We start from the raw sequence: 144179 nt of genomic DNA, 5'->3' as shown, positions 1-144179 counted from the left end.
GGTGGGAGCAGGAGAAAACTAGTTAAGAGGAGAAATGGAATGGAGCGTCTAGATGTGGGCAAGACTAACAAAACACCTTACAGGGCCACTCAAAAGAGCAGCATTTTGTTACAGGTTCCACATCTTTCCTTTATCCCACAGCTTGGAGATGTATGCAAATTGGCTAAACATTGCTCCCTGAATCATTTTCTTGTATGGAGGCTGTTAGGGCAAGATCCAGTGCTGGATGACCTCTGGCAGAACAGCAGAAATGGAGCAATCTACTCTCTCCATTGCAGCTATCTTGCACCCTGAAAACCAGCTTTGAAAGGCTGGTCTAAAATCATCTAACACTGGCTTTCTGGTAGTTCAGAAGGCTATGTGCAGGGACGTAGCCAGGATTTTGGGAAGGGGGGGTGTCCAGACTAAGTGCCACCATTATAATGAGGCTTGGGTGCAGCAGCGCAGCGGCATGCACCATTCATTTTATCTAACGGAAGGGGGGGTCCGGACCCCAAGGACCCTCCCTTTGCTACATCCCTGCTATGTGGCAAGGAAGTTCCATTGCATTGGCACTACAGTACCCACTGAGCAGTGTTAAGGCCATAACTAGTTGACTAGGCAGGGTGGTTATAATAGTTTGAGCAGCAGAGGTTTTACCTTTAAATGTCAAGTGTCTGAGATTTGCATCCAGACCATATCATTATCAGACTGCTACAGCTCACTATTCTTAATGTTACCTTCCCTTGGTTTTTTCTTCCTAAATGTAATGTTTGTGTGTAAGGGGGTCCTATTAGTAGCAAAACACAACGGCAGCACCAGAATACTCAGGACAGGTATAGCACTATTTAGACAGCTGGAACATGTATGCCTTTATCAAACAAATTTCTTTCGCAAGTTCCAGCTATTTTATTTCTTCCCAATGATCCTGGCTGGGGGATTAGTGATGAGCTGGTTTATTTGCCACTTTAATAGCCTCTCTTAATTGTTCCAAAGTAGGTTACTGTTCCCATAAGGAGCAATTTTAATTAATGGCTTTCTTTCATTATACCTTCCTTTTATTTATTTTTTAAAAAGTAAAACAGCGTTATTTAGAAAAATGAAAATACAATAAGAGAAATCAGTAATTAAATTCGTTTTACAGGAACAGAAACCGACAGCAGGGCAATAATGAGGAGAGCATTAGATTGTATGCCATGGGCAGGTTTACTTTATCCATTTTATTGTTTGTATGTACAGTGCTGTGTAAATCTACAGTGCTATATAAATAAAGCATAATAATAATTATACTAATATTAAAACCCTTCCTCTTCCAACAGGCTTTCCCCCAGTCGTTGTAATATCTGCTCTCTCCCCGTTGCACATTGCACTCGCACTTTAAGCCAGCTAGTTGTTGTGTGTTTTTACCTTTTAGCTTGTAATTTTTAACCTTCTTTTTAATTGTTTTCTATATTTTCTAGATTGTGACATGATTGCTGTTTGTAAATTGTACATTGCGTACTTCTGTGTAACCCGCTTTGATCTACCAAGGAAAAGCGGGCTATAAATAAACGGTTTATTATTATTATTATTATTATTATTATTATTATTATTAAAGAAAAAAGTTTGTCTATCTTTCTGTCTGCCTTCCTTCCATTCTTTCCCCCTGCTAATATTATCACAGAGAAGCAAAATGGGTTGAGCTTGTAAGCAATAAACCCGCTGAGGTTACTACCATATAATCTGCCCCGCACACTTAGAACATCCGGGACTAATTTGTTGGAGGTCCCCAGATCTCATCTTGTGAGGACCTCTCAGAGGGCTTTTGCCATCATTGCCCCATCCTCCTGGAATAAGCTCCCTGTAGATTCTTTTAAAAAGAATTTAAAAACATACTTATTTCGGGTGGCCTTCTCAATTTAGTTAATTGTTTTTTCTCTGCCCCTTGTTTTCCTTTTTTGACCCCGGATTATTGTGATTTGATTGTTATTACCCTGGACATGTGTAATTTTTCCTGACTCCTGTTCCCATTTTACGTAGTAATGTTTTAACTTTTATACTGTAATTGTTTTATTTTGTATTGTAACTGCTTTTATCCTTTGTAAGCCGCCTTGATCATCTTTTTGGAAAGGCGAGGTAAAAATAAAATTATTTATTATTATTATTATTATTATTATTATTATTATTTACCACTAATAAATGAGACTAACTTGTGAGTGAACGTTACAAAAGGATCATGCCTATGGTAAAGGACACTGGCATATTAAAGTACTGTGTGGAACTTCTGTTAAAATGTTCCTTCCAGAAAACTGCAGAAAATGACGGTTTGGTAATATTGTAAGGCAGTAGTCTGGAAGCATCCAGCGATCAGTTTGTAGAGGTAAGCTGCAATCTGTCCCTTTCTTAACACTTGGCCAGACATGGGCCTGCCTGAGAATTATTCTTCCTTCCTTGCTCCCTCCTCTTCACTTCCCAACTGCTGTGGATTTAAAAGTCCAGCTTCCAATTTACGAACTCTTCTCTAATCCGCCTTTGGTGGGCTTATCTTATTAAACTGATCTCTGCTGTATTCCTCAGATCACTCTGTGATGTCATCCCTAAGGTTGGAGCTGAAGCAGGAGGAAGAGATGTATACTGTTCACCCTTTATCAGACATACTCTTGCAAATCTGATCAGAGAGGTCAGGGCCTGGCTTCCCTAAATTTAAAAAAAAAAGACTTCTAAAAATGCATTTTATTCACCCACCAATTATGAAGTAGGGATAACTTTCAGCTCCTTAAGAGTTTGCGTCAGCATTTGTATTAAATAGGCCATCTTTGAAGAGACTGAAATAAAATTTGGCTTGAGTTTAAGGTCTCGGCCTAGAATCCCAAATCATACCTATGGCCTCCAATGACCTTCCAATCCTCCTGATTAACTTCCAAATGTTTGGTATTAAAAACAAAACAAAAAAAATCAAATGGTGAAAGTCTGGAGGCTCCAAAGAAATGTGCAGAGTGAAAAGGCTTATTTTCATCTATCCTCGACATCTGTAATAAACTCTTTTATAGTTTACTAACTGTAATAAACTATCCAACATCTGTGGATTTCATTAATATACCTGAAGGGCACACTTCATTCCAAGTGAGGAAACGTATGGACTTTCAGATGATCTTGGAGTAGAACTCCATCTAGGGTTTCTTAGGTTAGGACTATCCCAGGCCTTGAGATTTCAGTGCTAGGACCTGAGACTTGGGGTGACCCTGGTAAATATCATTAAGCATGATGCATTAAACGTCATCCATGGTTTCATAGAGTATATGTTGTTAAAAACCCCACATTTAAATAATGATGAGTATATACAGTCTCTATATTTTATACTGCTCTATTTTCCTTTTTGTATCTGAGGTGAGCAATGCAAGTATTAATTGATTTATGTGCAAGATGTCCAGGAACTCCTACAGCCAACATAGGCAGCGGTCACAGTGGATGATATTTGTAGTCCAGCCACACCTGCATAGGCTGCAGGTTTCCAACCCATGTATTAAAAGCACTCTGGCTTTTTCATCCAGCCACAATATCTCCATGGCAACAACAACTCACAGGTATTCATGCAGCTTTGTCCATTCCTGGCTATATCAAGGGGAGAAGTATAAATACAACAATTTCAGCTTTTAAAAGGTACAGGAAATGGAAGGAACAGGGGGCAGAAATTCAGCAAACATACAGTTCTTAGGGGAAAACCAAATCACTTGTCTGTAAAACTGAGTGGCCAGTGTGCAGGTGTCACAACACCCAGAGAGGGAAAGGCATCTCTAAGGGCAGGGTAGAATGATGTCTACTGAATCTTTAACACAGGGGGCTTGTTTGCACAAAAGCTATGTCCACCTGCTTTGTTTATTTTACCCCCAAATCTAGCCCCCTGCATCTCTCCTCTTTTTCAGTATCAAGTTGATATCAAAAGGGATGTTTTAGGCATGCAACTGAGAAGGCACCCCCAATGCAGGAAACTAGCCATGCCATATGACGTCCATGACTATATATAGTGGACACACCCCATTCCCTGGGGTTAGGAGCATAGGACCACCATGAAAGTGGAAAAGTCACAAATTTAAAAAAAAAACTTTTTCTTTTTACCTGAGTGAACACCTCTCTAGGAATTTCTAGGTCCTCCAGAGCAATTCCATGCTCAAGATCTGTCAAAACTGACCTTGAGATTGTGCTGGACAAACTACAAATGCCTAGAGAAGTGTTCCTTCTAGGAACCTCTCCATACTCCAGCGTGGCTCAGACGTTGACAATAAAATGCTGGAGGACCTAAAGATTCCTAGAGAGAGCATATTAATCAAATCTGTGAATAACCAAATCTGCAAAAGTCAAAGCCACAAATGTGGAGGGCAAACTGTAGGTAGATTCAACTGGTTCAGAATGGAAGAAGTTCAAGAGCACATGGCCAGGATAGATCGATCAAGATCGGAATCTGCATAATACCTTCATTGATAGGTGTGATGGTGGATGTAGTTTAATTGCATCACTTCATGTTAGCTCCAAAAGTGAAACTAAAAATTTAAAACTAAAAGAAACATATGCCCTCTTTTCTAGGCTGTTAATGCTGCCCCCTTTTTATTTTATTTTCCTGATATTTCTTAAAGGGACATACACTAGCGAGTGAGTTCATATACATTACATCTGTGAATGCAAAAGGGTGTGCTGAACTACAGTGTAGCGCGCTTGCACTGCACTGCTTTTTCAGTTGAACTCTGGCTTCAAATGGACACTTGCCCCTCTTTGTGTGGACAGCAACACAGTATGACAGACAATACAGTGGAAATAGATTTAGGCTTGAAGTTTTCAATCCTGTATATGAAAAAAAAGCTTCATATTCTCCTCCTTTTCTGCATTCTGCTATATCTTCCACTAACAATTTCCCTAATAGTTCTCTTCAAGCTGCTGTTTGTCCAAGGAATTTGGCACTAAGCATTTGGATCCTAGCCTCATTGTAATTATCCCTTCTATTTGGAACAGCTGTTTCCTAGATGAAGTTGGCTTTAATTGTGTATTCAAGAAATATCTCTCCCCACAATGTATTGGTTATACGTGCTACTGCATGTTAATTTTATCTGGTGGCATCTGGATTTGCCAATGTAACACATCATTGTTATGCAAAATAGTCATCTCTCCACCCCTTTCATTTACTCAAGGAGAGCCTCTCTCATAAGATATCCCAGTGGCGAGGAGTGATAAAAGCAGGGGAAATGATGGAATTTGGAAATAAGCACACAAGAAACAGAAGATTTTTTTTTTAAGGTTTGTCCAAAAAAGAGCATCCCTTCACAAAGACACTGAAAAATTTATCTGGCTTTACTTTGTAAATGAAGATTCAGGAAGGACTCATCCTGCGCTTTCTACAAGCACGTTGATGACTAAAAAGGCCAATCCAAGATAAACAAGTCCGGTTGCAGAAAGCACAGCAGAAAGTCTCCTTGGGTGATGTTTCCGGGTTGTGGTTCTTTCTGCATTGTTGTTTCTCTTCAAGACTCATTCGGTGTGAACTTTCAAAAAAGGCTGAAGCATCATGGATAGTGTGTCTCCATGCCTCCCGATGCTAGGCCAGGGTGGACCATTGTTGGTGATCAATTTGGCCAAGCCTGAGATGTTGTTTCAGGGAGTCCTTGTATGTGTTCTTTGGAGCGCCCCTCTTACGCTGACCCGTGGTGAGTTCACCGTAGAATACTATTTTTGGGAGGCGTAGGTCCTTCATCCTAGAAATGTGTCCCGCCCAGCGCAGCTGCGTCCTCAATAGCATGGCCTCAATGCTGGTGATCCCTGCTTGCTCAAGGACAGCAACATTTGTCACATAGTCAGTCCAGTGTATATTTAGAATTGTGCGTAAATAGCGCTGATGAAAGCGTTCGAGGAGTCGTAGGTGTTCGCGATAGGTGATCCATGTTTCAGACCCATAAAGGAGAATAGACAGTACAATGGCTCTATACACACTGATTTTTGTGCTTCGCCTCAAGTGTTTGTTACTCCAGACTCTTTTGTGAAGCCTTCCGAATGCACTATATGCCTTTGCTAGTCTGTGATGGATCTCTTTATCAATCTTTGTGTCTGAGGAGATGATGGTTCCCAGGAAGGTGGACTGTTGAACGGACTTAAGCACAGATTTGCCTACAGTGATGCGGGGATGGTAGTGTTCTTCCTGAGGTGCAGGCTGGTAGAGAACTTTCATTTTCTTCAGGCTGACTTCCAGCCCAAAGATCTCTGCAGCTGTTGCAAAGCAGGATGTTAGGTGCTGCAGAGTTGCTTCTGTATGGGCAATGAGGGCAGCATTGTCAGCAAAAAACAACTCATGGACTAGATAGTTTAGAGTCTTAGTGCAAGCCCTCAGACGGCTTAAGTTAAACAAGCTACCAGCGTATATAAATGCTGTCTTCTTCGAGATGTGTCATAGCCCTTTGGAGCAACATGCTGAAGAAGACTGTAAATAGAATTGGAGCGAGAACACAACCTTGTTTCACACCATTCATTATTAGAAAGGGCTCAGAGAGCGCGTCACCATATCTGACATGACCTTGCTGGCCTTCATGTAGCAGGATAATCATTTTGAGGAATTTGGGGATGCATTCTAGTCCAGGATCTGCCACAGACCTTTTCTACTCACACTCTCGAAGGCTTTGGTGAGGTCGACAAATGTTACATAGAGTCCTTTGTTCTACCCTCTACATTTCTCTTGCAGTTGTCTAATGGCAAATACCATATCTGTAGTGCTCCTATTAGCTCTAAAGCCGCATTGGCTTTCAGGAAGAAGTTCTTCTGCAATAGCAGGAACTAATCTGTTCAGGAGTATCCTTGCAAGGATTTTTCCAGCAATGGAGAGCAGTGTTATAACTCAATAGTTTGAGCAATCGGATTTTGCTCCTTTTTTCTTATACAGGGTGATGATAACGGCATCTCGGAGATCTGATGGCAGTTCACCTTTTTCCCAGCAACTCACAAGGAGCTCGTGGAGTTTAGCATGAAGTACATGACCTCCGTGTTTCCAAGCTTCAGGTGGAATTCCATCAATCCCGGCTGCCTTGCCATTGTTCATCTGTTGTATGGCCTTAACGGTTTCTTCCAAAGTGGGAGCTATGTCCAATTCCTTCTTCATTGGTTGTTCTGTCATATGTTGAATAGCTGAGTCTTGGGCTACTCGGTTGCCACTAAAGAGGCTTTGGAAATGTTCAGCCCATTGGTTCAGAATGGAAGCTTTATCTGTGATTAATGTTTGACCATCTGTACTGTATAGGGAGCTTTGGACCTGATATGTAGGTCCAAACACTGCTTTAAGAGCTTCATAAAAACCTCTGGAATCACCCAGATCTGCACAATGTTGTGTCTTTTCTGCTAGGTTGATCCACCACTTGTTCTGAAGGTCTTGGAGTTTTTGATATCCACAGGGAGTCCTGGAACCAAACCAATACTAAGGGCCTGCTGTTAATTGAAAGAATAACAGAAAGGAAAATGACAAGATATATATTTTAAAACATTTCTTTGGCTTGATTTGGTCTTCGTATTCTGCCCCACAGTTCACATGATTTTATAACACTTGTAATTTGTTGCAAAGCTGTCACAAGGATTTGGTTTGTCAGTTTGTGCTGGAGAAATCTGCAGTTTGTTCTCTTTTCCCCATCCCAGAGGATAATTGATGCAAACGTCATTTTGTTCTAGTCCAGCTGCTAGGTTCTAGGAACAGATGTTTTATTGTTAACATAGGATTTTAAAAAAAAAAACAATCCTTTTTTATTTTTAGTGAAGGTATCTACAGTCCCTCGCCTCAAAAAGTTGTCTTTAATTAATTAGAGTAAACAGATCCTACAAAAGACTGACATGAAAAATATTTATGTATCCATTTTGTGACACTTTCTCCCAGGGTTTGTGTATGGGGGGGACCACTGTCTGCAGTAAGCTATGATTCTGCGGATAAGTAGCATTTTTTAATACCCTCAGTGGTTTTGATGAAAGTTTAGTGGGAAAGTGGCAACAGCTACAGTTTGTCTAAATTCATCTTCAGCTTCCAGCTACAGCTGACCTATTGAATGAATGAGAACTGGTTGACCAATAAATCCCATTGATTTGGGGAAATCACAGGGGTCAGCACACCCAGAGTGATAGAGACGTTTGGATTCAATCTAGTTTGTATATGCACATGCATGTGTGTGCGTGTGTGTATTTAATATGCCGCCTTTCTCCCGGAGTGGGACCCAAGCTGGTTCACAGAGCAAATCATAACAATACAATTTTAAAAACAATTAAAATAGTCTAATTTAAAACACTATAAAAATTTTAAGGGATACAAAAGTTTAAAGAATAAGTGAACAAAGCACCCCCCCCCCCAATAAGAAGCCTTCTCGAGACCATTACGGTACATATGAAAAACCTGCTTAAACAGAAAGGTCTTTGCCTGCCAGCAAAAGAGAAAGGTCAGCCTAGCCTCCAGTGGAAGGGAGTTCCAGAGGGTGGGAGCAGCCACTGAAAAGACTCTCTCTTGTGTCCTCACCAAGCATGCCTCTGACAGTGGCAGGACCAAGAGAAAGCTTTCATATGGAGAGATACAGTCTTTCATATGGTTTGGACCTAATCCCTACAGGGCTTTATAGGCCATGGCCAACACTTTGAATTGTGTCTGGAAACAAACTGGTAGCTAGAGAAACTGTATCAACAAGGAAGTTAAATGCTCCCTATAGCTGTCCTTGGTCAGCATTCTGACCCTAGCATTCTGGCCCCACTGAAGTTTCCAAAGGCATCCCCACATAGAGTGCATTATACAGTGTGCCTGTGTTATATGCGGGCACAATTTATGTGGCTTCCAGCATATGCTGGAAGCTGCGATGGAAGGAAGGGAGGCATGTGCCAGAAGAAAACAATGGTGCATGCTCCCGTGACATGTGCCCTGCGCATTGTTGCCGTGCCGCCGCAGGCACGAGCCCCATTCATTTGTATGGGGCTTGAGAATCCGCATTTTTTCTCTTATGCGGGGGGAGGGGGGGTTGGAACGGATCCCCTGCGTAAGGGAAGGGATGACTGTACTAGTCCAAATGGGATGTAATCAAGGCATGTGTCACTGTAGGCAGATCTGATGCCTCAAGGAACAGGCATAGTTGGTTCACTAGTTTTAACTGTGCACATGCACTCCTGGCCACTGCTGAAACCTGGGCTTCCAGGTTTATGTAAACTGAAACATGTAAAGGTATGTTACACATGTATTTAAAGGATATTGTACATTAAGGTGACAATATCTATTGTTAATTGCAGCATTGTTTCATGCAATTTCAAGAAAAGTGTTGTTGTAGTTTTAAATGTTGCCCAGTGGATGTTTTCCATGTCTTCTTAAGTGATTGCTTCTATAGATCCTTTCCAGCTGGATGTTAGCGATCATCACCAAACACTGCACAGATATTTTCCAATCTTCTGTTTGGGTTAGAAACAAACCAAGAAAACAAACAGGATCCTACTTGCAAGTAGTAGTGTGCCTGCTTAATAAATACTCATGGGAGCCTTCTCAGGGTCAGTGCTGATGTATAGGACTTCTTTCCTAGGGAAATCTGATAGGCCCAATTATGTAAAATTTATTACATGTCTGTTGAAAAGAAATATACATGCTCTCTTCTTATCCACAGGCTTGCCATCTGCAGATTTGAGCTTCTGTTGTTTGCAACGGAGATGCATGCATGTGGTCATACGCATGCCACACAGCCATAGAAAACAACATGACTTAAGGTCCCACATTTTTTGTTATCCATGAGGGAGTCTGAAACAGATCCCACAAAGGGATGACTGTTTATTCCATCAAGCATTTTTATTTCAATGTCTTGCCATAACACTAAGTATATTAATTTTTATAGTGTGAGTTGCTTTGAGTGCTGTTTGACAGAAAAGCCATGCCTATGAGGAGCAGTTTAGGGAGCTGGGTATGTTTAGTGTGTAGGAGAGAAGGTTAATGGGTGATATGATAGCCTTGTTTAAATATTTAAAAGAATGTCATAACGAAGATGGAGCAAGCTTGTTTTCTGCTAGTCCAGAGACTATGGTCCAAAACACACTGCAGAAATAATCCAGTTTGAATCCACTTTAACTAGCCTGGCTCACTCCTAGGGAATCCTGGGAATTGTAGTTTAATGTGGCACCAGAGCTCTCTGACAGAGAAGTCTAAATGTCTCACAAAACTACAGTTTCCAGAATTCCATAGCAGTGAGCCAGGGCAGTTAATGTGACTTCAAACTAGATTATTTCTCCAGTGTGTTTTGAACCTAGTAAGACACAGAACAGTGGATCCAAACTACAGTATAGGAAAAGAGTTTCCACCTAAACTTCAGGAAGAGCTTCCTGGTGATAAGAGCTGTTCGACAGTGGAATATGCTCCCTTGGAGTATAGTAGAGTCTCCTTCTTTGGAAGTTTTTAAACAGAGGATGGATGGCCATCTGTTGGGAGTGTTCTGATTGTGTCTTCCTCCACGGCAGTAAGATTCTTTTAAAGTGCATTTGATTCCATACAGATAATATAATTAATAGTGCAGATAAAATGGAAAATAACATTATTATAGCTTCTATCTTTTGTAGTTTCTACAGATCAGCAACATTTAGCTCTTTTTCTCCAAATGTTCCAGGAGTCATCTATTGGGTGGGGTATCTTGGCATCTTTGCTGCAAAAAGGGGAATGTTATACACAGTTTCCTATATCATAATATCTGAGCTGCTGGGAAGAGTTTGTCGGTTTCATCAAGAGCAAGAGTGGTCCATGAGCATTTGGTGACTGGCCTGCTTCCAAGACAGGAAGCACAGCATTGTAGAAGGAAACAAAATGGGTGAGGGAGAAGTGGCAACAGAACAGGAGGGTACAAGTCACATGCACACAAACATCCTCATAGTAACAATGACACTATTGGCAAAAATCCATTTGCTCTTGTTTTTGGGTTCCATCTCATCAGTGCAAACAAACTGATCTTGTTTTCCTGGTGCCTGCAGCTGCTGTTCTTCTCCCTCTGCCCCCCTTCCACCTAAATCTACTCACTTCTTGGCTCCTCTGCAACCTCCATGAAGTAATGGATGGATGGAGTGGTGGTGTTTTGAACTGGGTGCTAGTAACAGCCAGGGTCTGAAAGAACAAATTGCTCCCTCATGGAGGTGATGTCACTCTGGCTGATGACGTTGTTGCTGGGACACTTGTACTCCAAACTCAGCTGTTGGTTCCTATCTCTGCGAGGGAAGGCCTTGAACAGAAAAAGACATCTTACAGATTCCAGGCCACTGTTTGATTAACCTTCCTATCACCAAGCTATAAATAAGCCAGCAAACCCAGCCACCAAGGGCAGAATGACAGTAAGCTCTGCAGAGAATCAACTTTGCTGTCTATACATACTGACCTCCTTTTATTCAGCTCAGTGTCTGTGGGTTTCAAACAATTGTAGGGAATATTCTAGGGTGCATATTTGGCTGGCACTATTGGGCCTTACTGTTGTCATGCAGGAATTGAGTGTGCGATAGGCATGGTCCCCTCTGCCCTCCAATATTCAGCCATCCCCCCTCAAATTATCTGTCTATGTTGGACCATCATGACCTGTATGTAGTTGAGCCTCCTCAACATTTATTGTTCAGACGTGTAGTAAATGATCAAGCACTAAGAAATAATAAAGGCTTTCCACAATCTATCTTGTGCTAACTTACTTGAGAATAAACTGCACTGAACTTATGGAAAGCGCGTCTATACACACAGTGTGCTTGTAAGAGTCGTCGTATTTAAAGACATTGAAATAATGGATGGGGAGTTTATTTGGCCTCCTCCTACACGCACCTTCAGATAGACAAAATTAATAACAACCTCATGCCAGTGTTTACCCCCACCAAAAAATTTCAGGATTCCAGGTGATATGAACCTCATACAAACCCAAGTGTTTTTTTTCTTTTTCATAAACTCAGCAGGAAGAACTTGATATCCGAAGACATCAAATGTGAGAGTAATGGAAAACAACAGATTTGCCTATCTAGGCACAAGGCTTGAATGCTTTGCTCCCTTTCAGATAATCTCGTCTGCTGTTTTTGATGTCATTGCTGGGAAAATGAGGGATCCCCAAAACATATTTTGAAAGTCACCAGTCTTAAACAAAGAAACTTGTTCCAGTTGCTTGTTTATCTGATTGGGGGATTATAATTAAACTGCTGCTGGCTCAGAATAAACTGAATCTGTTATGGACTTACAGGCCAGAAGCCAGGTCCTCCATTACCAAGAGATACTGCTGGAGGGTGTTTACAGCCTGATTTATAGGCTGGTATTTTAGCTGCCATTTCATCCTACAAAGTAGGCTTTTGCCTATGAATGCTCACTGCATACACTTTGTACTTTTAAGTATTTTATATCTCTGTTTTTGCCATGACATTTAACAAATTCTAGGCATCCACAGGTTCACTGACCCTATGAAAGCTACATCCTATTGAAAAACTGTGCAACTATGTTTTCAGAGAGATTAACGTGGAACCAGTGGCATCACTAGGGTTGGTGCCACACACACCTCTGCCAAACACGTGTGCACATTGCCATCTCAGCAGCTTCTCCACAGTCCTGTGCCAAGAAACAAGTGGTAGTGGTGGCACAGTTGCCAGTGGCATCCCCACCCCTAGTGCCACCTGGTATAGGGAGCTGCTAGGAGATGGCTAAAAGGTACACTCAGCTGCCTCCTTTGCTGCAGTGGTGGAGCTTTCCTCATGAGGGTCACTAGGTCCTCTCTTTTCTTGCAGCTGTGGAGGTCTTCTAGTGAAGAGGCCTCCTGAACCACAGCAAGCCAAGAGGGGAGCAGGAGGGCCGAACCAGGTGTCATTTCTCTTCTGGCGTGTCACCTGGTGCATGTCTTACTCCTTGCAGACCCCTAGGGAAGCCACTGGGGATTGCCAGCTTCCAGAGGGGAAAAGAGAGAGATAGAAGAGACAGCCAGAGGGAATATGATGGTGACGGCCCTCTTCAGTTGCTCCCTTTTCTCTAGCAGTCAAGGGGGTGGCTGCTTGCTGTGGCAGCAATCGCTGCATCCATTACTGGCTGCAGCAACTGGAAGGAGGCTCCAGCTCCAGCAAGGACTGGCAGCAGGCTCTGCCCATCACTGGGCCAGACAGGCATCACAGTGCCCCATATACTTTCATGGCTCCAGTGCCACCTTTCTCTTCCAGCACCTGATCTCCTATCCAAGTACTAACGAGGTCAAACCTGCTTAGATTCCAAGATCAGAGAGCACAGATATAGCATGGGGACATCTGGCTTAATGAGACTAAGGGATCTAGGAGTCCTAGTAGACCACAAGTTGAACATGAGTTAATAGTGTGATGCAGCAGCTAAAAAGACCCATGCGATTCTAGGCTGCATCAATAGAAGTATAGTGTCTAGATCAAGGGAAATACAGTGAGCCCACGCCATACACGGGCTCGTTATAGGTGGCTTCCAGCTTACGCAGAAGCGCCAGGAGAATGTGGGAATGACGTGCGTGCCCATGGTGCACACGCACAGCTGCACAGTGTGCACCAGCCCCATTATATCTATCAAGCATAAGTGCTTTTTGCCTTACACAGGGGAGCCCGGAACGGATCCCCCACATAAGGCAAGGGCGGACTGTAATAATGCCACTCTATTCTGCTTTAGTCAGGCCTCACCTGGAATTCTGTGTCCAGGTTTGGGCATCACAATTCAAAAAGGATGTTGACAAGCTGGAGCGTGTCCAAATGAGGGTGACTAAAATGGTGAAGGGTCTGGAAACCATGCCCTATGAGGAACGATTTGGGGAGCTGGGGATGTTTAGCCCAGAGAAGAGAAGGTAAAGAGGTGATATGATAGCCATGTTTAAATTTTTGAAGGGATGTCATATTGGGGAGGGAGCAAGCTTGTTTTCTGCTGCTCTAGAGAACAGGATCTAGAACAATGGATGCAAGCTACAGGAACAACGATTCCATCTCAACGTTAGGAGGAACTTCCTGACAGTAAGGACTGTTCAACAGTGGAACACACTTCCTCGGAGAGTGGTGGAGTCTCTCTCCTTGGAGGTCTTTAAACAGAGGCTGGATGGCCATCTGTCGGATATGCTTTGATAGAGAGTTCCTATATGGCAGGGGGTTGGACTGGATGGCCCTTGTGGTCTCTTCCAACTGTATGATTCTATGATTCTAGCATCTGGTGCCTTACAAATGAGAAAATGGTTTCAATCATCCACAGCTGTACATTAGATGTACCTCTAATCTAAACATTGTATAATGTGGTGGTGTCATATGAGCAAGAGAATTTAAGCTTCAAAAAGTGGTATGGCTAAGGCTGGACTACCAGGGAAAGGACTGAGGCCCTACAAGCTAGAGAGCCTTCTAATACAGGATCCTTTCACACAACCCAATTATTGTGCTTTGATTGAATTTTAACTGCAGTCACTGAATCCAGTGGTATCCTGGGTTTGCAGTTTGGTGAGAAACCAGAGCGAATTCTAAACCTTTCCATCTTCTGTGTGCTCCCACATTCTGTCCAAATGTGGTTTGCTTGAGAAGTAAATGATTGGATAACAAGATGGTCCTGTGAGCTGAAATCACCAGTTCCTCAAATAAATTTCTAAGGCCCGTTACAGAAGGGTGTAAAATACGTCCTGGAGACGTACTAGGGTTAGGGAAAGTGCTTGCCTTACACACGCACCTAACCCTAATACGTCCCCAGGACGTACAAAATGGCGGCGCCCTATACACATAGGTACCGCCATTACGACGTCACGAATGTGCCGCCTCCAAATGGGGTGGTGCGGATGTGACGTCTTTGTGCTGCACGAGGGCGCATAGAGCTCCCTTTCCACAGCACTAGAAGGAGCTCCGAAACGCAGCTCCTTCCGCAATTTGCGTTGCTGGCACAGCTTTTAGACGGCTGCGCCAGCGACGCAAGGGAGAAAGGGGCTGAGTGGCCCCTTTCTCCTCCTTCCCACCGCCGTTGGGTGTCCTTGGGGCATGAAGCCCCAAAGACACCCCTTTCCAGGCTGCGGGGAAGCGGCCTTTTGCCGCTGCTGCTCTGGCAGCCGAGGCCCCAATCCGCCGGGGAAAGGAGCGCCTACAGGCCGCCCCAAAGGGGCGGTCTGTAACGCACCTAAGGCTCTATACAAACTGGCAGAAAGCGCTGGCCTGTGAGTGGAGTCATAGCACAACATCCTCATGCTGGATGCCCTAAATCTGCCCCCATGGTGCCATTTTGTCATGTGCTGGTCCACAGGGCACACATCATTATGACACACCTTTCGGGCTGCAGCCACATGGTCTACCACAGCTATGGCACCCCTTGGAGGGCAAAAAGGAGCTACTTTTTGCGGCTACTTTTTGTGCTCTCCAGAGGCTGGATTGAGGCCACATGCCACCCTTAGGGGCAAACTGTACAGCCCCTACCTGTCTCTATGCACAAGTCACCAGTCTCAGTTTGCTTCTTTGCATCTATTAGCAGAAGTATACCCAAACGTAGTGCTCTAATACTGAAATATAGTGTGTGCTCATCTGAGACTGGATCATTCTGACTCTTACGCACTCTTAAACATAATGCTTTCCAGATGTATGAGTGAACAATACCTTGGCTACCCAAGTCTTTGTTTTCCAAAGTCTTGGAAAACACTGTTCTCCCTCTGACAGAAACTGTTTGGCATAAAGATAGTGATGGTGATTTCAATCTAGTTGTCTTATCTTGAAATAGGTCTTAAAGATATCACCAACTGTTTTCTAGCTTGCAATACAACTGCCATGTGTGGTGTCGAAAACATTCGCTCTTCTTCTATCTAAAGCCCCCTTCCTGATGCCTGCAAATGTAGCCTTCACGAAAAGGTTCACACCACATTCCTAATTTACTAGAATGGGAAGTGGCCTTTTTGAAGGAGAAGCGTAAGGGATGCAGTGGTTAAAAAACAAACACCCAAAACCACACGTCACTGTCGTCCATAAAGGTTACACTGATAAGCCTTCAGCAAAGAGCCACAAGTGAACACAATGTTTACTTCAGCCAGAGGGAAGAAAACCAAGTGTAGAGTATGCCAGCTAAATTCCTCCACTGATCAGCTCTGAGAGAGTCACTCACTGGTGAATGAAATGTGAATCCCCAGCAAAGGGAGCAGGGTGACATCAATTTGCATCAGACTAGCCACAGGGGTCTGGTGGGAAGGAAAATGTATCTTCCTCAGCCAAGCAGCTATTTCTGACCAGAGGTCATGGAGTGTATAGCCATCATATGCTGCTGAGGAAATATTAGTGGTGGGTGTTACTTTCAACAGGGTGGAATCTAGAGGATGCTCTCCTTGTGAATAATAATTAAAAAATGACTATTACGGCAACAACATTTAGAACTTCCCAGACTTACAGTAATGCTAGCCTGTCATTACCAACAACATAATAATTTCTTTCCATGAACTTTATGAACAGTCTTCTAGAGAAGTTATGGAAGTGAAACCGCCCCCCCCCCCCCCCCAATGTCTGCTCCCACAACCCATAGTAACACATGAATGGGGAAATATTTGTGATAGTTACACTTGAGGGCCACATTACATTTTTGGTGGGTGTCGATGATTTAGAGCTAAACTCATCCATCAGCGGAGTTTCTCACACTAGGAAAAAAGATGAGAGATGGCAGAATGCTGCCCTCAATAATGCATGATTTGGCAAAGATTATCACATGACATTACGCAACATCACAAATATCCCGTGATTATCCTGTGAATAAAGAGGAGTTATAGCACTGCTTTTTATTCATGGAATTCTGACATGAATAAAAAGTGGTGGTATAATTCCTCTTTATTCATGGGACAATCGAGGGATATTTGCGACATCACGTGACATTGTGTGATAATCTTTGCCAAATCGTGTGATATTGATGGGAGCATCCTGCTATGCTCCCATCTTTTTTTCCTGTGTGATAAACTCCAGTGTTAAAAGCACTTAGCACAAGGCTCCACAGATTATGTTTCACAGAATTCATCACCTCAAAAAGAGATGCAAATATAAACATTGGGAAAGGCCAACAAATTTCCGGGTGTCCTGTGCAGAGGGAATGGGGGAGCCAGGAGATGGAAGCAACTAGCAGAGGTGAATGACTGGTGGACATAGAGGGAAGGTGACATCTCGCAGCTCCATCCAAGAAACCACCAGCTAGAAGCAGGATAACTGCTTTGTTTCCAGTGGCCTGGAAGCGATGCTAATCCTCCTCCCACCTCTCATTGTCAGTAAGGGCATACATCAGCATAGCATTGTGCCAACAGGTAGAAAACTGCTGCCTCTCTATTCCAGATCCTAAACAGAAATCCCTTCCTTCTGCTTGGACTCCATCTGTTCTCAAAAGACTGATCTTGGGTTTCCTGGCACAGCCTCAACTCCCTTCCCACCTGCTCCTTAACCACAAAAGAATGTGAGTAACAGTCTTAGCAATTAACACACTACTACATGTCCCATCCTTTAGCTCCAGTACTCTATAATACATTGTGAGCAATCAAAGCAAAGCTATGACCAACAAATCCAACTCTCTTTAACTATGGCAAGCAAGCTGAAAGGCTCAGCTGATGACAATTTCTTTGCAGGTCTGCAGGACAAACATTTTCAGTCTTAGCACTGCTTTATTAGAGGGCAGGCAATCTTCTGTACCAGCAAACATGGCTGCTGTCCAAATGGGCTTGGACATACAGCAGAGACAGCAGAATAAGCATGGTAGAAGGGATAGGAACATTTCTTTTAGTCTTACTATCATGAATGAGTGGCTACATTCGGTTGCTGGGAGGGCCTCACCACACCAATTCTTGATCCTGCAAAATTCCAGAGGACTGCCATTGCAGCCATCATTTTGGGTGACTGGAAGTGATGTTGCACTCAGTCACATTTTGGGGCTGGTAGAGGTCTTCTAAAACAGCATTTTTAAACAGAATTTGTCCCCAGTGAGTGTTATTTTGGCTGAAAGACCTATTTTGCTCAGAAAGTGAAGGGAATGCCAGGGGTTTGAAGGACTAGTGGGAATCTGGGAGTCAAGTAAGCTCTGGAAACCCTGCAAAAGGCTTTCAGTCCCTAGGTCACTGACCTCCAAATGGTCAGCATTAGCTCAATGTGCACTTCAAATCTTAGGGAGCTGTGTATGACCAAGAGGCAGAGCTCAAGTAGATGGGTTGACTAGCTTAAAGAATGGTGTAAATCACTTGGTTCTGCAGATGCACCATTGGCTACTCTGGGTAGGGCTGTTGTGAGTTGCAGCCCAACAACATATGGGGGGACACACAATTTCAGCTCTGATGTAAATAAAGTTTTTACTGCACATTTGAAACCAGAGAGTTTTCCCCTCCCCATTTGTCCTCCTTAGTTTGGTGTGTCATTCGTCCCAGCATAGCTCTGGATGCCTCACATATCTAGTCCAAGCTGATGGGACATTCCAGTTCCTTGAAAGAGACTGGACTGAGTATGCCCACGTGCAGGGTACAGTTAATATGCAGAATTGATCTGGTTACTTATAGAACGGCTGCTGGACCTTGTTTACTGTGTTAGGTGCAGCATATGCTGTGCTTCAAGAGTTCCTGGAATCTTAATTTATGACAGCCAGCTATGCATGTACGTAGGCTGTTGGAAGACAAATCCCACATGTGACTATGTAGCAATCCATCCAAGCTGCATGCCTCCTCTTACTGAGAGTTGTGGATGGAATGACCTAGTTCCTGGATGCTTGGTTTTAAGATCTTGGTTTTGGTTTCATAGCTGCCTATATTAAAACCGGGGCTCCCCTCCCCCTCAAAAAAAGTAGGGAGGGGGAATAGATATAAGTCAGAATGTGAGGCAATGCTCACTTGACAAGACCAAAGCAAAACCTGGCTCCTGATACCAGTATTGTGCTTCCCATGTTACCTTTAAATGTCAGCCTAAGGAGTTTATCATATGGGTGGGATCCTGTGCAAAAATGGGATTTAAACTGGTGGGAAAAAGTGGATTGATGTTTAGACGACATTGGGGTTAATGAGCATTAATGCTGACATTTTGTTTGCAGGTCTGAATGACAGTCATTTTTACTTTTTACTTTTGGAAAATCCCCAAAGTAAAAAGTGTCATGTTTTGTTGATTTTCCATCTGGATTAATGTAGTGTTAATGCTCATTAACCCCGATGTGTCTGAAGAACAACCCAATTTGTGTTTGTTTTTTTCTGGGTTTTTAAATCCCATTTGTGCACGGGTTTGGGGCAGTTTGCTTCCGTGTGATAAACTCATAGAATCATAGAGTTGGAAGAGACCGCAAGGGCCATCCAGTCCAATCCCCTGCCATGCAGGAAATCTCAATCAAACCAACAGATGGCCATCCAGCCTCTGCTTAAAGACCTCCAAGGAAGGAGACTCCACTACACTCCACAAGGGAGTGTGTTCCACTGTCGGACAGCCCTTACTGTCAGGAAGTTTGAAGTTTAAAGAAAATCTCTGTAAAATTAGGTGGCAAGCAGCACTTACAATGCTTTTATAATCTTTAACTACAGCTTTAGAAATGTTAGGAGCTATGTTACACTCAGTTGGGCCAGTGGGAAGGAGGGAGCTTGTGGACCTCCAAATGTGGTTAGACAGAGGGATTCCCCAGAATCCTGTTTTGTGTGGGATCTCCCATAATTGGGTTCATCCCATATTGGGCTGAAACAGGATGCCCCATTCCCATACCTGAGACCATACACCTGCCACGAACAGGACCTGGAACAATGGATGCAAGCTACAGAAACAGTGATTCCACCTCAACATTAGGAGGAACCTCCTGATAGTAAGGGCTGTTCGACAGTGGAACACACTCCCTCAGAGAGTGGTGGGGTCTTCCTCCTTGGACGTCTTTAAGCAGAGGCTGAACAGCCATCTGTCAGGCATGCTTTGACTGAGAGTTTCTATATGGCAGGGGGTTGGACTGGATGGCCCTTGTGGTCTCTTCCAACTCATTCTTTTAATCTGTATGCAATCTAAAGTTTATATTTTAAAGCCACTTTCTTATGGTGTGATACAATTTCTTTCCCAAAGTACAGGGTTTAAATCTGGCCAGTGACAAAGGAAGCAGGTAAAGCTATGATGGTATAGTAAGCATTCATGATTAAATTTAGTTGAGTACTCCTTGCTTGGACTGACAGCAGCTCTTCAAAGTTTCAGGCAAAACTTTTTTGCAGCCCTCCTGCCTGAGAGCATGGAAAATACTGCTACATATTACTACTTACCTTGAGCAATAATGAGTACCAATAGAACATGGCAGGCTTCCATTTTTCCCCGGATGATCAGCAAGTATTGGAAACCTGTGATGCCTTTCTAATATTTTATTTACAAATATGTAAGTAGAGCATGCAGGAAGTAATAGAATCTTAGGACTTTATCACACCAGCCTGTTGTCTTGCAGCAATTGCACTGTTGAAGCAAATGGGAACACACCAGTTTGAAAGCAATCATTACCATACTTCACTGAAACTGTGCTATTATGCCACTTTTGCAATCCATAGTCCTGTGCTCACTCTTTGCTAACCCTGCCTTGCTAACCCTGCCTGCCTCCCTGTGTATGCCCTACCCAGCATGTGCATGGCTATACACACACACACACACACATACACACACATATATATATAATTGGCCCTCCATTTTTGCGAGGATCCGTTCTGGACTCTCCCCCCCCCCCGCCGTGAAAACAGAGGCTCACACATATTCAAGCCCCATAGGCTTGAATGGGGAGCATGCCTGGGCATGCACACCGGGCACACATGCCAGGGGCACGCCCATTGAAAATAGCGGTGGTTGCCCCTCCGTGGATTTTCAAGGTCGCAGGTCCCAGATCCGTAAGTTAGGAGGGGTGACAGTATATATAGATATGCCATCATTGTGCAATTACAACAAAATTATTTTTAAAAATTAAAACTAAAGAAATGGAAAGGGAAAGGAAGACAAAGTAAGCTCAGCTTGCATGGGAATAGAGAAGGGGAGAGGAAGGAGGAAGGGGAAAGGAGGAGAATCACACGCATTCATACCATGTGATTGCCAGAATATTGGAACTGAAGAATATTGGAACTGAAGGTACCTATTGCAATTTGCACCAGAGGCAGTAGTGGAAATGCAGGGATACTGGTAGCCATTTACAAGTTTTTCTCATCAGTGAAAAAGTGCACTCCACTGACAATTCAAATGCAAATCAGCAGCAGCAAGAGAGACATTAAATAAGTATTGGACAAAGATGCTATTATCATGCTGAGATTGTGATTTACCACCCTTCTGTGATAAAATTCTTAGAGTAGGTAGCAGAGATGACAATCCTGAATCCAGTTCTCAGAGTCAGAAATTGCTTGCAGCCACAAATGCCACTCCCAACTGGCTGTCCATCGCTGAAGCTGATCATTCTTTTCGCTTCCTCATATGACTGTCCTTACCTTTAGGCTGAGGATGATGGCTGCATTAGGTTGCAGCCACTATGCAAAAAGAGGTCCGAGGTTATTCCTCCTGAACTTTCTACCCCTTTTGAACTGTTGACATGTCACTGGGAATTTTGGCTTGTTGCTCTCCTAGGCTGGTGAGCTAGCTAGCTTGCTATCCCACCTACTTCCCTTCTCCCAACACAGAGCACTACTTGAAAAAGTGCCTGAGCAGGTGAGAAGGAAGATGGCCAACTAGTCTAAGCTATGCACTCCAACAGGTATAACACATACATAAGCTTCTTCTCATGCATACTGGTGCCGTTGATGTTGCATTGCTGAAGCTGACAGAGTAATAAGTTAGCAGTAGCAAGATGTTGGAATAGAGAGCTATGTGCCATATCACCTCATGCACCTCATAAGCCAACCTCCCCTGAAGTGAAGGGGTGCTGAGCAGCACTGAACAAAGTGTCAGCTGCTCAGCTACTGTATATGGAACTAGGAGGAGTACCTTCCTTTCAGTCATATCAAAGCACAATGTCTTGAGCTCCTCTTGGCTAAAGAGCATTGGTTTCCAGACCCACATCCTTGCAGGAGAATTGCCCATTCAGGTTAAATATCTCAAGCCAACGGATCATCATTTTTTAAAAAAGATGGTCTCCCAGCAGCCCTGACATGGTTATTGTTTGGGTCAAACAAACCAAGAAGATTACAATAACAGCTGCATTCCTGCAGGATTTGAACAAAATGTTCACACACCCTTAAAGTACAAATAAATAATTAACTCACAACTCTTGCACACCAGATCATTCTGCTTGCTTCACAGTATAATATCTGCTGTCTTTCCCCCCATTTTCTTGCAACACCAGCACAGCTTGAGCTAATATTTAATTTGTTGCTAAGTCAGCTATAGTTTATATCAAAGCTTTTGTGCCAAGTAAGATTTGATGTAACCTCACCCATAATCAGGCTCATGAGACTAACTGGTAAGTATGATATATACATATATGCTCTTCAGGGAACAATAGTGTAAGGAAAGTAGGCCTGAGTTACTGCTGTTTCCCAGTTTACATAAACCTCTGGGCACAGCTAATTCATATACAAACATTTAAAAAGCCACCAAGTACTGAAATTAATTTGAGAGAAAACATTCACACACAATTTCCTAGCTCATGTATACCACCAAACAATCAAATAAATATTCAAATGCATTTTTTCCACTATACCCATTATGAGATCAGACTGAGAAGAGGGATCCTGTCCCATCAGTGAGATATAAAAGTGTACCTCGGATAAATGGTTATTAATTAGATTTAATAACATATTTACACGACACATTCAACCATAGACAAATAACAGTGCAGGCCTTAGGACATATGCTTTATTTCCAGAGACCATTTTTCACATATGAAATTTAAAGCAGCTCTTAGGGCCCTTTCACACTACACAGTAATAGCACTATGATTCCACCTTAACTGCCCTAGCTGCATTCCATAAGAGTCCTAGGATATATAGTTTTGTGAGACACTTAGGACTCTCTGCCTGGGAATTCTAAATGCCTGTCCCCTAAACTGCAAATGCCAGGATTCTGTAAGAAGTTGGCAGGGCAGTTTAAGGGAAGTCATAACACTATAACTCTGTAGTGTGAAAGGTTTGTAACCTTAACAGGTTTGCAAATCTGTTTTGGCTTCCACACTGATGACAATAAAATAATAATATAAATAATATGAGACACGTTCAAGAGTGATATAGACCTCATGAGTAAAAACATGCCAGTTGTAGAAGCACAGATATGGAAGGAATTTCAGAGGTCATCAACTCCCTGCAACAATGGAGGAAATCCTTTACATACAGCCATCTGGCCTCTACTTGAAAACCTTTAATGAAGGAGGGTCCATCATCCTCCAGAGCAGTCTGTCCCATTGCTTAACACCTTATACAATTAAAAAAAAATTGTTCTGAATTAGGTCCTATATCATAGCTCTGGAAATATGAAAAGCGACTTTCTGGGTGGCTGACTCAAAACTCCCAGAACTTACTGGTGGCTGCATTGAAATTTGGCAGCCAGCAGTTGTATCAACCCTCTGTTACAAGAGAGGCATAGAGTGCCCTGTGAGTGCACTCTAAACCATAATCCTCTTTCACTTCTGGAAGGAAAAATAATGCAAGAATATAGCTTCAGAGATTGTTGTTTTTCTGTGGTACTGAACTGTAGCAGTGTGGTTAGGCAGCACTGGCAAATGTGGGCAGAGAGGTATGCAAAACCAGTTCAAGATCATGTAGCCACATGTTGTGTATTGTTCACCCCCATGCAAGAACAACATGGCATGAACTTGCTCTATGTGCCAGTCTTATGTGTAAACCCATTGAGGCAGAGATCTATTGTTTCCATTTATTTGCTACTGCTATAAATATATGTATCTGTGACCCAAATAATGCACTTTACCTATCTTTTTCAGTACATTCCTGAGGGTTTGCATTTCCTCACCTCTCTCTGGAAAAGATCTTTCTTCAGATCTCATCCCTATTTCTCTCACTATGCTCTCCCAATTTCCCCTTGCCTTTTCTCCTTTGTAACTGAGAGCTTTCAGGGAAGCACTGCAATAAAGGGAGGGGGCAATTAACAACCAATCTTCTGTCAACATGTATTATCTCCAAGAATGCAGCTAGCATTTATCAGTCCACTTCATAGCAAGTTGCCAGTCGAGAGAAAAATTCTCACATGCTAGGAAGTCTGAAATGGGTCATGCAGAGGCGCACTTCCTCAGAGGTGTGACACTCACTGATAGGCCATGTGAGGGAGACCACAAAGGCTGGGTGCCAGGAAAAAGAGACACTGTGACAGCCCTTTTCCCTTTTATGGATTAAATAAGAGCTTACGTTTGTGGGGAGTCTTTGTTTAGGAGACCAATTACAGTTCTCCTACACTGTGAGATACTCAAAGAGATCTAATAATTAGAACCAAGAGATTTTGGGGAAGTTATCTAAAAGAGGACTGACTCCACATTGCCCAGAGTACAATATGTAACTCTTGACTCAGACTAAATCTCAACCATAACAAGATCAGCCCTTTATTCTTCCGCACTCAGAGCTCTGAAACATTATGCACATGTCTCTGTGAACAAAACAGTGTTTAAAAAAACAGTTCAGATGACTGCTCGAAAATGATTCTTTGATTACTGAAGTGAGGCTCTATAACATATTTCTGAAAGAATTTGGGTTTTATATAGGCTTCTGAATACTGCCCCTTTAAAGGTTCAGACAGCGGCAGTCCATGGTGACATAAAACACATCCTAAAGGTACCGCTTAAATGTTCTGCTTTTATTTCATACTTGCTAACAGATTATGGTCGATGCATGCAATTTGTTTTCATCAATACTTGTCCTACTGAATTAAGCAAAACTTGCCTTGAATGTATGTGTGCAAAATATTGTAGATTTAGCTGTAATAAATGAGACTCATGAACCTCTCCACCCCACTTTGCTTCTTAGCAGTGTGATGCCATAGGTTTGTGAGTTGACCAGCTACATGCTGTTTGGGTAGCGGCTGTCAAGCTTGATTTCACTCACTGTCTCATTTGCCAAACACTAAGTTACTTCTGTCCTGTTTATATAAAAAAAATGTAACTGGCTTTTGAATATGAATCTTTGCAGGTATTTTGGACAATATTATGTATGCACTAAATATACACATTTTTAGAAGCAATATCCCCAGATATCCCCAGATAATAAATCTTTTTTGTACATACTTTCTTGTAATATCCACATATTACTATGTTTACACACATTCTTTTAATTTGTGAACTGCACTGCAAAACAGAAAAGATTGATGTATAACTGCATTCTGGTTTGACTACAGATTTGCAAAGTGTGAATTTGGTACATTTGCATTAAAATGCGAACATAAAAATGTCAGCTGCACAGATTCCTGCACCACCCCTACTTTGGGAACAGTTCCAAGAAAAAGAAGGATAGTTTTTTACCTCACAATCTATTTTTAGGTCTCAGCAGTGATGTATTCAGGCCTTTTAGTTCAAGTCTCAAGTCAGGTCTCAAGTCCTTGCAAGATAGTTTAAAGTCAAATCTCAAATAAAGTCTCAAATCTGGGAACCAACTTCATCAGACAAAGGTAGGTGGGATACATTACTTCGAAAGAACAGCATGTTAGGCAATGGGTTTGAGGTAGGGCTTGAGGTCTGCTTGTCAGCCTGTCTTTGCTACACATCAGAGGAGCCTTCTAAAGCTTTTCAAAAGCTTTAGAAGGATCCTTCCATGTCAAGTCCATTGCCTATTGCATTTGCTGTTCTCTTCCAAGAAAATGTGCCCTGCACACTGGGGGCAAGTCTTTCCTCCTGCTCAAAGTGATTGGCACCAGAAAGTCAGTTACTAGAAATATACAGCTGTCAAGTCAGTGGGTCATTTTTGCCAAGTCAAGTCCAAATCAAGTCATTGAAATGACCTAAGTCCAACATAAGTCCAAGTGAATTGACTCAAATCTACATTACTGGGTCTTAGGAGAATTAATATGACTATGAGGCACAGGTCCCTGGCTTTTAGCCTGAAACTCAGGTTTTATTATTCAGTCTCCAGGTCTCAGGACATGTCATTTAGCTATGCCCACCAGGACCTTTGCCTTCTGCATTCCCTGTTACTGGAATCCACAATTTAGAAAATGATATTCCTGGTCTTGTTTTTGGTGCAAGCATTCTGGAACTATCACTATGTAGCATTCATTTAGCGCTCTGAATGTTGTGTACTTCTGCCTGAAGAAGGACCAATATTTCAAAATAAAATCCATGTTTTGCAAGCGTAAATTCTTCCCTAAACTGCTGAGAACTCCCTCTCTAAGTCTGAGGTTTGTTCAAGGGTCTGAAATAGAAACAAGTGTATCCTCCCATCCTGTCACATTTAGCCTGCAACATCCCAATCTGGAAAGTCTTTAGTCACTAGATGATACTGGATTATATCCAATGATGTAAGACATCCAAGGCTCACGAGGTCAAAGCCCCAGGACTTTTTGAATATGAGGGTCTGTGATGTAATATACTGTCACCCTCACCCCCAAACTCCCTATTCCTTCTAAATTTAGCTGCAACCTCACTGTAGCAGGAAATGGGTTTTTCCTAGTAACCATTTATTCTTATAAACTATCCCTGTTTTAATCCAAAAACTTTGGATGTGACTTGGTGTTGGGTGTGACTTGTTAGCTTTACAAAAGGCCTGATCCTGATGGAGATGGAAATTACTAAAAGTGTTTGTGATTTGTTTGTTTGCTAGTTTGTTGAAAATATATAGATCAACAGAGATGCCGGCATGTTTGGACTCCCTTTATGAGTGTCGCTATAGGGACTGTCATGATGAGCGGCCTGTACATCAGAATTTGCCATTCCACTGCTGGCTCTATCTGGCAGGGATTTCTTGTTCCATTCCATTCTATATTCTGGAACCATCGTGAGACTCTTGGCGGTCTTCCCTCCTTCTTCTTTTTACTTGAAAATGACTAGCTGCCATCAACCAGCAGTTTGGTTTCCCACAGGAGAATGCTACAGTCCAGACTGTAATAAAATATGTGTTTGTGTCGTATGTGATTTCATAATTTCCGACTTACGGCAACCATAAGGCAACCCCACCATGGGGTTTTCTCAGCAAGGTTTGTTCAGAGGAGGTTTACCATTGCCTTCCCTTGAGGCTGAGAGAGCGTCACATACCCAGTGCAAAGAACACTGTTATGCCACCTTACCCATCCAAGGTTTTAAACACAAGCACCCCAGAAGCCCCTGAGTATTACCCTGAATGTGTGTATTGAGGCAGCAGTTGAACATGTTTCCTCAAGATAGCATATACAAAGCACTCTGGGTGTGCATAAGCATTTTTATGAGGTTGTCTCATCTATGAGGGAACATGAGACATTTGTTAAATAAAACGACCGATGCCAAGATTTTTATTGTCTTTTTTAATGGAATGGATGTGGGGGGGAGGAAACACTCGATTGGTGCCTTTACACAGCAAATCATTTGGCTTCTTCTCCTTGCACAGAGAGAACTATGTCCTCCCAATTTCTTTCAGTAAGGCGAGTGTTTCCATAGTAACCCTCTCATTCAGCAGCTGTATTCCCACAGTTTATAAAGCTTGTGAGGTTAAAAAGAGTTAATTTGGCCTCTCAACTGCTTCCCATGGCAAAGGCTGCATTCACACTGCAGAAATAATCCAGTTTGACACCACTTTACCTGCCATGGGAATTCCACAGCACTGAGCCATGGCAGGTAAAGTGGTGTCAAACCGGATTACAGTCATCCCTCCACATCTACGCTTTTGACTCTTGCGGATTGGAGTACGTATTCACGGATTTGGTTAATTTGTTCTCTCTAGGAATCTCTAGGTCCTTTAGCACAACTCTGTGGTCAAAGTTGGCCAGACGTCATGTTGGAGGATCTAGAAATTCCTAGGGAGAACAAGTCTCTAGGCAGTTGTAGATCCTCCGGTGCAATTCCGTGGTCAGCTTCCAGCAGATGTTATTAACCTTTATTTATGAAGCGCTGTAAATTTACACAGCGCTGTACATACAATCTTTTAGTTAGACGATTCCCTGACCATAGAGTTGCACTGGAGGACCTAGAGATTCCCAGAGAAGTGCTGACTCAGGTAGAAAAAACTGGGTTGTTTATTTGCGTTTTTTCCCACTTTCGCGGGGGTCCTGGGAAAGTGAGTGTGGAGGATCCACTGTATTTCTGCAGTACAGATAAACCTGTATTTGGTGCATGAAAAAGGGCATGAATCCATACAGACTGAGCTCAGAAGGGATCATCTCATCTATTATCTACAATGGAACGGTTACTCTTCTTGTCCAGAGACTTAACCTTGAGGAAATGAGGGCATGCAGCTTCAAAGCGTTTTCCAGAGGAAAATTCCACTGTATATTCCCAGTTCTGGCATTTCTCTGGCTGACTGCTGGTTGCATCCTCCTGGCTTCCTCTGGGGGATTGCTTGAATAGTGCCATGCCTATTCAGCAAATTTCTGATGTCACACCCCCCTGTGGTTTCACATCTGGAAGGGAAGTGCTAGGGAATAAGCATACTGGGCACCCCCCCCCCTCCTTTTTCAGGGACTTGAACTTGTTTCTTTATTCAAAGGCGAGTTTCATTCTATTCAGTCTTTCTCTCTCTCTTTCACTCTCTTCCCACTAATACAGATTTTGGATTATACAAAAATACAAACATTACCCCTGACATGAAGAATGCTAGCTGGAACCAGTCAATAAAAAGTGTAGTATTTCCTCTTTGATGTCCACTTGGATTTGTGTGAACTGCGTTCTAGGTTAACACAAGACATCCATATTTGAAGTCTACATCCATTCTGAAGGCGCAAAACACGTTCGCAGCTAGCCGTTCCAGTATCTGAAGATTTCTGTGCTAATGTCATAGTTGAAAAGGTGACTTCTTATATTCTATTGAAAGACATGGGTGTGTTAGTCTGGGTCAGTATACAAAGAGACCTTGCAGTTTTAGCTGTGCAAATATGCTCCTGGCCACTGCTGAAATCTGGGCATCCATGCTCAGCTCTGAGTCCAGGAGCACACACAAGCTGCGAACTGGAGATTTCAGGGGGCGTGTAACCCAACCAACACAGGGTAAATCCCTATTCTCTGATCTGCCTTTCCAATGACCAGGACTCTTGTCTGAATTAATCTGCAATTTATTTGCACTCATCCAGTCCATTACTGATAGCAGACACTGGCTTAGCACAGAGACAACGTCCTTGGAACTGGATGAAGAGGAGAGATAGAGCTGGGTCACATCAGCATATCAGTGATGACATCCAATTCCAAAACTCCAGATAACCTCTCACAGAGGTTTCATGCAGATATTAAATAACAAGGAGTCAAAACTGAGCCCCGAGGGACCCCACAGGACTTCAGCTATGAAAACAAACAGGAGCCTCCCAACACGATACTCTGAGTCCAATCCTTCAAGGACTGGAACAACAGCAGAACAGTGCAGTGGTTCCAGTCCTTGGAAGATCAAGCACAGACAGTCATGTTGGGGGATTCCTATTTGGAATTCCTGTCTCCAAGTTCCATTCCAGAGAGGCATCTCAAAAAGATACCATGGTCAATAGTATTAGAAGTCACTGCAAAGTCCAATGGAACCAACAAGGATGGTCTTCCTCTGCCCAGTTCCTTGTTTAGGTCATTCACCAAGGTGACCAAAACTGTCTTCATTCCAAACCAGGTGTGAAATGCTCCAAAATGTCCATTGGCGTATGGGGACCATTTCTACCACATTTTGTGGGGTTCCTGGGCCAATATGAAAATGCCCCATACTCTCTAGAGATGTTTGGAGGCACAAAAATGTTTGTTCTGTGAGGGCAGGTCTGGCCCTTCAAGGTCTCCTCGGGGGCTCATGGCTTTCCATAGTTGTCTATCCCAGACCTTGATGATGATAATAGTTAATACCATCATTTGTGTAATAATATTGACAATAGAGTGATCTCAACAGTCACTTTGGATACAGTTCCCATTATTATTATTATTATTATTATTATTATTATTATTATGAGCAACTGTAGAGGGCAGAAGCGGAAAGATTTTGCTAATACATTTCTAAAGTTCTGTTTATTAATCATTCTGATAAAAATATATTTTTAATTTTTAATATGTATGTATTGCCCTTCACACACAATTATTCCTGTGCAGTTTCACCACTATTTTCCAAGGACAAATAGAGAATAGAAACACACAATCAAAAATATAAAGAAAGTCATAATTTCAACCAGCAAGTAAGCAAGCAAACAAAAAGAATTGATAAAATGTAAAATATGAAATGCACCATTAATAATGCATGGGCAAAGAGAAATGTTTTAACTGTGTGTCGAAAAGACAACAAAGGTTATGTGAATAGTATCTTCTGGGGGGCATTCCAAAATTAGCGGGTAAAGTACAAAGAAGACACTCTCTTTTGTAAATCGATTGAAGCAGGAGTAATTCTAGGGCTGAGTTAGCATGTACGTAAAGGTAGGATCAAGCTTGGGCTGTAGGTAAATGGAGTTGGGATCAGGTACAGGACGTAAGATAAGATAGGCAGAATCAGGTCTGTCCCCCAGTCAGAGCTGGGTTTGACTGGAACTTTGTGAGGACTAGTTGTCCCATGGATTAAGCCCTGGTGACTAGATGTGCCTAGCTGCTCCTGACATTTTCCTCTGGCCAGTGGCCACTGCCTCAAGGGACAAGAGTCAGCTGTAAATATATGTCATCTAGGAATGACTGGGGCTACTAGACAGTTTAGCTTTCATTTCTGCCTGTGTTCGTGCTGGCTGAACCCATTAAGGTAAGCTATTTGTTTTTCCCCTCCCATTATTATTATATTTTTTAATGAGGAAGACTTCCTGACTGCTGCCATAGCCTGATACATCTTAGATTTCTCCCTTCTGTACCCTATGGTCATGGCTTTTATCCTTTTGCAGCTATTGTCCCTACTCATCCTACCCCACCATTTGCTGTGATGCTCCATTTCTTGGCAATAAACTGTGTCTGCAAGATCTGGCAGCAACATCCATTCTAGGCCCTACACCACTGAAGCTGGCAGCCCTCTCTTGCAGCTGCTGCTTAGGAAAGAATATAGTGATCCCAATGATCTGCTGCATCTCACTCACTATCCTTTTCCCGCTGAGTATGGCCCATCAAGGTCTTAAGAGTCCCTAGTCACAGCCTAATAGTCCAATTCCAGTTACAAACACAGCAAGTAGACCATGTAGACAAGGAAAAGCCAGAAGGGGAGCCAGAAGGCAAAGCAGAAGTAAGAGTACCGGAATCCTTAACAGCAAGTATGTAGACAAATCAGGTGAGGACAGTCTGGAGGCAGTCAAGCAGAAGTCCAAGATCCACAACGAACCATGTTCAAACAGCAACTAGGCAAGCAAGGACCAAGTCAAACACAGCCCAAGCCCAGCCACAACAGGAGCCAAGGTGTGCAAAACCAGCTGGCAAGATGCACCACTCAGCACAGACTATATTGTGTCCAGCAGCCATATTCTCCTAGGGCTGAGGCTTACATTGTGGGGCTGCCTGACTACTGGCCAGAATTTTGTTGTAGGCATTTCAGCCGCTGCCCTCTCTGAAAAGAAGACCCTTCCCTCAAAGAGACCCCACACTCTTGAGAAAACCTTTACTCTCACGGAGTTGCCCTTATAGCAAAGCACTTTCTGGCCTAAAGTTGAGTCCACGTCTTCATTCTGTATGGTTCTACTGACACAAGGAGCTTGCAGTCTCTATTAGGGGTCAGGGTAGTGTACCCCTGAAGGTCCAGAGTCTGCAAAGACAGTTGGTTGCTTCAGGTTGGGGGTGCTCAATTATTCTTATTAGATGGGTCTTCCAGCAAGAGAGTGACACCCACATACTAGTCACAGACACTCACCTGCATTTTCTAGCTCCACTCTTCAGATGATCTACAGATCAGTGGAGAAGAAGGGGTATTTTCCCTGCTCAGGTGAACTTATCTTGGTGCTGAGAAAAGGAAAGTTCTTATTTCTGATCAGCAGATGATAGGAAATATGAGCTTCCTGGGGTGTGTCATGGCAAAGGCTCCCTGTCTTACAGAACAGGAGGGAAAGAGCTTGACTTTGTTCAGACGCTGTTTGGAGATAACAGCTTGTCTCTGTTTTGAGAGGTGTCAGAACCTAGGGAGAAAGTGTTAAGCCATATTTCAACTGTGGGCTGTGGTTTTTCCCATGCCTACCTTAGCAGCAATCTTGACTTTCTGTTCTCCAGAGCCCTTCACATCTGCAGGACAGATTCAGCACATCACAGAGCTGGGATGCTGAGAGACGCTACTGCCTTTTCACCTTTTTGTGGCTTCAGCAATGGTGATTCTTACCATAAAATTTGTTCCAGGAACTCTCAGCGTTTCCTCCCCACTACTCCATGGAGATGTGTGTATGTGTGTGTATAATAGATGGCAGACTGTTTGTTGAAATGGAGAAAACAACAACAACCAGCTAAACACATGTTTATAGCAACATTTTTTTTTAAAGAAAAATGCTTAAAAAATGGACACCTCACCTGAAATGTAGAACGAGATAAACATTATTGACATTCACAGTTCAAATCACTGGCCACAATTATCTGTTAGATGTTTTGGGAATGCAGAGTAGAAGCCAGGCTCGCTTTGCTGGAAAAAAAAGTATATGTGCACAGTGATCTTGCACCAAGGTGTCATATTCTGCATGTTCTTTATTTCTACAATAATGTTCTTCCTCTTTGTTTTCCCGTAATGTATGAAATGTTCCAGAAAATCAGATAATCCCATTATGCCATATTAATATAATCTTTCTGAAAAGGAAGGATTTTATTCTTCCAGATTCAAAATGCCTAATGAGGGATTTTCAAAGAGACTTCAGTGTTTTTAGATATTTTCAGACTCCATCTCCACCAGCTTTATTTACACTTGGTACCAAGCCTCACATGATTCAGGTTATTAGATGGCCATGTATCTCGGGCTTACTTCTGGCTGGTCAGATTTGCAAGAGTCAATATTTATGCAGCATACATCCCTAATGTCCTACTCATGGTAGGAAAGAGTAACAATTACCTAGCATGTGCATGTGTTGTCATAAGATACCTACAAAGGAGACTTCACTATGCATATGTCAACATTTGTGAATTCAAAAATAGCAGGGCTTAATGGAAAGAACTACTCAACCCTGGAATCTGTTTCCACTGTTGTGGCTCAGTTTCTGAATGCATAAAATAGCCTTTTTGGACTGAGACATTTTATGAACGAAATGTGGCTTCTGATCTCCTTGCCAGTTGCTTCCAAGACATGTCCCCCATTTCAAACTGGCTCCCATTTCAAACTGGCTCCCATTTCAAACTGGCTTTCGGGCGGGTTACGGGGTTGAGACGGCCATGGTCGCCTTGGTCGATGATCTCTGTCTGGGCATCGACAGGGGAAGCGTGTCCCTGCTGGTGCTCTTGGACATCTCAGCGGCTTTCGATACCATAGACCATGGTATCCTTCTGGGGCGCCTGGCAGAGGTGGGTATCGGGGGCACTGCGCTCCAGTGGTTCCGGTCCTACCTCTCTGGGAGGTCCCAGATGGTGCAGCTGGGAGACGTGTGCTCCGACGAGAGGGCCCTTAAAACTGGGGTCCCTCAAGGAGCCATTCTGTCTCCCATGCTATTTAACATTTACATGAAACCGCTGGGAGAGATCATCCGGAGACATGGGGCGCGGGGTTATCAGTACGCTGATGACACTCAAATAATCTTCTCTATGTCTCCGACTGATGCAGTGACTGAGGATGGCGTCTCTCCTCTCGTGGCCTGTCTGGAGTCAGTAATGGGCTGGATGAGGGAAAACCGACTCAAGCTGAATCCAGAGAAAACGGAGGTACTCGCGATAGGTTCCCCTGGTCCAGGAATGGCGGTGGTTCTACCTGTCCTGAACGGGGTCACGCTCCCTGTGAAGGACTCCGTGCACAGTCTGGGGGTGCTTCTTGACTCGTCCCTTCACCTGACTGCTCAGGTGAACGCGACGGTCAAGAGCACCTGTCATCAGCTTCGGCTTATTCGCCAGCTGCGCCCATACCTGGCCCAGAGGGACCTTGAAACTGTGGTACATGCTCTGGTAACCTCGAGACTGGATTTCTGCAATGCACTCTACATGGGGCAACCCTTATACCAAACCCGGAAGCTACAAATGGTACAAAATATGGCAGCCAGGCTGGTCACTGGTACTTCCAGGGCCAGCCACATTACACCGGTGCTAAAAGATCTGCACTGGCTGCCCATCCACTTCCGGGCGCAATATAAGGTGTTGGTAATGACCTATAAAGCCCTAAATGGCTTGGGCCCAGGATACCTGAAGGACCGCCTCTCCCCATATATTCCGTCCCGCACCCTCAGAACATCTGGGCAGCAACTACTTAGGGTTCCCGGGGCCAGGCTTGTCTCCACGACTAGGAAGACTTTTTCCATCGCCGCCCCGGCCCTTTGGAACACGCTGCCCATAGAGCTCCGCTCGGCCACCTCCCTGGCCCAATTCAAAAAGGATTTGAAGACCTTCCTTTTTGGCAACGCATTCCCCGATTAAGTTGTCCTATGGACCTCCTTCCACCGCACTGGCAAGAGGACCGGCTAACTCGGGGCTTTTTTGCTTTCATTGTAATGTTTTTAATGTTGTATGATGTTTTAAAATGATGTAAACCGCCCTGATCTGAGGAAGGGCGGTATATAAATAAAATTTTTATTATTTTATTATGTCTATTTCCATTTAGAAGGATCACTTAGGCCCAGTACAGACCGCCCCAAAGGAGCGGCCTGCACCCACCCCTTTTCGCGCTAGATTAGGGCCAGGGCAACCTCACCGGCAGCACTGCAGCCCCAATCCAGCATTTTCTGGGCCAAAAAAAAATCAAATTAAAAATTTTGTTCTTTCTAAATTTTATTTAAAAACATCACTTTTTACCACTTTTTCACTTCAGCCACACAAAACTATTTATACGCAAATGCACTGAGGCTGTGCATATGTTATTGTAATTTCAAGGTATAATTTTAATTTAATGACACTGAGTGATATGCAGGAATTATGATTAATGAGTAACATTGGTACAAAAAACATAACTAAGGACTGTATGGTGTGGGATGGGAGGAGGTCAGTGTGGGGGGTGACACCATGAGTTACTGTACTGGGTGACGCCGAGCCTAGTCCACAAGCCCAGCCTGTTTTATGACTTGTTTTGAGCCTTTTCTCTAGACTAGGTGGTGAGGAGGTCTCTCCTATGATAGTATCACAATCTTTCCCTCCTCAAACAGAGTTTAAACAAGCCTCTGGTTTATGGTTAAAACAATCTTATTTGACGTTGATCAAAGATTGATCATATGGCACCCATCTTTATTTACAGTTTCCAAATAAGAGTATTTTGTTTTGGTAGTACTGGTTTGGGCATCACTATATTGATTGCTACTCCAATATGATTTAATGATTACTTTGGCTTCCTGTTGTTTGGTTTAAGCCAAACGTTGGGAATGAAATGTTGAAAGCTAGAGCATGAATGTTCAAAATACATAAAATAAGCTGCAAGACTAGCAGCACGAATGGCAGTCTTAATTTTATCTGGATCAGACTGAAATCTCTTTCAAAGGTGGTGTCACATACAAACATGCACATGCAAGTTACTTTTTTAAGACTGCAGTTGCCACAGCTCCCCAGTCAATATGGTAAGTGTTCATGTTGACTGAGAAGTTCTGGGAACTGTAGTTCAAGAAGCAACTTTTCCAATGTAGAAGAAATTACCTAGGGCTACCAAAGGCAAATCAGCTTTTATGGAAAGTGTAGAGTTGACGGAGAAGAATTTCTGAGCCATCACTGACTTTCTGACTCTATAGCTGTTTGAAATATGTATATGTTGTCTGCAGTTTTGCATGTGGATTAAAAACCCCTTGTGTACTGTATAGGTTTACACATGTAATGAAGAATCCTCGTTCCATGCGATAGAATTGTTTTCCTTATACCAAGAGAAATGAGCATCTATGGGGATACATAGTAACTTCTATGGTGTTCTCACTCAGACTGTTTAAATAGCCGGCAAGTTTTGAACTAGAAAAGAGGCAAAGGCAAGTGCTTTTTCTTCTAATCTAATATTCACATATTGTGAGCATAGATACAAATACATATACAGATACAACCATCACATTAACAACAACCCATCAAATCCACTTCAACATGGCTCAGGTTAAAATTAAAGATAGTAGAACCAGGGTCACAGAGCCAGTCCAGTGTAGTGGCTTGAGAGTTGGACACTGTGTGTGGTGTCCTTGTTTGAACTCCCAGTCAGCCATGGAAACCCACTAGGTGACCTTGGGGAAGTTATTATTTCCATTTTACCATTTTGGATAGCTAGGATTGTATTTGACAGTAACATATCCAAAACTTTTCTGCTGGGAAACTCTGCTGAGATTCTAATGCAATTCACACAACTTCAGGTCTCTCCATTTGTCCACTGATCTGGCAGCTGGTGGGGCAAAGTGACCCAATCATTGGTCAATAATCAAAGCTAACAATGGGTTGAACTGACAGTTATCACATTAATAATGTTTTAGAAGAAGGATAGAGCAAGACAAAGAAGTGAGGAGAAAAGAAGAGGAGGACACATTTATAAATAAAGGAAAAAAATTATATATTATGATGATGGAAAATAAAATAAAACTAGTTCCTGTATTATGAGTTTGATGTTAAGGATAGGTCATGGATATGGAAAGATTGACTGCTACAGCACAGCCCACACTCCCTAAACCACCTCTTATTAAGTGCTGCTGGCCATCACTGAATTTGCTTTGCCATCAAAATCCATAAAGAATTGGAGGTGAAAATAGTCAAATGTGAAGGTAGAGATCATGGCAAATTCTAAAGTAATATGAAAGCCCAAAGGTTTAGCTAAAAAGACAGGTGATACATATCAGCAGACTGATGTCTCAATCCCCACATGTTTAAAAACTCCACATGAACATTTCCCCTATTTGTTCACCTTTGGGTAAATTAACTCTTTTTTAAAAAAAATTATGAAACTGTTCTGGGAGGAAAGGCTTTTGGTGACGTCATGTGGAATCAGTCATTCAGCATCATGTACACCTGTTTAGACCTGAGCAAAAACACTGGCAATCTGAGAAGTCATTCAAGGGCAGTCCTTAATTTCCTAAAGAAAAATGCTTATCTGACACGACTGGTAGTGTGCAAAAGGATTTTCTTTAATCTTTTTGTTTCTTATGGTTAGAATCATTCTATGCCTCCCTTTTGTCCTTATTTTGATGATGGGTTCTCCTCTACCTTTATGGATGCCACCATATCCTGCTTCTCAAATGAAACTGTAATCCTGCAGACCAGTGATTGAAACATGACCACTGTGGGATTCTGAAACCTATAGTCCAAAAAAGCAACTTTTCCAGTCTCTACTTTGAACTCTGCTCCAGCTCTAAGTCCCATGCCTCATATGGCCTGTATATCTTCTTTTTTAAAAAATGGAAGGCTCTACATGAATGCTTATGCATGTGTGCATTTGTTCATTATTGTACATTTTTGCACAACCTTTCATGGACTACCATATTAATGTATAGATTTTTTTTTTTTTTAGAAAAGTACTTTGGGGATTAGGGAGGGTCTTGATGATGCACAGTGGTACCAGTACCACACTTCTACTTCAGACCTGCATTGCTCTCACATTGACTTCAGAACTTACTTGGCTGATCCGACCAAAGGATTTCTAATCCATCACTGTCTTCACACAGTGGCCAGTTGCCTTTGGGAAACCCACAGGCAGGACATATTGCCTGATATTAAGAACTAATACACAGAAAAATATATATCTGACATGCCTAGCACCTTCCATATTCCACGTCCACCATATTCCACAGTTTAACGTTGTACCAGATGATGAAGTAGTACTTATTTGTTCTGAATCTCCCAGCATTTAGCTTCAGGGGATGACCTCGACTGTTATGAGAGGGAGAGATGCTTCTTCCTCTCTACTTTACCATACAGTTGTGCATGATTTTATACATCTTTACCATAACTCCCTTTACTTGCTTTTTTTCTTTATCGAAAGTCCATCAGTCTCTTGAATTGCCCTTTTCTACATCTTTCCCAGATGCCCTTTTCTATATCTTTTCCAGGTGTGGTGACCAGAACTGTGTATTCCACCATTGGAGCTTAGCGCTAGACACAAAAGGTACATTTGTTTCGACTTAAATCAGTGGGCACATTTCCCGAGTATCCCTGCTGAGGAACTTTTTAAAATTACGTCTGCCTTTATCCGTTTTGTTGTCCACGTTTTTAAGGGTTTTTTTTTCCCATGAAGGAAAACAGTTACAGCACACACTGCCTTGTGTAACATCCATATTTTTTTTTTTGAGATGAGTCAAGCTACATGCAATTATTTGACTTAAGAAAGAAAGAAAAAGGGTGGATCAGTGAGAATCTTTACCAGAAAGGGGAAGACTAAATATGAGGCATGTCCAAAAGGAGAAACTGTTGTGTTAGTCAGCAGAGTTAGTCTGCCTTAGTGTGACTGGAGCGAGTCGGCCAGTTATTATCTGAAAGTGTTTTCCTTCCCTCCACCTCTCAGTGCAGCCATTAATCATTCACTGCTTCATAAGAAGATGAGGAAACACACTCTGCCCTTTAGTTGCCAAGTTACTTACTAAGCACTTCCTTTTTTCTTCACTGCCTTTGCTTGTGGGGGTCATTCCAGGCCATTTTTGCCAGGCAGTGAGTTGTAAAGAGAAGGCACTGGAGTCCCACAACACTCAAGGCAAGACAGAGATGGTTGTTTTCCTATTAACCCTTGCACTGATGCAGAGAAGGAAGGAAGTACTGAGGTTAATACCAGCATCCCCACAGGAGGTGTCTCTTCTACTTATTTTCAGCAGCCAACCTCTTGGCGGGTCTGGCCCAAAAATCTTTTGCTGTTCACAAAATGGCACCTCTCTCAAACACACACATTCATCCAAATCAAGGTACAGCATTTCCAAAACCAGCCAAGATATTTTGTCATATAAGGTATAAAATCCCACAACCATATATACGAGTAAAAATATAATTATAATAATTAAGAAAATAGCTACAAATGTGTAGTACCATACCTGCCAACATGTCACAGATGAAAACTGGGACACATCTGGCCAAGCAACATCAGAATGTGGTCATGATGGCAAAGTTATTAATGAGCCCAAGCTAGGAGACACCGCAGCAGTTTGCTGTTGTCTGATCCTACTGAGAAGGGTTTGGTTCCATCCTCTCCCCTTCTCTCTCCCCTGCTGAGTTAATGGAGTATAGACTACATTTGCACTTTGAACTCAGTTTGCAACAACAGAAGTAACCCAAGGACAAAGGGAGAAAATAGTAAAGAGAAACTAGAACATTTTAAAAGCAGCCAAAAGGACAGAGGATTAATCAGGACTATCCCTACAAGAGCAGGATAGTTGGAGGGTATGCAGTTCTTCCCACACACACATACACAAAAACCCTCCAAAAATTCTGGCTGAGATAGCTGCCTCGCTATACTTAATGGTAGGGCTGGCACTGCCTCTTTGTCAAGCATGCCATGAGTCACATCTAAAAGATTAGATGCTGATGATATATATATGCACCCACCCCCCTCAACCCTGGCAATAATTTTGAGCAGCTTTGCATCTGCTCTTCTAGCGTGAGGGATATGCAGGTGATGCACAGTTTTGTTGATCAAAATTTGTTTTGGCTGTTTGGCAACCTGGGCCCTTTGATGCATATGTCTGACCATCCTGTGCTAGTAGCCTGGTCTTGTGCCCAGGCCTAATGAAGAGGTCTCCTCCTCCTCTAAACTAGAGCTTGTGAAAATTACTTTTCTGGATCATAGCTCCAAGGGTATCACTAAGGCCTCTTTTGTGAACTGCAATCCAAAAAAGTAATTTCCCCAACCTCTGCCCTAACAGCCTGCGAACAAGAATATCCAGGTGTCAACTGTGTGTGAACTCTTTGGGAGCCACATTTCCATGCCTCCTGCATGACTGTCATATGAATTACATAATTAGAGGTGGGATGCTGGTCTTGTGGGGCTTTTCTGGCCATGGTGCCCTCTGTTCAAATGCAGTCCCAATTGCACTGGAAAAACTCACATACTTGGTACCCCCTGAAATGCTTGGTTTAGTCCACTTCAATATGATTCCTGGGCTATTGACTGTACATGTAAGTTACATCTGAATTAGACACTAAAGAAAAACCTGCTATACCTCCAACAAAACACAAGAGAGAAAAAATCTCCATATACAAATATTTAATTGTTCTAGTTGCCTGCTTGAGCAGATTTTGACAAGAGGCAGAGATTAAGCCCAACCAGGAAAACAGTGTTGTTCATATTCCTATTTCCCCATGCCTGCCCCCCCACCCCGAATTCCAAGTTGGCACCAGCCCTGCTTAAGATGGCGGTTACATAATGGAGCTTATGAAAGCAGAATTACCGGGCTGTGCCAGGCCAGTTAGGCTAGTGTGAACAGAGAAAACACAGTAATGCTTCATCTTTTTGAACTCTGTCCTAATTGGAGTTTGTTTGTTCAAGAGCATTGAGATTTTTGTCGGGTGGGTCGCCAAATGGAACAACAGAGCTGCACATGGTCGTTGTAGGATATACACATGGGAGCCCATTGTCCATTGAATTCAGGACTAATGTGCTATGAGTGATAAAGGGAAGGGAGGTGATTTTTAGGGCTTAAAATTTCAACACACCCCAATCTAGGAGTATAGAAGGTTTAGATTTCTAATATACCCTCATCTAGAGGTGCTTTTAGCCATAGGAACACAAGGAGGAAGTTGCTCTTTCATATTTTAATTTAGCAATGACTTAGGAAGGAGCTGTTGACCATCATATTGAGAAGAAAAAGGATTTAAAAGCATATAATTCTGTACCCCAAAACTCAGCAAACTTATTATTGCATATGCTTTGTTTACTGTGGGTTTCATCCAGCTTTGTCAGATGCATGAAATGCATATACAATAATGGAGTAGGTTCTATTATATCATCTGAGTATGCACACATAAAATCAGAAGTTGAAAAAAGTCATTTAAAATTTCATTGCAGTATGAACTCTAGACTAACAGAACACAGTAAATCCTTAATTTGCAAAGGCAGACAGCATTCCAGCATTTTTCAACCTTATTGTCAAAAGCAGAGATAGACAGAACCTGAGCAGACCTGTGAAGAGCACAATTTGAACTCCAGAACTGTGTGGGTGTGTATGTGTGTGTATGTGCGAATGCAGGAAAGAGAGAATGGTCTTTAGCAAACAGTTAGTAGACACCCACGCTCATAGTGCAAAAGGGGAGAGGGAAAGGTCTCATACATCTTGAAAGTAGCTGTGCTGCTGCAGCCTCCTCACTGAATTCAAAGAACCTTACCAGCATATGAAGAACTCTCAGACTATGTGTTGGAGTAACGTCAGCTACTTGCGATCATGTAAAACAACAACGGTGGAACAGTTCCTTGATTCCATATAACCAATTATGGAATGATTGAACCCATTCATGGTAAAGTCTGTCAAATAATCTGAAATCAAATCCAGCCCAAATATTTACTGTTGATCAAAATTGCATCCATCAAAACCAATGGAGGGAATTCTTTGGCCCAGAAGCTTACTCTGGACCACCAACAGTAGGAATCCAGCCTGGAGAGGGCCTAGGGAGGCAACTTTTCTAGAATCCTCCTTATTTGACCTACACATCTACTTTATTGGGAGGGTGAGTGCCTGGAGAGGTGATTCCATGATATGCTAAGAGCACTTTAGCCCTTCCAAGACACCTGAAGACTGGGACTTCTGAAGATGCCAGCCACAGATGCAGGAATAAATTCTTCCAGAATGCGGCCACATAGCCTGGAAAACCCACAGAAAACTATGGACAGTAGTCATGAAAGCCCTTGACTTCAGATGTCTGACAGTAGTTGCAAAATTCCTTTGATTCTAGTGGTTTGATATGAATTTTTACAGAGCAAGTATAGAAGAAACCTGTGGGTAGCTTTTAAAGAAATATTTCACTAAACTAAGCGAAGTTCCATCTAGTCCAAAAGGTTGGAAATTTGGAAAGTTGTCTTCGGTGAGATGAGAGCAGCTGGAAATGCAGAAACCCACTTCTGTTTGTCAGGAAAGTGGCTTTTTTCAACCATGCAAAGAATACCAAAGCTGCATGCCTTGTTTTAAAAGGCCCTAAGGATTGGGCTTAATAGAGAAGGTATGTTTTGAAGAAGCAAGAGGAAAGAACATCCAGTGCTCACCTAAGGCAATTTGCTGCCTGAAATGAAAAACAAAATGGTGATGCACAGTGTACAGCAGCCAAAAAGACTGGCATCAATAATGGAATTGTGCATTTTACCAGCAGTCTGGCTGTCACTGCTGATGCCCAGCATTAGCTGCCTAAGGCAGCTGTCTCCCTCTTCCTGATATAGTATTTACACCTTTGCCTTTTCAAAAATATTTCCAAGCTATTTTACAAAGAACAGCAACATGAAAATAGGAACCAAAGTACTCAATTATTTCTTTCATAGAGGGAAATAATTGTACAGCTACAGGAAGAAGCAACAGGAGCAAAGAACAAGTGGCAGTTATTCACTTGCACAGTGTTTCAAGTGCTTCATATCTTGACTTCATTCTCCTGTGTGCATAATTTACATAATTTGCAACAGCGGATAATTATACTGGCTTCACCTAAGCAGGTTACATAATGTGTGGAGAAACCTAAAACTGTTACATTGCCGTTGCAGGAACCTAATCCCTCTGGGGTGGTATTGTGTGTACTACACGGATGGTGCCTTACACGCAAGACTCCTCAGCAACAATTGCAGTGTTACTTGAACTGTTTTGCAAATGTCCGGGTTGGCAAAGTAATCAGAACCAGAAGAACAAGTCAAGTACAAGTGGAGACATTTGTTTTAACACAACAAAGAGTAAGTGTTTTAGAAAATAGCACTTAACAATGGAATGTTACATGACCTCTGTAGTGCTTCTCGATATAGAGATGACCTGCCTATACATTGGCATGCCATTACATTGCTATAATCCTCCTGGTTGGTTCATATATTAATGTTGATTCCTCAAATACAGTTAAGCCAGGTGTAAATGGACTATAACAAAGAATTTATTTTTCCATATTGCCTTAAAAACACAAGTCATTTTTTAGATGATCAAATTTATCTTAATAAACCAAAGTCAGAATATTTCCCCCACCTCACAGACATTAAAGCCTTTGTGTTCTTCCTTTTTGAGGTGCAAGCAAACAGAAGTGTTCAGTTAACCTTAGTTTTCTGTCATACCTGCACCAGGAAACACTTCAGAGCAGGCAGGATATTAAACCATTGTTTGATATTGGCCTTAATATCCTGGATTCTTCTGAAAGTGATAACCATATTCTCCAGATTTAGGCAAAATAATAATAATAATAGGGTGGCATGGTTAATTGGCAATTTCCTAGTTTGGGTATGATTTGTGTACAGAGAAGAGCAAAGTGCACAAGTGAGCAAAGGGTTTGTTAATACCTCATTATATTAAGGCAAGGATGATCGTCCAGACTCTTCCAATGCTTCAGTTTCCACACTTAGGTCCCTTTCACACTATAGTTGTAACTTGTAGCACTGTGTTGTAGCACTATGGGTCCTCTTTAATTGCCTTGAAAACACCCTATGGTAGCCTTATCACATGAATAAAGAAACCTGAAAGGCAGCAAGAGAGAGTCAGCTTTCTCCTTGCTTCTCTGAATGCTGTCAAAACACTTCTGTTCTCTTCCTGAGGAAGACAGTTGCAAAAGTGTGCCTTTTGCCATGCTGGAAAAATCCATTTGGCAAAAAGCATGCTTGTACAACCATCTCCTTGAATGGAACTGCTACGACAACATGCAGAGAGGCAAGGAGAAAGCTGCTTCTCTCTCATTGCCCCTTGACTTTCTTTTGTCATGCCGTAAAGCTCATAGTGCTCTAAGTTGCAAGTATTGATGACATTTTCCCCCTCGCTTTTTTCATAAGAAGCTCCAGGTTGACCCAGCCTTTCATCATTTCATAGGCTGGTAAAATGAGTACCCATCTTGTTGAGGGCAATTGGCTAACACATTGTAAACCACTTAGAAGGTGCACAGCACTATAACCTGATATGGAAATGTAATTGCTATTGCTATTGCTAATGTGAGGCTCCCAAGCAGTTTTCCAGCCAGGTACCACCTTTGCCAAACCTTGTATTTTTTAAACAAAGCATCAATTTAATTAATCTTCAGAACATTCCTTATTTTGGCTACAGGAGAAGTACTCTGGAGAAGTAAGATCACTATCAGCATATTTCAAGAGTGAGAAGCATGTGGCCCTGCAGATATGGTTGCAGGCTGAAATCTCCAGCAAATCTTGCCAGCATTGCCAGTGGCAGAAAATGATGAATGTTGTAGTTCAAGAAAATAATCTGCTTCACTTTAATAAAATATTCTAGATATATAGGCTATAATTCTGTTGCTTGGGGGCACAGCTCAGTCCTCTTGGCCACCAGTTGTTTGAGCCCATTCTAACCCATGGGCAGCTGGAATGGGCCCATACCTAGGTCCATTTCAGGTGACTTCATGTATCTGAGAAGAAAGAGAAGCCTTATGCTTCAAGTGGATAGACAAAGAACACACCTTGGCACATCCAAGGAAGAAGTAGGAAAGAGAGAGGAGCATCTGATCCCCAGACATGAGCTGGTGAGCCCTAGTGGTGCAGCCACTCACTCACAAACCACAAGATTGTGAGTTCAATCCCAGCCAGGGGCTCAGGGTCGACTCAGCCTAGCATCTTTTCGAGGTCGCTCAAATGAATACCCAGCTTGTTGGGGGCAATTAGCTTACACAATGTAAACTGCTTAGGGAGTGCTTAAGTGCACCGATAAGCAGTATAGAAACGTACTTGCTACTTGCTACTTGACTTCTACCAGCATGCATATTGGATCTTGCTTGTTGTATATAAAACATCTTGCCCATTTTGTTCCATGAAATTAATACTGGACAGTTTATCTTTTTACATTTATGAAAATACAGATTGAGTTTCCCTTATCCAGAATTCCAAAATCAGAAATACCTGCAAATCCAAAATTGTCCACCTGGGTGGCTGAGATACCATGACACCTTTGCTTTTTGATGGTGCAGTGTACATAAACTTTATTTCATGCACAAAACAATTTAAAATATTATGTATAAAATTACCTTCAGGCTATGTTTATACGGTGTATACAAAACATAAATGCATTTCATGCCTAGACTGGAGTTCCATCTCCTTTCCTTCCGTCCTAGCCTAATGGCTTCCTCTGAAAGAGGCAGGCAGCACTCTGATGCCCATCCATTCAGTGCTGGGTGTCTTCTCAGTGTCCATGACAGTTGGAACTTGTTTGACCACATATAGCCCTTGGGGGTCCTGTGAAGGCCTTAACTCCCCCAGAAACCCTCAGCCTCCTTCCCCAAAATCAGCTGAAAACACTCTGGTTCCTATCTACACTGGTAGTCTAGGACAAACACCGCAACCTCTAAGTGAGGGCTACCCACTGTCATGCTAGCATAAACAGGAGAATTATGAAGGGCATCTAGAATTGGCTGTGGGCCCCCTGGCATACGCTCACTGTGTTGGGAGATAAGTATCTCCCTTTCACACCTTCACAGGTTTCCTGTTACAATGCAGCTGCCATTTCAAGTGTGAAGCAATTCTGGGCAGGGCTGTTTCACACTGCCATGTTGATCAACTATAAGGGCACACTTGCCTGACTGGGAGAGCATCCCCATCCACATGGGATTGGTTCAGCTAAAATTGATCAAGTGTGTTGATCAATTGATCAAGATGAGAAATTAAGTGACATGTGCATACTTGCCTTGTTTGAATGGGGCTTGACTTGGGTACTTAAAAGATCTGGGGCCAGGTCTGTGCAGCATAAATCCGCATTAAAAATGGATGTGGTAATGTACAGTATATCTACTTTATAGAAAGCACTGTGATTAGTTTCCAAAAATCTGCAGGTCGGGTGCATGTCTGCAGTTTAATATATACATCAGTAGTTTGATGTGACAAGCTGGAGTCTTTCCAGATAGCCATTAGTAGCTCGTGTTTTAGCAGGTGTTAAGGCAGTGTTCTACCCTCCTTTTGATATCTGCCCTATTGTGAAAAAGAGGGGAAGAGTAATTTAGCTAAAACTACAAACTGCATATCCAGGAAGCCAAACATTTTATTCTGCTTTTGTTCTGTGTTCTAAAATTTTATGTTCTCCCTGGCAAGCCTTTGGATGTGGATATTTCAAGAATCATGATGTGATTCAATAGGGTGACTGAAATATCATCTGATCTAATGCACTGAAAATCAGAACATAAATTCAACATCACTTAAAACATTTGTCCTCACAGAGGCAACCCGTCTGAAATTGCTTGCAAATGGTATTGCTGTGATCACATTAAAAAAGAGAGCAGAGGAAGTGGGGCGATATGTGAGGAAGCTCATTTGCAGCTAAAGTTGTCAGTATCTGAATTCTGTAATACTCCTATGGATCTCCACAGGAGATCCATTGTTAAACTTGACAAACAGATCTAGAGAATTATAGCTTCAGTATTTCAACTTTTCAACTTCAGATAAATTGTTGAATAAGACTTTTTATTGACATCTTTAATAATTCAGTGTGGGTATGTATCTGTTAAAATACCTAGTTTATGCCAGCATATTTTAAAGTTGTAAAAGTTTGTTTAATGTTAACTAAAGCTTTAGTTAATTGATTAGTAGCCTGCCTGGAAGAAGACAAGCCCTCCCTTCAGCCACTATCTTGAGGGAGAGAGAGGCAGGCTAGCTCCAACAGGCCTGCCTGGAAGAAGACAAGCCCTCCCTTCTTCCACCATCTTGAGGGGGAGAAAGGCAGAAGCCAAGCCCTCTCTCCAGTCCATCTCCCTTGTTCCAGGCCTCGGAGGTAGAGAAGACTGCTGGACCTCATCCCCTTCCCCACCACCACTCCCTTCTCCTTTTGTGTCGTGTCTTTTTACAGGGAACCGTCTAATTAAAACGATTGTATGTACAGCGCTGTGTAAATTTACAGCACTTTATAAATAAAGGTTAATAATAATAATACAAGGTAAGGTATATTGGTATGCTTTTCCTGATTCTTTTGGTTCTGATGTATTACTAAAATATGCCTCTTCTCTGCAGAAGTGATAGTTTTTGTCCATTAAATGGCAAGTTGTCTCACAGTTCTTGCAGTATCTCTGTAGATAAGGCCATATGTATGTGTATGCTTGTGTATAGAATATAATCAATTAATACATTGATTTATTAAACCAATTAATAAAGTGATTTAAAGACTGATAAGAGAAGAATCCTTTCACTTGTAAACAGAATTACTTTAAAATATTAAAAACTTTTTAAAAAAAATAAAAAAATGCCCATCAATTTATTTATGTATTCGTTGTATTTAAATACTGCTTTACACAATAAAATTACCAAGCAGTTTACATTAAAAATATATGTGAAGCCTCTAGCCTCAAATGCAAGAAAACCCAGAATGTAGAATTTTGCAAAAGGCCTTTTAGCAGTGTCCATGCATCTAATGAATCAAACACTCATTTCCAGGTGTAAGCATTTAAAAATATATAGCTGTCTTCCTTCTAGCAAATTACAATGACACTTTTAAGGTTGTAGTGTAGGTCAGAATTCTATTTCGACCATACAGCAACCAAAATCCCCTATAAACTTACCTGGGGCCCATTCCCACTATGATTTATGTCAATTTGCTGGTTGCTTTATTTGTACCTCGTTCCCATTGGAAATTGTTTCAGATGCGACTGCGGTCATTCTGTCTCATTTTGAAGCGAGACAAATGCAAAAAAATTGTTCTTTTCTGACACTAGTTTTTTGGTGGTTCTTTTGAAAAGAAGCGATTAGCAAGAGTGTTCAGCAAGTGGGAATGATGGACTTGAATCACATCAAACTGGAAGGGAGGGATTACTGGGGCAGTGGGTTGGTACTGTAGTGTATCCCATTCCTCACCAGTTTTGGGAGAAATCTTCCACCACCCCCTCCTTTCCCAGGATCTATCCTACATTCTAATCTTCAGCCTGGCCCCAGGAGGAATTTCAAAACATCCTCCATTCTGGAGACCAGGGTTTGAATCCCCACTGGGCCATGAAAATCCACTGGGTGGCCTTGGGCAATAATAACCCAGCCGAGTCCCAAAAGGGAAAGAAAGCAGGGGACTCAGCCACTGCCTCCTCTGAACCTCCAGTCTCTCAGCCTCAGATGACAGCAATGGCAAACCCACCTCTGAAGAAACTGTTCAAGAAAACTCCCTTGGCTTCCTCTCCACTGGGAATGTTGGGCATGGCCCCCCACCTGATCCTGGAGTCCCCAGACTGCCTGCCCAGGCCCCACTATGCTTCTGCTCCTGTGGAGGCTTTGGCTGAGCTTCCCCTAGCTGGAGAGTCACTCCTGAAGGCACCAAAGGAGGAGAAGGAGGAGAGGGAGGAAGGATGAATTCCTGGCCAGGCTTCCCCATGGTGGGTGGGTGGAAGTGTGAAGCCCCAAAATCTTTGGGAGACGGTGGCAGTGGCAGAGGGGACCACATAATACCCCTGGAAAAGGAGGCCACCTGGGGAGGAGGAGAAAGGCAGGAGGCAGAAGTATTTGAATCTGCATTGAGCCATGAAAATCACTGGGTGACCTTGGGCAAGTCTCACTCTCTCAGGCTTAGAGGATGGCGATGGCAAAACCTTCCCTGGGAAAACTGGCCAAGAAAACTCTCTCAGCTCCTCCCCACCAAGGATGTTGGGCACTGCCCCCTCTGCCTGATCCTGGAGTCCCCAGACGGTCTGCTCCTCAGGAGGCTTGGGCTCCGGAGCCCCAGGAAGCAGCCCAGGTTGGCATTGATGGCACGTATATGTGTGCCATATGGTTGACACACATACACATATAGTGGCTCTGGGGGCAGCATCCTGAAAAAATTCCCTTCGATAAGGAAAAAGTGAAACATGCATTCCAACATTTCCAGTAGCACAAAGTAGTAATAATGAGACCACCATGACTCTTGAGGCTTTGGCCAGTTTTCCTAAACTTCCTGACCTACAGCCCTGGCCCTTTTGCAGTGAAAGCTGTGACACAACAAATTAGCACTGAGCAGTAAAAGCCTTCTGCCAGTGTGTAACGTGGTGCTGACTGAGGCAGTATGCTGTTGTGTGAGAATAGTATACGGAGAAGTACTGTTGTGGCACGGACTTTCTGCTAAATGGTTGTAGAAAATGGAGCATCCCTATTGTCTGTCATGCTGTGTCTAGCAAGGAGCTGAGGCCAGGAGAAACAGCCTTCCTAGTGTGATAGTGGGAGGGAGGGAAAAGGGAATATGATTTAAGATACCCATAGTGTGAGCAATGAAAAAGGTAAAGATGAAAAAATGGCAGGTGGGCAGATAGAACTGAAAAACTGCTTAAATGCTATTGTGTCAAAATTCGGGAGGGGAAAGGTTCTGATTCTCCTGCAATGCTCCCCTTCTTCATAGCACAAGACCTTCTGGTGCATTGTATTCTGGTGTAGACATGCGGAATAGATTTCTTCTCTTTAAACATTCAATGTCTAATGAGAGAATATTGTATTTGTCATCCCACCATGCTAGTCTGCTTGTTGCAAAAGAGCATCCGTTACTAGTGGATTTTACTGGGCTCTAAAAATATGTTTCAAGTCGTGCACACTTCCATATGTGACTGCAGTGGTTAGTTTTTATTGCACTTGTTGCTTTACTAAACATTGTCTTAATCTCCATAAACTTTGATCTTTCTGTTCATTCTACTTGGTTCACTTGATTTGCACAAACAAAGTTCAAAGCAGCCTTGAAATTATGCAAGTGTTAAACTGTTAATTTTCCATCTAAGGGCTACTTTGTTACAGGAATGTAAAAATAAATAGGCTTTCAAATACGGAATGTTCCTCCAACTCAGCAAGATGCATCTCATGACCTGTTTGCTTAGTTCATGCTCCAATATGGGTCATTTTAGTCCTCCAGAGCCATCATTTGTTGCAGAATCCACACAAATACAACTGTCAAGGTAGACATTCTGTGGTTGCATCCATACTGCAGTTTAATGTCACTTTACCTGTCACGGCTCCATCCCCCAAAATCTTGGGGATTTATTTTTTGGGAAAGATTGATGCTTTTTACATTGGAGGAATGTGGTGATAGTGTTAGGATATATTCCATACTGTTGTTGTTGTGCACCGTCAAGTCATTTCTGATTTATGGCAACCCTCTCATTGGGTTTTCTGGGCAAGATTTGTTCAGAGGAGGTTTGTCATTGCCTTCCCCTGAGGCAACCTTGGGCTTAATTTATTATCAATATGGGCTGGAGCTCTCACTGGGGTCAGGAAATACAAATTTGGAAGCTCTGCCCATCTCCTCTTGCTCCGAACACCCTATTCCTTAAAAAATACCTGGGAGGGGATTGCATGGAATGGGAGGAATGGTTTTGTCTGATAGTTCTGTCCTAAGAGTTGGCCTTGACAATGACAACAAATGGAGGCTGATCCCTGTCACAAACTAGCCTGTACATTGGTTAAATAAACCAATCTATCATGGATAATCCTTTTGTATCAGTGGATCCCAGGCTGACCTTTAGAGGTGGGTGATGCCAGGTTAAAGGGGATGGGCGTTCCTGGGATTGGCAATTTAGTGTGTGGGGTTGTTCTGCATATACACTTGGCCCTCCACATTTGCAGATCTGATTATTCATGGATTATTTGCTGCCACCTCTGATGCTGCCCTTTGCTGTTTTTAATAGGGACTAGAAGCTTTGTGAGACTGCAATTGCGGCTTTTAAGTCACTATTAAAATCGCATAGGGCAGGAGAGGTGGGGGCAAGTCCCACCAGCTTCTCACTTCTGCCTTGTGAAGAACCCTGCTGCCTCAAAGGCATCCATGCTGTGTTGAAGCTGCAAACCATGCATTTTGTGTATGTTAACTATAACTTGGGGGATCCGAGTTATTCTGAGTTTTTCCAGTTGTGCAGGAGTCCTGTGCCCTTAACCCCTATGAATGTGGAGAGACAACTGTACTGAAAATGCTCCTTTGCAGGGGGCTTTTTATGCCAGGACTAGACCACTGCAGCATGGGATGCCTTCGTGGGGATGGTGTGGTTTTTCCTTCCCAAACCTTCTACAACCAATTAACCAAGGCTCAATCATGTGTTTAACTTTGCCATTCAGAAGTAAATCCCGCAGAGTCCAGTGGAGCCAGCGATGCAAGTGCAGCCTGAGCTTAAGAAAAATGCCAGTCAACTGAGTGGTAGTGTACAATTGTCAGGCTGGTTAAAGTAGGATTGATAGTCTGGATCCTTGCCATGAAGTAAATCCATTACAACAGTCGGTACAATTGCTTTCTTGGAAAGACAATCCCAGTCAGAAGTCATGGTGGGGTAATGAATGACATATTGGTTTCTTAGTGCAGAGGTTAACGAAAATCAAGCTTAGGGAAGGGAGTAACGGGGGGACAGAACCCATGAATACAAATGATCTCATCTAAGAAACTTAGTTCTGGGATAACAACTCCCCTAATTTTGCAGTCAGCATGGACATAAGTCATGCAGGGTGGGGAACTCAGCAAACCGTACTCCAAAGTAACTTATGTAAGCTCTGCAATGATTGTTGTTGGAAGTCTCCCCACCCCACAAAGGGACAGAGTAGAGTGAGGCTGTTGACAGAGTGATGACAAACTGATTCTCCCTGGATTTATTTGCCACAATGGGCAACAACTGTGTATAGAAACAAGAATATCAGATGTTAATAATGGACAAACCACTACCAACCTGGGAAGAGCATGACCTTTATGTATCCTGAAAAGGGAATGATTGATTGAGCATGGCAGCTGGGGATGATGTGAGTTACAGGCCAACATATGTGGAGACTGTCCAATTCAGAAAGACTGAACCAAATGAGCCACACCCCAAACCTAGTTGTCAAACATGTCCCCTGTATTCATGGCAGATTAACCAAGAAAAGCACCATGCACATCCTAGCACTGAAAGGACAGAGACAGAGGATTAAAATGAGGTTTGCAATTTTCTTTTATTACAAAAAAACCCCCTACTTCCAAGTCCAAATGCAGCGGAACCTCATTGGCACCATCCAAAATGCCAAAATACAAAATCCCGGAACGTTTGAACCTGCTAGCATTACCTCCGAGGGCACCTATGGTTATTAGTGGAATCCTGGCAGAAGTGGCAGGCATTTTTGACCACCAGGAAGTAGCTACAGGAACAGCAGTGGTCTCTGTAGAACTGTACAGCTTTAGAGACAACTAAAAATGTGTTATTTAAAATCTCTAAAAACCCATTTCCCCATTCTTTTTTCCCTCCTCCTTCTTCATCAAAAAGCCCTGCTTTAGTTGACATGCAAATCCTGCTAGAAATTTTAATGTGCTCCTTATCCTGACCCCATCCTCTGCCAAATACTTGTCAATAACATGATTAAAGTTGACCAGCCAACTCTTCATTTGAAGCACAGATGCATCTTTATTGCTGCAGCCAGCCGCACGCAGCTCTGTCCTGACAGCCCAGTGGCTTCAGTTTAAATTAAAAAATTAATATCTATTTTAACTTATAAGCTTGTAAACGGATAGCCCCTTGTCTCTTAACAAACCATCAAAGCTGCTCTCAGATATGAAAAACACAGCTAATCTCTCGTCTCAACAATTTTTTCTCCTTCTGACCCTTACATCTCGGAGTCTCAGCAACCAACCTAAGGCAATCTCAATCTCTCTACAAACAGCTGATTCAGTGGACCTTTAAAAAAACAACACATTTGTGTGTGTTTTTAGACATTTAAATATTAAAAAAAAACCCTACCTCAGTCTGTGTTAGAATCAGAAAGCCTGACAGCTCCCAAAAACAGATCAAGTGTTTGACAGCTTTTTAATACAACCTACAGCAAATTTTACTGTGGGGAAACAAAAACTGACTGCTCTTTGCAAGAATGCCCAACAGATCTAGCTCTGGTGAAAGATAAGTGCATCTATGTTACTTATATGAGGGTATTAAGATGCCCATGAGAGAGTCAGCATGTGGATCCACATTGTGGATGGTATCACCACATGATTTCTTTCGTGGTGGAATGAAGAACTCTTCCTCACTGCTCAAACTTCTAACCACTACAAAATTTGACACATGATGTACAACTGTGCTTTCATTCATTTCACTAGTCTCATGAAGGGCAACCTTGAGGGAAGGGAGGCAATTAGGCCCTGATCATACGTTTTTCCTATTATTCCATTCCACCGAGTTATCTGTTTTTGGAAGCTACTGAAACTCTTTCAAGACATAGACAAATTACATGAAATAGTGGTTAATTCAGGTTTGTTTCTTCTAATGCCCACTCCTCCTCTTCCCAGCCGCTGAAATGACAGAATGAATGCTGAAAGAAGACTAGACTTCCACCTCCCATGAGAAGAAAAAGAGAGGGTGAGTTTTAGGGGAGGGGGGCACAAATATGGTATCTCATGCCCTCAGAATTAACATCTATAACAGAGAAAAGACAGACATGAGAAAGAGAATGGGGTGCCTGTAGGACCAAGTCCATTTAGTTCTTGTACTCAAAGGGCTCATCCCCAGTTTCATTGAGGAGACAAGTGCGGACAAGTGCTTCGGTCACAGCGTAAGGGTCACAGTTGGCGGAGGGCCGGCGGTCTTCAAAGTAGCCCTTCTTCTCTTGGCCCACATTTCTCGGGATGCGGATGCTGGCACCACGGTTGGCTACTCCAGCAGAGAACTCATGAATGTTGGATGTCTCATGGAAGCCGGTTAGGCGTCTGGCATTATCCAGCCCCCCTTTGGGATCGTAGGCACGGATGTGGTACTGATGGCGCTTGCCCAGCTTCTCAATGGCTTCTTCAATATGCCTGTGGTAAGGATGAGAAGCAGATTGTTGAGTCTAGGAGAGGATAATAGCATTATCAAAAAGTCACCATTTTGCTCAACTGCATGTTACTATGGGGACTATATCTGTAGAATTGCCTGCATATCACAATTTCATTGCTGCACAGAAATGTCTGTTAAGCATTTGGTCAAAGAAATTAATCTAAGAACCCCAGATTTCTCACAGGAGTGTGTGTGCACGCGTGCATGTTCATTATGTAAATACACTTCTGGGAAAGCAGTGAGGAGAGGATCATTCCTGAGTCCTACCACCTCCAACCAGGTTCAGCACTTTGGACAGCTCTTTTAAAATTCAGATTAAAGCAGAACAGATTCACTGCCCCATTGTCATGGAAACCACCAATTACTGCTGGCACATGGGGGCTGACAGCGGCATAACATCCTTACATGGAGCATGAGTTTCTGAGAAAGCAGAGTGAAGTCTATGAAAGCTCATGCTGCCAATTTCTTTCAGTCAGCCTCAAAGGTGCTTCATGATCTCTCTACATACTGATTCTACAGACTAACACGGCTATGTATTTAAATCCTTATACAGAGGCACTGTGGGATGACATGATCCCAGAAATTTCATACTAATTAATGCCTCTGTTGCTTTTCCACAAAGGCAAAGCCAGGTTCAAAACAGAACAGAGGAATAAAGCCAAAAAAGGAAAGCTGTGTTTCTACTGTGTCCCAAAAGTTCTAGGAATTTTTCCAGCCCATCAATACAAAGGTGGAGTGAGACTCATTTGGCTCTGGATTACTCCTGCTGATCCATAAGGAGCCAAAGTGAAGACTTCATAAAGCAAAAAGGCTTGTTGTTTAGCATGAATGTTCTGTCTGCATGCTGTAACCTGAACTTGGAGATTTTACATTGTTATCCACTTTGTAACATTATACAGCAGCTTCACTAAGCTGCTAGTGGGATGCTGTTGCACAGAGCAACTACAGGACTTTTTTTTAAAAACAAAAAACAAAAACAACCTATCTAAATATGCAGCAGAATGAAGGGCTAACGCTCCTGACTTCATGTGGAGATGAGATGGAACATTATCACATCTTTAAATTTTCCTCTATATACGTAAAATACAGCAGGTACATATACAGCTCTGGAGGCCCAATATGGGAAAGACATTTTAAGCCCTCTCATATTTGTGAGTTCTCCACTTGCAAGATTTAAAGAAGCTTTCAATCCACACCAACTACTTTTCTGTAGGGTTCCAGTCCTTCCTACCCCTCAGAATCTGAAGCTACATTAATCCTGGAGGCCTATCCATTTTTGTCTCCTGTGTGTATGTGTCTTCAAGTTGTCTCTCAACTTAAGGTGACCCCATGAATTTCACAGGGTTTGCTTAGGTAAGAGATGGTTTTCAGTTCCTTCCTCTGAAATACAGCCTACAGCATCTGGCATTTGAAGGCAGGCTCCCATTCAAGTACTAGCCAGACCAGATCCTACTTAACTTCCAAGATCAGACACTTTTCAAGTTGGCAACAGGACTTACTTGAGGCCTCCATCCTCTCGCATGGACTTAGTACTGAAGTTGGTGTGGCATCCAGCTCCATTCCAGTTCCCTGGGATGGGCTTGGGATCAAAAGACACAATGACACCAAAGTCTTCACATACTCTATGAAGGATGAATCGAGCAATCCAGAGGTGGTCACCCATATCAACTCCTTCACAAGGACCCACCTGGAACTCCCACTGTAAGAAAAAAGCAGAGCCATTCAGGATTGGCATAATGCAAAGCCCCCTGGAAGAGGCTGTTCACACTCTTCTCCCCCAAATCCTGAGCATGCAAAGAACTGCAGTGCAGAGACAAAAGCATTCATGACAGGGTTTTGGTTCAAGTAGCTACCTGTGCTGGCATAACTTCTGCATTGGTGCCTCCAATGTTCACACCAGCATATAGGCAGGCTCGATAGTGAGCTTCCACAATGTCTCGGCCATAAGCCTTGTCTGCTCCAACTCCGCAGTAGTATGGACCTGCAGAAAAGGGCAAGAAGGAAAGGAAGTCCATGATTTTTTCCACATCTTTTAACCATCATGCTTGGAAATGAAGGCTTTGCAAGGGGTAAGTAAAAACCATTAGCAGGATTACATTCATCTGGTCTATTATATTTCAAGTAAGGCTGAAGTCACACTAGCCATGAGTTTTTCCAGTTTTGTTTTTGTACAAATATTTTCAAGCAGTGTAGAAAAACCACATTCTTTCAGTACTCTTGTTAAAAAGGATAGCCTACTCATTCATATTGTCAACTAACTTGAATTTAAAGCCTCAAAGATGTCATTGTGCAGCTATAAACTGGCTGGGTGATGTCACACTCTTCCACCTGAACTGTTTGGGATCACCTGTTTGACTTCCCCAGGAAGGGGGGGGGGGGAGCAGCAGCAGAAACTGATACTAGAGTTATTGAGGGGAAACCACCAAACAGGATCGGCGTGGCAAAAGGGAAATCAGATATGGATTATTTCTTTTGAGGGGAGGGGGAATTCTAGACCACTGGTTTTTTCTATAGTTTACTACAGAGGCTGGATGGCCATCTGTTGTGTGTGTATGTGCACATGCTTTGACTGTGTATTCCTGCATGGCAGGGGTTTGGACTTCATGACCCTTGAGGTCTCCTCCAACTCTATAATTCTAACTTGAATTTTAAAATTGGAGTATATTCAGCATAGCTGGGAACTACCACTGAAGTACATTTGGAAAATGAAGAATTCCAACTCATCTTTCAGTCCTGCATTAAGTCCTGTTTTGGCCTACAAAGGGCTGTAGTAGATGCTGCCTCAGTAGCTACTACTGCAATGCTTTGGTTAAAATCTGTATCTTGCATCCAACTATGCCTCATTACTTCATTTATTATTTATTTTAAATATTTATATATTGCTCTTCACTCTTCACAGAAGGAGTACAGCAAAATTCTTGTATGTGTGAATCACTTCAGGAAGGCTTGCCTTCAAATGCAGCAACATATAGATAAGGGGCAGGTGGGCTTCCAGAACCACTGTTCCAGTCTCAGGACCCTCTGGGGACAGCCACACCATACCCTGTATGTGAAACAGAAGTGGTTGGAAGGTCACTTCTAGTTAGATCTACCTACCCACAAAGAACTTAAAAAAATTAAAAACAAAAAAAAACAGAACAAATTTTCAGCTACAAGAAGCCATGTGGACTGGACACACTATGTTTTAGGTAAGAATCATGTCTCCCCAAGCAAGTTGCATGATACTGCAAGATAATGGTGATGGTGATGATGCATGTGGAGAATTCTTAGGTGGTTTGTCACCAGCAAGGTCCAAGTAACCATACAGAGCAGCATAGGAGCAACCAAAATTCCAGGCAATGTTGGATACTCAGCCTTAGTTCTGACCACTTGTGCTTTGGCAGAATTTATTCCTTACTTTTAAACATTTCATTTATCATGGATTATGTAGTCTCCTTTTGCATTTTGCCTATCTACTTCAGCCCTGAAAATTTCACTGTCTGCTGCCAAAAATCCCCATCACTGGTGCCAGGGTCCTCCTGGCTTGTTCCCATCTCAAAGGCACACATTTATCATTATATATTTAAGAACTTAAATGGACTTCCTCCTTTGAAATCTTACCTTGGGGTCCAGGAAAGCCATTAGAAGGCCAGCCAAATGGATGTCCGTCTGTTCCCAGAAGAGTATATTCTTGCTCCATCCCAAACCAGGGGTTCTGGTTAGACACCATGTCCATAATCCTCCTACAGGTATACCTTAGATTTGTTTCTGGGAGGGAAAAAAACAATGATTATTTATATAGCATCATCAATTAGCATCATGGGTGAGGAACCTTAGGCTCTCCAGATGTTTTGGCATGCAGCTCCATCAAGCCTGTGGGCATGTTTTCTCACATAACATTTGGCGGACCAAAGATCCCTCAGCCCTTGTCTACACAGTGCTAAAGAGCAGAAGTCCTTGCTTGAAAAGGCTTACAGACTATGGGTATCCCCCTTAGAGGGCAGAAGTAAGGATGAACGCAAGCAGAGGCAGTTAGGGACAAATATCCAGTGTTAAGTAAAGGCTTTATGCAAGACATTGGTTAGGGCTGATTGTTTATCAGCAAAGCAATCTCTAAAACTCAAGAGCATCTACTGTTCTTTATAATTAATTCTTTTTCACAATGGTTCACTGGGTAAGTGATTATCCTCATTTTACATGTGAGGATTGAATGGACATGGGAAAAATTACTGCCCAAGGCCATTGCAAAAAGTTTTTATCTACACTGTGAGTTGCACCTTCCAGTCCTTCAACATGCAAGCAAAGGGTGCAGTTAATGAGAATGTAGGAACCACTACCTTGGCAACCAGCATTGTCACCATGGCTACTGCAGTTATAAGGCTTTGAGATGCTAATGAATTCTGTCTTTTTTTCCTTCAAGAAGGTGAGGCAAGGGTTAAAAGAATAGAAGAATATTCAATATGCACAGTAAAAGCTATGCATGTGATCATCAGACCAGCTGATGAGAGATCAGCTGGTATGGTTTAAAGAATGAATGTCTTGTGGGTTTGGGGAAGAGAGATAAAAGGCTTACTGGCTTCACACGCTGTGCTCACAAACTTCCATAGGCACTTGGCTCACTCTTATTAGAAAAGAAATGTTGGACTGGACTTGTGTTGATATACCAAGATAATTTCTTGTACTGTATTCTTATTTTGCCCCAGTACCAATATAACTGCCGGTTCAGAATTACTGCATTACTACATTGATACAATTAATTGCAACAACACTGTTGCATAACAGGTGGATTATAACATGTTTGAATCTTACATGAGATTAAAAACTTGAAAATATTTTAGCTGATTAATGGACCAGAAATCTGTATGTTTCATGTTGCATGAGCAGCAAAAGGAGACAATGTCAAATTACATGACAATAAATTTGGAAGGTCATTTACCAGATGGTAATAGTGAGGAGGGTATAAAACCACATTGAAAGCCACTATTTTAGAGTATTCTGTCAAGTGACAGGGGGAGATTTTATCTAGAGTTGAAGTGAAACACTGTTGTTGTGCGCCTTCAAGTTGTTTCTGACTTATGGCAGACCTAAGGCAAGATGTGTTCAGAGAGTGGTTGCCTTTGCCTTTCTCTAAGGCTTCAGAGAGTGGGACTTGCTCAAGGCCACTCAGCAGATTTCTATGGCTTACTGGGGATTCAAACCTTGATCTCAGAGTCATAGTCCAACATTCAAAGAACACCACCATGCTGGCTCAGACTGAAACATATTGACTGACACTGCTCACAAGTGGCAGCAAGAAGAGCTCCTTTTGTGACTAGCAGTTGCTTTCTTTTAAAAAAAAACATCATTACCACAGAATCCATGTGGTAATTACAATGTGTGCAAGAACCTCTGAGTTAAAAAAAAACAAGATAGCTATCAGATGGTATCTTGTACTCTGAGCAGAGAAGTTTCAGGCAGCAATCAGGACTAATAGCTGCCAATGTTATATGTTAATGTCCATGAACTTTAGACATACTCAGTTTCAGTTCTTCTTCATTCTGCCCAATGCTTTCTCTGCTTTTCCTGCCAGGATAGAGAAGACATTAAAGTGAAAGAGGCTGGAACACACCTGCAGGCTTGCGGTTGTACTTTAAGACCTCACAGAGAACCAACTTGTTGGGGTCTTTGCGGAAAGGGTCCCGGAACATGGCAGATGGCACAAGGTACATATCACTGTTGGAGCCCTCGGACTGGAAGGTGCTGGAGCCATCAAAATTCCATTCTGGTAAATCTGGAAACAGAAGAAGAGGCATGGGATCCCACTGTTTCTCAGAAACTTAGGAAAAAGGATTTTGTGTGAATTGACACTGCTCCTATCGTGACTCCTGCCACTGTGAAATAATTAGGACTCCTCATGAAGAAATTATTAGACTAATGAACTGTATACAGAGAAATTATCTATATAGAAGAAACTTCCATATATGAAATTAACTCTGAAGCAGCAGGTGCCATTGGTCTCTAAAACAGAGAAACTAAAAGCCCATTGTCTAATGTCTTATCACTGTCAGATAGTCTAAGCATTTATTTTGGATATCTCTGTGCAAAGGTGCACTGGATATCTCTGTGCAGAAGTGCATTTCCACAGGAATATACTGATGCAGCTATGTCATAACAACAATTTGTTAAACAGTTAAAAAAATTCTGGATAGGCATGTCTGCCATGTGGCACAGAACAAGGATTGTCAAGAACCTCAGTGTTCATAATCTCAGTATGGAATGTTTTCAGGAGAATTTGCAAATACTACCCAGTGTTTTAAAGCAATCCCAAACCATCTGGGCTGGAATTTCTGTGCTTGTCCCATGACACATTTCTTTACTTTCTCACATGTTTTCATATCTTGCTTCCACATTACTCTTTACCAAATAATTACAGCTCCACCAAAAAGGAGCATGGAGTACAATATATATATATATATATATATATATATATATATATATATATATATGTTCAAGAACTGCATGCTACCAAATTGCATAGGATTTATATTTTGTTGTAAAACTTCCATTAATAGTGCAGAACATATGACTGCACAACCAAACTCAGCACCTCACACATATTGGGGAGGGGAGAGAATTAGGATGCATAGAAGCATATTTGAAATGGAATTAAAGTGGTTAATCCATCCAACCAACTTTATCCCTTTCATATGCTTGAGGTGGCGAAATGATTTAACCAAGCAGTGCCAGTCACTTTTCCAGAATAAAAACAAAGCACACAAACTAAATACTTCTAACTGATCACACATGCTGAATTGGTTTCATAACCACCTCTGGCCAGCTCCATGGCAACCACTGAAGAAATCCTAATGCTATTTATTGTGTTGGGATGCCTGCAGTTGTATACTCTGCAGTTCTGATTTCTTCCCTCCCTCTTCTTAATCCACCCTAGCCAAACAATATTCAATACTAAGCAAGCTGGTAACGTCTTTCTGAAAACAGGTAATGAAAGGACTATTTCAGATCACAGCTCCACACACATCTGGACCATGCAAAAGTTTGTATATAACAGATGCATACATGAGTCTCTTGCTCATCTACCTTGTTTACTAGATGGATTCTAAATGGATTAACATGAATTCATGTAGACAGATCTACAAAAATCTATGCAGAGGTTAGCAAATGTGTTGTTGTTTACCTTCAATTTGTTTCCAACTTACGCTGATCCTAAGGGGGTTTGTTTGGTCAAGATTTGTTCAAAGGTGGTTTGCCACTAACTTCCTCAGAGGCTGAGAGTGTGTGACTTACCCAAGGTCACCCAGTGGGTTTTCCAAGGCCAAGGAGGGGTTCAAACCTTAGAAATATTTACTCTTTTTTAAATTACCATTTGTTCTAAATACCCTTCCTCCCAGCAACTTACTTTAAGTAAGACTATCATCCATGGAACTTTTTTAAAAATCAGATCATGAAGCAACGAATAGAGCCTAGCTCTTTTTAGTGAGACTGGGGACAAAGCCCAGCACAAAAGCTGTGTACAGTGGGCCCTTGCTATTTGCTGGGGTTTCGTTGCAGGAACCTCTGTGGATACTAAAATCTATGGATGCTCAAATCCCATTAAATACAATGGCATAGTAAAATGGTGTCCTTTATATAAAATGTCAAATCCATGGATACAGAGATCCAACTGTATATAAAGAGGAGCAGTCTTATCACTGTAGGTCTTGCCCAGCAAAAAGTAGACTGGTGATATGAGGCAGTTGGTTTTCAGTGACATGGAAGGACAGCAAATTGTTATTTATTGATGTGGTGTTGGCTATTTAGCTTTATCCTGCACAGGAGACTATCCCATAGAAAATGGAATGTGGAAAGGCTCCATTTCAACTGAAAAGGTTGGGGGACAGGTATTTTCAAAGCCTTCATAGAAAAAGGGTAGAATGAGAGGTAGCATCAAGTAGAGCAGGGTTGGAACTGGGAAATGCACAGTCTTCCCCACTATTGTTAAGTCTGTAACTCCTGTAATTTCTTACCACTGACTAGCTGTGCTGGGATTCTGGCTAGTCTTGCCGAGATTTGCAGTCTCATAACATTTGGAGGGTAATACAATTCTCAAGCTAAAATTAATGTTTTAGAAGCGAGAAACCTGTTAAATAGCAGGGAAGAATGGATGGAGCTCTTTGAAAATGAGATATTAACAGCAGTCTTAAACAAGTCTACTCAGATGTAAGTCCCACTGATTCAAAGAGGCCCATTCTCAGTCTGTATATATGTCACAGCCTGTACGTGCATTTACAAGTCCACCTGCACACACTCAGATTTCTTCTGACAAGACATTTTAAGACTGCACTACATACTGGGCATCAGCTCATAAAAGCTTTAAATAATCCATGTCTATCTCCCCCCCCCCCCCAAATCAGTACAGTTGAAGTGTAGGGTTTTAAATAAATTCTTTTCAGCCATTTTGGCTGAACTGCATTGAGGAATTTAAGTTAAAAGTGGTCATCTAGCCAAATGCCTTTACTATTCCCAAAGCTGAATTCACCTAAAGAGCTTGGAAGATAAAGGAGCTAAACAATGGCAGAAAATCCATTTCAACACTAGATAATTTACTATTTGCCTGGTGAGTAGTGCCAGCCTATGCATGTTTACACCAAAGTAAACTCCACTGTGTTCAGTGGGGCTTATTCTCAGGTAAGTATGGCTAGGACTGCAAATTAATTCTGAAAACACTGAAGCGCTAGCATAAAGTTCTAGTTTACTTCACTTGAGCCAGAAAGAACTCAGCATAACGAATTGATAAAACCCGGTGTTTGCTATCTTCTACCCAAAGGGACAATGTCCAATGGAGGTTCTTTGTCCTTCTCCCCAGAACAAGAAGAAAGTCATTAGCTGGATTGCCTAAGGTTGAAATAAGTTATTTTTGGACAACTTCCAGACAGCAAGGCCAATGGACAACCCAGCTAGGGGACTCCTGCAGTTGTTGTCCAGGAAAAAAAACCCTCAAGTTTTTTTTTCAAGCTCTATGAATTGGTAGTTCTTGGCCAGAAATCAGGGAACGTGACCACAACACAGCCAGAAAGAGGGTCTTGCAATTCTCACAAGCAGACAAGATTAACTGCCTGTCATCTTTCATCTCCCAAATAAATAATGTACAGGGTAGACCCTGCCACAGACATCCATACTTACCTTCAAGGTTCTTGGGCTCATGATCCAGTGTCCGGGTTTTACAACGCAGAAACTCGCCAGTCCCATCTATCCAGATGTACATAGCTTGCACCTTGTCTCCCTGAGGCAGCTTCATGTACATGTGTTTTATAGCCTTGCTCAAGTGGGAACTTGCAGAGGTGGCCATGGCTGCAGAAGTCCTCCTCAAGACCTGCAATGAGCAAGAGGGGAGGGGGCAGGAAATGTACATGAAAATTTCCAAAGGGACTCTTGCCAAAGGTAATCAGATACTTCCACAGATGTGATTTAGGTACAGACAGATTCTGTTGACCTGATTTACCAAGAAACTCTTTAGACCTTATTAGAGTCCATGAGCAAATTCTGCAGCTGCTCCAAATCATCCTGGTACTTCTGAAAGCCACGGAGGGCTGAAATATTAGCCCCCTACTATACAGATGGACTATTAAATGGGTCATATGTTGAAAGTGGGCCACTCAAGCTCTGGGCTTCCAGCCTGAGCACATTTACATACCTTTGATGGTTGATATACATTTGATTAGAACCCCAGCTGATTACATGAGTAATATGGTTGGGTCAATTGATCTTAAGTCACTGCTTCTGATGATACAACAAAGATTTTCTAGCTAAGCAATGATGCCATTAAAGAAGAGAAGCTGGACAGTTTGTCTTAACTCCTGTTGTTAATCTTGACTACAACAGTGCCACTGAATCAACTGGATTTACTTATGTGTTCACTCAACATTCAAAAATTGATTCAATGGATCTAGTCTAATAGGAAACTAACTAATAGATAACACACACTAGTATCCAATTATTTAAACCAGGGCATATGTACACAATGGAGATACCTCCCTAAACATATTCAAGGGCAACACTGTTGGCCAAGCCACAAAATACAACAAAATCCACAAGCAGCGATGCCAACTCCAGGGTCTAAAATGCATTATGCAAGCTTTCAAAACTTCACTGGCTTCTTCATCAGGCAAAGATGTTTAAAATTATACAGGAGGAAAAAGATGATGATGTTAAGAGTCACAGGCCTACATTCTGTCTAAAATGTTACTCTTTTGTTAGTTAAGGTGATTTTGAGGAATTTCAATGAAGGCAGAAGCAAACACTTTGATCTGTATTCGCTTTTTTAGACCATTTAGAGTATTATTTCACCTCATCAATAAAACCTAAAAATAAGATAAAGTTCTGGATTAAAAAGTTCAAAAAAGCAAACAATCTAACACCCTGAAAGCCTGCATAAATGGGAACGTTTTCATTTCCTTCCTAAAGGGTCAGGAGAGACAAAAAATCATGTATGCCTCAATTGGAATGATTTCCAGAGGGTCATAGAAACTATAATGAATAAGGCTCTGGGCAACCTTCAAGCTAACATCCCTGTCTCAACCTAAAATCCTTTGAGGCAGTGACAACAAGTTTCCTCTTCATAATAAAAGCTGTTTCTCTACATTCCATGACACTTCCAATGTGACCAAGAAAGAAAAGCCAGTTGGGGCTGTGAAGACAGGATGGCAGGTCTCATTCTTAATGCCTGAGATCATGAGGAATAAATAGGCTTAAATCTCCATCCCACCTAAATGGGAGACGGCTTTATTAACTGGGGGAAGGGGAAGAAGAATGCTCTACTTGGGTACAATGTTGGAGGATACTGCAGATATGCCCTCCAAGATCATAGCAGAAGCTGGTGCTCCTTTTGCACACACTTGCATTTCACCATTCCTGGGCATTTTACTACTATGCAATAAGCACTCTTTCAAATCATGCTTGGGAAAATAACAGTAACTCATTTTACTGGCAAAAATATACTAGGGTAGGATAGTCTTAACAATCAACTTAAGGTCTTTTAACTTCATTGGGAAACATGTGCAAACTCTCAATACTTATAAGAGAAAAGCCTAGCAAGGCAACACACAGGGTAACTATAGTAACAAAGCCATGTAGCGGTGAATGCATGTTTGTATGAGTGTTGCTTAGCATATGGACCTCATCAGCACCCGCCTTGATTCCTCTTGTGACTGGAGTTCCTAGATGATCCAGTTCAGTTGTTCATATTCAAACCAAATTCAACTCTGCACTGTAAACTGGCAATGCTGCTCATGCTATTTTTAGCATCTTTGAATCCAATCAAAGAATGTGTTGTTCTCATACCTGTAACATGATATACCCGGCAGTGGAAAAGTGATACCTATTGTATAAAGAAGTAGTTTTCAGAGAGGCTCACTGTGAAATGTTTTCGTGTTCTAAAGTGTAATTAGAGTGTTTGCGGGATATTTTCCATTGTACCAAATTTACAGAGACAGAAAATTCACATGGAAGAAAAAGTTTGCTCCCTGGTGTTCAGTGGCCCTTTTATCACTCCCAAGCCAAGACCATAAGTGTGACATTTTCCTATCTGGAATTGTACAGCACTCTTTAAGCAGGAGAGAATACATTTGCCAAGCCTACAAAGAAAAAAAAAAGCAAGCAGCCATAGAGAGCCTCTAAAAGATTTAGAAACATCCTAGCAGAGGAGTGTGACTCCCTTTTAAAAAGATTCAGCATTCAAATGTAGCTTATACAACACCTCCCAAAAGATCTCTATGCTCTAGAAAATGGAATAATTGTTCATTTTTGGTAATTAAAAAATTCACCATGAAACGCTAGAAACTTAATGGTCCTCCAAAAACATACATTTTGAAATCCTGTTTTGTGTACTGACAGTGTGAAAGTGCGTATCAAGCATGACAATGTTTGACACCGCCTTGAATGTTTCCTAGGATTGCAATTGTATAATGCACTGAATAATTCTGTATTGCTTTTTTTTGGTCTCCATTCACCTAACTTGCCCTTAATGTTGTCTCTTATAAAGCAAAAATAAAGAGCCTTCCAGCACCTTAAAAAGACTGATTTATTATGGCATGAGCTTTTGTTGACAAGAGATTTATGCTGTCACAACATGTGTTTGCAACTGCTGTAATTAGTGCTTTTATTTTTAATTGCACTGTGCCAAGTTTTTGTAGTTACACTTAAAAATGTAAAAAGATAAATGTAACCAGAATGTTTTATCATTCAGATATAGTCAAACAAGAACAGATTGATTTTGCCACCCCTCTCCAACAATGTAATTTGGCACTTAAGCTACTAAAATTGTTATTGCGGCGATAACACTCATACATGCAAAGCTGTGCAGTCCTCTGAGTTATGCTGAACCTTTTGTGAGGCAGAAAGAATCAAGTGTAGTGGGCACATATGCATGCAGTGCTATTGGCATAATTTAATAACTGGCTCATCAAGTCCACATTAAAGGAAAAAAACATGAATCCTCACTGACTAGTGGTTATAATAATGAAGGCAGACTTGTATGTATTGCCCATTATCCTTAGATAAAAATGAATTTTCAGCTATATATATATATCCTTCTATCTTTTTGTTTTCTAACTTTTAATTATACGGCATTAATACAGGCAACAATTATCCAGAAAAATACCAAACTGCGAATGAATGTTGTCAGTTTTTCACTGGTCCCTAACAGCGAGATTTCCACGGAGGTCTGGATCATCTAAACCCCTTTCCTCAAATTTTGGATTGTTCATTTTACTTTACATACACCAAATGAAAAGTCGACTAACCAATTTCCATGGAGTGATAACATTCTAGTGCCACTATTCCCTCCTCCCAAGTAACAAGTCCTGCATATTTGCTGACTAATACACAGACAGACGCTATACATTACATGTAGTGATCACTATTCTTTTCAATCAGAGACAGCTGGACTCTTTAGGAAACATTTGTTTCCTGGCTTCTCCATCTTAATGGACCATTTCACATGAGAAGTAAAACCTGTGTACACTAGAGGACAGTTGGAGCCAATAACAGCTGCTCATTGATATAGGTGGTTGTCACAACCACACTGTCCATGCTCAGGTGCGCCCTTTACAACAGCTTCAAAAATAATGACATGCAACATGAGCTGGGTGTAATACAAAGATTATCCTACTATAAAGATGCAGTGGTTTACCTGCACATTTTAAAAATGTGTGAAACAGTGTGCATGAATGCACATAAGAACATACACACCCTTCCCATAACACTCCCACTGTTTTTATTCCTTTAACTTATTATAGTTAAACCTATATCCTCAAAAGGCAGTCTGGTCAGGTCCCTGGAAAGAGTTTCTATAGCCTATCCAGTCTCTCCAACCAGCAGTTTCATTCCCAAATCTAGGTCCACCTTTGAAAGAAAGGGGTGTCATTCTCTTCCCTCCCCCCTCTTTTTTGTTGTGATGAATGATGAAATGTGATCCTTGCTGCCTTTTCCTCTCTGGCCCCAGATCATTCCCCAAAGCCATTAGGAGAAAAATATTCCCATCTAACTCCCAGGCTATTTGCACTCTTGTTTTTTAGGGATCCTTCTTGCTTTGAAAAGCAACCAGATTCAATAGGGCTGTGCCTTCAAAAACAAGAGACTGATAAGGCAAGACAGAAAGGACAAGGCTGGAGAAATCTGTGTTTCTGAAAAGGCATCCTCTCGCAATAGATACATTTGTTTGCATGTGCCTTCAAGTTGCCTGTAGAGTTAAGGCGACCCCATGAATTTCATAGGGTTTTCTTAGGCAAGGAATAGTCAGAAGTGGTTTTGCCATTTCCTTCGTCTGAAATTTTGCCTACAGCACTTGGTATTCATTAGTAGTCTTCCATCCAAGTACTAACCAGGGCTAACCCTGCTTAACTTCCAAGACCAGAGGGAACCTGGTTCCTTTAGGATATTTAGGCAGGTAAACAATACATACATACACAGAGCAAAAAGAGAGTCACACAGTTCCTATTTTGCATCCAGAAGAAACCCAGAGCCCTCTTTCACTGATTTGGTCACTGAGAATTGGAAATCAGGAGAGCCAATGCAGGGCAGTCAGATGTCCTCACTGCGAAGGAGGACAAGACAGCACAAAATGGAGGACATTCAAGAAAAATGTAAGACATTGCCAAACAAAAGCTAAAAAACCCTCATATAAACTCATGCTTCTCAGTCATGTTTGAAATGGAGGGCATTTTGGAATTCCTCCTGGACAGAGGGCTGAAATGTAGGACCCTCAGCCAGTGTGTTGTAGTGATTGGAGCATTGGACACTGGGAGACCAGGATTCAAATCCCTGCTCAGCCATGGAAAGCACTGGAGTGACTTTGAGCAAGTCACTCTCTCTCAGCCTCTGAGGATGGCCACGGCAAACCCCTTTGAAGAAACCTGCCAAGAAAACCCTGTGATAGGGTCACCATAAGTCCAGGGTGTCCAAGCATCCTCCTTTTCCAAGACATGCCCTCCATTTCAACCTCCAGTCCAGGAGGAATTCCATCATGTCCTCTCTGTTGGGCATGACTAAAAAGCATGAATTTTACTTTTCTATGAGTGTTCTTCTGTTTTGGTCATGTCCTCAATTTACCCCTCAGAGGCCCTCTGTTTAACAGTGCTTTGTCCTCCTTGGCAGCGATTACACCTGGTCCCTTGGAGCATGGTGGAGTCTCCTTCTTTGGAGGTTTTTACACAGAGGCTGGATGGCCATCAGTCACAAGGAGTGCTTTGTGTGTTCCTGCAAGGCAGAAGGGGGTTTGGCTGGATGGTCCTTGGGGGTCTCTTCCAACACTAGGATTCTGTAAATCAGAAATGCTTTGTTGGGAAACCACACACACACACACACACACACACACACACACACACACACCTGGACATTAAAAGCAATCAAAATTCAACAATCTCCCTTTAATGAGTGTATCTCAGGAGAAGATGGAAGAGGAAGAATTACAGCATGATTTAGAAATAGTTAGCTGCATCCTGAGAGTGTCGCTGTATTATTTTAAAGTGTATGGTTTTTAAGTGCTTTTATCTTTTTAAATTGTATTCTATTTTTAAACAAATGATCTGTTTTAATATTATAACAGTTTAATTCCATTTTAATTATTTTATCACTTTTGTAAGTTTTTAGTTGCACTGTGCTCTTAAGACTGTAAGACACTTTGAGTCCCAATTTTGGGGGGGAAAGCAGAGTACAAACAGATATAATAATAATAATTTTAGACTGTAAGCCCCTTTGAGTCCTAATTCTGGGGGGAATGTAGGGTACAAATAAATATAATAGTAATGATGATGATGATGACAATAATAGTAATACTTTTAGACTGTAAGCCACCTTCAGTCCCAATTTTGGGGAAAGCTGGGGTACAAATAAATATAATACTCAAAATAATAATAATTTTACAGACTGTAAGCCACTTTGGGTCCCTATTTTGGGGGGAAAGCAAGGTACAAATAAATATAATAAAAACAAAAAAAATAGTTTTAGGCTGAAAGCTACCTTTCAGTCCTAATTTTGGGGGAAAGTGGGGTACAATTAAAATTAATAATAATAATAATAATAATAATAATAATAATTTTAGACCGTAAGCCATTTTGAGTCCCAATTCTGGGGGAGAAAGTGGAGAACCAATAAACATAACAATAGTGATGATATTGATAATAATGATGATGATAATTTTAGACTGAAAACCACTTTGAGTCCCAATTTTGGGGAAAGCTGGGGTACAAATAAATATAATACTAACAATAGTAATAATTTCATAGACTGTAAGCCACTTTGGATCCCAATTTTGAGATAAAGTCGGGTACAAACAACAGGGATCATAATAATAATTTTAGACAGTAAGTTGCTTGGAGTCCCAATTGGCAGGGGGAGGCTGAGTACAAACAAATATAATAAATTATTATTATTATTATTATTATTATTATTATTATTATTTGTACCCCTCTTCCCCTCTAAAAAACTGGGACTCGAGGCGGCTTGCAGTCTAAAAGCACAGTGCAACTAAAAAGCCACAGAAGCAGCCCTTGAAATGGAACTGAGCCATGCTTCTTCCTCCATTGCCCCTGTTCCTTCTCCATCCCATTCCTCTCCCAAAGCGCAGAGCCTAGGGCTGCTGCTGCTGCTGCCTTTTGTTCCACCAAAGTGGCCAGACTGACCCAGCCATGGCCAGTTCCCCAGAGTCTGAGCCCACAAGGGGGCACCAGCCAGGATCCCCTCCCCACTTTCCCATCCCTTTCTTAGCATCCCCCCACCCCATGAGCCCCCCTTTGTTTTGGGTACCTTGGTGGGAGGGAAAGATGGCTCAGGAGGAGAAAGAGAGATGCAGTGATGTAGAGGTTCAGTCCTTTGCTGGCTCACTCCATGCTCAGCTCTGGCTGCTCAAGGCTACCGGCTGCCCCTTTTATAGGGCTGCCCAGTGCCAGCCCCCCCCCCTCCCTGAGCCCTGATTGGCCACTTCCAGGAGGAGAAAGAGGGAGGGGGGAGCGAGCATGGCTTCTGTTCATTGGGTGACAGAGGGACAAAGGGGAGGGAAAGAGGGGGAGTGGGCAGTGACCATTGGCAGGAGAGCCAAGGGGAGCGAAAGAAGGGGCTCCTCTCTTCAACTTGGGGCTCATTCCCTCATACAACAACAGTAACAACACACACAGGGTGACCAGACACCCTCCTTTTCCAGTCCTCCATTTCAACGCCTTCTGATTCCCAAATGGTCCTCCATTTTGAGCTTGGCTAAGCAGCATGGATGTTTGCATTTACATTAGTGTTGTTAGCTTTTGTTTGGTCATGTCCTCCTGGAAGGTCCTCCATATTGTGGTACCTGGTCCTTTGTGAGGACGTGTCGTTCCTCTAAAGATGGGGGGAGCCCCTTTACATGGATATACAATAGCATATACAACAGCAGCAGCAGCAACAACAACAACACAGGGTGACCAGACGTCCTCCTTTTACAGGACCAGTCCTCCATTTCAACACCTTCTGCCCAGGAGGAATCCCCAAAGGTCCTCCATTTTGAGCAGGACTAAGAAGCATTAATGCGTGTATTGAGCTTTTGTTTGGTCATGTCCCTACATTATCCCACCCCTCCCTCTTGGGGTCTCATAGAATCGTAGAGTTGGAAGAGACCCCCAAGGGTCATCCAGTCCAACCCCCTTCTGCCATACAGGAACTCTCCATCAAAGCATCCCCATTGACAGATGGCCATCCAGCCTCTGCTTAGACACATGCATGTACAACAACAACAACACACCCCTCATAGACACACACCTCGCAAGGTCCTTTTCAGGAATGAGGCCCCCTTTTGTGTGTGAAGGGAAGCCCCAGTTGTCTGAGAGAAAGAAAAGCCTTTGGGGTTTTGAGTAAACATGGTTGGGGGCTCTGTGAGAAAGAAGAACATGAAGAACATGGTGATGAAGAAGAAGAAAAGGGGTCGCCCTCAGTCTTGCAATGAGAAGGAAAGCCTTGTAAAGCAATTGTGTGTCCCTTTCCCTCAGGGGTGACCACCAGATGTTTGAACCCCGAAGGAGGACCAAGCACCCCAAGAATGGAGGACGTGACCAAACACAATGCTCAAAACACTCCTATATACAGAAATAGAGAACCCATGCTTCTTAGCCAGGCTTTGGGGCAGAAAGGCTAGAATGGAGGACGTGTCCTGGAAAAGGAGGACATGTCTGGTCAAGGCTGAGCAGCTAGGCTGCATCCGCACTGGAGGAATAACCCGGTTTGGCACCGCTTTAACTCTTTGTCTGGCTCAAGCCTACACACAACAAACTCCAACTCCCAGAATTCCATAGCCTTGAGCCAGACACAGAGTTAAAGCGGTGCCAAACCGGGTTATCTCTCCAGTGCGGATGCAGCCACAGCCTTTACTGTGTTATATGAGAGGAAAGGTCTTTCCTTCGAAGAAACTTGGCTCTGTGTAATGAATATGAACGAAAGTTTCGTGTTTCTTCAAGAGGAAGGCTGGGGCTGTTCCCTTCCTCCCGCCCTTTTCTTCCAGAGTTCCTGGAAAGTAAGGACAGGAACTGCTCTCGCCTCTTTACTAGGTGTTTACACCAAGGAGCTGTCAATGCTTGTGGGGGAGTCAGCCAAGAACCAACTTCGCCTTGTTGTTGGTGGTGTGTGCCTTTTTTTGGGTGTTGGACTAGGACTCTGGAAACCAGGGTCCAAGACCCAGCTCAGGCCAAAAAAAAACCCCAAAACCCACTGGGTGACCTTGGGCAAGTCACACTGTCTCAGCCTCAGGGGAAGGCAGTGGCAAACCCTACCCCTCTGAAGAACCAGTCTTGCCAATTGGGTGCCTTCAAGTTGGATGGCAGCCCCAAGGTGAACCCTGTCGTGGGGTTTTCTTGGCAAGATTAGTTCAGAGGACATTTGCCATTGCCTTCCCCTGGGGCTGAGAGAGTGTGACTTATATTTCAGAGGAAGGAGCTGGCTGAACCACCTCTGATGATTCCTTGCCTAAAAAATTCATGGGGTCTCCATACTTGGAGACACAGGCACACATCTGGTCAGTGGAGTTGTCACTCCGCTCAAGGGCTCACCCGCAGGTGCCCTTCCCTCCAAAACTAAAGCAAATGTTCATGCAATTTCAACATGGCAAATGTACCTGCATGACGTAGCGGTCCAAGTGTCGGACTACAGCTCTGGAGACCAAGGTTCGATTCCCAGCTCAGCCATGGAAGCTCTTGGGCATGTCACACTCTCTCAGCCTCAGAGGATGGCAATGGCAAACCTTGGCACAAATCTTCCCAAGAAAACCCCATTACAGGGTCACCATAAGTTGGAAACCACTCGAAGGCATACAACACACAAACGTGTTTCCAGAGGAGGAAGCAAAAGTCCCTTCCTTAGCTTGTTTCCCAAGTGACACTGTTTTTTAGTAGCTGGTTGGCTGAGGCTTGGTGTTTTGTATATTTAATAGATGTATATCTAAGGCTGGCCCTAATGTTAGGCAAAGTGAGGCAACCATAGCAATAGCAATAGCAAGTAGTACATTTCTATACCGCTCATCAGTGCACTTGAGTCCTCAGGCAGCAAAGTGTCATTGATCTTTAGTTTTTTGTGGGTTTTTCGGGTTATGTGGCCATGTTCTAGAAGAGTTTAGTCCTGATGTTTCACCCACAGATGCTGGTGAAACATCAGGAATAAACTCTTCTAGAACATGGCCACATAACCCAAAAAACCCACAAAAAATATAGATGCCGGCCATGAAAGCCTTCAACTTCACATTGTCGTCGATCTGTTTTTACACTGCCCTAGATGACTATGCCTCAGAGAGGAGGCCATGCATTTCACAGCATGGGCAGTTCCAAAGATTTGGAGCCACCACTGAAAAGGCTTTTGACATTACTGTAGTAGTAACTTCCCCTCCTCTTTGCTTTGTTATTTTCAGGAAAGCCAGGTTGCCACAAGACATTTTCCTGCCTGCAGTTCCAAATTGTCTTGCATGGCGTGTTTAGCCCACATCTAGAAAGATTGCAATCCGACCCCTAAGTATGTGAAGGAGACGAGGAGATGTTTGAGATGTTTTTCTCTTGTGTGTGTATGTGCCTAGTCAACTTAAGGTGACCCCATGGATTTTTCATAGGGTTTTCTTAGGCAAGGAATACTCAGAGGGTTAATGAAAAGGCCAGGATTAGCCATGGCTGCAGACATTTACAGCCATCTGTTCGGGGAATAATGAAAAAGTGGAACTTTGTGTCTGTTTGTATGTGTGAAACAGTTTCCCTTTAACAGAAAGAAGGTTCTTTTTTTACCAACAAGAAAGCCAAGAGTGCATTTTGCATTTCCCCGACCTGTGATTGAAATGTATAATCTATGCTGGAAATGAACTTTAAAAATATCACTTTCACTTCTTATTTTGACTTGTTATCTTGATTCACAAGCAGGGTACTGAATACTAAACTTTTAGTTGTTAAAGGCTTTATATAAATCTGATTGTGAAGGAAAAGGAGACAATGGTCCCTTAATGCTATAATTCTTGCAACAGCAGTGTACTCATTGAACAAATGTGAAAACAGGGAGCTTGTAGACACACAGTGTTTAAAGACATATTTTAATAAATGAACAGCCTAAACACACATACATATATACATCTGTCATGAGTAATTTTGTGGTAAGGTGACTAAAGGGTCAGGAGTGATTGCTGAGTAACCACAACATAAATTCAGACAGCCTAATACACTCAAGATTGTTAAAAGAAAACTGTCTTATGTTAAGTAAATAAACTGGCCTGTTATTCTCCTTGTTGTGTGCCTTCATGTTGTTTCCAACTTATGGCAGCCCTAAGGCCTCTCATGGGTTTTTCTAGGCAAGATTTGTTCAGAGGAGGTTTGCCACTGCCTTCCACTGAGGCTGAGAGAGTGTGACTTGTCCAAGGTCACCCAATGGATTTCATGGCTGAGCTGGGAATCGAATCCTGGTCTCCAGAGTCCTAATCCAACCCTCAAACCACTACATCAGGCTGGCTCTCACTGGTCTATCTAATCCAGCCTTACATCTTGCAGCCTCTACCTAGACTAGAGCAGAGTAAGAAACCTTTGGCCCTCCAGATGTTCTTTAAACTACCACTCCCAGAATTCCCTGCCATTGTTCATGCTGGCTGGGACTTCTGGGAACTCAAATTCAATACATTTGGCAGGTCACACACACCTCTGCAAGAATTTTCAGCCCTACTTGAAGAATATAGCTAGGACCCTCTGCATGGAAAACGTCCTCCACTACTCAGTTATGGCTTTTTCCTAAAGTTACTTTTGCATTGTTTTGCTTATCATGGAGCAATTGATTTGTTTGTTTTTAATGAATGCTGAGCATTTAGGGAGGAGAAAGAAGGTATCCGGCCTCACATACCACATGTTAGTGGTCCTGGAGGGCGTCCTTCAAAGAGCTCCAAAACTGCATATACAGAAGGGGTGGTTGTGTCCTGTCAACAGTGGTAAGTGTTCAGTGAACTTCAGACACGTTGTTTTTGCAGGCCAACAGCCCTTCAAGGAAAACATTGTTGCTCATGGAAGCGGAGGGACTGAGACCAATGAAAGCCTTATCACAATATTACAGTGGATCCTTGTTATACGCTGGGGTTTGGTTCCAAGATCCCCCGTGTATAACAAAATCCGTGTATGCTCAAGTCCCATTAAGTATAATGACATAGCAAAATGCTGTCCCTTATAAAAATGGAACATCAAGGTAAATTTATACTTTTTTGGAACATTTTCAAACCGTGTATGCTTAAATCCGTGTATAAAAATCCGTGTATAAGAAGGACCGACTGTACTGTTATAGTACTATAGTCCACTTTAACTGCCACGGCAACATCCTATGGAATCCTGGTATTTGCACTTTTGGGAGAGGCATAGAGGATTCTCAGACAGAGCTCCTGGGCCTCCCTAAACTACAAATCCCAGAATTCCATAGGATACTGCCACAGTAGATAAAGTGGAATATAGCACTATAATAATGTTGTGTAATAAGGCCTAAACAGCAGTTGTGACAGGAGGTAGTAACCTACAACATCCTGATGACTCCTCACTAGGCTTGCCATATCCCGCCTGGGGGCGGGACTTTCCCAGTTTGGGGCGGGTCCACACGGTCCTGCCCCAGTTTGGCCCCGCCCCCAGGACACCCCCCTCCCAGCGAGGGCCTGGAGGCTGGGGCTTGGGAGAAGCTGTCCCCAGGCCCCAGGGAGGCCTTGGAAGCGGTTCCGCGATCGCGGAGCACTCCTCCAAGGCCTCTGGGGCTTGGGAGAAGCTCTCCCCAGGCCCCTTTGGAGGCCTTGGAAGCGGCTCCATGGTCGGAGCTCCGGCTGTGGGGTCCTCCAAGGCCTGTGCGAGGCCGAGGAGGAGGCCGCTTGCCACCGCGGTGATGGCCGTGATGACAGGCAGCCCCCACGCTCCTTCCCGGCCTGGGAGCAGCCCGAGGCTTCCTCCCAAGCCGGGAAGGAGAAGGAGGACAAGGTTCAAAAATGTGGGACCTTTTTTTTTTTTAATTTCCTGGCCAGGAAATTAAAAAAAAAAAGGTCCTACATTTTTGAACCTTGTCCTACATTTGTCCCGGTTTGGAGGTCCTCAGCTATGGCAACCCTACTCCTCACCAACTGCTAATAGCCCTATTCTTTAAGTTCCCATTGGTACCAAAGGGATTTTTCCTTGGGGGAGTGATTATTTTTATTTGGACCATGGTAGAGAAAGAATGGGATAAAGTATCTTCACATAAGCTCTGGTTCCAGTAAAGATAAGCCATGCCCCAGTCTGCTATTTAAAAACAACAAAACAGATGTGATTTGTTACACTTTTAAGCATCATTTCCAATTTATCCCTTAGCCAGTAAACTATACAAGTTCTGAAAGACAAAAATAACAAGGTATTTCTTTTTGTTTGTCATGTCCTAAATTCTGTGGCGTATAGAACAGAAGGGCTACAGTTAATGTCTGACTAATATTTTCTTCCCACATTTATATTAAATGAAGTCTGTGCAAGGTGTAAAATAAATAGAGTGAACTACTGTATTTCAAATGCCTTCAGGAAGTCTTCCTATGCAATGAATTATGTAAACAGGAAAGAAAAGCTGTATAATGGCATAGATTTATGCACATGTTTAGTATTGTTCCTCCCTAACAAATAAGACTTAAGTTACAACTTCAGTTATACTGGAAAACTGCCATTTTCTTTGAAACAATTGCTTTGGGAAACCAGAAGTACCATTAGGAACTAGGCAGGTTGCTACAAGAAGAGCTATTTTTCATCCTGTGGATGAAACATGAAGTTATGTATGGGCTTTATATTTAACATGCCAGTTTTTGAAAAGCAAATAGCAGCTACAGTGTGGTGGTAGTAACAACTATCAGCATCACAGACAGAAGAAGAGGAATTTAGTCTATCCACACACACCCCAGCAGTCCCAAAGTAGTCTTTCTTCTGAAGCTGGTCTTTGTGGCAAGGGGGAGGTTTACATCCCCCCAAATGCCAGCGAAAAATTCCTCCAATGGAAACAGCAGCTTTAGAAGAAGGATTTTTCTCAGCAATTCAGCAGGACAGGAAAGCATTATATTTCTATTCAAAGATTAAATTTCTGCTGCTGTGATCTTGTTCATTATGGGCAGCCTGCCCCTCCAAATCAGTGTCTATCTGCATTTTTTAAACATACATGGGATTTTCATGGCAAGGGGGTTTACCTGCCTCTTGAGGGTAAGAGAGTGTGACTTGTCCAAGGTTACCCAATGGGTGTCTTTGGGTGAGTGGGGATCAAGCCCTGATCTCCAGAGTCATAGTCCAACACTCAAACCACTACACCCCACCATCAGCCTCAGCCTGAACTCTCTACAGAACAAGTTCACTTTCTGGACACCACAGTACTGCTACAAAATGGACATCTAAGCCCCACGCTGTATTGCAAAACCACGGACCAGTTTCCAACCTGAACACACCACTAGATCCATTGTCTACAGCCAAGCCCTCCTATATAATTGCATCTGCTCAGACCCACAAGACAAGGATGCCAAACTCAAGGAATTACAACAAGCGTTCCTCTAACTGTAGTACCCACCATATGAAGTAAAAAAGCAAACAAATAAACAAGGCAAGACTTGTACCCAGGACTGATCTATTACAGAACAGTTTGAAGAGAGAAAATGACAGAGCCCCACTAGTGGTCACATACAGCTCCCAACTGGGACCACTCAGGCTCATCATCAATGAACTACAACCCATTCTGGACAATAATACCACTCTTTTTAAGGGCCCTTGGTGGAAAATCTTTACTTGCCTACAGACAGCCTCCAAACTTCAAACAGGTACCCACAGGAAGACATATGAAACAAATGGGGACACAGGTACTAAGCCTTGCCACAAATCAAGATGCCAACTCTGCCCACACATTTATCCAGGAAATGTCATCACAAAACCTAATGGCATCACCCACAATGTTAGGGGAACCTTCACGTGCTCATTCTCCAATGTGATTTATGCCATACTATGCCATCAGTGTCCATCAGCACTCTACATTGGGCAAACAGGCCAGTCCCTGTGCCAGAGGATAAATGGACCTAAATCAGACATTAGGAATGGGAATACACAAAAACCAGTGGCAGAACATTTCAGTCTCCTTGGGTATTCCAGCTGTCCTACTCTGGTCAGGTCATTCCTGTGTTTGAAGGCTTGTCCAGTACAATTCTAGCTTTAAAAACAAATGATAATGATAAGAGACAGCAGGAAGCAGCTTTGAAGTTGCTCACCAGCAGTTAGCACCTGCACAGCATATTCAATAGCGGTGCAAGTTGTCTTAAAAAGGTAATAATCCATAGCTTCAGGGTTGGTTTGTTTTTAAAGAAAAGAATAGACAAAGTAATGGAGTGTATTAGCCATAACTGCTAGATGGAAAATGCTTTCTCAAAGTCAGTATGTGTTTGATTGCAACTGTGGTTTGTTACCACCTTCATGCGCTAGTTGTGGCTGCTAGAGCCAATGTTGTGTCCATTGCTTACTTTCAAGGGCTTTGTACAGAAAGCCAGAAAACTGTTATAGCCTGAGGTGGGAAAAGCATCTACTCACAACTGTTGTCTTGCTTTCCTCTTAGAAACTTATCTTCCTCTATGAGGAGTTACTGCAACATGATGACAAAATGGTCCTATATTATGTGATATGGATAAAGGTAGCTACAGAACCAATGAAAGTTAATAGGGTCTCCCTGAAATTGTCAGGATGTCATGCCAGTTGTTCCTTTTTATTTTAGGAAAAAGGACTGGACATAGGGAAGAAGTAGACCTTCAAGATACATAGTTCTAAGGAGTATGGTGGCTATTCACCTGCCGCTGTCTTCTACAACATGCTGAATGGACTGCAGTGGCCATACTTTTTGTGGATGATGGAAACAGTAGTCCAACACACCTGGAGGTTACCCTGAGGAAGGAAGTCCTAGCATGAATTCAGCTATGGAATGTTTATTCTATTCACTCCAACTCTCCTGGGCTCACACTGTCCTTTCTTCAATACTGTTAGGCCTTTGATCAAATGGTGCTTTGTTTGATGCCAGGACATAGGGTCACTTAAAATGGTTAGTTATTTCACAGTACATAGAGACAAACTCCCATTATCCAAAAAAAGTTCATATCTGGTCACTTGAACAGAATTGCTTCACTAGGGAAGAAATTGGACGGGGTGTAATAGAGGGAGCAGGGAGGGCAAATTAATCTAATACAGTCATTTTTTTGTATTCCAAATTAATGAGTATGCCTTTGAAGCAGTTTGGCAAAAACACTCCCTAGAAAACTAGTTGTGGGGATGATACTGAAAATCAGTTTTCTTATACCTACAGTTCAAATTCTTTCAGCGATCAAGAGTCTGTTGGATGAGCAAGGTTATTAGTGACATGTATAAGTAATTTCCTCCAAAATGCATGCAAAGCATGTTAATCAGTTAAGTATTTTTCAATCATTAACCAGTTGGATTTTGTAACAAACCCATCAAGACTCTCCCCCCCCCCCCCTGTTTAATAGTTAAGGAATATAGTAAGCTGCTTTATACCAAGTCAGAACATTGGTGTTCCTAGCTCAATATTGCTTACATCAGCTTTCTCTAATCTGGTGCCCTCCAGATGTGCTAGAATAGTGCAACTCCCAGCATTCCTATCTTATACTGCTCAGAATGCTGGGAAAACCTGATGGGAACTGCAGTCCTACCCTTTCGGTAGGTGCTATCGAGGGGAAAGTTAGCCTGCTAGACTGGTAGCATCTTGTTAGGATTCTTATAAATGTAACCTGGAGATTCCAAGAATGAAACCTGGGACTACAGTGCTCTGATGAAGAAGAGGACAGGGCTCTTCCATCTTTAATAGCTGTTGAGAAAAAATAATTTCAACATGACAGGCTACACTGGCCAGACATCTGTCTTGTACACATTTATTAAAAATGCAGCAGCTCTGACCTCTTTAAAAAAACAACAGCTGCCCTTTCTGGGAACTTCTATGTGGAAAGCATGCACTCTACCACTGAGTTACAGCTCTTTGCAAACAGACCATTAATATATATATATATATATATATTGCAGGTAACTAGAGAATAATTATCGTTATCACTATTGCATTATTTTCCATTTATCTGAAATTCCAAGTGAAGCTTCTGCTATTGAGAAGGTGCAGCGAGAGGACATTCTTCCATCTGTCCAAGTGATGATGGAGACTTTTTGGTTATCTTGATCTGCAGTTCCTATATTTTCTCACTACTGGCAACCCAACAACATCTGGAGAGCAGTGTTGCCAAGAAGCCTCGAAGATAATTCCCCAAACGTTTGGCCAAAACTCACCAAATCCCCCCCCCCCAATATCTCACCAAATACTTATTTCAACTCTCAAAATTACCATTAAAATCAATCACCAAAATCACACCAAAGGCTCTGAAAAGTACCAATTTTGGTGTGAAAGTCACCAGATTGGCAACACTGCGACACACACACACACACACCACAACCTATCTAGCATGCAGTTTGCTTGTTTTCTGTATTGTCATACAGAACTTACATGAGATGAACTGTTGCTTTTATAGCCCAAGTCTACGTATGTAGATATATTTGAATCTTAGTCCTATAGAGTTCTATGGGATGCATTCCCTAGTAAGTGGACACACACTTGTCTGAAAGTGAGTACCACTGAACTTTACTGGGCTTACATCTGAGTAGATTACATGGTTAGGGCATGTTTACATATCTATTTGAGAGCCAGATTAGCATAGTATTTGAGTGTTGGACTATAACTGTGGAGACCAGGGTTTGATTCCCAGCTCATCCATGAAACTCACTGGGTGACCCTGAGCAAGTCTCAGGGGAAGGCAATGGCAAACCTCCTTTGAACAAACCTTGCCAAGAAAACCTCATGATAGGGTTAGGCCTTAGGGTCACTATAGGTTGGAAACAACTTGAAAGCACACAACAACAATAAACATATATGTTTACATCTAAATGTGACTGTTGCAACCATCTTTGTGCAAACAAATCTGTAAGTGTTTAACTATTTTTAAATTATATTAGTCCCAAGACACATTGGCCAAAAGTGGCATGCTGGTGCCAAAACTTGTCTGTATGGGCAGCGGCATCATGGCGGCATCCTCTCCACATGGGTGCAGCCATGATGACTATGCCACCATGCAGCATCTGCACATCACTATGCACTGCGTGTGTCATGAGTGTGCCAATGGTGCACCCGTGATGTATGCAACATGTCACAAAAAGAACCCAGAAGAACCAGGTTCTTTTTAATGCAGAAGGATGCTGAGCAGTTTGGCGGCTGCGGTGTCCTTCCACAGTTAAAATGAGCGACTGCAGCCTGCCATTTCGAGGTGGTCTGTACTGCCCCATAGTTACCTTTAAAATGCACCTTTTTACCAGTGCAGTTTATTATATAGAGCTATGCTTCAGGTAATGAAGTAGATGTGTTCCTGAGCATTACTTCTTTAACAGAGAATTTGGTACCTCAGGCAAAAATAAAATGGAAAAAATAGAGATAGATTCCTGCAACCACAAAAATAAAAGAGCAGTTCAGTATGTTTCGTAAAAGTTTTTACGCAAAACGAACAATATGGACATCTGAAATGAAGCAACCAAGTCAGGCAAGCCTTTGCATAATTCAACAAAAACATTTTGAACTTTCTAGAAACCGCTTGAAAGCTTTTTCTAAAATAAATGAAGGAATTGTGTTTTTTTCCCCTTTCACCAGCTTCCATTTTTCTTATAATTTCTATTTTAAAGATCTATAGTATGCTTTTTTAAAATATGGTTGGGGTTACTACTTAGTGTAGTAAGCTTTTCTGCTTTCCCATTTTGTCTCAGTTTTGCTGTTCATACACACTCAGTAAGGGATTCTGGAGACAGCTAGTGATTCTGGAGACAGCTACTTTCTGCTTTGCTTGTTGCAGGCAGGCACACACAGCTTCAGTATGATCAACTGGAGCAGAAGTTGGTCTTTTCCAGCTCAACATTATAGTATTGTTTATTGCAGACACACTACTGCAACCTGATATGAAAGGTTTCTTTATCCCTCCTTCACCTTTCTTCCAATACTGACATTGCTCAAAACAACAATACTGTACATATTTCCAGTTAAGCAGAGGACAAGGAGGAAAAAGTAGGTGCTGCATGGGCATGAAAAGACTTTGTAAAAAGGAGTTTCTTTATGAGGACCTTTGTTAACTGAGGTACACCTGTAAAAGAATCTGATAAGAAATCAGCAGGATTACTTTTGTTGTCTTTCTGAGGAATTCTGGGAGATGTATTTCACAAAAGTAACAGTGCCAAGCTGTGAAAGAGATAGACTTGATCGGAAGTTAGTGCTGAATGTGGCAAACATAACTCTGTGCTGTATAGGAAGTAAAAGAGCCTTCAGTGTAATTTGTGAAAATTAAGTAAATCTGTCCTTTTGTCAACCAAAGGAAATTCAAACCAAAGATAACATATATCCTCAAGGAAAACAAAAACCAAGGCTATTAATGTCTTACCCATTAATTCATAGCCTATTTAGATTAGGCACAAATATGGTTGGCCCCAAAGCAGCCTTCTGCTGTCCACTTTAATCTGCAGCATGTTCTTAAAACCCTGGGCAAAACACCCTCTCTCAGCCTCAAGGGAGAGCAACAGCAAACTTCTTTTGAACAAATCTTGCCAAGAAAACTTCATGATAGATTTGCCTTAAGTCAGAAATGACTCGAAGGCACACAACAACAGCAGCAGCAACAACAAAAACATGTTCTTAAAGGAACTGAGGTGCAGCCCCTTTAGACAGATCTAAGCTTAGTCCCTCCTGTTGCAATGACAGGAGATGACAACATTTGCAAAAAAGTATTCAGCTCCAAAGGTTTTGAATCAGGGATGGAGACCACACAATCTATGGTTCACATAAGACTGCAAAGCCATTTTTGTATCTGCTTTGTTGTACTGCTGCTGCCATGAAAAACATGCCAGAAATCAGTGGCACAGCTGCTGTCACTATGAACAAAACTGCACCACAGGTCTGTCCTCTCACCTGTTGTAATGGTTTCTTGCTCCTATCTTCCTCTTTCCTGTCTTTTCCCCTCACAATTCCTTTCCTCCATGCGCCATCTTCCTCTTGCCTGTGCACCATAAACATCTGTTGAATTTGGATGGCAAATTGGGTAGCAGATAGCTGATGTTGTTTGTCCTTGTGGGTTTTCAAGTAGTTTCCAACGTATGGTGTCCCTATCATGAAGTTTTCTTGACAAGATTTGTTCAGAGGGGGTTTGCCATTGCCATCCTCTGAGGCTGAGAGAGTGTGATTTGCCCAAGGTCATCCAGTGGGTTTTCATGGCCGAGCTGGGATTCGAACCCTGGCCTCCAGAGTCGTAGACCAGCACTCAGGCCACTATCCCATGCTGGCTCTCCCAGTAAGCCAAGGTGGCAGCAGCAAATTCAGTGGTTGTATGCAACTCTCAACCCTAGGAAATTGCCCATCATTTCTTTAAAAGAAAAACACCTTCTTACTTTATGAATGTAGTTATCCAAAGGCAGGTTTGTGCAAATGAGGATAAAGGCTCCTGCACTTTTATGACACTGGCCCAGCTTCTCTCACTTCTACATGACAAATTGCATCTACAGTACTGTTCTGCATAACTCCAACAAGAACCCTGTCTTTTGCCAATCCAGGCTTTCTGCAACAGCAAGGCGTCCTGTTGCATTACCAATTTTTTGCTTACAGTTCTCAATTTCTCTTTCTTCTGGGCAAACAAAATTCCAGAAGGGATAAGCTTTCACCCCCAGCTGCCTTGTTTTTTTCATCCCTTGGTTTGTTACATGTCAGAACAGAAGTGCCTCGTATAAAGGGGGGGGGGGGGGGATTCTGGGCTAGGTATTTGGGAGGATGGCCCAATTCAAAATTAGTCTTGCTCCCACCCCCATCACCCCACCTCTTCTCCAATGTTGTTTACCAGGCAAAGCTAGATGGAGAAACTGGCTTGGCCACTTGGCTGGTGTAAGATCAGTGCCCTCTAGCGAAAGATCCTGGGAAATCCGTGTGCTCCCCTCATTCTTTAGTTGTTTACTTTCTTTCTGATCTGTGGCTCAACTTTGTTGCTATTGGTGTGCACCTTCAAGTTGTTTCTGATTTACAGCGACCCTATCACAAGATTTTCTTGGCAAGTGTTTTTCAGAGGGAGTTTGCCATTGCCTTCCTCTGAGGCTGAGAGAGTGTGATTTGCCCAAGGTTGCCCACTGGCTGAGCAGGGATTTGAACCTTGTTCTCTAGAGTCCTAGTCCAATGTCCAAACCACTTCACAACGCAGGTTCAAGTTACGCTGATTCAAGTTACACTTTGGCTAATCACACTTTGACAAAACAGGCCCTGCCATCCTACTTTGTTTGTCACTTATACCCTATCTACACAATTCACTGTTTTCTTTTTCAAAAATATTATTCTAAAGGACTTAATTTTACAAGCACATTTGTGAACTGCAATTAAAATATTACAACCCCAGATCAAGAGAGTGATCAGCCAGGCTCTCTTTAAAGGGTATATTGTGCTTTAAGTTGCATCTTCACAAATGCCTGATCCCGAACCACTTTATCTTAATATGCACATGGTCATACATAGAACCATATATGTATGTAATTCCATCCTACCTGCCTTTCTTGTGATGAGGAAGAGGTCATTACATTACTACATTTTGAAAACCTTCTGTCTTTACATTCATCAGGGCTACATTCTTGGAGGAGTTTGGAGGGTTTCATAAAAACTTAATTCTGTCTGATAGAATTAGAAACGTGTCTTCCTCTCTAATAACTACATTTGTACATTTATTTTTGATAAAGGGCAGCCAAGTAAAGCTGCTGCACACAACAGATTCTTGATACCAAAGGGCAGGAAACTGTTAGTTGGAGTAGGAATAATAAGGATAATTCTTGTGTTTTTCCTGAAAAGAAGCAGAAGAAGGGGTTATGAGATTTTCTGGATTATTGTATACCTTGTCTTTGGAATAGGGGGCAATATTTGTTGCACTGCCTCAGACAGCAAAGTATCTGGAGCTGGCCTTGTTCATGGTTCCCTCTCTCTGTATTTTATCTTCACAACAAGATAAAAGTGTGAAAGGGCTCAAATCATATAAGTGCTGAAAGGACTGGTCACACTCCACCTCAGAACACCAGAGGAAGATCATAGCACTGTTTGTAGGAGAAAGAAAGATAGTTGAGTTGGCAGAACTACTCTGCAAAGGTTTGGAAAGGGCTCTAAGCAGTTATTCATTCTGGAAAACAAACTCTCCAAAAATAAATGCATTGGTTGTGCCAGTGGAAGACACGTTTGTACTTCTAGTCTGTGTGAAGAGGAATTGCATCTTTTAAAGCTGGAGTCACTGCTCACAAGAATTTGGCCTGGGTCAAAAGCTAGGAACACCCCCTGAAACTCTTGGTGACAACTACACTAGACATTACAGACGAAGATGTATGAGAATCACATGCATGACCACCACAGCAGTTTATATCACCAGAACACAAACCTTTTTCTAACTGTGGCTTTATTTTTAACCACATCCCCTTCAAATATACTGAATAATGTGTTAGGGAGAAGTTTAGTCCTTTTCCCTAAAAAGGTGTTTTACAACAAGACTTCATTCCAGGACCACCTTCAAGGATACCAAAATCCAAGGATATTCAAGTCCCATTATGTATACTGTCATAGTAAAATGGTATCCCTTATATAAAATGCAAAAATCAAGGTGTGCTTTTTGGAACATTTTCAAGCTGTAGATGGTTGAATCCATGGATGCAGAATCCATGGATATGGAGGACCCACTGTACTATATAAAGGTTTTTTTTCCCTTCATATTTTAATTTATGAATTGTAAGAATGCATCTTGCCACGTAAATGTGGAAAAGTTCAGGAAAAGCTGTAGCATATGGTGGATACTAGTCCTAAGAACAGCCTTTATATATTTATTTATTTGCAACTCATTGTGAAAGCCAGGCTGGTGGAGGGGCTTTTTTGGTGATTTGAACAGGTGCAGCATGTCTTGATTTTGAGGGTACTACTGGCAAACATAGAACCTCTGGCCTTGAGGCATATGGGTCAATGAAATTGTCACACAAAGCCAGAGGCCCAAACACTAAATTTACTTTTAAAATGAATAAATATTGAAAGATCCACAAAGGTCCTAGGACAGCTTTGAAGCAGCTGCCAGGTCAGGGGTAGATGCTCGCTGGTTTCAAATTGGTTTTCGAATGTAGCAAAGGTCAGCAGTTTATCTGAGTTGCACGGGAAGGCTCTCTTCTTCTTTTTTCTTTCTTTTTCTTTTTTTTTCTAAAAAGAAGCTCCATCTGGCACTGATAGGCTTGACTGTGACGTGCGTCACCGACGCATGTAGGGCAGCATAGAGCCAGTGGCCTTAGAAAATGGGCTGGAGTGAAAGAGAGCTGAAGCAATATGCATTGCACTAAAGCCAGGTTAGAAACGGTACAGTCCTGCAGATGCTGAGCTGTTGTTGTCCCAACAACATCTGAAGGGCCACACAATTCTCACCCCTACATGAAAGCCTCAGTCCAGTGCATGCTTAGCAGAGACTAACTTCTATTAATACAGTGACATTTACTTTCATGCTTCTTGTTGTTGTTGTTGTTGTTGTTGTGTCAAGTAATTTCAGACTTATGGTAGCCCAAGGTAAATCTATCACAGGATTTTCTTGACAAAATTTGTTCAGAGGAGATTTGCCCTTGCCTTCATCTGAGGCTGAGAGAGCATGACTTGCCCAAGGCCACCCAGTGGGTTTTCATGGCCAAGATGGGATTCAAATTCTGGTCTCCAGTGTCCTCGTTCAATACCCAAACCACTCTCCCACACTGGCTCTTTCATGTAAGTACTTTTTTAAAAATAGAAGGTAGGTATGCATATTATCAGGCTTTATGTTTAAAAAGCTCTTACTTGGCCTGGGACTTGGAAGTAAGCATGGATGTCCTAGCTTTCTGTTTCAGAGGGAGCCATCAGGCAGACCAGCAACATCTTGGACTGCCTGAAGGAAGAGGCCCCTCCCTCCTCAACTGTCATCTCGGCCTCAGAGGGAGCCATCAGGCAGACCAGCAACATCTTGGACTGCCTGAAGGATGAGACTTCTCCCTCCTTTAACTCTATTTTGTATTTTTTACGATTTTACTGTACACCGCTATGATCATCGCGGAATAGCGGTCTATAAATAAAACATATTATTATTATTATTATTATTTATTTTATCATCTTTATGCAGAAGTCACCAGGCTTCACAATGCTCCTTTGCACTGCATCATGCAGACGTACTGCTGGAGGAGCACCGTGATGCCGTGCACCATGTGGAGTGGCGCACAGCATCATGACACCCTGGAGGCAGAGTCAGGTCTTGCATCATGTGGATGTGACACCTCTTTTTTTTGGATGCTTAAACTCAATGCTCAATAGAAGTTCTAAGTTACTGCAGCGTTTTTTAAAAATGCTAGGAAAATGTCATGGTGGGGTTTCAAAAGTCTTGCGGGGGCAGTGCCTTCATTTTGCTACCCTTAAAGCTAACCTCTGCCTCTGTTCCATCCTCCAGTTGTCCACCTCAAGACTTCCTTTGCTAGTGGTGCAGTTAAATAATTTTAACGCAATGTTCCCATGCCTCTATCCACCCACCCAATTGTCCACCCACCCTTTGAGGCAGTAATGTGCAAATTTTTGTAGATGCAGCTCTGTAGATTATTGATGCTATTTTGGGGGCTCCCTTTCTTCAGCTAAATGTGACCCTTGACTTCTATCCTAAATCCTGCTCTGATGATACTCCCCCCACTTCTTTTCTCAGTCAGCTCTGAAGGTAGAAATAAATCCAGGAAGAGAAAGTCCTGCATAGGTGGAGAAATGACAGATGGAGAAAGTTATATGCATATGCCCACATCCACCAGTACTTCTGTGAAAATGCACCACATTACCATTACCTGGCCATTATCCATCAACTCAGGTGAAATTAACTGAAAAAGTGGATCATCATCAACCACTTTTGGTTGATGATGCGTGCACCCTCTGGACCTCCCAAGAAGGAGCTGTTTATTATTTATCCACTTGTTGCCCTAATGCTGAATGGAAAAAACAGAGTATACAACTGTGTGTCACTGAAATACAAAGAAACAGCAGGGTACTGAGGGTGACCTTGTCACTCACCTTCAGTTGCTCTATTAAAGAACAGATGTGATGTAACTAACCGCACTGGCCTAAACACAAGTATGAGTAGTATGATAGTAGGATCTTTGCCAAGCATTACAAGGTCAATCCATCCCATATCCTTTCCTCTCCTTTGATTGGCCAAAGTGCTTATGGGCAGAGGGAGAGGGAACACCAAGGAATGGGATGTAAGTCACAGGTATGGCATGAGTCCAGAAGCTGGATCACTACCGTATGATCGCTAGTACTTTAGACTTTGCAATTCATTTTCTTGTAGGTGTCCTGTTGAGTGCTCCAGACTTGAGGGATGGTCTCCAGGCCAGATTTTGACACACACACACCATTCCAGATTACATTTATGGACCAGAGTTGTTGCCCCACCATCACACTAGAGTGTGTAGTTCAAATTCTTAGTGCTCCCCATTGCTTAAGTATGGGAACCAATCTGCATGCTCCACATTGCTTAAGTATGGGGCCCAATCTGCATGCTCTGTGTCTTGTCTAAGGGCCCTGTCTTCATGGGCTAAATGAACTGTTCAACCACTATCTTATTGACAGGGAGTCTCTATGGTAAATGGCTCACACCCTGAGTCTGATGTGAGCAAACCAGCATCTGACCTGCTCAGTGTCAAGCCCAGGGTATCTCCCTCTTAACATGGATTTTAAAAAATCTATTTTTTTAAATGAAAGATATACTTCATTTGGAGAGCCTGCATGGTGTAATGGTTTGAGCAAAGGTGCTATAAGATTGCTGGCCATACTGATTTTCCAGACTAACACAGCTATGTCTTTGAATCGTTTCTTTTACAGTTGGCCCTTCACATTTATGGCTCTGACTTTCGCACATTTGATTATTTGCAGATTTCATTAATATGTTCTTTCTAGGAATCTCTGCTGGGGATAGACCATAGAGTTGTGCTGGAGGACATAGAGATTCCTAGGGAAAACACTTCTCTAGGCATTTGTAGGTCCTCCAGCCTAATTCTATAGTCCACGTCTGGCAGATGTTGACTATAGAGTTGCATTGATGGACTTGGGGGGCATTCACACTTACTTTTTTTGTATCGAGGAGATCCAGATCTCTGCGGTGATGCAATACCGGATCAATGTTCTCATGATGGGGGCACTACGTTTTATGTCTTTGCATCTCTCTGAGACAATTTAAACCACCTTCCCATTTACACCACCAGCCACTGGAGAGAAAATGGTGCCACCAGGCAACACAGATAGACTTGGTAGCATACTCACACTACCGAAGAACAAGATCGCTTTGGCATACAAAAAAAAGATGTGTTTTTGAACAACCAATATGCTGCCTGAGAGAGAATAAGTGCTCTTTTGTGGGTAGTAAATAAATGTTGTAAAATAAATACAGTACATAAAATGAACTGGGGTTGCTACATTTTTATTGATTCTGCTCCTCTATTTTGAACAACAGCAAATAAATAAAAGCACTCTAAATGAACACCAAATTAGCAAATTTTCCTGTTGTGGAACAAAGTAATGAGGGAAAAATCAGCATCTGTTGAGCATGTGTTGGGTTGTTGGGTTGTTGTTAATGACCTAGGAGTGGTAACTTTAAGTGAAATCAAGAAAACTCGAACTGACTTCTGAGAGAAAGAAGGTCAAAAGAGTTTTGCTTCCATAAAGAAGGAATTTAGGAGGACCCAATAAAATAGGAACAAAATCTGGGACCTTTTAATGAGTCTGGATGTCCGTAGTTTGATCCAATGGGGAAAGAAGTTTGGCTTCAGCTGGAAACACCCCTTTCCAAAGTCCTCAAATAGAGAGCCAAAACAGAAGAGCCTTATCAATGCTCTTTCCAGCAAAAGTTACATCACCTCACCGAGAAATTGAATCAGAGCACCTAAATTGCCTCAGTCTCTGAACTCTCCATGCTACAAAACCTTGTGGCATTTCCATGCTGCAAGCAAGAGGTGCCTCCTTTCTGGTAAAAATAATTGGCTCCTTCATTCACAGGGCTGTCAAAGTTAGTATGCTCATGCTGTATGGAAAGATATCATTTAGTGTACATATACCCTAAAAAAAATTGTAATATCAAAAGCAGGATTATAGCTAAATATTAAGAAGATCAGATAATGACCACACATGAACTTGATTCCCACTACCTTTTAAACAGATCACAAATTTGTTTGAACCAATTCACATGATCCTGGTCTCCACTTGAAGCGATTCGCTGAAGCGATTTGGAGACGGGGGGGGGGGGGGGGGACACACGCTAGACCCATTTTACCTGCATCTTTTTGACGCTGATGTTTTCCATGTCTTTTTGGATAAATCAATTCTGCGCAAGTGTGAGCCAGATGCGGATCGGAATCGATTTAAATTTGCCCTTCGGCCGGCTGGAGCAGGTCCATTTTGAATGAATTCATTCATGAATGTGAACCACAAGTCAGTTATTGTACAGGGAAAAAATGCGATCAGGGCAAATGTAGTGGAAACCACGCTCCGCTGTCGAATCAATCCATTGATTCAGATCACAAACCGCTTTTTTTGTAAGTGGGAATGAGGTCATGATTTACATAATTTTAAAGTGAGTGATAAAGACACACATCTGTTCTTCTTGCAAGAGAACACTATATTTTATGTTAACACACACAAAAAATTATACAAATATGTGTGTGTGTGTGTGTGTGTGTGTGTGTGTGTAAAAACTGTTCTTGGTGCAAAAAGAGGTGTGTTTTGCACAGAAACCAGACACTTTGCGCAAAAATGCCATCTATATTTCTGAACAAAATAATTTCCCCAAATACTGTACTTCAGGGTGTATTAATTGTCTCTTGCAGTGGGAGAACACTACAGACGTTGTCTGTCCTTGCATGTGAGGACAAAATAGTCCAAGATCTACCTCCCTATATTAGCAGAATTAGAGTTAATGAACTGTGTTGATATTTAAATGGAGAAAAGGTGGCAAAATAGGTTATTGCTCCTTTCCCCCCGCTTTCATCTGTCCAGGAGACATGAACTGGCAGAAGCAGCAGCCATGACTATCCTCCCCAAAGCCAATCCTATACTTTAGGCAACAATGAAGTCTAACTGTGAAAATGGTTTTTGCTTGCTAAGTGGACATTGTGACCATTTCCTCCACCTGCTTTCCTCAGTTAAATAGACTGTACTAATGTAAAGGGTTTGAATCCTCACTCAGCCATGGAAACCCACTGTGTGATCTTGGCTTCAGGAGAAGGCAAAACTCCTCTGAACAAACCTTGCCAAGAAAATCCTGTGATGGGGTTGCTTTTGGGATCCCAGAAGACAAAAACAACTTGAGGGAACACAACAACAGCAACTAATGTCCTTATAAAACCTTGCAGCATTTTAGAATCAGACATCCAGAGAATAGTCATACATGCTATGTCATGTTCCTTGCTCAGATCAGGTAACATTTCAAAATGCTTCCTTCAAAGTTGTGGGGAAAGGAAGGAGCTGCTTGCTTTTGAAATTGGAATTGAGGAGTCCCTGAATGTCAGCTCTTCACTTAATCTACATACGTCAGTAACTGTGTGGATGTAACTGGGATTTCTTGCAACAGCTAAATCAGTGCTGATAAGCAACAATAATCCAGATTTGGAAAGGAAATCCCTTGTATTAACAATTCCTTGCATGTCACTGAGATTTTTGGCTATCCTTTCCATATTAACTCATCTAAAGCTTGTCAAATTCAGTTATTACCAGACATGATTTATGATCTCCAAGTGCCACCTGCTGTTAGAAATAATATACTAACCACCTTTTGGGTATCAGGAGAGCTGGATGACATGATGGAGTGTGTGCGTGTGTGTGTGTAAAATATGGGTCTTGGGCTGCATCCACACTGCAGGAATAATCCAGTTTGACACCTCTTAAAGTGCCATGGCTCAATGCAATGGAATTATGGGAATTGTAGCTTTGTGAGACATTTGGCCTTCCCTGTCAGAGAGCTCTGGTGCCACCATAAATTACAGTTCCCAGGATTCCATACTACTGAGCCGTGACAGCTAAACTGGATTATTTCTGCAGTGCAGATGCAACCTGACTCTCTAAAAAGGGCGCTGATTGATTTCAAAGTGATATTGGTGAAGATAACAATCATGGCTCTATAAAACACTGGTTAAGAATCAATAAGATGACTGGATGCAACAAAATATCTGGGACAGATATTTTGGACATGATGACTATGGACCAAGTTAGATGTTACCAGGGTGTAGCCCTTGGCATGTTGCCAGACAAAACAAATGGCTAAAATGGTGTTCTCGCCTCCCCTGTTCTGCATACAGAAGTACGTAAACTGCATTGGTGGTTGATATTTATATCAAGTTTGACAGTGGCAGCACGACTAAAAGCTGTGTCGGTAAACCCTATCATCCAATAGAAGGGAATGGCCAGAAGGCCACCATTGCTGTGTCCCAGGTTCCTCCTCTTGAGGTAATTGCCTTCCACTGCCTAAGAGTAGGGCCTGTCTTGTATCAAAGGCATGAGCCAGGTTTCTTCATATTAATCACACAAGGGGAGAGAAGAGGGATGAGTGTGTTAGCTCAGTCCATATCCCTTGCCAGCGTTTAAATCCTCTACAAGTTTGAAACAAATGTCTCCGGCTGAGAGTCCTTTCTACTTATGGGAAGTTCCTTGCATGATAAATTAGAACCCTGGTTAAAGATATCTAATTCTTGTTAAATTCCCAACAAAAGTGCCCTTTAAAATTAACTTTTTGAAGGTAACTAAAAACTGTTACTTGTTACACTGATGAAAGCATAGTTTTAATCATGATTTCATTTTTTTAAAAACTGTAATCTCAGCACACCTTCTTTTCTCCTAGATGGTGAGAAAATTGAAATAGTCAAAGAGTTTTCATACCAGAACCAAGAATGCTGTCAAGAAATCAGGAATGGTAAGGGTAGCAATGAAAGAATGGGACAAGATCCTAAAGTGCAGAGATATAACTGTGAACGCTGAAGTGAGAATCCTCCAAGCCATTGTATTCCCCATCACCATATATGGATGTGAGAGCTGGACTTTGAAAAAAGTGGATAGGAAGAAAATCAACTTATTTGAGATGGAGTACTGGGGAAGAGTGCTGAAGGTAATGTGGGTGGCCAAGCAGACAAATGGGCCCTAGAACAGATCAAGCCTGAACTCTCCCTGGAAGCCTAGGTGACTAAACTGAGATTGTTGTGCTTCGGCCACAGAATGAGAAGACATGATTCATTAGAAAATACAGTGATGCTGGGAAAGGTAGAGGCAGTAGAAAGAAAGAAAGACCACACACCAGATGGCTAGAATTGAGCAGGGAAGCCATGAGCCTGAGCCTGCAAGACCTAAGCAAAGCAGTGGAGAACAAGCTGTTTTGGAGATGTCTCAGTCACCAGATCTCCAAGAGTTGGGGTTGACTCAAAGCCAGTTAGCAACAACAACAATCTCCCCCCCCCCAAAAAAAAAAAAACAACAACACCCAACTGGATACAGGTAACATCATCTGTAACTTGTTACTCCCAGACTCTGTTCTTTAGGGCCACTTTATACACTTAGCCAAAATCAAAGGACTGCACATTCCAAGGGGCAAGGGGAAAAGGTGATTTGCATGTTTAGACATTCCTAAATACGTACATCCACACACAAACACCCAACCCACAGCTTCTGTAAATAAAGGAGAACTTTGCCTAGCTACCTTCCTGATAACACTATTTTTCTGTTTGGGGGGAGAACTACAATGATTCTTCTACTAAGCAAAACCCACCAATCCAATCTGATGCTTGAGCGTGGTGCCACCCAGGTTCCTAAACAGTCCTAATATTCCAGGGCAATTTGTAACTTTGAATATTAGGAGGAAGAAATGCAGAGAACGATGCATTGCTCAGACGAGATACATGTGGTATGAAAAAGATATAGAAATTGTGATTTGATATGTGCTGCCTTGGTAGAATGTGGAACTTGCTGGAGCAATGGCTGTTCTTTTGATGCATTGTAACGGAACGGAGCGTTCACTGTAAAACTGCCTTGGAAGGCCACCCTCTTGGGCATTCTAACCACAACCTCAACATGAACCGAACTAGTGAGTTTTGTATAGCATTTCATTCTCTCTTTCTATCTCAATCTTCCATTGAGAACCTCAGGGTGGGTGGTGCACTCAAGACATTCCCATTTATCCACACAACATTTTTGTGAGGTAGGTTAGGCTTAAGAGATAGCCATGACATTCCCAGGGTCATTCAGAGAACCTAATGGAATGGAAACTCAGATTTCCACAGTCAAACCATCACTAACATTATATAGTCGGCCACACTAATTTTCCTACTCTAAGATCCAAGCATGGTACAAGCACATCTCAACAGGTGCCTTTCAGTTATGGAACTTATTTCCTTCCTGTGACTTGCCAATGCCCATGCCTGGATAATAGTTTTTGGAAACAGTTCTAACATTCCTGCTTCTCTTTCAACTAAACTTTGAGGCCCAGGGCTGAGTCTGAGAAAGATTTGTGGGGCATGAAGGGCCAATGGATGCTCATACACTGACTGCAGCCTATCATGGGCATGTCTGGTGGGAACATTAGACTGGAACTTCTCCTGGTCCTTAGGATTTTCTCACTAGGGAGGCTATCCTTCTGTCAGCAAGTGAAAGCTTTGGGTTGTTTTTGTTTTTTACAGGCTTTGAGGAACTGACCTCAAAGTCCTTTAATAGTATACCTCTCTATTGATGTTTATCTTTTGCCTGTTAAATGGATTTGCTTTGAATGGTGTTCATTCTGTAGATCATTTAATTGCATTTTAACAATAAGTTTATATGTTTTTATTTATGTTTCTGTATATCTTTTTATCTGCATTTCTTTTTAATTTTGTGTGCCATTTGGAGTTCCAGTTTTGGGGAAGAAATGAGATAATACTACTAATAATATGGTTAATGTAATCTAGCCAGAGTTGGTTATCTCCTGGTAACCTCTGGGTTGGATTACTTTTAGATGAGGTTGCCACCAGGGACAACCTGAAAGCTATAGCTAGGTTGGAAAATTGTGGATAGACTGCTGACAGAGACTGGGTAAAGAGGTCATATCAGCTAATCCCAATTGTTTTCATGTCCTTGTAATGATACCCAGGGGGTCATTCCCACTACGAAAAGCTCTGAATCCTGATTCAAGTTATATGCCCCTAGTTCCCACTGGAAATAGATTCTGATCCTCATTGCATTGATTCCAGTGGAAAAAAAGCAGAGCAAACACAAAAACCCCAGAGTTTTTTAGTAGCAGTTATTTTGAGGTTCTTTTGCGAAGAATTGGTTCAGATGCAATTCCCAACAGTGGGAACATCAGATCAGAATTGAGGGGTGTGTGCAGTCCCTCCCCAGTGATATCACACACACACACACACAGTGCTGTCTTTTGGGGCATTTTTCTTATTCGTGGTTTGTTTATTAATTTTGTCGTATTGTTATGTATTTTTAACCATGTTTTATTGTTTAATTTTATACTTGGGAGGGAGGGTTGGGCTGGGGTCTTGTGGGGCTTGTTGTTTTTATTGTTGTATATTGTATAAATTTTGCTGTAACCTGCCTTGATCCTCAAAACGGAAGAAGCGGGATATAAATAAATAAATATATTATTATTATTATTAAAAAATAAAATTAATTGCAAAATTGATAGATTGGCAAAGCAACTACTTGCAAGGGCAAGTAGCTGCTGAACTATTCAACCAATTCTGTGATTTTTTTAAAAAAAAGAAAAACGTGTTTCCCAGCCTTGCTCCCTCCTCTGGTCTCCTTGGCTGCACCTGAGGCCTTTCTTCATCATCCTCCTCTTCCTCTTCTCCACTCCCCCCAACAGTCTCCCTGGTCAGACCCCAGCCTTCTCTTCATCCTCATCTTCCTCCTCTTCTCCACTCCCCCGACAATCTCCGTGGTCAGACCTCAGGCTTCCCGGGATGAGATGGAGGACGTGTCCTGGGAAAAGAGGATGTGCCTGGGAGAAAGTTGCAGGCCCTTGTCTTCTTCCCCTGAAGCTGAGAGAGCGTGACTTACCCAAGGCCACGCAGTGGGTTTCCATGGCTCAGCAGAGAGCTGAACTCCTCCAACCACTCCACCAGGCTGTCTTTTGCTGTCCTCTTCTTCCTCCTCCACCCTTCCTTCCTTCCTTCCCACAGTCCGGGCTGCTGTGACATCATGACGATTGACATGATGAGCGGCCCAAATGGGGATTAGAATCTTGCCAAAAAAAGCAGTTTCACAGCAGGATTAAAAAGCTCCCTTTTATAGTGGGAACTGGGGACCTTTTGGAAACAATTGCCGACACGGAGCAGAGCCGGATCAGGAGTCGGATTAAACAGTAAATGGGAATGGGATTAATGCAGGAGGATTAATGCAAAGCTTGAAGATAGGAAGTATTAACCATCTTGTAAATTCAAGATATCATCAAAGTACTCTGCTAAAGAAATATACCAGGGTATAGGTCAGTAGGATATCCCTGCAGGTCAAATAGCAGTAGCAAAGTTAGCTGGAGCTTTGCATGTGTTGTACATGTAAATGAAGCACATATGTATACTCTGATGTCCAGATTTATATATGATGGAACAGAAGCAAATTAACCAAAGAATAAATCCAAAATTAGTCCCATGGGTCAAGAATAATCTTATTAGAATCATTGGGATTTAAGGTAATTGTCCCTAATAAGTCTTCATAACCATGGGTCTACTCTAGGTAGGAGTAATGCATATGGCAGCAAAATTGGCATTTTCAGTTTTTTAACCAGTCTTTTCCTCTCTTTTGCAGAGCTGATTTCCAGGCAGCATTTGAAAATTCTGCTAGAAAATGAAATCTTTACTGACTTCTTTAACACATTCCTGAACCTTCCTGTAAGTTTCCATGTTATACCTGATTCTAATGTGTTGCTGAACTCACTTTGTGCAATAGGAAAATGAAATGTGCAGCAAGAAGCAGGATTTTGTGCAGGTGGCAATATGATCTTTCATGAGGAACAAGGTTATTTCTTTAAACAAGTGGATGGGACAAAGATAGAAAGAAGTAGAAGATTAAAAAGACTACTGTTTCCTTTCAGTCTGTTAATATTAAAGGTATATTATCGGGACCAAATACCTAACTGTGACCAAGGAGAATACATGCGTGCTTTGGATTCAACCATGTTGCTGCAGTCATTGTTAACAGCATCCCTCCAGCACTTATTTGCACTATGCTTGCAGGATTTATTGGCACTTTGTATGTACTGCTTTTTATCAACAAAGTTTGCAAGAATTTCCCATCATTACATACATTTCGTCAATTCTGGCTTAGTCCAGAGTTCTGTCACATCTTAGGGACAGTGCCAGTGTATCTTCAATTAAAGCAGAGCTCTCTCTGTCACTTTCTATGATGCACTCTGTGGTCATGCAAAACAACAGGGGTGCCAGATAAATCAGAAGTGGCTCTGGCACCAGCCATCTGGTTTCTTCTGCAGGAAGAAAAGAATATCTTATTCTGCATGTAAACCATTTTCCAGCAAGATATTAGACTCTAGAACATGAGTGGGTAAATGTGACCCTCCAGATGTCATTGGATCAGGACTTCCAGCATTCCTTGCCATTAATTATGCTGGCTAGGGCTCATGGGCACTCTAGTCCAGCAACACCTGGATAGTTACACACTTGCCAATCATGTTTTAGAGTCTAGTGTGACCAAGAAACAAATTAAGAGTGGGGGCTCTGTATGTAGGCCTGCAGTTTATTCTCTGTGGTTAGAATTACTTGCCATTGTAGCAAAAACAACAAAAAGAGTATCTTGGCACCATGAAGACAAACACATTTATTATCGCATAACCTTTTGTGGACTGTAGCCAACTTCGTTTGAGGTACAAAGTATTATCCACAATTTGAAGTATTGTATATACATGGCTTGATGGTATGATATCGGTAACTTAAGGGCAGAAAGTATTGACATTGACATTGAAAGTACTAGCACCTGATTAGTCCTGGCCTTTCACAAAACTGTTGTTACTGGCAGAACCATACTACAGAGGCAAAGAGTATGCTTACTTGCTCACCACTTTGTGTGCCCTCAAGTACATTTTAATACTTTCCTCCACATAACTTTCTTCATTTTGGGGTGTGTGTGTGTGTGATACCTTCCTTCAAATCACTCTGACTTACAGCAACCCTATCATTGGGGTATTGGGCAAGATTTATTTGGAAGAAGTGTCCCACTGACCTCCCCTAAGGGCAAGAGACTGACAACTCAAGGTCACTCAGTGGGTTGCCTTGGCTGAGTTGGGATTCGAACACTGTTCTCCAAGAGTCCTATTCCAACACTCATACCAAACACAGCAGGCTGGCTCTCCCTCTTTCATTTAACGAAGAGTGAAGAATTGTTGTAGTGAGTGAAAGAATTTTAAGTGAGCACCTTGTCCTTCTCTTGACAGGGATCCCATGGGGCTGGGGTGGGGAGGGATCAAACTGGTGAGTGTGCTTTTTTCTAATAATAATGTACCCTTGCTTGTCTTTCTGCATTGCTGAGTGGAGACGTTATTTTTTGGTGTGTGTGTGTTTTGGCATTTACCTAAAAAGCTTAAGTGCATATTAAAAATTCTGTTATGACCACTACAAACTTATTCTCAATCTCTTGTATGATAGAGGCAACCTTGATCTTATTGGCACAAGAAGTTTCCTGTTGAGCCACCACTAAATGGAATACCCAGATTTTGGCCCTTGGAAACTGATTAACACTCACACACTTAGAACAAAACTAGACATGATATTATTCACATAATTAGCATATACTGTATATGATTGCTTAAAATTAAATCACAGCCAGGAGTGGCATCTAGCATGGCCTGTGATAGTACAAAGAAGGCTTTCCTCCTCCCATCCCATAGGTACTATTTGCATCAAGGGAAAGCCCAATTCGTGTCAGTTTCATCCCAATGCAAATACCAGTTGGCAAGGGGCTGACTACAGTAAAATCAAAGTATTGACTTCCTTTCTTACTAATGATTGTGATCCAGAGCCACACACAGCTTCTATTTACTCCCCACCCCTCATACACAGCACTTACAAGGCACTCAGTTGTAAATGACATGGCTGACAGCAGATAGTTTGGTCCTTAAACAAGAAACAAAGTCCCAACCACCCCCACCCTGTGACTTGCTGTTGATTGTAAAGATAGTTTACAACCATATGGTCTGTATTCTCTTTCTATTTTTCACTCTGATAAACATGTTTTTGAATTGCTAAGAACCCATAGAGGTTGTTTGATTAGAGGAAGAAGTGGAACAAAAGAAATGTATGTGTACACCATGGAAGATTGTCAGTCTCCAGCCATTGCTGCCTGCTCATGTATGCGGTTGCTTAACTACACCCCTACAGAACCTAGACCTAGGCCTAAATGCCACCATCTCTAATCAGGCCTTCTTTCTCACCCGTTCTCTCTTTGTTTTTCTGTCTATGCAGGTATTTGGTCAGACACCCATTTTCATCATCAGCATTCGTCAGTGGCATCTTTGGCCAGAGTTACCATGCAACCTGGTAAGTTTCAAGAATTTCTAGAACTTGTCATACTTTTGTACAGTGTTAGATAATACCAACAATATCACTCCTAATATATCCTAACAATACAGCGCAGTTAACTGTCCCCAGCCAGAGTTTCAGTAAGAAGTGTTTGTTGCTGTTAATATTCAACCATATGTCTAATAAATGTAAAGCATGTAAGCTGTCTCCCTGAAGTCAAACCAAAATGAAGGTGATTACTTTCAACATGATTGTGGAGCATGTGATCCTTCAAATGTTGTGCAGCTCTTAGAAACCTTTGGCAGCATTGCCAGTAATGTAGGTAGATGGAAGATGTAGGTCAACCATAAGTGGAAGCTATACGTTTCCCCTCACTGACTGAGAATTATGCTTGTTTTTCAAGATTGAATTTGATAATGTAATCTGTAGGTTTGTCTTCCAATTATCAATCTTCACTATGTAGTGCCCTTCCCCCAAATGAATTCCTGTTTATGTTTCATCAATGGGAAGGGTGATGGTTGGACTTTCTCATGATGTTTCATTTGTAACTCTTCATTAATATATCCTCTGAGCTTGGAAAAGTTTATTCCTGGAATACAACTTCCATAGTCCTCTTGCCAACTTGGACACAGCTATCATACTTTGCAGAGGCTTTTGGGAGTTGCACAACAAACCAAAGTTTCCCAGCTTTAAAGTGTACCTGGAAAAAAGAACATGGTACCTTCAGCATGGTAAATCATCTAGCCTTTTTGTGATCCTTGATGGATAACCATTTGGGCCCATGGTGATTATTAGGTGCAGGCTGATGTCTCATAAAGCAAGCATGATATACCCATCAAGTGGAGATGAGCTTTGCATTCCTACATTTACATCAGGGGTTAATGTGAGCATCAGCCATCTTGCTTTGTCCATGCTGAATGACAATCACTGAAACTTTTGTGGGAATCAGCTCTTGGTTGCCTATCTCTCAGCAGGATAAGCAAACTAACATTTATGTGAGAATGATTGCTCCAGGATTCAGATATCAAAGAGATCCAGAAGCGAAAGGACTTCCAGTGATAGTGCTCTAAGCTGATCTCAAGCCTCTCTTTTCCCACACGAATGTCATTCACTCTCTTCCATCTCTCTTTTTGAAATGCTTGTCTTTGCCCTTGAGTTGCCTTGGCAAAGAATTTGTGTGGCTGAGGAATTTTGCAGTCCAGATCACTGGTATAGTGGTTAATTCTGAAGTACACACATTCATCATGACACTTTCCAAAGCCACACCCCGAAGTAGAGTCCAAAAACTGAGGCAGCTTTGAGGATTCATATCAACAAACGAGTTCTAGCAGTTTTTAACTCCACTAGGAACTGATCTCCCTCTTTTAAAGCCAATGGGTCTTCATTGTCTATTCATGACCAAATACTTTCAATTACTACTAGGATAGCTCAAACAATATATTTTTGCTTGGAATTACCCTATGTACCCTAAGCACTGTGAGCGTTGCAGTGAAGCTCAGAGGAATCAGGGAAGCCTGTGGAAGGAGGCAAGGGACTTTGGGATCCCTTCTAATTAAAAGGTTGTAGGGTTCTTTTTACTCTACCAAGTTTGATTCAATTTTAACTGCCATGTATCTATCCTAGTTTAGGGAGGTGCATCTAGAATTTTTGGCCAGAGAGCTCTAGTGCCTCTTTAAACTACTAACACAATTCCTCTGCATGTTGCAACTGAAGTAAAATTGCAATCACGGTGCTGTAACTGTGTAGTGTAAAAGGGCCCCTAGTGCTTTGACCCTGTGAATCCTGACTCTTCTACACCACTGATCTAGACTGCACAGTTAGTCCCTGTTGCAGGCAGTAACATTCAAGGAAAATATCATCATTGTCTGTTTTCTTGTCTCCATGAAAAATCAAGTAGTTCTCTAAATTCAGGGCAGCAGGGCATTGAACTTTATCAATGTGCTGCTGAGCTTTTTATTTATCTTTGATTCTTGTTCTTTAATGTGCCATCACACTTTTTGGAACAAAACAGGTGTCAAAATACAAAGGCTTGTTGAACTGGATGGAAAAATATCGACTGCCTTTCTTCTGCAAAACTAACTTGTGCCTTCACTATGTTCTCTGCGAGGAGCTCATCAGTTTCGTCCGGTCTCCAGAAGCTGGTGAGAGATGAATTCAAATGTTAAAAGAAATCTTTACATGCAAAAACACATGCAACGGACACTATGCTAACTACATTTCAAATTGACATTTACCCAAAAGGGGAAATGATTGGGTTCCAACATGATGTGAGGCTAGTCATTCTCATGCTTGATGTTAGCACTTCAGATACTTTGGGGACTTATCTTATTGAAAGAGCTTCTGGGATGGAGGATTTGACTCCTGACTTTTCTTTGCAGCGGAGATGCTCAGATGGAAACGGGCTGATCAATGGCTTCTTGAGAAATGTATTGGTGGCAGCAGGGGAATGTGGCGCTTCCGCTCCTTCATGCAAGGGATGGCAGGTAAGAAGGTAGGAAGTGCAACAGAGTCAGAAATCATATAGGTAGAGAAATAGGCAATCGAGGCTGAAGAGCAATTCTCTTTCACCAAAAGAACCAAAGCTCAATGGGTGGAGTATATGCTTTGACAGAAGGTCCCAATTTACTGTCATTAGTAGAAGTATTTGCATTATTTGTCAGTTATACTGTGGACTCTTGTTATACGCTGGGGTTTGGTTCCAAGATCCCCCGTGGATAACAAAATCCGTGGATGCTCAAGTCCCATTAAATATAATGACATAGCAAAATGGTGTCCCTTATAAAAAATGGAAAATCAAGGTTTGATATTTGAAATTTACACTTTTTTTGAACATTTTGAAACCGTGGATTCTTGAATCCGTGTATAAAAAATCTGTGTATAAAAAGGGTCAACTATTTATTTTGCCTTTCCTTCAGTGACTTCAAAAGGGTGCATATGCCTCCCCTCTTCCTCCTCATCTTCATCTTCACAATCTAGGTCAGGCTAAGAAAAACAGTGATGAGCCCAAGTACATTTCCTGATCTGTATCTCCCAAGTTTCAGCCCAGCATTCTAACTATTCCACATGGTTTCTATTATATCAAATAGACTAAATGGAGCAAGTGGTTTAAGTGTTCGATTACAACGCTGGTGAACAGGGTTTGAATCCCAGCATGACCATGAGAACCCACACTCTCTCAGCCTCAGAGGATGGCAATAAACCCCATGATAGGTTCACCTTAGAGTTCCCATAAGTTGGAAATGACTTGAAGGCACAGAACAACAAAATACCAGTATTTTAGATAGATGGCTGTTTTACCAATTATTACCAGTCTTATTTTTTGAAATGCATTTTCACAACTATCAGATTCAATCAAACTTTTAAATTTAAAAAATGAAAAAAAATCAGAAATTGAGGTGCTGTGCCAGGTACCAAATTTTGCAGGCAATTTCAAATGTGGTATTGGCTTAAATGACTGGCTGTAACCTTTTGTCTGATCTACAGGGGAAGAACTGACCAAGTTCTGGCTAGCTACAGAAAGGATCCTTGGAATTGATGAAACAGATGAGTCCCAGCAGGATCTCTATGTGTCGCTGATCCAGGTCTTGATGGCCACACACTTGCAAGAGGGTTCCATAGTTGTCACCCTCTGCAACACAAGCGTTGGTAAAATACACATACATGTTGATGTTTTTGTTATTCCTCTTGACATACACACACACAAGAACAACCTTTTTTCACCCTTTCTAGCCCACAATGATATACACATATGAATCACTACATAGTAATTGCCTCAGACTGGTGGAATGGGAAGGGATTTTGTCCCACAGCAAGGACAAATGGGTGGGTTACTGGTATGATAATAATAATAATAATTTGTTTTATTTATATAACGCTATTCCAAAGATCATAGCGGTGAACAGCAAGTAAGCTAATTAGGAAGTAAGCTAATTTGCCCCCAACAGTCTGGGTACTCATTTTAGCGACCTCGGAAGGATGCAAGCCTGAGTCGAGCTTGGGCCCTTTTGCTGGTCTTGAACTCAACCTTGTGGTTTCGAGTGAATGGCTGCAGTACAGGCATTTAACCACTGCGCCACCAGAGGTCTTCATCATGACTGCATCCCACATCTAGTGTGCAAGGGGTGAATAAGGGGCAAAGAACCTCACTCACCTTCTCCACAAGCCTCTCACCTTCACCTTCTTCTCTGGCAACTTGATTTTTTCTCCAGGCTCCCTTACCCTGATCAGTCCCTGAAAGAAAAACAGACTCTCTCCTCATTTTTTCCTCACCAAAAGCAAAAGGAAAGATGGAGAGTGAACTTTACCTGTGACTAATTCCCATTGAAACCAATGGAGCTTACTTTGGACTGTACTGCATAAAGCAGAGATAATGCAGAAGGGCATGTGCAAATAAGGTAGAGATAAGATAGTTTTAAAAATATAAATAAATGTCACAAATGAATTGACACGATATTCAAATCTGTACATATATAAGGACAAATATACAATGAGCCCTCCACATTCACTGGGGTTAGGGACACAGGGCCCCAGTGAAAGTGAAAAATCACAAATAAAAAACCCACTATTTATTTTTAAACTGAGAAACACCTCTCTAGGAATCTTCAGATCCTCCAGAACAACCCTACGGTCAATTTCTGCTGGAAGCTGACCACAGAATTGTGCTGGAGTACCAACAAATGCTTAGAGATGTGTTCTGTCTAGGAATCTCTAGGTCCTCCAGTGCAACCTCTGGTGGATTCTGGCCATAGAGTCATGCTGGAGGAGCTAAAGATTCCTGGAGAGAATATATTAATCAAATCTGTGAATAATCAAATCTGCAAAAGTCAACGCCGTAAATGTGGAAGGACGACTGTAGATAAAAATATTTTTTGGATAAGGGCAAATGCATATTCAGAGAAGATTTTTGAAAGAAAAAGTGTGGGGCTGTAACTCTTCCCAGTCTGTATAGTTGATATAATACTAGATTTCAAGCTAATGAGACACCCATGCACACATTATTGCCATGTCCCTATGGACTGATTTTATGCTTAAAGACAACCCTTGCAAGGAGGCTTGTAAGATCTAATCAGAGCTGGACTAAAATCACAAGTGTGGTATGCCATATGCTGACTTGAATCAATAATAAACTATGTAGATTCAAAGAGGCTCAAAACATGTTGTTGAGTAGAGTCTGTGGGGACATTTGCAGTATTTAACATTTAAAATATCTGTTTTTGAAAGTGGGGCTTCCAGTGTCTCCTGGTCTTTGTTTTATGACTATGCATGTAGACCCTTTAAAGAGTCCCAGGGGCAGAAAATTGTTTCCCAATTGTCCATCATTAATAAAAAGGATCCTTGACCAGTCAGCAGAAACAATACTTTGTTCCTTCCATAATTCTGTGAATGCTTAAGCCCTCTCTGCTTCATTCTTTATGTTGTTCACAGAATCACTTCTGAAAATGTCTCCCCATCACCCTCAACATGCCCGCACCCGGAGGGAGATCCTGAGTGAGATGCAGAAAGTGGCCCTGTTCAAGATTGAAAGTTACTGGCTGCCCAACTTCTACATTCACTGCAAGCGGAGCATGGAGAATGAGCCAAAATGCCTCCACTTGCTCAGGGAGTATCAGGAACGATTACACAGGGCAGGCTTGCCGAGGTATTCCCTGTCTCCTCAACTGACAATGAACATCAGAGCAAGTAGCCACAGCACCAAATCCTACTCCAGTCTGAAAAGCAAGAAGAAGATCTGGGATCACATCAGGGGCAGATGTCTTTCCCGCAAAGGAAAACGCAAGGGCCACCGGAAGCAAAAGTCAAACAAAAGCAGTCCAGTGGACCGGGAGCACTGCCACGTTGGGAAGCGTTCCGCCACTCCAGCTCCAAGTCCTTGCCAAGCAGGTTACATGAGGGATTTGAATGATGGGCACAATTCTGATGTGTCACCAAGCTTCAAAAGCAACCAAAGCAGTCCTGATCAGTTTCTCTCCTCTCCTGTGGCAGATGAGGTCACTGAGAAGGGCACTCTGCGTTATCTGCGCTCCTCTACGCCTATGGTCCAGTTCCCCTCAATGCTTGCTTTGAAGACTCTGGTGAAATCCCCCATGTGCTTAGACTTACTTCCTTGGGTGCTGACTGCTGACAAATGTGCGGGACGTCCCTTCCGGGAGTTTTTGCTGTGTCGGAATTATGCCATGGAGGTGCATCTCCTTGATCTGTGGCATGATCTGGAGGACTTCCTGCGCATGATGTTGTGCTCCCTTGGTGAAGGGAACATCCTTCTGCGCCACGTAATGGGAGAAAGGATATGTGAGCTTTATCTGACACAGAGCAACAACTGGCACCTTCCTTTGAAGCTATCAACTCTCAATAGTTTGCAGAATCTCCTGCCTTCTGGACACGTTATACCATGGCTACTCAAGGCACAGAAGGAAATCTGTAAGGTGGGAAATCTTACTTTCTCTTTGTGACAATTTGACAACAAGATACATCCTTGGAATTTCACACAATATGGCCTGTGTACCAATATACCTCCTCCTCCTCCTCCTCCTCCTCCTCCTCCTCCTCCTCCTCCTCCTCCTCCTTCCTAATATCAAACCTTTCTTGAAGACACATACTCCCACATGGTTGTAACAATATAAATGGAGCCAGTGTTGTATAGTGGCTTGAGCATTGGACCAGGACCCTGGAGATCAGGATTCAAATCACTGCTTGGCCATGGGAGCCCAGTGAGTGACCTTAGGCAAATCACACTCTCTCAACCCCAGAGGAAGGCAAAGGCAAACGCCCTCTGAACAAATTTTACAAAGAAAACCATGTGATACAGTCACCTTAGGTTGCCCTTAGGTGGGCAACAACTGGAAGGCACATAACAACAACAGTAATAGTTTTAACTCTATAGACAGTTGAATATTGTTTTATTCTTAACTTCTATATGATTTAGCAATTATGTGGTTTTACTTTTATACTGTAAGCAACATTTTGTCCCACTTTGAGGAGAAAGGCGGAATATAGAGAAAGTGATTGATTGATTGATTGATTGACTGAATGATCAGCCCAGAACGAGTGTCCATGCACATTCAGGTTTGTTCTGCCACCAGTATCACACTTTCATAGGCTTTCAAGCTAGGAAGTTGGCTCTGTTGCCCATTGGTAAAGCCGTATTACCCTTCTGATGTCTTCTTCAAGTCCTTCTGGCCTGTTGCTCCTATAATGGTGTGTATGATGGCTACTGTCTGACTTAGAAAAACTTTTCATTTTTAATTCACGATAGTCAGTTTATTTAAAGGGCTTAAAGGAGAAAAACATTTACTTACAGCAGTTTTCTTGCTTTCCTTTCAGATACTCAGCTTTCTCTATGAGGAGTTCCTCCAACATGATGACAAAATGTTTTTGTTTTATGTGGTAAGGGTGGCACTAGTTACTAAGAGCCCATGTGAAGCTCACCTAATATCCCTGAACTTCTGAGGGCTTGCCCAGGGAGTCATGTCAGACATTTCTCTTTATACATGGGGAAGGGATTGAACATGGGGAGGGACGAAATCTCAAAGAAACTTATTTTTCCTAGTTTAGAGTACAGTGCACATTTAAAATGTATGGTGGTTTTTAACAGTCTTCTCCAACCTGGGTCCCACTAGATGTTCCCATGATGGCTGGGAATGATGGGAGTTGTAGTCCAAAACATTTAGAGGGTGCCAGACTGGAGAAACCTTTTTCAAATATCTCTACGCACCTGTCATTGCAGAGTGGGAAGGAAAAGAAACCTGAAGAACAGCCTTACAAACATGATGAGAGCCTCAGACTGGTCAAAAGGACCATTGAATCGATGCATCTGAGCCAGGCCTTGGCTGGCATGAGAGATTTTGACCTGCTTAGTGGACGGCACTGGCAACTGCTGGGCACTCAAGACCTGACCAGGGGGGGCTCTGTCTTCATGGAAATGGAGCCTGTTGTGCGACAGATAGGTAAAAATAAGGGTCATCTTCATGGTTCAGTCAGGAGCTGGGTTAGCTGGGACTGAAAGCTTTGACAGTGATGGCTACCTAGAGCACATCCTTATACTGTAATGACTCTGTGTATATGTGTGTGTGTGTGTGTGTGTATATTTATGCCTGTTCCTGTGTAGATCTGTATTACTATATGCTGCCACATCTTCTACCCTAAAACTATCCTAGCAATTGTAGCTTGGCAACACTGCTCTGTTTAAAATATGTGTGCATACAGCCCCAAAACTATGATTTGTTTTGATTTATTACACTGATTTCTCGTCTTTCCTTAGATGAGCTCAAGATGAGTATATATGATTCTCTTCCTTTCCATAACAACCCTGCAAAGTTGTTCCAGAACTTGGTAGAGTTGGTTTTTGGACTGCATTTTCAGCATCCTCAGAAAAATGGCCAGTGGCTAATGTTGGCCAAGGCATTCTGAGACCTGTAGCCCCCAAATCCCCAAACTTTCCAAACTCTGGTTAGATCAGCGTGAAAATGTGACTGGCCCAACATCATCCAATGGGTTTCATAACTCAGTGGGAACTAGAACCTACATCTTGCAAATCCCAGGGCCAGGTTCTTATCATTACAACACAATTAATGAGACATACAACAGATATGAGAAACCTTTAGTCCTTTAGATTTCTTAGGCTTCAATATCCTACCATTGGTGGTAGTTGCCTACCATTGGTGTTGCTGATTGGAGCTTTTGGGAGTTCAAAACATCTGGAAGACCAAAGGTTCCCAATCCATGGAACACAGAAAACAGAGTGCCTTTATTGATGTTTCAAGTAGATCTGTGCAAGTGTATACATACACTACCAAGTGATCCTTGGTATGAGAATAGGGGCTGCTAGCGGTTCCAGACTAAATTAGTCATTCTAAATTCATACTGAAACCTGTCCACAGAATTAGCTGTGACTAGCTTTTCATACTAATTTCATTGGAGCCTAAGTACAACTATCTTTTTTTTTTTTTTTGGTTGGATGCAAACCAAAGAGATACAAACCAGGGAGATTTCAAGAAGACCAGGGTGTACCTCTTTCATACTGGAGGGTATATTTTTAACTAAAAGGCATGAGATTTTGACCCTGGCTTAGGTGCCTTGAACAAAATTCCTTTGGGCCAATGCTAATGCATTCACAAGTGGGCTCCTTCATTGAACTGAAGAAATATCTGTACATTATACTCTGACCCATTGTTATTCGTTGTTGTATGCATTCAAGTGATTTCAAACTTATGATAACCCTGTCATGGAATTTTCTTGGCAAGATTTGTTCAGAGGAGGTTTGCTATTGCCTTCCCCTGAGGGCGAGAGCATGTGACCTGCCCAGAGTCACCCAGTAGGTTTCATGGCCAAGTGGGGAATTGAACCCTCACCTCCAGAGTAATAGGTCAATGCTCACACCACTACACCATAGTGGCTCCCACTCTGTTGCATACCAGGTCTTAAATACACAAACATTCATATAGGAGACTGGTTAGGCCGCCAAGTGGTGTTAGTAATGTCTATGCTTCCCCTTTGCTCTCTTAACAACAGATTACAGCAGCATGCCATTTGAGAAGCTGGCTCAGTTGAATCCCAAAATGGCTGTGGAACTTCTTAGTGAGAACTTCAGGGCCTACTGCAAAAAATGCCAAAAATCAGGTGAGTCCCTGGGGCTTTGGAACCAGGGTAAAGTTAATCTGGTTTCAGACAGATAGGGACTAAGCTAAACCAGAGATTGAAATACAGAAGGTTACAGAGTGGTAGTAGAAATGTCTAGCTTTGCCTGAGAAGGAAAAGCAATAGGGGAGAGGAAACCAAGTTTCTTACATACAAATGAAATCATTCTGTACTAAACCCATGAAATCTTGGAAGGTCATTGGTATGATGATGACTTAGAAAGCAACCTTAGCTTTAAACTTTCTGAGCATTGCTTGCTCCTAATAGAGGGCCTCCCAGATCTAGTTATGTATGACAAGATTTGTATTCACCTGGGGATATTGTTTCATGTCCCCTGCAGGAGTTTTAATTCGGCCAATGACTGCAAGAAGGAGCCTCCGCTGGAGCAGATCAAGCTTGTCATTCATGAGGAAAGGGCCTGTTTCAAGAAAGCCCCTGACAAAGCCCAGGTATTGCATGGGGATACCGCAGGGAAGATGTTCCGTTGTTTATTCCAGCACTCAAAGACATACTAACTGTGATGAGAAGTGTCTGAATGCAATTCAAACTTTCCTGTTTGTTCAGTAAATAGGAGCTGCAGGAAAGTTTGAACACACCTGAGGAAATGTAACTCTCTTTCTATTGTGCATTTTGGTTGGCAAATAAAGGTATCACTGCTTGGTGGATTTTTGTTAAAATGTGAAGAGCAGCTTCAGGGTGGAGATTTTTGTTAGGATGGCTGCTATAGGCATTCCCTCCCCACCCCCCACCCCAAAGAAAAGCTCTGCACATTGATTGCATTCATACCACTGATATCACATCTAGTCCTGCCCTCCCTGATGGACCATCCTGTGCTACCAGTGCCACAGGGCATTTGTAAGGCAAGAACAGAGCATTTTTCAGACAGCTGAAAAGGTGAGGTATTATATAAGTGTTTGTAAAAGCTACATTTTAATGAAACAACTACCACACCTTGTCCCAAAATGTAACTTTGCCAAGATCTCCCATTTAATTGTTGTTGTCAGTGTTCTGCAGAATCATCATGCCACCTTGTCTCATAGAAAAGGTTTTAAGGACTAAATCCAAATGTTAGTGACTACTGGGCTGGGCTCACTGAAGGAATGTGATTTTCCTAAGTGTCAATGTGCCACTCAGCAATTGATTCCACGAGTCTTCTCTAGCTGGGACTAGTCACTGGATTTAAATTTAGGGCTGCAGTCCTATACACCACTTCCAGAAGTGAGGTCTATTAAATGGCCTTCTGCATCAACAAACATATGACTGCATACTATGTATAGCACCTCTTGCAAGCCTGTTTAGAGCGGATGTAAATAGAATATATGAAGAAGGTGTGCTGTGCTTTCCCTGCCTTTCATCATATCACCTCCAATGTTTTGGGAAAACGAATGGCTGTGTCTCCAGCAAATATCTTCCTCTATTCTACATCAAAGGAGGCAGATCGCGATGCTCAGAATAAGTCATATAAATGTTACTATTTCATCTTGTTATCCTTTATGACCATGCCAAAAGTGCAAGCTTCAGTATTTGGGTTGGTTTTTTTGTTGTTGTTGTTTTGTTGGGTTGTTTTTTTTTTGCACCCTTTGGAAATATTTAGTCCAAAGCAATGAGGACAGCTGGTTAACAGATAATAAGGTAGCTTACATGAAAGGAGACGTGTGTGTGTGTGTGTGTGTGTGCAAGAACAGAGGGAGAAACCTGGATATAGCCATGTAGATCATAGAATGCCTCTACAACATGTAAAATGGGAATATTTCTTCAATTTATATATGTGTTTGTGTGCGTGTGTGTTTATGTGCTTATGTGCCTGTTGACTTATGGCGATCCCATGAACTTCATAGGATTTTTTAGGCAAGGAATACTCAGAGGTTTTGCCAGTTCCTTCCTCTGAAATTTGTTGGCTGTGAAGGTACTGGGGATAGAAGGCAGTGAAATGTTACTACCTAGTTTTTACTGCCATTTAGCCTCAATTTCCCCATAAGAGTCAAGGAGGAAAATGCCTGCTGCCTGCGTAGGTCTATGACTCTAACATAATCGCTTTTTTTCTCCTTTATGATTTTTAACATCTTTGCCTGATGAAGAAGTCAGTGTAGCTTGGAAAGCTTGCATCTTGTATTTTGTGCATTGTAGTTGTTCCAATAAGGGTATAGCTGTTTTGTGGATTTTGAATTTTGTTGTATTTTAATGCATGGCCAGCGCAGCTACCACTGAATATGGTTCCTACACCTTTTAAAGAAATTCTTATTTTGCCAGTGTCTTTCTTTCAAATCTTCCAGAGAGTTCAGAGCACTGTACATGGAAATTATAGTAGCCCCTCCCAATTTGCGGGATCTGTTCCAGTCCCTTTCATGAAAACAGTGATTCACAAATATTTGAGTCTCATTGAAAATAACGGCACGTACGCAGACCGCACTGTCATTTTGTCCCTCCCGTGAAGAGCAAGACTGCAGACTCCAAGTCCACAAAAAAAGAGGGACAAGTGTATACCATTCTACTGTGTGAGGCTAACTAGGCAGAACAATTCTGTCTGCCTCAAGCTCACTCACTAAGCTTCATAGAGGAATGGAGTATTTTAACCTCACACTGGTGTCAGCCCCAGAGTCTTATCTGCTGTATTACTTCGACTGTCATAAGGATTAGGACCTTGATTTTACTGAAATTGTAGCTTTTCAGTGACTTAAGTATGACACAGAAGACACTTGTTGGTCTTAGGAGTCGGTATTCTGGAGCAGGAGCAACCTGTGGATCTGTTGCTGTGGTGGCAGCATTCCTCATCTGCATCTGCAATTCAGTTGCATGGGAGTTCTTCTTGCATCAAAACCTAGCAGATTTGCCACCTCAATAATGGATCCACCAGCCATCTCTGTACTAGAGTGAGGAAGGATGGAAAAGAAATGTAATTCTACTTATTTGTCCCCATTTCCTATCCACCATTTGCAACTTAAGACTTGAGCATGATTGTATATTAAATGTGATTTGAGAGGAAGAGCAGATGTCCTCAGCAACCTGTTCTTTCCTTTCTCTCTCCAGATCACTTTCAGAAGCACTGCAAAACCCCACCCATCTGGAATACTTCAGACACTTCCTCAAGATGCATAATGCTGATGCTCCACTGCTTTTCTGGATGTCTGTGGAAGAAATCCAAAATGAGACCAATCACAGAATCCAGCAGGTTCTCATCAACCAATGTGTCAGAACTTACTTCTTCAACCCAATCCCAGCTGGTATGCAGCCCAGGTTGCCATTCTATCATGATCTGGCCCAAAAGTACCCATAAGTCAGTTGACAAACCTTAAGGAAGCCCTTGCATTGCAAAGTGTACCCATTTGTCCTCTGACATAGCATCCAGAGGATCTCCCACATGTCCTGTTCACCTGTCAGGATGTGAGCTAGGAACCTCCAAGTCTGTCAGCAACAATCCTCGCGACGACATGACAAGGAAGAAAAGTCAATGTTTTTCTTATGGAAGTGAATGTTACTGATAGTTGCAACCAGCTTAGTCTTAATGAATCAATAGGATTTATATAGGCATTGACTCACCATCAACAATTGGTTTAGCAGGACTGCTGTAGTTGGGAAATGTAAGGTACTACATTTAGGGTGAAAAAATGAAATGATAGATATAGGATTGGGGACACCTGGCTAATTGAGACTATGTGTGAAAGGGATCTAGGAGTCCTAGTAGACCACAAGTTGTACATGAATCAACATTTCGAAGCGGCAGCTAAAAAGGCCAATGCAATTCTAGGCTGCATCAATAGAAGCATAGTATCTGAAAGTAATAGTGTCACTCTATTTTGGTTTAGTCAGGCATCACCTGGAATTCTGTGTCCAGCTCTGGGCATCACAATTTTAAAAGGATGTTGACAAGCTGGAGCATGTCCAAAGGAGGACACCTAAAATGGTGAAAGGTCCTATGAGAAAAGACTTGGGGACCTGGGTATGTTTATAATGGAGCAGAGAAGGTTAAAAGGTAATATGATAGCCTTCTTTGAATATTTGAAAGGATGTCATATTGAGCATGGAGCAAACTTGTTTTCTGCTGCTCCAAAGAATAGGACTCGGAACAATGGATGCAAGCTACAGGGAAAGAGATTCCACCTAAACATTAGGAGGAACTTCTCGACAGCAAGGGTTGTTTGACAGTGCAACACACTCCCTCAGAGAATGGTGGAGTCTCTCTTTTTTGGAGCTCTTTAAACAGAGGCTGGATGGCCATCTCTGTCAGGGGTGCCTTGATTGAGAGCTCCTGCATGACAGGAGGTTGGACTGGATGGCCTTTGGGGTCCCTTCCAACTCTATGAGTCTATGGTGCTCTACAGACAGGTGCAATGAGGTGCCATCGTTACGCGTGAGGGGTGGCGCTTCCAGACGCAACTCACCCCTCCTACGTGACGAGGGTGTCAAAATGGCGGCGCCCTGTAGAGATGGGTGCCGCCATTTTGACGCTATGGAGGCTTAGCATCTGCATGTCGCAATACCACTGTGATGTCGCGAGTGTGCCGCTGGTGCACTGCTTCATCACAATGGTGCCGCAAAAAGAACCTGCTTTTTTTCAGGTTCTTTTTACGGTGCAAGGAAGTCACACAGTTTGTCTGCTGCAGCTTCCTCGTGCAGCAAAACAAGTCGTGGTCAGACTGCCCTTTTTGGGCGGTCTGTACCCCGCCTATGATTCTAGTAATAGGATTCAGGTCTTAGGTCCCAGCATAACTCTGCCCTCAAGGAAGTCCATTGGTAATACCTGATTTGGCCTGCTTATAAATACAGGCATACCTAAGTTAATGAAGTAGATGCATTCCATGTTATTTCTTTAACAGAAAGGTAGAAATGATATGAGCAGAGCAGCCGTGCCACTGGACAAGCTTGGAGGTGCTGCCACCAAGTTCCGAGCCTGGAGGACCTTTCTCTGCCCATAGAGTCTGCTCAAATGGCTTGGGTGTGGCATGGCTCAGTGAGCAGAGAAAGAGACACTTGCTCACTGCACCCCTGACTGCTCACTCCTCACCTCACCCCTTGGACATCTGGGGAAACAGTGTGTATCACCCCACTAATAGGGTGTCAGCTGGTGTGACCCACCCTTCACACAAGGTTGCCCATCACTATCCAAGGGCAAGAAAAGAAGGCACAGAAAAAGTGTTTGTGCCTCTTTGTTGTCTTTCTTCACTCAGAGATACTGCTGCAGTGTGATGCCGATATTATCAGAGAGATTCCAAGGTCAAATGTGGTCACGATCCCTATGTTAGTCTTGGCACAAATGTATGTCATGAAGATGCTGGAAGAGAAATGGTGAGTAAAGTACAAGTAAAGAATAGGTTCACGGGGTTCCATTTTCTTAGACCAAGTTCTGTATAAAAAGAGGCAATGAAGGTCTGAATATGACTAAACTTGTTGTAAGGTGAAGTAGAAAGAGCATTAATATAATACAAAACAGCCTCTTGGGTAGCAACTAATTTTGTCACATTTGTAGGCCACAGCGTGGCAAACATTTACAACAGATTTATAACCAAAGCTTCTTTTACCAGAGGCCGGCTTTTTTGTATGTATCATTTTCAGAGCTTGGAAAATTAGGGGTTACACTTTCCAAACTGGGAGTTCTGGGATTTGTAATCCAAAGGGTTTACTTTTGCCAAGCTCTGGTTATTCTATAAATCACTATGTACATCAACTAGGTTATTTTTAATTATTATTTTATTTACATATACAGGACAGTCTTGATTTACCTTGGGGTTGCATTCCTGACTCACAAAGTAAATTTTGCTGACATAAATGGGGCAAGACAGTGCCATAGAGAATCATTGGATACCCAGGGGGGTGCATTCTGATGGAACTGATGTAGCCAAAAAGTTAGCAATTTTCCTCAACTCACCACCAGTTTTAACGAAGTTTAAAGCATAAAACATCAAAACTTACTTTTTCCAGGCTAGAGAAACCTGCAGCTGCTCCCCAGAGGGACCAGAAGAGACAACAACTGCTGATCCCCCAGGGGCTTGACTGCGGAGAGCTGGTTTGCAATTAGACAGAAATTCCTCCTCAGGCAGCAATTGATCAAAACTGTGCTCTTCTGTTTTGCTTTCACCAGCAGGTTTCTCAGGTGGAGAAAGGACCTCAGATGTGTTTGGATTTTATCACATGGGAGGAATTTCTCTTAATTTTGAATGAAAAGGAAGTGGGGCCAGAACACATTCACGTGAATTTGCTAGTTCAGTGAATTTAAGTGAATTTGAATTGCATTCGAACTGACTTCCCATTGCCTGAAAATAGCTTGCCATTGCCCAAAATTGCGTGTGATCACCTCTCATGCAATAACGTGAAATCCCATGATTGCGTTCGGACTGACTTCCCATTGCTCAATTTTGCATGTGGTAGTCTATCATGCAACAACGTTAAACTCCATGATTGCGTTCGGAATGCGATTGGCTTATACTTCCAATTTCCCTTGTCTGATAAACTCCTCTGTGTGGGGGAGAGAGACAGCACATCTCCTGCTATGTCTTCCACAGGAGGTACAGAGAGCACAACAGCAGGAGAAGCAACATATATCCTGCTGTGCTCTTGCCAGAAGGCTTGCTAAGTAAAGAAAGGCTCCCCCTGCCTAAAAAAGGAGAAGAAATCCTTTCAGGCAAACCCACCTCCAAGATTCCAGTTTCTTCCTCCTCCTCATGTCCCCTCTTCCTAAGCAGACAAAGGAAACCCCTTCCTCTAAACCACATCAAGGTTGAAGTTTCTTCCTTCCCTACATGCTCCCCCTTAGGGCCAAGGAAATCCTTCCTTGCAGTTGTATCTCCCCTTCCCTACTCCCCTTCCCTACTCCTGCAACCCCAAAAGAAACCAAGCCCAGCCACCATTTTTCTTACAGCTCAAAACCCCAGGCCAAAGGGCCTTACTTGTTCCTAGTTATCTCACCTCTCCTTCCTTACATTTCTACCTCACTCAACTGCACAGGCACACCAAGACAGCTCTCCATTTGGAGTTGAAATTTTCCTCCCTCCATTCATTTCTGGAGAAACAATGTAAATTTTGAAATGTTTTAAATCGGGGAAACTGAAACTGAGACTTACCTGTGTATCTCTGCCTTTCCAAACAAAAGTGTACAATTGCTGTGATATATACTACAAAGCACTGAAGTAGGGGAGGATTTAAAGCAGGGATGGCTTTCCATCCCAAGTTACAGTCAGGCTCTTTTTGCCCATCCTTGCCTTTCATAGGAAATGCTTTGGATGAGAAGCAAGGGAGCTGAAGGAAAGATGTGGTGTTAAATGGATGCAGGGGATGGGCTATGGACAATAATCTAATTTCTTCGCCTAACCTCCTCTCTTCCCCCCCCCCCCCCGAACTTTGGCAGGTTTACTTTATATCAAGGTTTATATCCCGAAAGTGATATTTCACTTGCGGCACCCAGTACGAAGCCACGGAAAACCTCCATGTTAACAGACAAGCTGGTGAGTGAATGCTGTGAGGTGCAATGTGGATTTGTACTGACGTTTTTCTGCCATATATTTGCATAAATTTTGAAACTAGAGTACCAATTTTGAAATTAAAGGCCTATTAATTTTTCCATGCTGCCTGCCCTGACTGACCTAAAAGTGAATATAACTAGGCAAGCTCATGGCAGGAAAAACAAGAATGCTGAATATGTTGCAGTAGGTAGATTTATAGTGTTGCCTGTGATAATCCTGTTGCTTATAGTCTCAGGAGCATGATCCCTCCCAACCCACCCACACACATATACATATAGGTGGAAAAAACAGGAATTGAGAAACTGAAGTGTATCATGGGAAGCCACTGATATCAGTGTGACGGCACAGACAGATTTTTATGTTCATTCAATCCACTCCAGTCACAAATATCAGGGAAAGAGGCTGGTTTTATGTGCAAGCGGAACATGCAGTTGGAAGCATGCTACCCTCCTACACATCTCATGCTCCTGCAGTCAATCCTCTGGCATCACTTTCCAATCTAACATTTCACAGATAAAAACTGTGGGCCACATGTACCCAAGCAACATCAGAATATGGTCAAGATGGCAAAAGGTATTAATAAGGAACAACACACAAGCTAGAAGAGGCTGCAAAAGTTTGCTTTTAGCTGACCCTACTGGGAAGAACAAGATTCTGTCCCCTCCTGTCCTCTCCCTGTACTGGATTGACTGTGCAAATTACACCTGCAATCTGAATGTGGTTTGCAGCAATGGAAATAAACTGAGAACAAAGGTTGAAAGTAGGAGGAGAGAGAAGCTAGAGACATTTCAAAAGCAACTGAAAAAGTGGGACGAGGGAGGAATATTCAGGACCATCTCTGCCAAACTGAAGCATTTGATAGCCTTGGCTGAAGAGCGGGGTATAAATAAATAAATATTATTATTATTATATTTGGAGAGCATACTTATCCAAAAGCTAGCTCCAAACAGTTGTATATAGTAATGCTAGGAATGTGGGGGAAATGGTTCCTTATTTTTCTTTTGCAATAACCACCTGACACATGTGCTCTGTGTGTTTCTGCTTGTCTGCCCATCCTTCCTTCCTTCCTTCCTTCCTTCCTTCCTTCCTTCCTTCCTTCCTTCCTTTCATAGGATGCAGCTAGTAGGATTAGTCAGACTGGGAACCTCAGTAATCAGTGAGAAGAATATGCTACTTTCTGGCTTGTGTGCTGAAATGACAATAGCAATCGATAAACCCCACAAAAAAGCCATTCTCTATAGGCAGGGGTTGTGTTTTTAAGCCGGGTCTACACATGAAGAGGGTGATAGAACAGGCTGTACCATTTCAGACTAAACATGGCAAATGACAGTTTTCAGTCTTTTTCTATATGTTTTGGAGGCCTATCGCCAATATTATTTATGAACATCATAAATATTTTCATTCTCTTAGGTGTTTTAATGTAATTTAGCACTTTTTCCCCTTCTTAACTTGTTGGTTGCTACCTTTTAATTATGTCTTGTTTGATTTTCTAAACTGTCCTTGAAACCCATTGAACGACAGGATATAAATGTAATAAATATATTATTCCTTGCAAATTGAGAAGTAGCCTGGATGTTTGGCTATTACGATGGTTTTCTGTGCAACATGAATAGAGCCTGAAAATTGGAAATGTTACCATGACCATGCAGGCTGCACAGATTTTGAAGCTTTAGTCCAAAAAGTTAATATTTCCTAGCTCTTGCTAGATATAATTAATGCAGAGGAGTATTAAAAATGAAATTGCAAACCAGCAATCCAAAATAGTATGACCCACACCAAGAATCCATTACCATGGAGTCAGCATGTTGGTCCTCTGTTGGTCCTAGGTCAAGTGCTTGTTTGCCCTTCACCCTCAACGTTTCAAAGCATCTTATAACATTGTGAATGGGCTGAGGAGACTTTTATCAACAGAGACATAACATTATAAGATACCTAACTATGATGGTGAGAGTAAGAACACTCTGTAATACCACATACAGTATGTCAGAACCCTGCCTTCCTTTTTTTAAAAAGAGCTAAGTATGATTTATTTGCACCATTGGCATGACTGGTCTCAAATCAGAGTTTGCAGCCATGCTCAGAAAGGAATTGCAAAGTCTGGTTTAAATTTAATGTATTCATAAAGTTACTCCATTGATGGAAGAAGTTGTTCACAAGTCTCTCAGTATTCAGAGCCCAAATACCTGTCTGAGAGATTTTGTCTGCATCAGGTTGTAAAAGCAAAATAGAATTTGACATAAACCCAGAACACAGGAAGATTTCAGAAGCTGAAATTCTGAATTTCAAAACTCTTCCAATTTTGAGTACCTCCACACTGCACTGTTTGATACCATTTTCACTACCATGGCTCCTACCTATGTAATCCTGTGATTTACAGTTTGGTGAAGTACTTCAAAATCTCTACTGCACTTCCCTGAATTAGAGCTCTCTCTCATAGAACTCCAAGTACCTCATGAAATTACAAATCCCACTTGATGCGGTATTAAAGTATTGTAATTTTGTATTTTTGATGCACCCTTTGTGTTTGAAATTAAGCACTCTGCCAAAAAAAACCCTGTGTCTTGTCTGGCTGCGTGAACAAATGGCTTTGTATTGTTCCATAGAAAAGATGCTGGGTTGCACTTGGAGGGTTGATCAAGACTGTCTGCAGGTTCCGAAAGGCAATGAGCTATGTGTCACAGCGCAAACGCTTTGAAGAATTCCTCAACCGGGAACTGAAAAATGACAAGGAAAGTATGTTCTGTATCCACAGCATTGGTTCTTGGGAAGTTCATAGCAGAAATTGCCCTAGATTTATTCCCTGACCTTGTTTAGGACAAGGACTCGGGGCAGTTCACAAGATTAAAAGCAGATACAAATAAAAATGGATAAAAACAGATAGAAATAGAAACAGAGAAAATGCTGTAATGCTAAAATACAATCAGACAAATTTAATATGAAAGAGCTACCTTTAGCTGAGATCATGGCAAATGCTTCTTCATGTTGTTGCTGTTGTCATCTGGAGTGTGCTGGGATTGAATTATTTCAAGTCATTTACATTTAGAACAGCCTCGACTCTTCCTGTCATAGGAGTTTATCAAATGGGATGAATCCTGTGCAGAAACTAAATTTAAACTGAAAACAACCTGCATTGGCAGGTTGTTTTTCAGATGACGTTTGGGGTTAACCAGAACAGAAAGTTGAAAAAACCCGCATTTGTGGGATGTTTTTCAGACAACGTTTGCATGAAAGAGAAATAACGCAAAAATAACCCAAATGCAAAGTCGTCAAAACCAGCTCCTTTTACTTTTGCTAAATTCCAAAAGTATAAAGAAACTTTCTGTTTGGATTATTTTTGCATTATTTCTCTTGGACGCCAATGCATCTGAGAAACAACACCCAGATTTTAAAATCCTATTTCTGCATGGGATTTTACCAATTCGCCCTCTATGAGATAAATTCCATAGTGAGACACCCCCCCCCCCCCCCAAGTATCAATGCTTATCATTTGCCCTGAACATATGAATTACAGTTTGTGGGAGGTGTTGTGATTAAGGTCTTCCCTGTTCTCTTCTAGATATGCAGTCACCAACACATCCAAGCATTAGTGCACCTAGTGGGCGCTCTGGCACAGCTTCAGTTGGAACAGATGATGTTGAAGTGGTTCAAGTAAAGCGCAAGATCTTTGGGAACCGTGTAATCTCTGTCAACTTCTTAGTTAATGACCTCTATTTTTATCTAGAGATGGAGAAGTGAGTGAGCCTGTCTTCTATCTCCTAGTATGCTGTGCATGTTTCTTTTACTGTCAAAATAAAAACTCCACCAAGCACCACCAGCACTACATTTGACATCTGGACAGAAACATCTTTTCCTCCTCTTCCCCTCCAGCTTAGTTGTTAGCTAGAAGAACTTAGTAAAATCCCACCATGGCACAACCTTTCTGTGGTGCTAGAATTGTGTGGCGAGAGGCTCTGCTGCTGGTAGCACTGCTGCTTGTAGGGCTTTCCATTTCAGACAGACCTTTGCTGAGCAGAGAGACAAAATGTGCCACAGTTACTGGGCATCAGTAGTAGTTGGGTGTGTGTGTGTGTGTGTGTTGATAATGGTGGAGGATTTCTCTGAGACAAAGGCAGTGACACCACAGCTAATACTTGTTAGTACTACAGTGGTCCCCCGGGTTACGAAATTAATTCGTTCCGCTACCCTTTTCGTAACCCGGAAGACTTTCGCAAGCCGAATTGCCATAGGCGCTAATGGGGAAAAGCCACGATTTGGTGTGAAATCGCGCCGAAAAGCACCAAAAGTTTTTTCGTAACCCGAAAAAACTTTCGTAACGCGGAACAGTTTTTTTAAATAATTTTTTTTCGTAACCCGGGAATTTCGTAAGGCGGCGCATTCGTATCCCGGGGTACCACTGTACATAGAAGAAGGCAATGTTGCACTGTTCCTGAAATCTTCTAATTTGAAAACACTGTGATTAGACAGTCCAAAATGAATCAAGAGATAACGCCAGAATATGAGACTCCAATCTCAGAAGGCATTCAATGAGTTATGGGGATGCAGTAGAGGATAACTAGGAGTAGCCCTATTATTTATTTATTTACGCTATTTATACCCTGCTCTCAGAGCGGCTTACAGATAGTTATTCAGATGGTTCCCTGCCCTCAGGCTTACAATCTAAAAAGACATGACACAAAAAGAGAAGGGAATGGTGGTGGGGAAGAGGATCAGGTCCAGTGGTTCTTCTCTCCCTCTGAAGCCTGAACCATGGCAGATGGACTGAAGGGAGGGCCCTTCTTCTTGTTCTGGCTAGCCCTGATAGAGTTGGGCCTGCCTTTTCATTCCCTCCCAGACCAAATGATGCTCGATGGCATGGAAGGAGAGCTCTTCTTTTTCAGGCTAGTCTTGATGCAGTTGGGCCTGCCTTTTCACTCCCTCCAAAACCAGATGATGGCTGATGGCATGGAGGGAGGGCTCTTCTTTTTCAAGCTAGTATTGATGGAATCAGGCCTGCCTTTTCACTCCCTTCCAGGCTGGGTGGTTTCAGATGGCATGGAGGGAGGGCTCTTCTTCTCCAGACTAGCCCTGATGGAGTCGGGCCTGCCTTTTCATTCCCTCCCAGGCCTGATGGTTTCAGGTGGCATGAAGGGAGGGCTCTTCTTCTTCAGGCTAGGCCTGATGGAGTTGGACCTGCCTTTTCACTCCCTCCCCTCCCCATTTTTTTTAAAGGAGACACATTTATTCAGCATCATAATCAGTCTATTACAGTTAGCAGTCAACATTTTTCAGGTGGAAAAAAATAATCTGCATAAAAACCCTTGTTGGAATGCAAAAGTTTCATTCTGTCTGCAAAAACAAGACCAGCTGCAGATTGTGGCACAGACCATGAATATATATAAAAAAGAGTAAAGTTAAAGAATGCTAAATCAATCATTTTGTCAACATACAGCCTTAAGAACATCCCTGCAGAATTTAAAGATAATGTAAAAAACAGATTTGCACTATAAAGGATGTAAAGAAATGAACTAGTGCTGAGCTGAGGTTTTCAAAAGTTAGTTTTAGGATGGCAACTTCTAGAATCCCTTAGCAAGCATAGCCATTGTTTATGCTGTCTGAAGTATTCTGGAAGTTGTAATACAAAAGAAGTCACTCTTCCAAACTCAGATATTGAAGATGCATTGCCATTTTTCTCTTATCCAAGTGGGAAAAGTCCAGAGGAAGAAATCTCACCAACCTCAGTATGCTGCAGTGGTCATTCTGGTCCCAGTGCCAGGATCCAATTTATATTCTCTGACTACAGTGCAATCCCAACTTAAGTTTAGCATTGTGATGTTCTCAGTGCTATCCATTTACCTTCCTATGTTCTGCTTCTTACTGCATCTCTTTATTCCTGCTACAGGTTTTTTCATGTGGCTGACTCAGTGGTAATGTTGGCATCCCTTGGGTTGTATACAGAGAAAGATATTGCCTTCCTGAAGAGCAAAGTGGCCACCATCAATAAGCTTTTCCTGAATTCAGATATCCCACCTAAACTGAGGGTAAGAGGTTTGGGAGCAACTTTTTCCAGAAGAGTGAGATTAGTTGCCCTCCTCAGGGACACAAAGTGAAGACACTACAGAGTTTATTACACACATTTTCAAGCCCTATCAGTGCACTGGGTGGGATCGGGGTGAAACAGGGGAAAACGTGTTTTAATGCACACAAAATTGCTGCTGTCCTACAATCTGACCATGATCCATCCCCAAGCAGTGCTCCGGTGACTGATTTTGGTAAAATGGAAAGCTTCTGCAGTACCAAAATTGGCTGCCAGAGCACTGCTTGGGGATGGATCATGGTCAGATGGCAGTGCAGCAGCAATTTTATGTGCAGTAAAACCCGTTTTTCCCTGTTCCAGCCTGATCCCGTCCAGTGCACAGATTGAGCTGGGAAATGTGTGCAATAAACTCCTTAATCTTCTAGTTAAAGGCAAAATATAGGCAAAAGAAGGGAGAGCTAGAAGTACAGCCTGAAATTTTTAAACCAGAGAGGCCCTTTTGAGTGGTTGCCATTTCAAATGTTACCTGTGAATCATTGTACAGGGAGGGTGATGATCTGTAGCTTCTGTGATAAGGAACTACATGCTGTTTATTATGATATTCCCTGATACTTGCACAATAATTCTGAGAACAGAGTAGCCAGTCCCACTCCCATGCACATGCTCACCTTCACATTTAAAATGTGACATGAGGGCTGATCTAGGGACTGAGTTATTGGCATATACATGTATAAGGCAAGTGGCGAAGCCAGGTTTACACTGTGGAGAAAGCACCACTCTAGTGTGAGAAGCTCCTTGCATCTGTCTTCCTGGAGACAGTTTCAGGTGCAGGTTCTGGCATTCTGTTCAGCCCTAACTTTACAGGCAGATTCTCACAAATTAAAGACTAGGCGGCACATCAGTGTGTTGTCTTTGAAATGCCTTTCTTTATTCCTGTCCAATTGTGGATGGATGTACTTGATGTGATGGCCTCTCTTCCATGGCCAGGTCAATCTCACAGAGGCACAGGCTGGTCAAATTCGGAATCAGATTGCCGAAGGTCAGGTGAACAGGAGTCTTTATCATGGTGCAATCATCTCTATCTTTCCAATTTTATTATACTTCTGGAAGAGGTAAGTGTCTCTCTGCTTTCAGTCTGGGGTGTGGATGTGCATAACTGTTGTGATCATGGATGAATCTGCCTTAAGTTCTACTCTTGGAAGAAAGGTGATATAAATTAAGTGACTGGTTAATTGATTTACACCAGCATGTGTGGGTAAGAACATAAACACACCATCTGAATCAGGTGCAAAGTTATCTTTGTAAGCTAGTAGGGCCAACCCTGCCATTAGGCAGAGTAAAGCTTCAGGCAGCAGATTCTGTGTCATGAAAAGGCAACAAATTAATTGTTGGTTATTCATCTTGTGGCTATTGTATTTTTAATACTTGAGAGGCACTTAGGGGATTGCATTTTTATCTCTTACCCCAAAGTAATGTGGCTGGTTTAGGAAACTGCATGTTTACTCTGAGAAGGCAGGGTGCTACTTGCTGCACTGTCTAAGGCAGCAAAATATCTTTGGTCAGCCCCAAAACCTAGGCATCCAGATAGGGTGTGCATTGAGGCCAAACAGGAAGGCCATCTAGGAGATATTTTGTCTAAAACAATTGTTGTTAACATCTGCTTATTAATCATGCCTCTTTAGCTTGTGCTCATTACATATGATAAGCAGATTTACGTGAAAGAATTACAGTAGTTTCAAAGATCATGTTAAGTAAAGATACAGTGGAGCTTATCAGACAAAGATATAAGACGGCTTACCCCTTCTGCATTCAATTCAGGATCCGGGATGCCTCCAGATGTTATCAGACCTAAATCACTGCCAGTTTAGCTGCAGTGCTGTTGTCTGGATGTTTCCTGGGTCAAAGCCTCACTCAACTGGCCATTTTTTGAAGTTGGAAACTCTCTGACTTCAAAAAAGTGCTGGCTGAGCAAGGCTTCAACCTGGAAAGCATTTGAGTGGTGGCATCACAGCTAGATTGACAACAATTTAGGTCTGATAACACCCAGGAGCATCCCGAAACCTGTTGAATGTGGAAGAGGTAAGCTGGCTTATTTCTTCGTCTGATAAGCTCCAGTATTTTTAAGGTTGTATCTGCTAGTTAAAAAGGGGTGGGATCTACAGGCTACAGCTGCATTAGAAAAAGACTGCAGGAAGAGGAGATAAGGCAGTGAAACTAGACCCTGTCAGTTGTATGGCAAGAATATTGTAGAAATAAGGAACCCTGGCTACATGTAAAAACATCATTGGAAGGAGAGCTTCTAATGAAGTGGGGAAATACTTCTGTTCATTTTAGCACAAATTTACCTCATTCTGCACGTTGCAAATTAGCATGTTTTTGGGAGGTAAGCAAAGGCTTCATTTGGAAGTATGACCAAATACTCACAGGGGATTGAAGGAATGCATAACCACATAATTTATCCACTTCCAACCATAAGTTGGTAATAGCTTGGCAGTGCAGAAAAAGTACCAATCACTTGAAGCAAATATCACAAACAAACCCTTGTGTAAATCCATGCAGCCTCTATTCCACTCTGTTCAGTACAATTCTCTCTCTAGTTCAGACCTGCACAAGTTGTGACCCCCAAGCCAAATGCAAACCCACCTATCAGCCATATGTGGCTGCCTAGCAGGAGCTCAAGGAAACATTGGGCTGGTAATCATTCTATCCCTGAGACTGTCCCAACCAACAAAACTCTTGATTAAATATGCTAGATTTGCTTTTGTCAATAAAAGGTACCCATGTCAATCTTTTCTTTGGAGATATTGTCACTGGAAGGCAATGAAGGGCTTCAAAAAAATAAAGAAAGAAAAACCGGCAGGTTCTCCTACATCACCACCAGCTTCCACAAAAATAGATAGGAAACTCAGTAGCTACTACAGTGGAGGTAAGCTTTATAAATTTTACATGCAGCTCCATGTTCTTGAAATGCTGTGTGTATGTCTGTTGCTATTGTTGTTGTTAGCTGCCTTTCAGTTGACATTGACTCATGGCAAACCTATGAATGAGACATCTCCAGGTCACCCTATCCTCTACCTCTCTGCTCAGTTCCTGTAGACTCAGGCCTGTGGTTTCCCAGATTGTGTCTATCCATCTGGCATGCAGTTGTCCTTTCTTTCTACTGCCTCTGTCTTGCTCACTACCACTGTCTTTTCTAATGAGTTGTGCTTTCTCATAATGTGACCAAAGTACGACAGCCTCACTTTAGTTATCATAGGCCCGGTACAGACAGGACTATGGGGCGCCCTCATCACATGCTAGGGGTTGGCCGAGGGCGCTCCGCCCACATGACAAGGGCGTCAAAATGGCAGCACCCTGTATAGACGGGTGCCACCATCGTTACGTAAGTGCCACGCGGTGTCCGCATGGCACTGCGCAGCACTTATGTAACGAGTGTGCCAATGGCGCACTCGTTATGCTGCTACCGCGGCAGAAAAAGAACCCGCTTTTTGTGGGTTCTTTTTCCACCAGCGGGAAACCACACAGTTTGTCCGCTGTGTTTTCCCCAGCGGAAAACTAGGCGCCAGCAGACCCCCCCTTTTGGGGCGGTCTGTACCAGGCCTTGGCTCCAGGGAGAGTTCAGGCTTAATTTCTTCTAGGGCCTATTCGTTTGTGTTTTTGGCTGTCTGTGGTATCCTTGGCATTCTTCTCCAGCACCACATCTCAAATGAATTAACTTTCTTCCTATCTGCCTTCTTCACTGTTCAGCTCTAGTCACTGTACATGGTGATGGGGAATACAATGGCTTGACCCCTTGCTATGGGACACCATTTTGCTATTTAATGGGACTTGAGCATCCATGGAATTTGTTATGCACAGGGGATGTTGGAACCAAACCCCAGCATATAACAAGGGTCCACTGTAGTTGCAAAATCAATGAATCGAATCTTCTATCAATTTTTTTTTAAAAACTCATGTGCGCATAGGTCACACCACAAGCACAAAGACAGCGCTTGGGAGGGAGGATAGTAGATCTACCAAAAAGTGAAGAGGGATGGTAAACACTCCTCTGCCATTAGTCCCTCATCTCCAGAATGATGCGATTCAGATCTGTCATTCTCACTTGTTGAACATGCTTCAGAATCAATTTTTTTTTCAAAAGAACCGCCAAAGAATTCAAGAAAGAGTGGGGTTTTTGCATTTGCCTCACTTCATTGTGATTGAAACTGATCACAGTAGGATCAGAACCGGTTTCGAATGGGAACAACAGTCATATAACCCGATCAGCAATTCACTTTAAATCATAGTGGGAACATGCCCAAGGTGATGAGAACTCTAAGTGGAATACTAGTTTCCTCCAAGTGGCCCCAAGGTGGCAATGTTGCACCATTGATTTGTAGGAGCAGTTTCAGACACCTCTGGGAAGTTTGTGTGAGTATGCTTTTCCTTTTTCTTTTTTCAGTCATTTTTATTAAAATTCTACATAATGTAACAATTGAATAAAATAGAAAAGAAACAGAAAATTAAATGCAATTAAACAGAATACAAAAACCTCAGACAAAATAAAAAAGAAAGAATACAGTTAAGCCCGAAAAACTCACAAAAAAACAATACAGTAAAGCTTCCAGATATACTACTACAACATTTAACAAAAAACAATTTCCAGCTATCTTTTCTTCAGTTATATAATCCTTCCTAAATCCTACCTCACTCTCTATTAATTTGAAATTACACTTCAGGTATGTATTTAGCTCCTTTTTGTTGTTGTTAACTGTCTTCCGGGGGTGTTCCCACTTGCGATTTACAACGCTTTAAAATACACCGGTATCAGTTAAATCGATTCAAAATAACCCTGGTCTTATCCTGCGTTCCGAATCGCTTTTTTTTCTTCGTTCTCATTTACCAACTGATTCGCTTTAAGTGATCCTCTTTCGTTCCTATTCAAATAAAACGGTGTTTATATAAACCGCTTTTAGCCTTATTTCGTTCCCACTCACCATTTTGGGGCTGTCAATCAAAGCAACGTCATCATAACGTCACTTTTAAATTTCGCGGTTTGTTATAAAAGAGCCAATGAGGAGGCGCTTAAAGTGCCAGGGCCGTTATTCATGGGGAAGGATGGTTGAGGGAGAGAAAACTGCCTCCCCAAAGCACTTCTGCTGCCTTGGAAAAAGACCCCAGGCTGGGGGAGGCTGCAGGCAAAGCGAATTTGGGAAAGCTGCTTCTAGAGGAACTATAGGATGGGAGCATTCTTCCCAAAGATTCTCTTTCCAGGGTTGGAGGAGAAGGCAGATTCCGTTTGGGAAAGAGAGATGGAAAGGCTCTATCCCCCCCCCCCCCCCATTGCAACCTGCCCTCTCTGTGTGGGGAGAGCCTTTCCATCTCTCTTTCCCAATCTGGGGAGACACAGGAAAGAGCTTCGGTTCCCTAAATTCGCTTTGGCCGCCCCATGGGGAGAGACTCTTTGGGGAAGAGTGCTCCCTGGGCTGTCTTGGGAGCCATGAAGCAGGGATTTCCTGCGAAACCCATGCCATAGTTCCTCTGGAAAGAGCTTCGCTTCCCTAAATTCGCTTTGTCCGCCCCACAGTGAGAGAATCTTTGGGAAAAATTGCGCACCCTGATGAGCAGGAGCAATGATTTTGATATGCCACCCATCAATTGCTCCAACAACTTGATGAAATCCTAACTCTGCAAAACTGGCCATGACCTAAGAATAAAACATATAAACAAAGCATAAGTCTTTTTTATTGACATAAACATTGAAAATCTCCTATAGAAAACCACCACATCCGTATCAAACAGTATAAATATCAATCACTGCAGAGCTATCTAAGAATAGTGAGTAATAGAATAGGATTCCAGTAAGCAGGCTTTTGCCATCACCAGAGGCTGAGAGAGTGTGACTGGCCCAAGGTGACCAAAGAGTCATAATCCAGCGCTCAAACCCCTTTCAACACACTGGCGATTACTATGCTATGAGAAAGAGAGAGAGAGAGAGAGATGCAGACAGACTAATTAGATAGGTACATTGGCTAGACAGAGAGATAGACCGGATAATTAGATGATAGATAGATAGATGGAAAGATAGTCTGGATAGGTAGATGGGATGGATAGATAGATAGATAGATAGATAGATAGATAGATAGATAGATAGATAGATAGATAGATAGACAGACAGACGGATGTATGGATAGATAGATATACAGATACATGGTTGGACAGGCAGACAGATGTACTGGACAAGTATATTGAATGGGCAGATGGATGGATGGATGGATGGATGGATGGATGATAGATAGATAGATAGATAGATAGATAGATAGATAGATGGATGTATATGGGTAGATAGATACATACATGGTTGGACAGACAGAGAGACAGACAGGATACATACAGATGGATGGATAGAATAGAGAGATTTAAACACTGGCTAAACAGACTGAAATAGAATAGAATGGGCAGTCTTGGGAGCCATGAATTCCCTAAATTCACTTTGGCTGCCCCATTGATCTCTGGGCTGTCCTCCAAAGCCCATCTGGTGCTCAGGCAGAGGTGAAAAAGAAAGAATAGTTAAAAATGGTGTTCAATGGCTCTCCTCACATGTCGGTTTATGAAAGAGGAGCAGAGGGGAGGTTGCAATCCACCGGAGGAAAGGCTATTATGCGAATGGAAGAAAATGGCGCTGACTATGCAGAAAGAGACCAAAGAGGGTTACACCCCCAGGCCAGCCCATCATGCTCCGCTCCTCCCATCCAGATGACCCGATTCAAAGGCCGAAACGTTCCTATTTACATACTCCAAATCCTATCCCGAATCAAGGAAAAAATGTAGGTTCGACCCTTCTATTTTTTTAACATGGGTTATACGCTTTTAACACAGATTTAATTAAAATCCGATAGACGAATCGCATTTTAGTGGGAACGATTGCGGGTTGCTCTAGAACTGTTCTAGACTTAATTCGGTTTCTAATAGGAACGATGTACCTTGGATTCGATTTGTAACACGGAGTATAAGCCAGTGAGAACACCAAGTAATCCTCAACCCATAGCAATCCTATATATGACAGACCTGCTATCAGCAGTTCAGTGCAGCTCCTGCAGACTCATGGCCATGCTCTGTTGGAATCTATCTATCTGGAATGTGCCCATCATCTTTTCCTATTGCCCTCCACTTAGCCAGGCATCATAGTCTTTTCTAGTGCATCATTTCTTTTCATGATATGGCTAAAATATGACAACCTCAGTTTAGCCACCTTTGCTTTTAGGGAGAGTTTGGGCCTAGTCTGCTTTAGGGAGAGTTTCGGCCTGATCTTACTGCCCTTCCATTGGTCTTTTTAGCAGTCCATGGTATTCTCAGAACTTCTCTAGCACCACATCTCAGATTAGCTGATTTTTTTTTCCTATCATTTTTCTTCACTGTCCAAGCTTAAACAACCATACATAGAGATGGGAAATACGATGGCATTGACAACCCTAGCTTTGGTATTCAATGATATATTGTTACACTTAAGGATCTTGTCTAGTTCCTTCATAGCTGCCCTTCCAAGTCTTAGAGGGAATACAGACTGCAAAAAGGGGCAGTGAGACACCACCTTTTTCTGCCCCGGATGGAGGCTGCAGCAGACAAATGGTGTGGCCTCCGAGAGGCCTAAAAAGAACCCATTCCTGGCGGCTTCTTCATATGCCACGTGCAGGGCACCATTGGTGTGTTCGCACACAATCATGACATCCATGCAGCACGGTGCTGTTTAGGTGCTGCGCCACACAGACATCATCAGCACGCACCCCATCTGGACGGGGGCGTGGCAAGATGGTGCCTGTGCGCCGGTAGTAGGGCTGAAAGCATGTGGATGCCCAGCCCTACCTAACCCTAATTTCATCCCCACGCTGGCGCAAAACGTTGGTCTGTACCAGGCCTTAGCCTTCTTCTGATTTCTTGAATACAGTGTCCATTCTGATTGATGACTGAGCCCAAGTATAGAAATCTTGGAGTATTTCATTCTCTTCATCATCTACTTTAAAATTATGTAGATTGCCTGTGGTCATAATTTCTTCATGTTTAGCTGTAACTGTAAACCTGCCTTTGGACTTTCTGCCTTGACCTTTTTCAATAATCTTTCCATATCTCTGATATTTTCTGCTAATATTACGGTGTCATCTGCATATTTTAGATTGTTGATGTTCCTTCCTCCAATTTTCATGCCTCCTTCCTCTGAGTCCAATCCTGCTTTTCATTTGATGTTCTCAGCATACACATTAAATAGATTGGGTGATAGAATGTACCCTTGCCTGACCCTCTTTCCAATTGGAAACCACTCTGTTTCTCCATATTTTGTCCTAAAGTAGCTTCTTGTCCTGGCATACATCAGTATGTACAGGTTGAATCTCTCTTATCCAGAATTTCAAAATCCAAGATATTCCAAAACCCAGAACTTTCATGGGTGGCTGAAATAGTGACAACTTTGCTTTCTGACACCTTTGCTTGCTGATGCTTCAGTGTTTCATGCACAAAATTACGACTGTGAAGATTTGTAATTGTTTTGAAATTTTTATTATAAACATTTTAAATTTTTATTTGCTATTTTTGGAAGCCACCTTGGGTCCCACTTTGAAAGAAAGGCAGCATATATATATATATATATATATATATGAAGTAACTAATAAATAATATTAAAAATATTATATAAAATTACCTCCAGGCTATGTGTATAAAGTTTATATGAAACATAAATTAATTTTGTGCTTAGATTTGTGTCCTATTTCCAAGATAACTCATTATGTATGTATATGCAAATACAGGTATTCCAAAATAAAAATAAAAAATCCAAAATCAAAGACACTTCTGGTTCCAAGCATTTCAGATAATAGAGACTCAGCCTGTATTTGGACTGTATTTTTAGCTTTTTCATGAGTACATCACTTTTTGTAAAATGCCCCTTCCAGTATATATTTGAAGTTTCCTTATACATCTTAGACAATTTCTCATGTGTCACATAGCAGAAGTATATCATTTTAGAAAACTTTCAAATCACAACATATAGAAATTTGGGAGTGGGATTCAAAAATGGCAAGTGCAAGGGTGATTGTGGCCTTCTAGGGAAAGTGATGGAGTTCCCTCCAACCTTTAGAAGTTAGAACTTGCTCACCTGTTTTAAGGTGTTTTAAGTTGTGCTCTGCAGCAGCAGAGAACCAATCTTTGATTTCTTATGCATGCCAGTTCTTCCACCATTTGAAGAATGCTATCATAGTTCATGCTCACAACTCCTGCCTTCTCTTTCTCAGACTCAAAATGCCCACTTCCTCTATTTTCCTTCTTCTTTTCTATACGAGGGACCATTTCTGTTGCCCATCTCAGAGCCTCTTCATATTTCTATCTAGAAATGGGCAGAGTGCTCCTCCACATTAGGTCTGAATAATAGAGATATTATTTCCTGTGATATTTTTTTATGTCTCTATTAATGCTATTTACAACCACATCAGCCTTTTTCTGCAGCCTCATCATGTTGCTGACTCATATCCAGCTTATGACCAAATGCAATCCTGGGTTCATTTTCATATATCCTATTATCAAGTGAGGCATCCACTCTCCCTTAGAAGCACTGAAAAAATAGATATTGACATTTTACATTTTTGGCTTCTAAGCATTTCCAAGCCTGTCTCCTTTAGTAATAATTTGTTAGGCTTCTTGAAATTAGAAATCATTGTAGAACATTTTTCCGTTTAACAATTTGCTATACTATGAGCCCGTACAGACAGGCCAAAATAAAGCTGCTTTGGGTCACTTTGGAGGTACGCTGGTTAAATGATGCATGTGTCCTAGGAGACCAGAAGCTACACCAAAGCCATGCTCTAGTCCTAAGGACTGAAGCACAGCTTTGGCATAGCTTCTAGCCTCTTAAGATGCATGTGTCATTTAAACAGCATACCTCCATTGTGACCTGAAGCAGCTTTATTTCGGCCTGTCTGTATGGGCTCTATAGCTTTTATTTGTAATATTTTTCATGTGTCCTGTCTCAGAATAGCTGGATGTAATAGTTTGGAGAACAATGACTATTAAGACCAGCAAGTGTTACATTTAGCTGTGTCTGTTTTTTCTTTAAACAGAAGATCACCCCATCATCAGGTTTACTATCCTAAAAGGAATCCAGCTGTTGCTGCCTCAGCCTAAGTATGAAATGGATGACGTGCCTGGAGAGAATGGTAAGTTATAATGGTGCCAACATATGGTGAGCAGAACAGATACTGGCTGTTGGGAAGCCTCCTACAAAAAATATAGGGCATTCCTGCTCTTTCCCTAGATTTATGATTAATTATTTAATGGCTTTCAGAAAAGCCATTACTATCCTTCATTTTAAAGCCATGCCTTCAGCTTACGGGGTGAAGAATGGGGAGTTATAAAGGGATCTTCAGTGTGTGTGTGTGTGCATGAGAGCCTGTCTTCAAGTTGCCTGTCAACTTATGGCAGCCCCATGAATTTCATAGAGTTTTCTTGGGCAAGGAATATTCAGAAGCGATTTTGACAGTTCCTTCCTCTGAAATGTAGCCTACCACACATGGTATTTTTTGACAGTCTCCCATCCATGTACTAACCCGGGCTGACCCTGTTTAGGGTCCAAGATCAGATGGGATCTGGTGCCTTTGGAGCAGATATGCATTTGTGGTTCTGAGGAGACAGAAGACCTACCTCATAATTTGTTACGTTGTCCATTCTACATTGATCCAGGATTTGTTTCTTACAAAGAGCCAGTTGGGTGTTGCCTCACATTGTTTGTGACCTTCTGGCAGATCACAGTAAATCTCTTACATTCAAAGTAATAGATGTGCAACCCTTGCTAAACAGCCTAAACACTGCAAATTTCTAAACATGTTGGCAGTAGATGGCAAAGGGAACCAACTGTTAGCCTGCAGTGATATATTATTGAATTGTTGTATTAATATTTGCTTTTGTTCTTTTATTTCCTACCTGTCATTTGATTCTACTGTCATATATAAGTAAATGTTCTGATTGCTGGGAGAAAGATGTTATATTCAATAAAATAATAAAGTAAAATAAATACTGTATTAACACAGTGTTTTGTAACGGACATTGTGCCATATAAAAATAAAACAAATCTTTAATTGTTTACATGCACTTCATCTGAAGAAGGAATCCAGCCAAACAGCAAATCGCAGGAGGATAAAAAGGGGAAAACAACATTGATTTACTTGACTGCTACAGGATATATTCCTGCTTTGATCCACAATTAGTGTTCAGAGATGGTTATGTTTCCTGGCCCGCTTCATTTTCAGAACCTTAAGGCCAGAACAAATTGTATACAATTAGGCTGACCAAGCAAGACAAACAAACAAGGTGGCAGGGATAGAAATTCACACTGCACAATTATAGCAGTTTGATAATACTATAACTGCCATGGCTCCATCCTCTGGAATACAGGGATTTCTCCTTTTGTGAAGTACAGTACTTAGAATTGCCTAGCAGAGAGCTCTAATGCTGTAGTTCAGATAGATGTATCAGGGAATTCATTAATATTTCACCAAACTATACATTTGAAGATTCTGCAGGATGAAGTGATGACGGTTAAAGTGATATCAGACTTTATTTCTACCCATCCTCTGACTAGCTAGCCACTAAAATAATTGAACGGAGGCACAATCATGAGTAGCCAAAGTCCTTGGCAGTTGTTTGTATAGTGACTTTCTTAGTTGGGGATGAAAAAGGAAATAGAAATATATCTTTAAAGATAATTCAAGTAACTGGCATGGAGGAGTTTAGTGTCTCTTATCTGGAATTCTGAAATATTCCAAAACGCAAAAGTTTTTCCCCCATGGGTGGCTAACATAGTGACATGTTTGCTTTCACTGTACAGAAACTTTGCCTTGTGCACAACTGTATTAAAAACATTGTATAAAATTGCCTTCAGGCTATGTGTATAAAATATATATTTAAAATAAATGAATTTCGTATTTAGACTCGGGTCCCATCTCCAAAATATCTCATTATGTACATATATGAAAATACAGGCATTCAAAAATCCAACAACAACAACTATTATTATTATTTATTATTATTATTTCCAAACTTTAGAATACTTCTGGTTTTGGATAAAGAAGGCTCATTATGTCTCCTTTTTCTTCTTCTCCTCAGCTTCATTTGCAAGTGTAGCCCCATTTAGAAAGTCGTCGTCTGTTATCTATGCATCACAGAGGCGGTAGGTATCCCTGAAACATTTTGCCTTCTATCCAGACTTGAATTGAAGGTCTTTGGGTTGAGAACACCAGTGTCTCCTAGCAAACATGTGTGAGCAGGGGGAGCAATCCTACCAGCCTGATCACCCAGCATACAACACCACAGCAAAGTAAAACAACATGGATCAATTTCCCCCTTCCCCTGACTTTGCTGTTTCTCTCCAGTCTGCACATTATATAAAGTAATCTTATGCCATGTCAACACTACACATCTCCAATTTCAAGCCTTTGAAAATGCAAATTCTTGCTAAGGCATCCTAGAAACACTAGATCAGCTCTCCCTAGCATCGTGTCCTCCACATCTTTTTAAATGAATCAATTCAGGGCAAATGTGAATGCGCTGTCGATTGGGTTCAGTTCCCTGTGGCATGGTCACCCCTGTAATGCAACTCTATTTTGATTCGATCCTACTCATGAATGTGAATGTGAAGTGGAGTAAATTGAAATGCGCAGATTTGATCACTGTTTGAATAGTGCGAACATCTATTCGGTGCTAAGTCGCTTCATCATTTCAACTTAAAACACGGTTTATTATGTAGTGTGAATGAGGCCAAAGTCAGCTTGCACATTGTGCAGGTCAAGCAAGGCACCACCTCTGAATCAGGTACTTAGCTATATAATTATGGATTCATTACATTTCTATCCCATTCTCCCTCCAGTTATGTTAAGGCACTGAACATGTCCCACTCCTCACTTTTATCCTCACCACAGTCCTGAGACTGAGGAAGTGATTGGTCCAAAACCATTCCTGATCCAGTAAACCTCATGGCTGAGAGGAAATTTGAACCAGGGTCCTGCCATTTGTATGTCTGGAGACTACCCACCACATCAAACTAGGGCTGGATCCACACTATTATTTATTTATTTACATAGCGCTGTAGATTTGCACAGCGCTGTACATAGAAACAAACAAAAAAAGTCTGTACCCAACTCAAGTCTAGTACTGTTGGAACTCACAATGTACAGCCGTTTTCACAGTGAAAGTCCTTCTAGGCTTCAATGCTATTTGGAAATCTCACATTTTAATCTGCAGTTTCCAGGAAAATGCATGTTTTCCAGCTTTTTGGTTTTTTGTTTGTTTGTTTTGTAGCATGTGTCCTGCTGGATCGATGTGGCATTGGGTGTGGGGTGTAGCTGGGGGTAAGACAGATTGGCGGCTGGCATTTTCCATCCAGCAAGCGTGTTGCAACCAGTTTATTTTTAATGTTCATGAAACAGTATCACTGTTTCAGGAGTGATGTTAAGATATGATTCCTGCCTGCCCTGATTCCTATTCATGAGAAATGTCTCTTTCATGGAAGCCAAAAGGGGGAGTGAGGCTCGAGGAATTGATGCATAGGAGCTCTTGTGTTTTCTCATTCAATGGAGGGAAATAATGGCCTGTTACAGACTGCCAAAATAAAGCTGCTTCGGGTCTCTTTAGAGGTATGCTATTTAAATGATGCATGGGTCCTAAGAGTCCAGAGGTCGCCCCAAAGCCACACTCCATTCCTAAGCACTGGAGTGCAGCTTTGGTGCAGCTTCCGGATTCTTAGGATGCATGCATCATTTAAATAGCATACCTCCAAAGAGACCTGAACCAGCTTTATTTTGGCAGTCTGTAACAGGCCAATGTTGCCACAGGGTTATCTACCCTTTCAGCAGGGAACCAACCACCACCACCATCACACTGTGTTCGTTGTTTCAACACAACGAGCAGTTGCTGTTCAACTGAAGCACTGCTGAGCAACTGAGCTCATTCCTCCTCCCCCCTCTTGCTTTGGCATGACACTGACCAAGGCAAAGCCTAGCAAATAATAAACATGTAGTAAATTGACTCTTCTAGGCTTCGCCCCACTCAGTGCCATGGCAAACCAAGGGAGGGTGGAAACTGTTTGACTGAGGCACTGCTGTTTCTGATCAGCAATGTGTATGTGTGCGGGGAGGTTCGGTCATACTACATAATTGGGCTGCAAGAACAAGATAGATTCACCCCATGTGCACCACTCTGAGTTATTTTGGGGGGGGGGGGGGGGGAGGGAACAGACACAAATGCAATGAATAGATTATACATTTTGCACCAGAACTGGAATTTTACTGTTGGCCCTCCACATTCATGGCTTTGACTTTTGCGGATTTGATTATTTGCAGTTTGGGTTAATATGTTCTCTCTAGGAATCTCTAGGTCCTTCAGTGCAACTCAGCCAGACATTGACCATAGAGTTGTGTTGGAGAACCTAGAAGTTCCTAGAGAAATCATTTCTCTAGACATTTGTAAGTCCTTCAGCATGATTCCATGATCAAACTCTGGCAGATTTTGACCATAGAGTTGCACTGGAGGTGCACTGAAACTACTTAATACACAATCCCCAAACCCTGGTAGTGATGCCATTGGATCCACCAAAGCTGCCACTGTAGGATCAGCTGCCATCTGCCCTTCCTTTTTCTTCCCTCCACTGCCATCATCCTGCCCACCATGGCCCCCCTCCTGCTTCCTCTGTCTGCTTACTACTCTCCCTTCATCCTGTATGTGTGTGTTCATCTGTGTTGGGAGACATTTAAAGTCCCCTGGCTTACTTGTGATCACTCACTGAGGTGCAAGGGAGAGAAGGGATTGGATGGAAGAGCCAGCCAATATAAGTGCAAAGTGGGTGGTAAAACTGACAAAAAAGAGAGGCTGTTATGCATGTTTTGAAGGGGGGAGTGCAGTCACTGTTGTTGTGTGATGTAAAATACTCCGATTCAGACGTAGGAAGAAACATTCTTTTGTACCAGTTTGAATTCAAACAAGGGAAATGTGTGGCTATCAATACAAAATGAGTCTGGTTTATTACCAGTAGGTGTGGCATTAATGGGGTGAAACTGGCCAGAATACTGTGCACCGGAAATGGATTAGTTTACTGGTGTGGATCCACCATAGACTGCTTGAGAGACAGGATGTTAGAGAGATTTCAGCCTTGTAGGAACTTAAGTAGCATCCTTATACTGATTGAAACCACTAGGGATCGTCTAATTCAATACTGTACTGTCTACGCTTACTCTGAGGAATATTTTTTCAACCCTACCTGGGAGATGTCATGGACTGAACCCAGACCTCTTGCATACAAAACATGTGCTCTATCCCTAAGGTATTATGCTTCCCTTGAATTAATATTGAATTGTTGGACCTTCACATTATCTTTGATAGCTATCAGAGTGCATGGCAAAAAAGGGGGCAACCCATCCATTCTTACATGGAGCCGTGGAATATTTTGATTTTGTATAGTACAAGCACTAAACATGGCGGTGGTTGTGGCCTCTTACCCCTCTTACATGTCTCATGTGAATCAATAGGATGTTATATGGATACCTCTCCAGCTTTGGTAGAAGTAAAGGGAGGAGGTAAGGAACAGAAATATCAGGGCAAGGACATAATGCAGATCACTTGTCCAACATATTTACTCTAAGTTGTCCTTTTTGCTGTTTGAAGAAATACAGTGCACAACTTCAAGCTTATGTTGAAGCTGTGCAGCAATTGAGCAAATACTGTAGAATATAAATTAAATTAAATCGGTTTACTTCTTAGCCCCAATATATCTCAGTGTTTCTACAATAGAAGGAATCTCAATTTACCTCAAATGGGATTGACCCCCTAATTACAAGAGCATGTCATTTCTGCTTTGCCACATCGTACATTACCAAAAATTAGCATGGAACTTTTAAAATCTGAACACATTACATTGGGTGGGACAGGGAAAGTATCCCAATGGAGACATTTTTGGTTTGCGAGGGGGGGAAAAACAATCACTTTACAGAAAATTAAATTTGGGGGTGTTGTTTACAACTATGTAGGGGACAACATTGTAGAATGCGTACCTTGTAAGCCCAGTTCTATGTGGATTTGGCACCAAAAGAAAATTCTGGGGAACTAAATTGTGCTATTGTACTACAAAGTGTACAGAACTGGAAACTAATATTCTCAGGACCCTAGCAGAGCTAACTGATTTTGTGCTGGCTGCAATCATTTGCATTAAGAATAGATTGCAACCATTCTGTTTAGACATGTTTGTGTCACAGCTACTGCCAGTGGACTAGCTCTTTACTAATCCAATTGTTGTAGGCTTCAAAAGAGGTGAGAAGGCTGCAGCTTGAAAATATTAAAGATTATTATTTTTTATTTTTTTTCTAAACAGAGGATCATCACATATAGATTTTCCCAAAAAAATGTCATTATCACAGATCATGTAATCTTCCTTTTCTGGACACAGTGGAAAGGATTACTATGCTATCAGCTTCTCACCAGAGGAAAAACTATGCTGCAGGTCAGTATAACTGCAGCAAGCCCCAACTCAGATGGAAAAGGTTCTTTGTGTTGCATAATAAAAGTATAATCCCTTTCTTGTGGCTTTTTTTCATTCTTGCAGTAGATGCCACTAAAAAAAAACCTTTCAAAAAAACAAATTTCATGTTTCAATAGAAGGAACAGAGATATCAATGAAAGTTGTTTACATACTCAACCATAGGTGTGAATCACAAAAAAGGTGCAAAGACCTACTCTTTGGTCCAGTTAAGAATGGAAAGCAATGTGCATACTTTAAAGACACTGGTTAATTTTGATACGTCATTCCAACAATTGCTAGGTTTCCAAATGAGATATTAAAAATTATTATGACAGTTTGTAACAAGTAATTTATAAACCTGGAACTTGGAAAAGTTTTTTAGGCCCTATACAGACAGGCCAAAATAAAGCTGCTTCAGGTCACTTTGGAGGTATGGTGTTTCAATGATGCATCTGTCCTAAGAGTCTGGAAGCTGCACCAAAGCTGCACTCCAGTCCTTAGGACTGGAGCGTGGCTTTGATGCAGCTTCTGGACTCTTAGGATGCATGTATCATTGAAACAGCATACTTGTAAAGTGACCCAAAGCAGCTTTATTTTGGCCTGTCTGTATCAGGCCTTAGTTTTTTTTAACCTACAGCCGACCCTGTTAGGTGGAAACCTTTGGGCACTGTAAGCCAAAACAAAAAACTTTCCCAAGCTCTGCATAACCTGTGCATTGTCAGGAAATACTGTCTCCTGCCAGAATATTTTATATAAGAGTCAGGTTGCCAGGTCAGGAACATTTCAGCTTTTGAGATTTTGAGAGTGGCTCCCCTGGTGATGCGATTAAGTTAAACCTGTCCAAACCTCCCACTTAGACACAGACAACATATTCCTAGCTATGGTTTGGCACATGGGATGGTGAAACTTGTGATGCAAAAATTAAATTGTCCCAAACTTTCTATAGCCTAATTACAAATGTGGTGTAGTTGTTGTTCTTTGAAAACTGGATCTGCATCCATGTTTCAGTGGTAATGTTTTGTTAACACCTCTACATCAGATGGAAGGAACACATAGAAAATTCTTATTTAAGTTCTAAGGGTGTATCATTGCATCATTACTGTTGTGTTGTAAGAAGCTTCACAAAAGTAGCAATCATTCTAGTCATCCATTGGGCATTTGCATTTTTTTGTTACAAGGAAAGAGTTCTAATGAGTTAGGTTAGTTATACTGTCCAAGATTCTAGATCAGCTGCGAGCAATGGAGGTCTGTTGTCCTTTCGATCAGGATGCAGCCAACTGATGTTCCCACCCCACCCTGCCAGCAATCTCCGATGCAATAGTCAGAAGCAGGATTTCTGCTACTATTCCACCTTGTACTAGAAATTGTTTACAAGTGGGGGTGAAAATTTGAAATTCTGCTATGCCCCAACTGGCAGGAGAACAGACCTCTGCTGCTCACCAAGGCTCCTGCCAGGTAGGGCAGGACTGAGGTGCTTTTATGATCCCTTCATCTTCCCTACACTATTGCCATGACTGTGAATATATAGGGATTGTGAATACAAATCAGTTACTGTAACTGTGCTTGTGAATTCAAGACATCATAAAAAACAAATCTCATAATTTTAAAATAGGAGAATTATCCTATACACTGGAAACAGCTTAACCTATACAAAGAAAACAACCCTGCGTGGAATGAATCCAACTCTGTCAAGCATGGGACAGAGTGAATTGTGTAGATCCAGTTTTCTGATCCATTTTTGTCCCTCTGTGTTCTAGTGGTTTAAGATTGCTTCAAAATTATATACCTATGGGAGAAACAACACTCAGCATAGTAACGAAGTTGTAAAAATGGTTGAGATTTGATTACCAGGGCCATCAGCCAATTGCAGATGTCATAGCTTATTAGTCATTTAAAAATGATTTTCCATCCCACCTTCCCTCCAATGTGTTCAAGGGGATCTAAATAGTTATCATCTTCTTCTTCACTTCATCTTTACAACAAACTTGTGAGGCACACCATGCTGAGAAAGACAAATTGACTAAAAGCAGGGGTAAGCAAAGTGTGACCCCGCAGGGCTTTATGTATGGTTTCCATGGGATCTCCCTTTAAACAATTCCCCCAAATATCTTCTAGGGAGCTTGGGGGTATCTTTGCCATGTTTTTGAGCCCCTCCTCCCAAATTGTTTTAAGCTAATAGAGGCTTTTTCATAAAATGAAATGAAGCAGAGTTTGACTGTTGAATCACTTCCCGTTATTTGAATGCAGAGGAGGAGGTGGAGGAAAGGCCTCACCTGGGTTTAAAGTTGGAGGAGACATGACAAAACTGCCCCCCATGCTACCCAAGGGCATCCTTGAGGCAAAAAAGCAGTTTTTGGATTTTTCTGTGGGGGATATAACCATCTGAGGTCTCCTGGGGGCCCAGGTATATCCCCCTAACATCCAACAATTGCCCACTCCAGCAAAGTTATCCAGTGAGTTTCATAGCTCAGTGGGCACTTAAACCTCACTCTCTCAAGTACCAATACAACAGTCTAACCACCATCACAACAACAAAGCCTTTTTCTGCTCTACTTTGATTGAAACTTACACAAGTTCAATTAATTTGCAAAAGAAACTCCCCCAAAAAAGTATCATTTGTAAAAGAAACTCTGCATGGGGGAAAACAACTCACACATACACATGCACAACTTTTGGAGCAAGTTGGGAACAAAAATGTTCCATCCCAACTGCCTCTAACCTAGCCTTGGGGAGAGGGAAGACGAAGCAGGGACAGCTCCACCTTGCCAGGGCCCAGAAGCAGATGAAAGGCGATTCTTTTCTCCAAACTGCCATTGCCCTGGCCTCAGAGGGAGAGAAGAAAAGGCAGGCACAGCTCCACCATGCCAAGGCCCAGAATCAGATAAAGAGGCAGGCACAGCTCCACAATGCCAAGGCCCTGAAGCAGATGAAGGTCCCTCCTCCCTACAAACTGCCATTGCCCTGGCCTCGGAGGGAGAGAAGAAGAGGCAGGCACAGCTCCATCATGCCAAAGCCCAGAAGCAGATGAAAGGCCCTCTCATAATTTCAACTGCCATTGCTTTGGCCTCATAGGAATGGAAGAAGCAGCAGGCACAGCTCCACCATGTCTAGGCCAAAAGCAGATGAAAGGGCCTCCCTCCCTTCAAACTGCTCCTACCCTGGCCTCAGAGGGAGTGAAGAACAGGCAGGGTCTGCTGGGCATAATCCCCTTTTCCACTGCCATCTCCTTTCCTTGTGTGCCTTAGATTGTAACCCCGTGGGTAGGGAATTGTTTTTTTTGTTCTTGTTCTTGCAAAGTATCATGTACAGTTATGGCACTATATAAATAAATGATAAAAGGCAGCAGCAGCAGACAGAGCAAGTAGATGAAGCAGGTGACCAGAAACTAAGGCCTTTGTCACATGAGGCTGGTAAATTGCAATTGCAGCAGGATAATAGCATATTTGCTATTAGGATAATAGACTTCCTACATGATGCCATTCCTTTTTTGCTGTTCCCAGTGGGAGACCATTTGGAAAGTGTTTCTTCTACAAATGCAAAAAAATCCATTAATGGCCTTTCCTGGTACTGTTCTGTTACAATTTCCAGTGTAAAAATTCAATTCCACTGTATGCCAGATTTGGATAGTCAGGTGGGTATTCTGTGGGCATGTCTTTGGGTATGGCTCAGGTGCCCTTTGCTGGGAAACTTCAGTCTATCTCCAAGTATCAAGTGAGGAGAGGGAGTGGAAACCTCAATTTGATTTCCTTTGAATTTGAGATGGCAAAGTAACAGTTTTTTAAAAAAAAAATTAATAGGGGGCTTTGGGAGATTCACAAATAGTTTCATGGGCCAGAAAAGTGGGTACTTGGAGGTATATGGTGCCTGAGGACTACCCCTAACACACACCCCTGTTTTAAAAAGCAGCAGAAAGGCTCAGCAACAACAACTGTTTATTTCAATTCATGGTTGACAGGAATAGAGAAGGAGAAATTAAAAGCAGCTGAAAAGGAGCAGTAATTCCCACTCACTCTATCCACTGACACACAAATGCCACAGCAACATTATGAAATGCAGATCTGTTTTGCAATGCTACATTATGCCAGGTGATACTCAGGACTAGGTTCCAACACAACAGCTTGCAACAGTGGGGAAAACGAAAGCTTGATCATCAGCCAGATCATCACACCAAATGAAGCTGCTGAGCTGCAGCCTGCAGTTACACAAACACACAACCCAGCCTAACTTTTTGGAATTGAAACAGAAGGTTTGATCTACTAACTACCAGGAGGTTGCTAGAAGCTCAGGAAAAGATTAAATAGCCTGGGATGGAAGATTGGGACTTGAAAGAGAATCACAAAGGCGGCGGGGGGGGGGGGGGGTGTTCCTGTACAAAGTGCCTGCTTTGATGTCCTTTACAAGATCACACCATCCTATAGTCCAGTAAAGCAACAGTCCAGCCACAATTGCAGCTCACTCCCTGCACACATAGTGCCAAACTGATGGCATTCTTAAAAGGGCACATTTTCCCTCGCTGTTCCAGTACAGCATTTCCTGCTGGGAAATGGGGGAACAAAGACCCACCTCCAGACCATCTCCAGCAATTAAACAGCCAGGCTTTGCTGTCTTTGGGTTGCTAGCTACTGCTGCAGATTTCTTTTTTTCCACAGAGATTGACTGAGGAGTCAGCTTGAAAAGGAAATCATAGTTTATTGAGCTGCAATGTCCCCAGAGGAAATGCATCCAAATTACTGGGGCCTTGAATTCCGGGCGACGTAGTCTTTGATAGCATTTTAGACAAAGAAAACTTACAACTTAAATTCATTGGTTACATATGAATTAAACATACACATGCCCTTTGCACTCATTTAGGGTTGCCATAAGTCAGGACCTCCAAACCGGGACAAATGTAGGGCAAATGTAGGACAACCTTTTCAAATGTAGGGCACATTTTATAAAAATGGAGGACATGCGGAAAAAATTGATGCTTTTTAAAAATGTTAATATAAATGCATGTTTCTTAGGCATGATCAAAATGGAGGACATTTGGGCATTATTCCTAGTCAGATGGCAGAAATGGACTTCCTTTTCTGCCCAAACCACCCCCCTCCATTCCAAAACACACACAACAGCACATTTGGGCACTTCCCGTGGCTTTACTTAACATGGCCTCTTGCATAGTTCAGAGGCTTATTCCATAATCAAACCCCTTGAGTTTAACACTTAG

At 42.1% G+C, this 144179-nt stretch overlaps 2 protein-coding genes across 3 annotated transcripts; one reads left to right on the top strand and one right to left on the bottom strand.

The window, feature by feature from the left end:
• Positions 1–51895: 51895 nt before the first annotated feature.
• Positions 51896–83043, bottom strand: GLUL (glutamate-ammonia ligase). Of its 2 annotated transcripts, none has more exons than XM_089515897.1 (7): positions 82739–83043; positions 62900–63089; positions 59349–59510; positions 57362–57508; positions 55615–55742; positions 55261–55460; positions 51896–53742 (listed from the first exon to the last, which is right to left on the bottom strand). In XM_089515897.1, exons 1-7 carry the CDS (start codon positions 82937–82939, stop codon positions 53424–53426), a joined length of 1347 nt encoding a protein of 448 aa, XP_089372023.1. In that variant the 5' UTR covers positions 82940–83043; the 3' UTR covers positions 51896–53423. The 2 variants fall into 2 exon arrangements, with proteins under 2 accessions (XP_089372023.1, XP_089372024.1); XM_089515898.1 differs by lacking the exon at positions 82739–83043 and adding an exon at positions 70019–70101.
• Positions 83044–93719: 10676 nt separating this feature from the next.
• On the top strand, positions 93720–135435 carry RGSL1 (regulator of G protein signaling like 1). Its single transcript, XM_089518318.1, has 23 exons — positions 93720–93746; positions 95688–95832; positions 96557–96711; positions 99295–99369; positions 101363–101492; positions 101730–101834; positions 102835–102996; positions 104776–105773; positions 106672–106734; positions 107075–107294; positions 108859–108966; positions 109325–109433; positions 112012–112205; positions 114150–114267; positions 116324–116420; positions 119042–119171; positions 119995–120169; positions 122317–122455; positions 123439–123563; positions 125253–125377; positions 132534–132629; positions 134575–134638; positions 135387–135435. The coding sequence occupies exons 1-23, from the start codon at positions 93720–93722 to the stop codon at positions 135433–135435; spliced, it is 3609 nt and encodes a 1202-aa protein (XP_089374444.1).
• The last annotated feature ends 8744 nt before the right edge of the window (positions 135436–144179 follow it).

The sequence above is a fragment of the Sceloporus occidentalis genome, unplaced genomic scaffold (genome assembly GCF_023333645.1).
Source record: "Sceloporus occidentalis isolate IW3139 unplaced genomic scaffold, rSceOcc1.0.p SCAF_3, whole genome shotgun sequence".
Taxonomy (NCBI): Eukaryota; Metazoa; Chordata; class Lepidosauria; order Squamata; family Phrynosomatidae; genus Sceloporus; species Sceloporus occidentalis.
The sequence above is the reverse complement of the archived record's forward strand: the minus strand, read 5'-3'. Positions and strand labels throughout refer to the sequence as shown.

Excerpts from the sequence above, each read along its gene's own strand:
- GLUL (XM_089515897.1), bottom strand. The coding sequence starts at position 82,939 with ATGATAGGGACACCATACGTTGGAAACTACTTGAAAACCCACAAGGAC. Across the intron at positions 59,511-62,899 it reads TGAGCCCAAGAACCTTGAAG|ATTTACCAGAATGGAATTTT; the intron begins GTAAGTATGGAT and ends TTCTGTTTCCAG. Across the intron at positions 57,509-59,348 it reads GTACAACCGCAAGCCTGCAG|AAACAAATCTAAGGTATACC; the intron begins GTGTGTTCCAGC and ends TTTCCCTCCCAG.
- RGSL1 (XM_089518318.1), top strand. The coding sequence starts at position 93,720 with ATGCATTGCTCAGACGAGATACATGTG. Across the intron at positions 101,493-101,729 it reads CGTCCGGTCTCCAGAAGCTG|CGGAGATGCTCAGATGGAAA; the intron begins GTGAGAGATGAA and ends TTTTCTTTGCAG. Across the intron at positions 108,967-109,324 it reads CAAAAAATGCCAAAAATCAG|GAGTTTTAATTCGGCCAATG; the intron begins GTGAGTCCCTGG and ends TGTCCCCTGCAG.